Consider the following 121,896-nt stretch of genomic DNA (forward strand, 5'->3'; position numbering starts at 1 on the left):
TAGACATGCTGTACAGAGGTGATGCTGTACAGAGATGAGGCCAGGGCAAACTCTGGATGGGAAAGGAAAATAAATACCATCATGAAATTTAAAATTATTACCTTGCAAGCCTCAGGAGCAAGGGCTTGCAGCTCCTCTTGTGCTTGCTGATCGAGTCTGTGCAATGGGGTGTCCCATTGCTCTGTCCCAGCTCTTGCCAACCTAGCAGTTCAAAAGAATTACAGCACAAGTAGATAAATAGGTAAGGGACATGGGTGGCGCTGTGGGTTAAATCACAGAGCCTAGAGCTTGCTGATCAGAAGGTCGGCGGTTCAAATCCCTGCGATGGGGTGAGCTCCCATTGCTCGGTCCCAGCTCCTGCCCACCTGGCAGTTAGAAAGCACGTCAAAGTGCAAGTAGATAAATAGGTACCGCTCCGGCGTGAAGGTAAATGGTGTTTCCATGCGCTGCTCTGGTTCACCAGAAGCGGCTTAGTCATGCTGGCCACATGACCCAGAAGCTGTACGCCAGCTCCATCGGCCAGTAACGCAAGATGAGCAGCACAACCCCAGAGTCGGACACAACTGGACCTAATGGTCAGGGGTTGCTTTACCTTTACCTAAATAGGTACCGCTGCTGCGGGAAGGTAAACCGCCCTGAGACCTCCAGGTGTAGGGCGGTATATAAATTCAATTAATAATAATAATAATAATAATAATAATAATAATAATAATAATAATAATAATGTAAACAGTGTTTCTGTGTGCTCCGGTACTCGTCACAGTGTCCCATTGCACCAGAAGCGATTTAGTCATGCTAGCCACATGACCCAGAAGGCTGTCTGCAAACAATCAACAGCTCTTTCGGCCTGAAGCAAGATGGATTTGTAACTGGCTGACCGACCGAACCCAAAGGGTGCTCATCAATGGCTCCTCTTCATCCTGGAGAGAAGTGACTAGTGGGGTGCCACAGGGTTCTGTCTTGGGCCCAGTCTTATTCAACATCTTCATCAATGACTTGGATGATGGGCTTGAGGGCATCCTGATCAAGTTTGCAGAGGACACCAAATTGGGAGGGGTGGCTAATACCCCAGAGGACATGATCACACTTCAAAATGACCTTAACAGATTAGACAACTGGGCCAAAGCAAACAAGATGAATTTTAACAAGGAGAAATGTAAAGTACTACACTTGGGCAAAAAAAATGAAAGGCACAAATACAGGATGGGTGACACCTGGCTTGAGAGCAGTACATGTGAAAAGGATCTAGGAGTCTTGGTAGACCACAAACTTGACATGAGTCAACAGTGTGATGCAGCAGCTAAAAAAGCCAATGCAATTCTGGGCTGCATCAATAGGAGTATAGCGTCTAGATTAAGGGAGGTAATAGTACCACTATATTCTGCTCTGGTCAAACCTCACCTGGAATACTGTGTCCAGTTCTGGGCACCACAGTTCAAGAAGGATACTGATAAGCTGGAACGTGTCCAGAAGAGGGCAACCAAAATGGTCAAAGGCCTGGAAACAATGCCTTATGAGGAACGGCTTAGGGAGCTGGGTATGTTTAGCCTGGAGAAGAGAAGGTTAAGGGGTGATATGATAGCCATGTTCAAATATATAAAAGGATGTCATATGGAGGAGGGTGAAAGGTTGTTTTCTGCTGCTCCAGAGAAGCAGACACGGGGCAATGGATTCAAACTACAAGAAAGAAGATTCCACCTAAACATTAGGAAGAACTTCCTGACAGTGAGAGCTGTTCAGCAGTGGAATTTGCTGCCAAGGAGTGTGGTGGAGTCTCCTTCTTTGGAGGTCTTTAAGCGGAGGCTTGACAGCCATCTGTCAGGAATGCTTTGATGGTGTTTCCTGCTTGGCAGGGGGTTGGACTGGATGGCCCTTGTGGTCTCTTCCAACTCTATGATTCTATGATTCTATGAGCGCTGCACCCCATAGTCGCCTTTGACTGGACTTAATCATCCATGGGTCCTTTACCTTTACCTTATCTTTAGTATGCATGTTGGATATGGCAACATCTCTCTGGCCTTTTCTTGTCTACACTGAGATCCAGTCCCTACATTTAAAGCACATTCAAGGCATACAGTATATACAGCACATGGCTTCCCCAAGGAATCATGGGAATGGTAGTTTTTTCAAGGAATTGTAGCTCTGTGGGAAGGAAACTACAGTTTCCAGGATTCTTTGGTGGAGAGAATGCTTTAAATGTGCATTGAATTTTCTTTAAATGTTTGGTATAGATCTCCCTAAACGTCACAAGGAGAAACTTTGGTGATGGGAAACAAGAAGATTTATCTTGAGCGGCAGAATTTAATGCCCCTCTCCTCTCCTCTCTCTGCACCCCCCCCCCAAAACTGTTCCAGGGCTCTCACCACTATTATTTCTACATCTCTCAACATATTGCATGAAGGTTGATGCTCAGCTTGCAAACCCAGCCAGCCAGACTGCACCCAGGCTGTGTTTTGCAGTGCTGAGGCATTGTTATCAGTTTGTCTCAGATGCAAACTCTGTCCTTACAGGAAAAACGGAGACAGGAAACCTGAGAGCTGCAGAAGGATGAAATACAAGCTGTTAGTGTTAAATCACTTGAGAGTCTGGTTTAGAGTCCATCTTCTCCTTTCAACTCTCTGGGACTGCAGACCTTTGATATGTCATTAGAGAAGATCTTACAAAGGGTCACCACTCCCGGGGTTAGTGGCTAAACTTAGTTTGCTGGCTAAATTTAGAAAGGACATTGTGGACAGAGATACAGCAGACTGTAGGGTTGGTGACCAGGTTATCCAACCTGCAGAATAATAATTATAACTATAAATGTATCAAGGCTGTGGGAGATGGAGTGGAGGAGGCAAAGGAGGCTGTTTTTACAGGAAAGCTGCAGGTATCTTTATGCTGACCAGGTGTTTGGCATAAAGCAATAAACTATTTTGTGGTGTGCTTTTATTGACATTATTTGTGGCTGAATTGTTGCTGTTTCGACTTTGTACTTTAGGCGATGCTTTATTTTGTATCATTGTTTAATTGTTGCCCTGAGCTCCAGATCGGAGGAAAGCTGATATAAGAATCTTAAATGAATAAATATGAGCATCATTAACTCATCCATGCTTAGTAACATCAGTGCAGACAATGCAAAGTACAAGAGAACAGGTCCCTGCCCCAAGAGGCTTACATTTTTTTTCTTTCCCCTCCTTTCCCCACCTCTCTTTTGTTTTTAGGCCTAATCTGCCATTCTGTAACATAATGTACATCTTTATATGCATGGATATGCAAACTAAGGCCCAGGGGCCAGATCCGGCCCAATTGCCTTCTAAATCCAGCCCGCAGACAGTCTGGGTATCAGTGTGTTTTTACATGAGTAGAATGTGTCCTTTTATTTAAAATGCATCTCTGGGTTATTTGTGGGGCATAGGAATTCGTTCATCCCCCCTCCCAATATAGTCCAGCCCCCACAAGGTCTGAGGGACAGCGGACCGGCCCCCTGCTGAAAATGTTTGCTGACCACTGTTTATATGGTTTGCACTATATTGTGAAGGCTTATTCAGCTTACAATAAACTTGCAACAGACTGATATGACATCTGTTTGTAAAGAGTCTCATTCTGTGCCTTCAGGTCTCAGTCTGTGCTGCAACAGAGGTTGGATAAGAGGTAAAAATGCATCTCAGAAAGTCCGGCCTTCTTGAGATATGTGTGCATGTGAGGTGGTGCTCTGTCGGTGCAGAATCAGCCATGCTGTTTGTGCATCTGTATCTCTTTAACTCGGGGGATTTTCTTGTTCATCAGCTGTTTTAATGAAGTCCCTTTCAAAGCCACTTCGCCCCCGGCTAATGGCAGCATGGAGCTCAGCTTTAGATCTGTCTATCTAATAAATTGAGGGGTGTGTGTGGAATGGATAATTATATTGCATCGAGCCTCTATGTCCCCCCCCCCTCCTCTTTGCTAATGCAAGTTTTTTGTTTTTGTTTCCCCTATTACCTATTGCTTTGGGTTGGGATATTTGATTCCTCATCCATTTAGATTCCCCCTTTGATGTTTTGTCTGGGGTCTGCTAGGCTGAGACTGAGAGTAAAGGAGAGTAATGCACATCCTGGAAGCAGAAAGGAAAGAATTGAGGGGAATGAAAGGGAAGCAGACGACAGGGCATAAGCGGGCACTTTGCAAAGGGAAGAGAACTTCAAGCAGAAATCAGAGCAGATTTATTCAGTAGTGAGCTGTCAACCTTCCCTTTTTTTTGCAGGGGGAAACGGCGCTGGAATAAGGGAATTTCCTGCAAAAAAGGGAAAGTTGACAGCTATGGAGCTGACCATTCTTTCCCATTTTGACAAATGCCTACAAGCAAGCAAGCAAGCGAGAAAACAAACAAACAAACAAACAATCAAACAGCAATGTAATGGTTCTCAGCCCTTCCCCAACCCAATTTCCCTTTTCTTTTTTGAGCTTTTATTTCTCTGCCTGTCAGTAGGGGGTGCTCTTGTAACGAGCAATCTTTGCTGTTGACATCCACTTGTCTCATGAGACAATGGAGTCAGTAGCATAGCTAGGGGGGCAGGGGGTGGGGCGACTTGGGCGGCACTTACCTTGGGGGTAGCGTGCCAGGAGCTCAAGGTGATGCACAACTCCAGGCACCCCAGAGCTCGGCATGTCACTCCCCAAAGCAGCACAGCCCGGGGCTGGGCTCGCAGCACACTGAGGTGCTGCATCCCCCCCAGCCAACAGAGGGCATCAGAGAAGGTCGCGACTGGCACACATTGGCCCCGCGAGCCTCCGAGGGCCTGCAATGCACCTGAGCCACAGCACCTGCCCTGCACTGGCTGCAAAAGCAGTGCTGGGCTGGCATCTGCCAGCTGTCTCCCCCTCAGCCACCCTCCAGGTGGAGGGCATTAAGAGAGGCACAGTTCCAGCAGCGCACCCTGCTCCAGCTCATCCTGCTCGCATGGGCATTGGGCAACTCGTCCCGGGTGCCCCAGCGGTTTGCTACACCACTGAATGGAGTGCTCCTCCAGGGTTGAAATAAACCACTGCATTAGCAGTGATCCCCCCCAAGGGCACACACCTGGGAAGTGTGTACGGAGGTCCTGGGCTGCCCAGATGCTGGGACGTAGGAAGGGGTGGGCTGCCCCGGGTGCCACTCTCCTGTGACACTTATGGGTTTGCATGTTATTTGGTGTTGTGCAGCTGTTTCCCACACCTGATCTAGTGGAGTAAAAAAAGGTAAAGGGACACCTGACCATTAGGTCCAGTCGCGGATGACTCTGGGGTTGCAGCGCTCATCTTGCTTTACTGGCCGAGGGAGCTGGCATACAGCTTCCGGGTCATGTGGCCAGCATGACTAAGCCTCTTCTGGCGAACCAGAGCAGCGCACGGAAACGCCATTTACCTTCCCGCCGGAGCAGTGCCTATTTATCTACTTGCACTTTGACGTGCTTTCGGACAGCTAGGTTGGCAGGAGCTGGGACCGAGCAACAGGAGCTCACCCCGTCGCGGGGATTCGAACCGCCGACCTTCCCATTGGCAAGCCCTAGGCTCTATGGTTTAGACCACAGCGCCACTAGTGGAGTATTCTCTACTAATCAGATGGTATGGGACTCTTTAGACCTCAGGCAGACGTATTTCCTATCACCAGCTGCCTGCGGATCTTACAGCTGGGGCTGTTGGGGATTGACTCTGGGACCGCTGATGCCATGGCTCCTTCCTGCACGAACATGCAGTTGCAAGTGCTTCCACCAGCAGCACAGCACAATAACAAATTTCTTTGAATTAGTCTACATGAAAAGAATACGTTTGTGATTATTACCTGTTCCAATCCCAGGCAACAGGGAAGTGCAACCACTTAGCTACAGACACAACCAGCAATAACCTCCGACCAGGACCTCCAAAAACAAGCCACACTTATTTTGTCATTTCCTTTATGTCTCACTTCAATCAGTGCTGCAGAACATTGCCTATTAGGCGGGAGTAGCACTGGCGGATATAATTTCAACCCTCCTTGTCTCTTTCGTTCTCCTTTCCTTTCTCGCACAGGACACACGAGACGGGGCATGCTTGGAATTAATATCCGAAGGACAACGTCAGCTCAAGTGTACAATGCACAAGGGCAGCGCTAGGCAAGTGAAAAATACCTCGGTTTGATGGGCTGTTGGAAGAAATGGAGCAAAATGATTCATAGCTACTGAAACAATAAGGGAACTGAATCACAGCCGTCCTTCGAAATTCACAGTTCTCAGAATCCTTCAGTGAATATACCAGAGAAAATAGCATGTAATGATCTGGCACTGTAAGACCTTGGGATTACTATCAGCTAGCAAATTGAATCAACAACAACAGCAGCAACAACATATATGTATTAGTTTGGCGAAACTGCATACAAAAATGTATATATTCGGAGAAATTTGCATTAAATCCTGATGGATTTTCATGAGGACTTTAAGAATATATAAATGTGCAAACGGATGTTGAAATATGAAGAACTGACCTGAAGATTGGAAAAAATGAGAAATTGAAAGAAGCTGAAATTGACCAATTTGACCACCCCTACTTGGGACTAGGACTGGAAAGCAAGTTTCTTGACCCCATTTTCACCTCTTTGCCTAATTTTAAATGGGTGCAACATATTCCCATGGTGAACATCAAACATCTGCTTGGGCAATGAAGCTTCTGTTGTTACTGTAGAATCTTGGAGGGGGGGAGGATTTCTCTTCTCCCACCCCTGAGTTTTCCTTATGCTACCTGTGGTGAAACAAGGTGAACAGGGATTATTAGGTTGTGTGTGTGTGTGTGTGTGTGTGTGTGTGTATCTGCACACACACACACACACACACACACACACTTGAAGGTTCAAGGGAATTCCCTCTCATAACACTTGAACTCAGAGCCGTTCGATGAAGCTGGACATTGGAAGATCCAGGACAGAAAAAAGGAGGCCCTTCTTCACACAGTACAACGATGCAATTTGATCCCACAAGTCTTATGACAGCCACCCACCTGGGTGGTTTTGAGAGGGGGGTTTAAACAAATCAATGGAGGGGAAAGCTATCAGTTGCTACCGACTGTGTTCAATCTCTACTGTTGGAGGCAGCATGACTTAGAACAGGCATAGGCAAACTCAGCCCTCCAGATGTTTTGAGACTACAGTTCCCATCATCCCAGACCACTCGTCCTGTTAGCTAGGGATGATGGGAGTTGTAGTCCCAAAACATCTGGAGGGCCAAGTTTGCCTATGCCTGCCTTAGAATACCCATTGCTCGGAATCGCAAGTAGGGAGAGCACTGCTACGGCCATTTCCTGCTTGCGGACTTCCCATTGGAGCATCTGTGAAAACAGGATGCTGGAACAGATGAGCCTTTGGGCTGATGGCTCTTCGTATGATCTTATGAAGGAAAATTCTCAATGACTGGCAGCAAGCAAGTAAAATGAGGGATAGTCCTTTCACTCCCACCAGGGAGAGAAGGAGCAGAGAAATGGAATGATGCCCAAATGGTGGTGACTGATGGCTCTGAGAGAAACCCTGAGACAAAGATCCATGTTCTAGAGAAGATGGAACTGTTGTTGTTGTTGTTGTTGTTGTTGTTGTTGTTGTTGTTGTTCAGGCTTGTCAACAACTACCTGTTTTGTTGGCTGCTGAATAAGGATTACCTCTAAGAGGCAGATTTAGGGGAGTGTCACAGGGGAGTAGTAATGTACGGAAGTGAGAGCTGGACCATAAAGAAGGCGGATCGCTGAAGAATTGATGCTTTTGAATTATGGTGCTGGAAGAGAGTCTTGAGAGTCCCATGGACTGCAAGGAGATCAAACCTATCCATTCTTAAAGAAATCAGCCCTGAGTGCTCACTAGAAGGACAGATCCTGAAGTTGAGGCTCCAGTACTTTGGCCACCTCATGAGAAGAGAAGACTCCCTAGAAAAGACCCTGATGTTGGGAAAGATGGAGGGCACTAGGAGAAGGGGACGACAGAGGACGAGATGGTTGGACAGTGTTCTTGAAGCAACTAGCTTGAGTTTGGCCAAACTGCGAGAGGCAGTGAAGGATAGGCATGTCTGGCGTGCTCTGGTCCATGGGGTCACGAAGAGTCGGACACGACTGAACGACTGAACAACAACAAAAACACAGGGGAGCTGCAACTATGATGTAGAATGGAAGATGAGAGGTGGGGGCACTGAATTTTGGTGTCACCAAAATTTGATGTCACCTCTTTTTCTAGAAACATAGCACTGGGCGTTACTCAGGGCTCCGCTGAAACTTGAGACTCCAAGCTCCACCACTGTCTGAGAGACCATCCAGGGAATGTGCAAAGTGGAAAAGTACTGGTTATTAAAGAGCAATAAAGGAGATTCATTTTATGGCTCAGACTAAAGCAGGCTTGAAGTGGGGATGGGAGTCCTTCATGAAATTCACAAGCTCCTAGTTTTAACCAAATTATGCCCCCATAGTTTTAAGAAAATAGTAACTAAGGAGGTTGTAACAAAAGGTATGGAGGCTGAGTCCCCTTTGCCCCCCACAACTCCTCGTAATACAAACACTTGACCAAAAATGGCAAACCAGAAAATCCCCAGCAAGTTCATGAGGAGGGAATGGCAAAGAGCTTTTCTTTGTTGTTTCTGCCCCTGTGTTAAATAACACAGAGTCCAGAGAGAAAATAAACTAATAATACTTTACTGCGGCGGGACACTGAATAGAAACAGCACATCATATGAGGAAAAATAATACAGAGGGGTTTTGTCTCATTTACAGGCCTCATAACTCCTGATGTAGCCACTCGAGTTATCTCAGCTCGAGTTATCTCAGCAAGGATCATGCCATGCTGCCTGGTTGCTAGGCAACACCTCCTCCTCCACCACCACCATCCCTTGGATGGCTAGTTACAAACAGAATTAACCCTGGGGTTCCTAGGCGAATGATCCCTGCTTTTGTACTTCCAACCCTCCTGGTCGTGAAGGTTGAGTTTGGGGCTGTTTTCAATTTCTGCTCACAGTGTTTTATTCTTTGCAGCAGTGGTTTTCAACCAGTGTACCCTGGGGTGCCTTGAATGATGGTCAGGGTGCTGCAGGCAACGCTGGCCTCTGTCCCTTTTTCCTTCCCTCCCTCCTCTCGCGTCTCTGCCTCCCAAAGGCTTGCACAGTTGTTTGTTGCAACAGCCCTGGCTACAAGCTCCGCAGGCCAATGGTACCTCTGGGGCTAGCCAGGTTTTTTTTTTTCCAGGCCCCTGTGGGGCAGTGGGAGGAGGCAACTCTCTTTGGGGCTTTTGGGGGGCAGCTCAGAGTCCTGCAGCTGCCCAGAGGACTCCCAAGGAGAGGGGAGAAGAGAGGAGGCTGAGGGAACAGCCAGGCAGACAAAGGTTGACACAACTGGGCTTCTGGGCCCCCCCAGGGGTGCCGCAGAAAGAATGTAGTTGGTCAAGGGAGCAGTGGACCCAAAAAGGCTGAAAACTTCTGCTTTACACCCGTTTGCTAATTGAGTAACATCAACATGCATGGGCAGGAGAGATGATTAATGTTTTAGCAACTTGCATGGCAGATTCATTTGCCAGGCTGCTGTTATTATTTCTTTTGCCAAAGGGTGGAAGTTTGCAACAGCCTTTGTGTCTGCAGGTGCTCCTTCACCTGCCATTATTAAACTGCTTCTCTCCTTATCCTGCACTTCAACTTTTATCTCAAGGTAGGGTGATCTGATAATAAAACTTTATAGCTGGGATCTAGAGAAGCTTCTGTTGACATTGAGGATTAGCGTGTGTGTTGATTTTTCCTTCCCGCACTAACCCTTTTACCCAAAATGGGGTGCTGCTCCAAAGAATTACAAACCCTCCAAGTGTCCCTATTTTCCAGGGACAGTACCGGATTTACAGAAGCTGTCCTGGTTTCTGATTTGCTCCCGGAATGTCCCACTTTCCCTTAGTATAATTGAGGGTATTAAGGTCATAAACTTCTCCTTTTTTTGAGATTTGGCGGAAAAAAACCTCAGCAACTTTGGACAAAACTAAATGTTGGAGGGTATGGAGTTATCTGACCCCCCCAAGCCATCTGAAGACAACCCTGCATACAGATTTTTTAAAAATGTTTCTTGTGTTTTTATATGTGTTGGAAGCCACCCAGAACGGCTGGGGCAACCCAGTCAAATGAGCAGGGTAATAATAATAATAATAATAATAATAATAATAATAATAATAATAATAATGGAATAGGACACCCCTGTTTTCATCAGAGAAATGCTGGAGGGTATGTAATTATAATGAAAATGGCCACAACCAGTGCTCCCCACAGCTATGAGATACTGCCCACCATTCTAACCACTACTCCATGCTGCCTTATGGAATAGGGACTGTCTAGCTGCACCCTTGAACTCCCCTGAGTTTGGTGTAGAATATTCATTTTCTGCATGTGTCTGTGAGACAGAGATTTTCTGTTGCCATTGATTTTCAGGGGTAAGCGATATCTCTCTGCCCAAGGGCCACATTCCCTTCTGGGCAACGTCCCAGGGGCCACAGGCCAGGGATGGGTACAGCAAGAGGCAAAAGTAGGCAGAGCAATGGATGCAAGTTTTCCAGGCTCATTTCTATGCACCCTCTCAAGCATCCCTCTGTATTGTCTGCACACTGGCTGGCAGCAGCTCTCCAGGATTTCAGACAGAGGTTGTTCCCACCCGTACCTGGATCTGCGAGAGATTGAGCCTCGCTCCTTCTGCATGCAAAGCAGATGCTGTTCTACAGAGCTGCTGCCCTTCCCCTGCAAAGCTGGGCATTCGGCCACCTTCAGAGAGTGAGCAGGCCATTGCTCTCCTTCCTTTGTCTTCATCTCATAAGCTCCTGTTTCCCATTCATAGCTGCTTTCTCGGAGGCTTGCATATCTCCAGCAGAAGGCTCCCGTAATATTATCACGAACACCTAGGATAGCAGCAAACTTTTCAGATCTTGTCGGTGAATATAATGATAAGCCTTCTCTATTCCTCCCCCCATTGCCCAAGCATAACTGCACCAGATAACAGTTTCCGCTGTGTGAGCACCGAAGCAAAGAAGAGAATATTTGTAGCATCAAATCCAACGCATTACTGTTTTGTTCCAGTGGAAGCTGCCTTGCCAAATTGAAACTGTGAAGCTGTCACTCTTCGAACTATACTGCCATCTACTATACTGTGTCTGTTCCATCCTTCAACCTATAATGCCATCTGCTGATAATGCAAGGAGGCTTCCAGAAAAAACAGTGTCTGAAACTGGGGTTATCGGTCATCGCAGGCAGGCAGGCAGGCAGGCAAAGAAAGAAAAGTGAACACAGCCGACTGAAATGAATCACTGTATCTTACATGTAGTTTAGGATATCCAGGGAACACTGGACCTTTACGGCACTTAACATTATAAGGTGAAAAACCTGTAACCACAAACAGGATTTTGATAACCAGGCCTGAATCGTTGTGTTAAGCATTTTGTATAATAGGACATCAATGGAAAGGGCAGGGGAAGCCCTGCGGTGGTGTAATAATCTGGTAATTTAAGAACGCAAGAGCCCTGTAGACCCAAGGACCATCTAGTTCAGCATTCTTTCCCTGCATGGCTGTTCATGGGAAGCCCACAAGCAGATTTGAGGGCAGTAGCACTCTCCTGCTTGTGACCTGCTAGCAAATGGCATTTAAAGGCATCAGGGCCGTCTTGTCCATAGGGGCTGGTGGCGCGGCGCGCCAGGGCGCCGGGCCCCCCGCGAACCTGCCGGCATACCGGGCGCCCCCTCCCCAACTCGCCCCCGCCCTCACAGGCGGGCAGGCGGGCGCTCGTTCGCGCGCCGGCTGGCGGGTTGCAAGCTGGCCGCCCTCGCCTCCCAGAGCCCCAGCTGGAGCGCTGGAAGGGCGCGCAAAGCCCCGCGCCGCTCCAGCGCCACGCCCCTCATCCCCCGCTCGCCCACCCCCCCTCCCGAGGGGCGGCCAGCGCGGGAGGGAGGCGGGCGGAGAGGTCGATCCCTCTAAGACGGCCCTGCACACAGCTGCAGTGAATTCCTTTCCTGCCTCTGCCTCAGGGTCTTACTGCCCACCCACTTGTCTTGTGTTTTCAGTTGCTGTGTATGCTCAGATCGCGGCTAGGAATGAATTAGCAGGTGTGTCCTTTCCCCTTCCGTTGCTTAGCGCCTGCCGCAGCAGCAACCGACAGCTGCCTCCTCCTCCTCTTCGTGCTCCGAGAGAGAGAGAGCTCTGGCTGGGGGGGGGGGAAGAACTTTTGCCTTCCTTTCCTCCCTCCCCTTAAACCCTGCTCCTGCATCGTCTGACCTTCCAGACTCATCCTGGGGAGTCTGGCAAAAAGTTCAAGCCAATCCCTCAGCCCGTGGGCTCCTTACTGCTTCTCCTTTGGAGCCATCTGGGTAGCAGGAGTATATGGTGGGGAGGGCACTGGGCGGATCTTTACACCCCGACACCTCATATGCTAAAGACGGCCCTGGCTGGGTCGACAACTCTGGAAAGGGGGGGGGGGCGCCGGAGGAATCTTTGCACCAGGGCGCCAGATACGCTTAAGACGGCCCTGAAAGGCATAGTGCCTCTGCTATTGGAGGCAATGAAGCCATTATGACTGGTAGCCATTGATAGGTTTGTCCTCCATGAATTTTCTTTATCTCGTTTTAAAGCCATTCAAGTTGGTGGCCAACATTACAACTTGGGGTGGGGGGTCAATTTTGATAGATTAACTATGTCCTCTGTGAAAAAGTATTTATTCCTTTTGCCTTTACTGAATCTCTCAAAATTCACCTTCTTTGGAGTTTACAATGGCCTTCAGGTTAGGAAGCAAAAGCGGGAAAGTGCAAGGGAGAGAATCTCTCTGAACTCCTTCCTGAGACATCAGGAGGATGCACGTCAATTTGAGCGGAGTTAACACAGGAAGCCCTGTTGCTTTCCATACTTAGGGTTCGTTATCTTGATAACAGGCTTAGATTGGGCAGCCCATCAAATAGATGAAGGCCTGGCCTCCTGTCTAGTTTAACCTCAGTTGGCCTCTGTGGGTTGTATCCAATGTCACACTAAGCACTGCATTCTGTGAATGGAAGGATTCATGTTTGCACAATAGAAACTCCGCTCCCAATACCCCCTGAATCTGTTTGAGGGGTTCCCCCAACCTTCAAGAGCAGATTTGGGGAGGGCACAGAGTGCATATGGAGGGGAGGAAGTTCCATTGCACAAGTGCAAATCCTTTCACTAGCAGACCAAGTGCTTCGGATACTATTAAATAGTGGGTGGACACAGAAGAAGAAGAAGAAGAAGAAGAAGAAGAAGAAGAAGAAGAAGAAGAAGAAGAAGAAGAAGAAGAAGAAGAGTTTGGATTTGACATCCCGCTTTATCACTACCCGAAGGAGTCTCAAAGCAGCTCACATTCTCCTTTCCCTTCCTCCCCCACAACAAACACCCTGTGAGGTGAGTGGGGCTGAGAGACTTCAGAGAAGTGTGACTAGCCCAAGGTCACCCAGCAGCTGCATGTGGAGGAGTGGAGACACGAACCCGGTGTCGCGGGCCCTTCGCCCTGTACAGCCCACCCCCGGACGTTTTACGGTCTATGAGTGCTGCACCAACGACAAACGGTCCCCAGCTGCAGCCCTCCAGACTACTAGCTGGATCCTGCTTACTTCATTCACCACAGACGAGGATATTGTGAACTAAAAAGTTGTTTATTGAGTACAAAAGCTTGTGGTTGCGGATAAATAAAAGGTTGTTCAATAAGCTTATAACAGTTGTCCTATACCGGCCTAATACCTCTAAATGTTACCGGCCTATTACCTCTAATAGTTAACTAAATATCAATAATAACACGTTTCACAATCTGTTTATCCTCTCTGCTAACTTCCACCTCAGACTCTTAAGCTCCCAGCTCTATCTCCGGACTCACACTGCTCAACTAACTCTCCCACTTCCACCAACCAACTCTCCAACTCTAACTCCAACTACACCTGCCCACACTTCTCCCCCACTGACCACTGGGAGGGGTGTTTTATACCCAGGCTGAGCCCGCCCCTGAGGGTTCTAACTGTCAGAAAATTTAACCCCTACCTGGCATTGGGCTAGTTCTCCACACCCGGTTCCCCAGATAACGAGTCTACCGCTCTTAACCACTACACCACACTGGCTCACAGCAGACGACACAGTGATTCTTCAAGCAGCTCTGTTTATTCTCAGGCTGGAACAGAAGTGAGCTGAAGGGCTCAGCAGCCTGCTTATATAGAACTCAGCTACAAGCAACAGTAACAACTTTCTGTAGTTACCCAATCCCTGAACGTCACTTTCAATCCCTCATTTGCATGTGCGGACCTGAGTGAGAACTGCAGCAGAATGAACTATATACGCACACCCCTAGTGGCCTAGGGTGAGAACTTCAATACATAACAGATACCCTCCTGTGTGAAAAGAGGACCGAAACTTCAGGTCCCCCAAGCATTACATCTTAAATGCCCCAGCAAGGATCTTTACTGGGAGCCTGTTCACCACCGCTGTTCCAGTTAACATTTCACAGTCCAGATCAGCAGGAAAAAGCAATATTGACTTTCTGGATTTGGCATGTTATCTCCAAACATCAAACTTATCGCTGGCCTGTGATGCCACCTGCTTCCTCGCTGTCATACCGAACACATTTGTGTTCCCTGACAGCATTTCTGGATGCCTGCTGCCTGCAATTGAAAGATCGGCAGAGATAATGAAAGGCTGGCAATGTGCCAGAGTCCTTGAAACAGAGGTGGCAGTGCCACTTTCCTGGGGACCAGCTTTTGAAATGCATGGCAAAGCTCACAGCCGTTCTCACAGGAGAAATGTGCCAGACTAAAGCAGGTATCTGCGCTGCTACGGTCTAATTGTGTAACTGTTCTAAGTATGCGAGATTTGTTGCTGTTGAATGCACAGCTGCCAGGTTAACGAAGAAGGTCTAGCTTCTTATTGAACTTTTAGCTGAGTGAAGGTGCTGTATCTGACTGGTGCTTAAAAGGGGGGAAATGGGCTGTCTCTTATCATTAGGGCTGCTAGAACAACAGGGCCATGGGCATTACACAGCTCTACAATCGTTTCACTTGAGAGCTAAAATGGGTTTATTGTGTGTCTGAGGGGAGAGGTAGACTGTGCAGTCGTACCTTGGTTCTCTAATTTAATCCACTCCGAGAGTCTGTTCGACTCCTGAAATGGTTTGAAAACCAAGACACGGCTTCCGATTGGCTCCAGGAGCTTCCTGCAGCCAATTGGAAGCCACGGAAGCCGCGTCGCACGTTCGGCTTCCCAAAAACGTTTGCAAACTGCAACACTCACTTCCGGGTTTGCAACGTTCTGGAGCTGATTTGTGCGACAACTAAGGAGTTTGAATATCAAGGTATGACTGTATAATGCCTGAGCCCCATCTAATCCCTGGACCCAGCAAGGTTTAAAGTCTAATGGAGGATCCCATTGTTGAATTAGTCAGACAAGGGGCATAACGTTTCCTAAGTCTGAGTCATTAGTATAAGAAAGGAAGTTGCTCTGTGCACAGGTCCCCTCCCTCAACTAGCTGGTAGTGAGGAAAGACAAAGTCCAAAGTTGAGTGTGAGAGAGAATTGGGCTAGAAGCAGGCAAGAAGCCTGGGAGTGAGAAACATGCTTGATTTCCACTTGAGTCCAAGGTTGTGGCTATGGGAGAAACAAGACCTTCTGGGGAACCCCTCCAACATAGGCTCAGATTGTATATGTGTGTAAATAAACCATATATCCTAAAGACACCACAGTCTCCGCTGTCCCCCATTCCAAGGAAACCAAACCCTGGGTAAGTGCCTGGAACCTTTGGAATCTTGCACCACTTGGAGATTGGGGTGGCATGCAACAATACTTATTCACTGAACTCATTGGGACTTCTGAGTAGACACAGAATCACAGAATTGTAGAGTTGGAAGGGACCCCAAGGATCACCCTGCATTGCAGGTGGTTGGACTGGATCACCCTTAGGTCCCAACAACAACAACAACAACAACAACAACAACAACAACAACAACATATTGTTTAAATCCCGCCCATCTGGCTGGGTTTCCCCTGCCACTCTGAGTGGCTCCCTACAGAATATATAAAAAAGTGACAAAACATCAAACATTTAAAAACTTCCCTAAACAGGGCTGCCTTCAGATGTCTTCTAAAAGTCAGATAGTTGTTTATTTCCTTGACATCTGGTGGGAGGGCGTTCCACAGGGCAGGCGCCACTATCGGGAAGGCCCTGTGCTTGGTCCCCTGTAGCTTCACTTCTCACAGGGAGGGTACCGCCAGAAGGCCCTCAGAGCTGGACCTCAGTGTCTGGGCTGAACGATGGGGTTGGAGGCACTTCTTCAGGTATACTGGACCAAGGCTGTTTAGGGCTTTAAAGGTCAGCATCAACACTTTGAATTGTGCTCGGAAATATACTAGGAGCCAATGTAGGTCTTTTAGGACTGGTGTTATATGGTCTTGGCGGCTGCTCCCAGTCACCAGTCCAGCTGCCGCAATTCTATGATTCTGTGATCTAGTCCAACCCCCTGCAATGCAGGAATCTCAGATGGCACATACATGATCATGACACCTACATGATTGCATTTAGAATATATATGGACATCAGACAAGCCTGCTGGATCAGGTCAATGGCCCATCTAGTCCAGCATCGTGGTCTCGGAGTGGCCCACCTGATGCTTGTGGGAAACCCAGAAGCTGAACAAGAGAGCAATAGTACTCTGCCCACCTGTGATTCCCAAGAACTGGTACCCGGTGGCATATTGCCTCTGACAGTTGAGGTGGAACACAGTCATGTTAGGATTTCAGTGCTTGACATAATTCCATTTTTTTTAACAAGGCAGAATAAACTATGAAAAAATATGCAAACAACATGCGGATCTTGTTTAATATGCATAGTTTATGCAAGCAGACAAGTCTGGCTTCCCTTGGTGCAGAATTCGGTTTACCAGTGGGCTTCTTCCAAATGATTGCTATTTTCGTATGGAATCCAGCAAAGTCAGGTTGCTCAGTTAAAGTGGATTTGGAGCTCTCGCACAACAAACCTGCTTTTCCAGAAAAATCAGACTTGTGATAAGGCGAGGGAATGGGGAAATGCCCTGTAAAGCATGGGATACTGACTGCTTGGTGCAACATCATATAACCTCCCTGCAAATGTATCAAAATGAATCCTCAATAAATAGCTGGCATCGTCTAACCTCCCTAGAAACTTTGTGCAAACAAATCATCATGACTTCTCAATAAACAGGTCGTCTAGAAGCAGCCTACGGCACTAAATTCTACTGACAGACTAAACTTGCTGAACTTAGGTCCCATTGAAATCAACTTAGGGCTAACTTTACCCATTAGGTCTCACTGGTTAACAATTCTTCTTTCTATTATATTTTCCCATGGCTGTGTTACCTTTCAAGTAATGTATTTCTACTGTGGTTGGTTGTGCTATTCTTTCTGTTCTGCAATTGGATTTTCTTGGTCCACCTAACTATACTGCATCTGTGTCCATGGACTAAAAGGCAGGTTTAAAATACCCAAATAAATTGGTTCGCCATCTAACAAGATCATTGTTTTGGGGCGGAATGAATGGCGAACAAAGATAAGCCTGGATCAGTTCCATATTGATCATATTGACTGTGTGAATTCACCTTTTATTACACTGCATTGTGTGGAAAATAATGCACAACTTGTTCTTCTGCCTCCCTGCACTCCCCCAACACCTCATCTCCAGCAACCACAAAAGATGTAAAAGATTGCCAACAGACCTGATTGATTCCCTTGAGGGAAATGGATTGTCCTAAGACCAAGTTATTCATGGGCACAAACTGACCTTGAATTCCCAGGACGATACGCAAGCAGTTGCAATCATTCCGAAACCAGAGAAATCTTGATACCAGAAAATCCCCATGGATTGTATATCCTCCACTCCTACAGAACAGACAAAGCATTTCCCTCCTTTTGCATGTGCAATTTGCAACTGTGACATCTGGATGAAAGCGAGACGGTGAAAGAAACCAACAAAAAGAGAATGAAGATGCAACTCCTTTGGTGCCTATGCACAAGCGGCCAGATCTTGGTGGCTCATGTGTCTATGCAGCCCTGATCAGATAACAAACAATGGCACCGATGATTAGGACAAGGCTTACCATTGTATGGGCTTTGCAAATCAGACTATACAAAAAAATGTGTCCAGAATTATTATGAAGAAAGCTAGGACGGCAGAACTTTCTGTACACTCGTCCAGCCTCTGAACTTGAAGCTGGACCACACAATGGGAGAAGACCAGGTTCCTAAACAGGAGATTAAGCTTCAGTAACATATTCCGCTGGGTTCCCCCACCCTCCAACAAGGGCTTTAGATGCAAGATCAATTGTTGGCCATGAAAGGCTCTTTGCAAAGACCCTAAAACTACCTCTAGCTACATAGTAAGCTGAGCTAACATTGCACCATTAGTTTCAGTTGGGCTATTATGGGAGGAAGTTATATTGAAACAAAGGCCATTTATTCATTGTGGAATTACTGAGCCACTCTCATTGGGGCCTTTTCTGTTCTGGTGCTTTTGGGGTTGGTGTTTTTGTTGTTGTTGTTGTTTTGCATTGCTCTCATAAGTCAACCTTCCGTTGCCTTGCCTTTCATCTTCTTCAAGCTATGTTTGATATTGCTGCTGGGTGGAAATTAGGACCTTGGTTTTAACTGCATTTACATTCTCATTCATCTTTCTCCCTCCACCCTGCCCTTTGTACAACTGAAGATGCCATTAGAATTGCTGGGAAATTCAATCCAGTACGCTGCTTGAATCATGAGAGGAAAGACAGAGGGTTCACCAATGAAATACATAAGTACCACCACTGACTCCTCCCAGTTTTACCCAAACCACCCTCTGATCCTTCTAAAAACTGTACCTAAGAAGGCCATCACAGGCACTGAATATGGGTGGATCTGGGTAGCCTGAGTAACACTGAAATGCAGACCAGGAGGTCCGACTATCCTCCTCTGCTAGGCACATAGCAACAGGGAGGCATAGTGGGGACACCTACATTTTGGGGGCCCTGAAGCTTGAACTGTCATGGGGGGCCCCTTTGCAACAAGGTCTGGGTAGCCACTGTTATCTTCTTCAATGGGGTAATTTACAACAACTTTTACAACATCTGTGCTATTGACTCTCAGACTGTTGGGATTGTTGAAATATATACAGCCTAATAATAATAATAATAATAATAATTGATCATTTTGAGTCATGCAAACTCAAATTGGGTCTACTAGACCCCCCCCTTTTTAAAGCAGTGTGGACTGAAATTGCTTCTGGGGCCCCTCCAGGATAAGGGTCCCTGAAGCTTCATTAGTTTCATAGTAGAACTGCCCCTGGGGAGACATGGCGGGCAGATACAGACAGGCTGCTATGCAGGGTTTGAATGGAGGTTATGCATCCATGGCATGCTTTCGGACACCATCTGAAGCAGTAGCTATAGAAAAGGCTAGTGGGTGTAACCTGATAACTGGTTTCTGAATGATAGAAATCCTCCCCTCCCCCCCCCATATTTGTAGCTTGCAGCTTTGTTCTGTTTTGAACAATGACTTCAGCAGTACAGAAGTTTGACTTGGCTTATGTAGCTTCCCTGGACAGCTCCATACAGGACCCAGGCTGGCCAAGCCACAGAAACAGAGCTCAGATGTTGTCTCAGCAGCAGCTGTCCTCAGACCAAGCCTTTAAATGGCAGCTGTTGCTGTTGAGATTCCTGCATTGCAGGGGGGTTGGAGTAGATGACCCTTGGGGGTAGCTTCCTACTCTACAATTCTATGATTCTATCTCATTTGCTGGATCTGCCTTCAGTGAGAGGAGAGTCTTCATTTAAAGGGGCCTGGTCTACTTTAGCAGTCATGGATTCTATTGGAGCAGAGGAGTCTGTGGTCCCTCCAAGACTTCTGAACCAGAGTCCTCAGAGGGGAAAGCAAAATCTTCAGGCTAGAGAGGCGCTGACACAATGGTCTTATCATAGAATTGCAGAGCTGGAAGGGACCTCAAGGGACATCTAGTCCAACCTTATGCAATGCAGGAATCTCAGCTAAAGCATCCATGACAGATGGCCTCTCCAACTTGGAAACCCTGGCCTCACCCCTTGAAGAAGGCGAGCCCAACCCCAGGATCAGAAGAGAGGGTTTTTTTGTAGCTGCAGTCCAATAGGAGGCTGTTTTCAAGCCTAATTGATACACAGGGTAGGGGGTGGGTGGGTTGAGGGCAGGTGTCTAGGCCCCCCAGACTACATCTGGCCCAGAATGCAGAGGCTTCACAACCTTGACTTAGAGGTAGCAAGAAGCAGCATTTGCTGTTAGTTCTGAGTATATGTGCATGAAAGGGAGGAAACGGAGGAGAAGAAATGAATTCTCAGGTGCACAAAGATGTCATTTATTACGCCCAACACATTTTGATAAAGGTCTTCGGGGGCACAGTGACAACTCTATTTCCAACTATGGCTCCTGCTTGAAAATAAGTGATTGCAGAAAGCATTGTGGCATTGCTGTTGCTGTGTCTACAATTTTCTTTGGCAATGCCCCTGGAGAAGACCTTTGATGAAACGCATTGGGCCTAATAAATCACTTCCTCCTCTGTTTTTCCTGCATTGATACTCTCTACACACACACACACTTGACAGAGACACACAGAACACACAGAACGAAAGTTGAAGGAACCGAATGAACTAAGCTGCACCAGGTACTGAGCCACATGGGAGGTGAAGTCATCACGCTACTCCATTTGCGAAGCGTTCACTGGAGGAAAGAGCCAGAGCTAGGGAGAAGGAGCACCTGTTGGCAGTGAAGGAGAAGTGGATTTACCAACAGCAACAAGAGAAGACAGGTTCCTTCCCATACCACACCTGCAATAGTAGTTCTTTCCTTGGGTACCCATTGCGTATGCGTAGCAGGGCAGCAACACCCATACATCTCAGACAAATCCGGCACCAGCCTTAGAGGAGCAGAGGGCATCACTGCAGCAATAAATCCCTAGCTGCATGTGATGTCAATGCAAGAAGTCGCAGCCTTGGTCCCAACAGCAGATGAGGATGTGTTGATCAAATCATTCACTTGAACGTAAAGCACGGAAATTCAGAATGCACAGGGGACACTTATTTTTACACTAGTTAATGTTTGGACTGTATATAGCTCAAAAATATTAAGAGTGACTTTGTACACCTGTGCAAACTTTTGGTCCCTTCTTCAAGTTTTTTCACTAAGTACTTGTCATGGTCAAACCTATCCATTCTCAAAGAACCTATCCATTCAAACCTATCCATTCTCAAAGAAATCAGCCCTGAGTGCTCACGAGAAGGACAGATCCTGAAGTTGAGGCTCCAGTACTTTGGCCACCTCATGAGAAGAGAAGACTCCCTAGAAAAGACCCTGATGTTGGGAAAGATGGAGGGCACAAGGAGAAGGGGACGACAGAGGATGAGATGGTTGGACAGTGTTCTCGAAGCGACTGGCATGAGTTTGGCCAAACTGCGAGAGGCAGTGAAGGATAGGCGTGCCTGGCGTGCTCTGGTCCATGGGGTCACGAAGAGTCGGACACGACTGAACGACTGAACAACAACAACAACAACAACAACAACTTGTCATGGTCTGGCTAGATGACCGGAGTGGGGGGCGGGGTTTACCTTCCAATTCTGGAATTCTGTGATTCTAAGAATCCAGACCAGTCTTCCCATGAAGTTGTCTTTGCTGCTTACTTATGAATAAACCAGAAATGAATAAACCTAAGCTAGGATTGGTCCAGTTTTAGAGCCACATTGCTCTGGTTTATTTGGTGTTCCGTTTTGACCTTCTGCCTCCTTTCCCCCCACTTGTTGTTTTCAATAAAGTTTCATAACTTGACCGCTGAGGTGTGAGTGATTGCCAACGTCAGGGTTTTAGAATCCCCATGTGCCTTGACACTTGGCATTCATGCTACTGAAAGTTTTGGGAGGGTTGCCAGGGCAATGAGCAGGCTGCTTTGATCTTGGACTAGGATAAAAACAACTGGAAGCTTCCCCAGCAATCTGTGTGTAGGCTGAACAGCAGTGTGCTGGGTGCACCGACTCAGAACCCTTTTAGAAATAATTGCTTTGGTGCAGCCCAGCGTCCCCTCCCATCTGGGCTGCAAGAGGAAGTGTGAAGGTGTTGGCAGCAACTACTGGAGAGTAAGACCCAACTGGCAACACTGCAAGACTGTTGTGTTGCAGTTGAGCAAGGATGAGAGGCTCTCTTTGGAGTCTCTCCTTGTCACACTGTCCAATAATTTCTGTATTTTCCTTAATTTATGGATCTCCTGCTGTCGTTAAAAGGAACAGGGGTAGGGTAGTTTTTTAAAAACAACAACAACTGAAAAAGAAAGAATATGGAATAATTAGAATATGCAGCAGCAAAGGATAACTAAAACAAATTATGGGAGCGGGGGAAAGGGAAGTCAATGTTAATTGTATTGTTTGTGTTTTGGTGAATGTGGGAAACCTGTAAAAGTGCAAACTAATAGATATATCCTGCATGTGATACATGTACAAGCCACCTCTGATCTGAGGTGGACAAATTGTAGCCCTCCAAATTTGGTTTGACTTGGACCACAAATTTGGTCTTACTTGGGCCACACTATGGTTCTATGATGCCACTTTAAACAGTAATACCTTCCTCCAAGGAATTCTGGGAGGTGTAGTTTGTTCAAAGTGCTGATAATTGTTAGGAAGCCCCTCTTCCTGTCCCTGAGCTACATTTCCCAGAGTTTCCTGGGGAGAGGGATCGACTGTTAAATCACTCTGAGAACTGTAGCTTGGAAGGTGGGTACTAACAACTCTCTGCACCCATAAGAAACTACAGTACCCAGAATTCATTGTGGTAGGAGAGTGCTTTAAACTCCCATCATCCCTGACCATTGGCCATGCTGGCTGAAACCTACGAGAGTCCAACAACGTTTGGCGGCCACAGCTCCCCTTCCCATCGTAGACTTCATAACTGAAGGGTGATTTGATATTTTGAGTCCATGTCTTGGGACTTATTGCTACGGGGAAGAGATTTCCAAAACAGAGATCCTTGAACATTCAGGATGATGAGGTTGCATGGGAGGTCGCCCACCCCCCACACCATTCAATTCAGGAGAGGGAACATTAACTCTTAGCTTGTACAGATAGTTCCTCTCTCACAAATAGCTCACCTAGCCAGTCTCCATGTGAAATTAAACTCCAGGCTTACAAAATAAATATGCTGTTGCCTGAGATATATGCAAGAGGCCCTTTCTGAAAAGATGGAGTGTGGAGCCCCCTCTCCACTGATTTGCACCCTGAGTGCAGTTTACTTACTGACTCTTAAAGTCAAAGTGCTGGAGCAGAAAGCAAAGAGCTTTCAGCATACAAAGGCTGTAATTTAGAGGACTAAAAATACACCCTTCTTAATGGGAATGAACTAGTCCAGCATTTGCAGTAACAGTCGTGCCGAGTATCACTTTTAATAATTTACCTAGCACTGAATTGGTATATAATTACCCTGTTGGGAGTTTTCCAGTTTTTGTGGCAAGCACATGAAATAATGGCTGTGCTTGTAAATGAGGGAGTCAAAACTCACTCTTGGCTGCCCTTACATACCCCACAAGTGTCCAGGGAAAACCTGGACACCCCATGTTTTCCCACGAGGGCACAGTGCCCATTTGGGTTGCTAAGATCTCACGCGATTTCGTACTGAGATCTCGCCCTGAAGAAGCACTCATTTCGGGGCAGCGATCTCATGCGGCACCCCAAAACACACGTTGTTGTGCTCCGTAGAAGCACGGCCGCAGAAAAAAATGCATCTTTGGGGCTCTGTGATCTTGTGCGAGTCACATGACCCATGCAGGAGCATAGACAGGAAGACACACGTCCTGATTTTGGGATGCCACATGTTGAAGGGCATGCCCTTACAGTAGCAAGAAGAAGTGTGTGGTGTTTAAATCATGAAGCTGGGAGGTGGCTTAGGGGAAATCGTTTCTAAGTCCAGACCTTCTATAGCCGTGAGATTGTAATGCCAAATGGTCTGGGTTCTGCTTCACTGGCTCCACCTGTTCCTCCATGCTGTGCTCCTCAGAATGGGTATGTATGCCAGACCCTCCTCTGAAGGTATTTTCTCAAGCCAGGGTTGATAACATTGTTGGATTTTTTTTTTTTTTTTTTTTGGTAATTTGGTTAAAGATTATGGGAAAATAAAAGAAGAATTCCCTGGGCAAGTATTCTTTCATGAGAGCACCCCAGCAGAGATTTAAAATCACAAAACATGCAGCAAAGTAAAACATGGAAATATAAACTGTTAGACCTTTAAAATACCCCCTTCCAAGTTCCTTCCAAAGTTGTCCACTTTCCCTTTAGCATAGAAAGAGATCATATGTTTGGAAAGTTAAAAATGGTTTACTTACAAACTCTTCAAAAGTCAGGTTCATGTGTGCTTACATACGCAGCAGCAAGAAAACACAGGCCGTGCAACTTACCTTCAGAAATGGTAAGAGTTTCTAAATTATTTGTATAGAAACACAAAGATGGCTTGCTTAAGCCACATGGTCTGGGACTGGAGAATCTATCTTAGATATCCTTCCTGGAAGAGTTCACATGATGGAAAGATATGGAAAGTGGGAGAACAGAGTTTGGTACCACCTCCTCCCAAGATGAAGGAGTGTGACCTAGCTAAGCCTAGTAGGACTGCTTACTCTATGGTCTTAACCCCTTCATGTATTAATTAGGATTAACAATACTGGTTATATGAGGCTTATTTATCCCACAAAGACTCCATTCCCTCACCTTCTTCTGACTCTCAAAGCACTTTTAAGTGTGTCAAGTTACATTCTGCATCACCACAGCTCTGTTTCGAAGGCAGATTTAGCAGACTGAAGTTTATGCTTTGAATACTCTGTCAGCTAACACTCCAAAAAGAGCCAATCCCTGCCTCTCAAGCCTTGCCCATGGAACGTATTCCTCAGTCTATGCAACTGGTCTCTTGCGTTAGCACATAGGTTAAGCACATGCTCCCTTTTCCTTCTGGCTATGTTGAGCTTTGAATCCTTGGTCAACAAGCTATGCATCTGCTTCTGGCCCCTCCCAGTTGCTGAGGAACAGCAGTAGTAGCATAGACAACTGCCCCCAGGCCCTGTTTTGGGCTTCTGTAGGCATCTGGTTGGGCATTGTGGAAAACAGGATGTGGAGCACAGTAAGCCTTTGGTCTGATCCAGCAGGGCTCATCTTAGGTTGGTAATATGAAACAGAATTTTGAAACAACAACATCAACTCAAACCTATATTATATATATATTTTAAAAAGGCATATGCCTGGTACATTTTGTGATTCACTTCTTTCCCAGTTGTAAAAAGTTCCCCGAATAACTAATGAGACTGATTTGAATATTTTCAAAGAACTCCTGTGTGACTCTTGAGGAAGAGTTCTGTGTCGGAATGGCCTGGAGTGATTCTGCTCCTTCTAGAATTATAAAAACGTCTCTGTGAGCTGTTTCTTCCTTTCGGCATTTCTCCATCAGTTGTTGTTATTGCTGCTTTGGTCCTCTTCGTTCTCTCACACACATTGTGCCCTTTTGGTGGCACTCTCATCTTCCTGCAAAAAGAAAAAGAGGGTGTACCTCTGCTTTGTACTTTGAAGCAGATCTCCTAGCAATAAGTTGAGCAGTAGGAAATGCATTGTGAGTTCTCATGAATGAACTTTTCTGAACATGTTCCCAAAGCTCTTTTGTTCAGGCTTGGAAAATGTTCAGAGAGGTTTTACTTGAGGAGGTATAAAAAACAACAACATCCTGAATGCAACAGATGTATATTCCCTTTAGTTCCTTTCTTCCTTTTTGGATAATCAACATTTCTGAGTTTCTCCATATTGTTTATGTTTAAACCAACTGCCTTAAAGAACATACTCTGGGACACCCAAACGTACAGGACATGCTTCAGCTTCAGGAATTTTGAGTTGTCTTCAGCTAAATCCTATTAAGAGTAGACCCATTGACATTAATTAACCTAAGTTGGTCATGTCTACAACTTCAGTGGGTCTACTTTGAGTACGCCTAGTATTGAATACCAGCCAACTAGAGTACTACAATTCAAATGAAAATATGTCATAGACAAGAGAGTGACCAGGTAATCTACGGACCTGCTCATCTGCTGTCCAGAAGCTAACAACATGTGCACAACTTCTGTTGAAGTATTTAGACACAAGAAGGGGTTAATTTCCTTCATGAGCATAAATCACCCCATGGATGAACTAGTCGCAGGCACAAGGTCAGGTAACGGCCCAGTGCCCCAACTATATCTGTGATTAATGCATGTCAGGCTCAGTGTGTCAGTCTGTTAGTCTGCAGTTAGTCTGTCTATTAGTCAGTGTTACATCTTGAATTGCTGAACTTACTTGTATGTATTTGTATATATCTGTATCCGCAAAAGCCTACAAGTTGTGCATATGTATGTCCAGAACTGTTTTACTAAGCCTTATCTTCTGGAATAGTAAACTATCTGAACCTCTTTCTGTTTCCGTGTGGTGACTGGTATTGGGATCAACTTCCACTGCATGGGTATCTCACCTGTGATTCTCAACCAGTTCAAGGCACCTGGTCTTTTGCCTGATGTTTATCTTTAAAATGGGTTTGGACCAGGCAACTCTTCAAACAGAAGACTCTCTTATGACAACCCTGCAGATAGAGGAGTGTCCTCTGCAAAGTAGGATATACATGAACTGAGAAGAATTTGGTTCTAAATGTTTTGGCTCCACTGTCGGAGGCAAGAATCACAGGAGGAGAGCGCACTGCTGTGTTTGTCTTCTGCTTGTGGGCTTCTCAGTGGCATCTGGTTGGCTTGGTGTGCCTTTGGTCTGATCTCCATCCCAACTATTAGGCAGAGCAGTGTAATCTGCCTCAGGTGGCATATGCTGGGAATACCATTCCCCTTTATTGGAGAACCGAACTGTGTATGACACTCAGTCTGTGCTGCACTCTTTAAAATCAGTTGACTGCCTTCAGGTGCCACAAAGGACACTATACCATTGAAAGTAAGATTGAACTGCCTGTCTAATCGGCTTCTGTAAGTGAACTGTAGGGTGCCATCTTGTCTTTTTCTTTGGGCAATTAAATGCTCAGAGTCACCCTTGTCCGGAACACATGGAATGGTGGTATTCCAGTAGCAGGTTGAAATACATCTGTTCTCTTGGACATCTGGTGATTGAATGTCTAGGTTTCAGGAGGTGTTGAACCACTGCTGCTATTCGTGACGGTTTTATAACTGATTGATACTTTTAATCGTTGCTTGTCTGTAGCTGTTGTGGCATTTTAGGAGCCAGAATCTGCCCTTCTTCCTCCACTGACTACATTAAAATCACCAACTGCTGCGAACCCGGAGGCTTCAGAATTCTTTAGATGTCCATTTCCAGTGTAGCATGCCTAGGAATATTGAGAGCAAAGACAGATGTAATATTTATACAGTTGTCACAGCAGGTTCTTCACCTGCTGCGGGATCCTGCAACTTGCTATGCACACATGCATACCAGGAAGTCAATTGCTAAATCAGCTGTTAGCCTGTCCAGGCTTCACAATGGACACCCATTCTTTCTGAAGTAGCATAGGCGAGATTATTTCCATTTTTAGCCTTCATCTCATTTATTCGTTTTAATTACAAACATTTTTTTAAAATAGTGCAAAAACTGCTCTGAGTAGCGGGGTGGGAGCATATTGGTGATATCGCAGATCGTAGCTTATTATTAGTACATTCCATATGCAGCTTGTACTGTTAAGCTTGCAAAACCAGTTTTTCCAGAGTGTTTCTAAAGAAGGAAAGGTGCATTGCTAAATGTGGGCTTCCAAATCAGCCCCACCACACTAAAATAATGCCAAATCTTTCTTATTGCTCTCAGAAGATTTACTTCAGATGCACTAGATGCAAATGGGCGGCATAAGCTGAGTTTAATTTACATGAAAGAGGGTTGAAAGAAGCTCAAATTAATATGGTTTAAGTTTTTGTTTTCAAGGAAATGAAATCCAGCTTTCTTTTCTCCTTTTTGGAGTTGGCTGCTGTCAAGAATATAATTAGGAGTGTGTCCAAAAGAAAAGAAGCTGGAGCAGTAAATGGAAATATATTTAAATTCTTTTACCCTTAAAACAAAAGCTTGAAAAGTAACTGAAACCAGAACTTTACACTTAAATTGCAGGTTTGTTTTGTTTTGTTTTTGTTTTTATGCAAATAAGATTAAAACAAAAAGATATATTTCCACACTGCCAGGTTGTTTTGCATACTGTGTCCCCACACTTATTTACGTATTTGCTGTGTGTAGCCTATTCTTTCCAGCCTTCTAAACTCAGTCTTGTCCAGAGATGTAGATTTTTCATCAGTTTGGCACTTTTCCCCATAGGAATTTTAAGAATTCTAGATACGGAATCCAGATGGGCATTTACAAGGATCCATTTGTTTCCAAAGGTGTTCAAACCACTTCTCAGTAGCTCTGCTGTATTTTAAAACTGTTCAGCATTTGTGAGATAAGGCCTTAACGTGTGCGTACAGTTGTAAAGGCATTGCGTTCTTCCTTGTAATCAGAAGACCTGGGCAGATCAGGGTTCCTGCTTGTGACGTACATAAAACCTGTTCTTGCTAACGCAGAATGCACAACTGTAGGAAGGTGTGTATGTGTGTGTGTGTGTGTGTGTGTGTGTGTGGAACTTTACAAAAATGTAATCTGCAGTTGTCTAACAGGGGAGACAAGCATTCCATTGTTTAAAAGCTCAAGAAGCATCTTATTTGTATGTTAGTTGGAATTTTTTGTTTCTTTAACTGTGCACATACAGGTGAAACTTGAAAAATTAGAATATCGTGGAAAAGTCCATTTATGTAAGCAATTGTTTTCATTAGCTACTGGAGTTTAATATATGAGATAGACTCATGACATGCAAAGCGAGATATGTCAAGCCTTTATTTGTTATAATCGTGATGATTATGGCGCACAGTTGATGAAAACCCCAAAGCTGAAATTGTTAATTTGGGGTTCTCATCAGCTGTACGCCATAATCATCACAATTATAACAAATAAAGGCTTGACATATCTCGCTTTGCATGTCATGAGTCTATCTCATATATTAGTTTCACCTTTTAAGTTGAATTACTGGAAGTAATGAACCTTTCCACGATATTCTAATTTTTCAAGTTTCATCTGTATATGTTAAGGGACAAATTGGTCCTGGGGATAGTGGTGGAGCAAGCCGATTGGGCGCCTGGGGTTGCATGCGTGTGTGCCCTGCGCCCAGGGGCGGAGCCAGCCACCTGTAGGGATGGGACAAGCCGGGGCAGGACGCTCCGTGGGGCCTCCGAAGAGTCTGTCTGCCTCCTCCCCCTCAGCTGCCCGACAGCTGAGGGGGAGGCGGCGGCGGCATGCAAACCGTTTGGGGCAGCGCGGAGCCTGCGGGCACCCAAGCCACCGCATCACTCCCAGGAGAGACACGTGGCTTGGGCATGCTACAGACCCCGCGGTGAGTGCCGCCCGGCATTTTGTCACCCCCCTCAGTGGTGACACCCAGAGCGAACTGCCCTCACCGCACCCCCTTCCTCCGCCCTTGCCTGGGGTTACTTGTTGCTCTTTGTCCCCACTCTCTCTGAGAAAGGCCTCGTTCACACTTCAGTTTGGGTTGTGATTTATAGACATAGGTTCCTAGAGATTTTTTTTTTTTTTTGTCCTACCGCTTTCCTTGGGAAAACCCGGTGATAAATTGTGGAATCAGAACAAATGTCAGTTTCCTGCTGTCGATCGGGACTAACGAAGAAAACACAGGACAGACAAAAGTATGCATGAGCCCAAAGTCTGGGTGTTGTGTCATCACTGTGAATACTGTGGTTTTGGGATCACAGGGATGTGAGCATCAGCAGGGAAAAAATGAGCAAAAGCCATAGATTGGTTTTTTTATTTTAATTTATGGAGTTGACAAATGAAAAATTAGCTGGTTGTTTAAGATTTTGAATTACAAGGTCTACAAGTGCTAAACTTTGTGGATCAAACAGGATTGCTAAACATTGCCTCAGGATCCTTTCCTGGAATTTTCATCAACTAAAATTATGACTGGGAAGTAGCTCTAATTTCTTTACTGAAATCACAATTAAGAAGGAAAATCAGCTGCCTTAGAAGGAAGGATTTTATATTCACATCAGTTTTAGGCGGCATGGTCAGTGTGTGTGACCCTGCTCCCCCATCGCATGTTCTTTGAACACATGACAGGGTCATCTGAGCATCTCAAGGTGGCAGCCTTGTTGTGTCCTTCAGGATATTCAGACTTTTTTCAGTCCCCGTATGTCCTCAAACCATGTGGTGAAACCCTCCTTCTCTGGTTTCTGTTGGGTATAAGCAACCTTGCATGTCTCCAGTAAGTAGAGAGCAGAGTAGAAACTGAAAGATAGTCAAGGGAAAGTACACTTTGTGGTTTTTCCTTTCCGAATTCCCAAGCTCCACCCTTCCTCTACCTTGCTTTCTCTCGATTCCCTCTCTCTTGCACAGGGATGCCATGTGAACCAGCTCTAGTCATGTAGCTTAGAATCCAAAGCCACCCTTGTGAATATTAAGTAATGGTTAGGAACCTCCCGCTTCTAAATCTGTGTTTTATTTTTCCTTTTAAGGAACACTAGTGATGTGTGAATGAGACAGCTCCAAGGAACTCCTGCTTCCAATCTTTTAAACTCTGTATATATAAACCATTAGCCAACCAATTTTTATTTTTAGAAACCTATCAATTTCCTGGTCCAGTCATGGGCTGAACCTAACACCAGACTTTTCACCTATACCTGTTTCTCCTTTTTGTGGATTTAGAACAGTGATGAGCATCCCGCAGCCTTTCTGATGTTGTTGGATTACAATTTCCACCATCCCTGGCCTCTGGCAGTACTGGCTGGTGCTGCTGGGAGCTGGACTCCGTCAACATCTGGAAGGTCATCAGTTCCTTGTCCTTTGCTTCAACCTGGAGGCAATTATGACTCAGCACAGGTGACAAGGCAAGTAGCTGTTTGCAAATGTGTTATCGCATTCTGGAGAAAAGTGTGCTGTGGTTTAATGAATGTCAGACCAGAAACAGTCAGCCCTTGACTGTGAGCAAAGGTAATTGTGTGTGTTGTGAAGGTTGCAGTTGCACGCAGTCCCACTCCTAGCTGTGGTTGCAGCAGTTTGTGTTGTTCCAGTGGGGCCCTTGCTAAAGGAAATCCAGAATCTCCTAGTCCTGCACATTTATCGAGCTAAGCCGTCAAGTCCCCCCCCCCTTTTAACGAGCTGCTTCCGTCTTTTTCACCAGATGCACTCATGGCAGCTAACCTGGCTGGCTCCTAACAGCTTAATTAATGCCTCTGATGTCCTGCTCTTTCCTAGACTCCTTTCTTTGCTCCTGACAACCATTCTGCTGTCTAATAACTTGCTTCCCCTCACATTTCTAAAAGTAACCCTCACAGACAAAAATAAGGCTGAACTTGAGAGACAGGGCTGTGAATAGTAATGAGGGCACACTCACAGACGTCACACAAGCTTCTTCCTTCTCCCAATTCTCTTCCTCCACCCCCCGCAAAAACTAGAGGAAGCTCAATACAGGAACAGCACAGAGACTCAAGCAAGTTAGGAGATATTTTGCATGTTTCCAAGACTGCAAAGGATAACAACTGAAAAAGGGACAGAGGCAAACCAACAGGAACACAACCGGTGGACCAATCAATCCATGACCAAACCACAAACGTGCTTAGGGAATGAATTATTGTACTGAGAAAAGCAGTAATGTTGCATTGTCTTAATAAAATTAGAACAAAAACAAAGCATTGTCTTGGGTTCCTAGAGACCAACAATTTGGGGGATGGGGAATGCTGTGCTGAATCTAATTAGCAACAACAACAACAACAACAACAACTATTGTTGTTGTTGTTGTTTAGTCGTTTAGTATATCCGACTCTTCATGACCCAATGGACCAGAGCATGCCAGGCACTCCTGTCTTCCACTGCCTCCCGCAGTTTGGTCAAACTCATGCTAGTAGCTTCGAGAACACTGTCCAACCATCTCATCCTCTGTCATCCCCTTCTCCTTGTGCCCTCAATCTTTCCCAACATCAGGGTCTTTTCCAGGGAGTCTTCTCTTCTCATGAGGTGGCCAAAGTATTGGAGCCTCAGCTTCAGGATCTGTCCTTCCAGTGAGCACTCAGGCCTGATTTCCTTAAGAATGGATAGGTCTGATCTTCTATAAGATGCTGTGTGGAACCTTCTCCTTCAGTGCTCATATGCCAACAAGCAACAAGGAGAGGGAGCTCTTCCTAACTACAGTTGGTGCACCCGTGTTTCTGGATAGTGCTAGCTTAGCCACTTTCATTTCATGCATTGGTAGCTGCGCAACTGGATTACCCTAATGTGCTCTGTTGGGGCTGCCCTTGAGGTTGATTTGGAAAATGTAGGAAGTGCATAATTTGCTGGCCTAGGCACTAAATGGACTTCCTGGCTGCATCCATATTAGACCTGCGCTGGTGGCCTGTTAGCTGCTGAGCCATCTTCAAGTTGTTATTAATATATATGGCCCTGAGCCATATATATTGCCTGAAGTATTGCCTCCCCATATAAAGCACCTAGTAGTTCCCTGAACTCCCCAGAAGTGGCCTTGCTGATAACACTATGACCTGCAGAATGCCATCTGGTGACAATATAGGAAAGCAGGGTGTTATTTGCATGCTGATGCTTACTGCTGAGACTTGGGAGGCACTGACTGCTGTAAACATCGATGTTGAGTGAGCGGGAAGTCACCAGTTTTGCTGAATTGGAATATAATGGTTGAGTAACAAATGTCACTTTCTGTATGGGAAAAAAGAATAAAATATTATTATTAAAAAAATAGGAGTATGTCATATTGAACACAGTACTTGAGAGTAAACATGCATATAGAATTGCACTAATGTGGGTGGGCGTTTATTTAGCTGTACAGTTGTACAATTGAATGGCTTGGAGCAGTGAAGAAAACCCATGTGGTGTGTCATTTCTCTATATCTCTGTTGCCTCAGATCAACCTCTCTTTTTGATGAAGTCCTTCCATGTGATTTGCGGTCAGGATGGCTAGTTTATAACCTAGAGTTTTTCTATGTGGTTTTTTGGTTTTTTGGAGTGTCTCCTGACTGGTGTTTTTCTTTTGCAGGTTCATCCTGCAACATGTCATTGGCACACAAATAATGCATTAGTGGTGAATCTATAATGGACTGTCTGCACATCATTCCACATTATTAACTGTTCTGCAAAGCTTCCCCAGCTTTGCCACATCATTGCCACCTGGAGGGGCACTCTTGCACTATAGCACAATAGAAGCAGGGCAACAAACACACCCCAGGGCATTTATGGCGTGAGAAGTTGCAGGATTTCAACAGGAAGCGGTGAACAAAGCAACAAAGCAGGATGTCTGCCCTGAAACCTATTGAAAGTGGGATCCCAGATCATAGAATTGTAGAGTTGGAAGGGACCCCAAGGGTGATCTAATTTAACTCCCTCCTGCAACACAAGAATAGCTCCTCCAGTACCATCATGAGAGCAAACCATCACAAGTGCACAATGAAAATGACATCTAGGCTCCCCTCCTTAAATGTGGGTATTTCTATACCTTCATTGAAAAGAAAAGTAAGCTGTCATTCCCACAGCATATTTTTTTTTCCATTTGTTCTCTTCGCTTATCTTATTTTTATCAATATTCCCCCAGAACACCATGGGATGTTTGGGCTTTATTCACTCTCATCTTTCATTTTCACCTATGTATTTCAGGATGATTACAGATAAAAGACTGCCTGCTAGTTGTTTCTTATTATTTGTTTCTAGGGTGTCTGTTCCGTTTTCCTTGCCAATGAAACTCTCTTGACAGCTTATTGAAAATGGCAAATTGCTGACTTATAAAATTGGTGGCGGCAGCGACTAGCATAATGGAGTTCTTTTGACAATAATGGCCACGCGCAGCATGTAAGAAGCAGTGTGGTGCAGTGGTTAGAGTATCAGACTAGGTGATGCTGGTTCCAGGTTCTGCAGGCTTTGGGGCAAAACACCCTCCATGGCGCCCTCCCTCTTGGTGATTTACCTCCTTACTGCAGTTGTCACTGGCAGCTGCTACCCATTTGCTTGCCAGACAGAGAGCCAATCAGCAAGCAGGCAGTTGTACCGACCGGGCCAACTTCTCCCACTACCATGGCCTGGGCCAGAGTGATATTTGGGTGAGCGGGCAGGTGGCAAGAGTAAAGGGGGAGGAGCTCTTGGCAATGGGGTGTGGTCCACAGCAGTTGCCAAACCATGCCTGATGTGAGCTGGGACAAACATGCATCAACTGAGTGGTGATTCAAGTCTGGAAGGGTCCTTGCGACATTCTGGGCACCATCTTCCTGAACCATCTTCTTCTTCTTTTTTATAAGAATTTATTAAATTTTTAACAATAAAACACACACAAAATACAAAATACTACAAAATACTACAAAACTACAAAAAACATAAAAATCAAAACACAAAGATACAAAAATCTTAACAAACACTTATTTAACTATCCTTATAATATTCCTAACATTGTTTTGGGACCTCCATCTTCTTCTCCCTCCCCCAGACTGTGCAGGATCCTGCTCTTTAGATTCCCAGCAGAAGCTGTGCTTGAGCAGCACCGATTGGCTGCCTCTTGTGTCGCTCGCGAAGCCACGCCCTCCTCCATCCCCAGAACCGGTCTGTGCAGAGTGTTGGTTGTTAAGCGAGAAGCTTCTCCCTCTCCTTGGAGCACCGGTAAACCGGGCAGGAAGGAAGAGCACTGAGATAATGTTTCAGCAGAAAAGCATGCAAGGCACTTGAAAAGAAAACAAACAAGACGGACAGCATGTCTGATCGGTGCTGCAGGTGGCGAGGGCACCGATGGATCCAGAGGCTGTGCTGTGCAAGAGTGAAAGCAGGAAAAACCTGGTTAAGGTGTTTGTCCATTTATTCCAGCATTGTTCGCTCCAGCCTTCCCCAACCTGGTGCCGTTTGCTTCTTTGGAACTACAATTCTCACCAGCATGCTGGCTCTGGCTGATGGGAGTTGTAGTCCAACGCATCTGGAGGGCGCCAGGTTGGGGAAGGTTGATTTGCTCCAAGTGATAGCAACTCAGGTAGGGGTGGGGGATACAGATCACTTCAGTTTGCATTTCAAGGCAAACTTACATAATTTGTACTTCCTGAACCGAACTGCAGCTTCCCTTCAAAATTCGTGTTTCTCTGAATTTTGCAAGGCAGTTCTCCAGTCCAGTAACGTCTACAAAATTGCATTTACTGGGGTAAAATGTGCATTAAAATGCATATATACATGTATAAATGCACACCACACACACACACACACACACACACACACACGTACAAGTGTGTGTGTGTGTGTGTATGTGTGTGTTAAAATAACAAAGAAAAATTAATTGTATTGGAGGGGTAACGCTTTCAGTCATGTGTATATTGTGCAAAATAGCATATTAAACTGTATATATTAGGAGAAATTTGCACCAAAATGCGGATCAGTTTTCATGAGCACTTGAAAAAGAAAAATCACAGACTGATGTGCAAATATTGAGAACAGAACTTAAGACTGCAAAATGGAGAAATGGAAGGAAACTAAAAGTGATAGATTCATCCCTCTCAAGCAGCAAAATACTCCCTCCCCTCACCCCACAGCTGCAACCAGAGCTTCTTTCAGCTGAGCAATGGCCCTTTCTGCATGCAAAGTACCTGCTTTCTACCACCGAGCAGCAGAAAAAGTCACACCTTGGGAGGAGCGTGGAAAAATATGATTGTGAAGGAAAGCCAAAGGCCGGGGGGAGGGAGTAATATGTTATCTTTTGAAAAAGCTTTCACAGGAGACACGGAATTGAGGATGGACGCTGTAGGAAACTCATGATGATCCATCATCTTGGGGCTGAAAGCACTCAGCTTGAAATATTAAAAAGGCAAGCTGAGGTGCTAGAGAAAGTCAAGAAGAACTTGCAAAACAAGACAGGGGCCTTTAAAGGAGCTGGAGGAAGAGGAGAAGAAGAAGAAGAAGAAGAAGAAGAAGAAGAAGAAGAAGAAGAAGAAGAAGAAGAAGAAGAAGAAGAAGAAGTTGGTGAGGGTTTTAGGTAAGCAAGTTTATAAGAAAACAAATCAATGAAGAAATATTTAAAAAATTAAAATCCGAAGTGTGCCTGTTTAATGTACTCGATTCAGTGCACCATGGATGCAGCCTCTGTAAGCAGAAAGAAATCCCATGCGGTAACCTTACTCTAGGGAGTAGGGAGTAGGGAAATGATGACAAACCTGTTATGCAGCATATTCTTATCTAATATAGTGACAGAAATTCTTGAACCATTTATATGAATGCTAATGATGCAGAAGTTTGAATTAAAGGGTTCTGGTGCTCGTGGGATAGCTTCTCCCTGGGCTATCTCTGTGAAGTTCAAATTGTGTCCTCCTCGGTTTCCTGAAAAGTGAAGAACTGATTTTCCCATCACTGAGAAACAAGCCAGAAAGTTGCTTTCTGGTTTCCCAAGTCATTAACATGGGGCAGTATTCAATGACCACATCCCATCACTGCATGGATTCCTCTTTTCTCCCCCCCCATCTCCTCCCCATGTGTATGCCCTGTACCCTCCCCAAATCTGCTCCAGAGGGTTCAGGGAACCAGTAGAAAAAAATGAGGGGTGCATGGGGGTGGGGGAGAGGGGAGAATGTTCTGATGCTCAATGAGAGATCCTTGCAAGAGGCTTGGGTTCGTTGGATTCAATCCACACAGAGTCTCTTCAGTTTTCAAAATGCTACTGAGCACTGTGTGAATAATAATAATAATAATAATAATAATAATAATAATAATAATAATAATAATAATAATTTATTTGTACCCTGCGCAGCCCCTCTAGACTGCTTTCTCATCACAGCACTCCACAAGTTATCTGCTCACGACCAGACATACTTCATTTTTCACTTGTCAAACCTGGCAGCCAGGATTTCTGTTTTGCAGCCCATTCAACCGTCTGGACATCATCTTGAGAAAACTGATCGTTCTAGTTAATTAGCACCATGGTAGGCATTTGATTAATTCGGCATTTAAAGGCGAACCTGCCAAATTTGTGCTTTTCAAAACATTATGCAAATCAAAGCATAGCCATTCTTCAAAGTTTGCACTTATCTGAATTTTGCAGTTCTCCAAGTAATGTACACAAATACCAGTACTAGAGTGAAATGTGCACGAAAATGGGTATATTAGTGAAAATAACTTATGGAAATTCATTATGCTGGAGGGGACTGCTTGCAAAAATGTGTGTGATAGTCAAAACTACATGCCAAAAATGTATTATTAGGAGAAAGTTGCACTAAAAGGAAGATGTATCTTCATGAGGATTTTTTTTAAAAAAAAATGCAAATTGTTGCAGAAAGGCGGAGAACTGAATTTCAGATGGGAAAATGAGAGACTTAGACAACTGAAATGAATGCAGATTTGCGTATTGCTAGTTAAAGGTAAAGGGACCCCTGATCATTAGGTCCAGTCGCGGACGACTCTGGGGTTGCGGCGCTCATCACGCTTTACTGGCCGAGGGAGCCGGCGTACAGCTTCTGGGTCATGTGGCCAGCATGACTAAGCCGCTTCTGCCAAACCAGAGCAGCGCACGGAAATGCCGTTTACCTTCCCACCTGAGTGGCACCTATTTACTTGCACTTTGACGTGCTTTCAAACTGCTAGGTTGGCAGGAGCAGGGACCAAGCAACGGGAGTTCACCCCGTTGTGGGGATTCGAACCGCCAACCTTCTGATCGACAAGCCCTAGGCTCTGTGGTTTAACCCACAGCACCACCTGCGTCCTTTTAAGCTAGTTAAGCTAGTTAGGAGCACATTAAAAACAACCCGCATATGTCTTCTACAGTTCATTGTGCAGTTTAAGATCAGCCATCCATCCAGATCTTTACAGGTAACTCGCAACTTATGCACATTTAACTTGTACATACTCAGCTTTGTGCACTTAGCAAAATAAATAGTGAAAGGGGGCAGGCGTCTGGGGGGGAAAGGCTTGGCCAATCCCACCCACCATTGAACCCGATGCGTTTTGGCTATACAGTGGTACCTCAGGTTACATACGCTTCAGGTTACATACTCCGCTAACCCAGAAATAATGCTTCAGGTTAAGAACTTTGCTTCAGGATAAGTAAGAACAGAAATCGTGCTCTGGCGGCGCAGCAGCAGTGGAGGCCCCATTAGCTAAAGTGGTGCTTCAGGTTAAGAACAGTTTCAGGTTAAGAACGGACCTCCAGAACGAATTAAGTTCTTTACCCGAGGTACCACTGTATGCAGTTTTGGTTTTACACTGGAACGTAACTCCCGTGTGAGTTGAGTGCTACTTGTATATGTTTCTGTAGTTTCTGAAAACAGTAATCCAGACAACTACTTGTTGTGCCCACAAGCATATGCTTATCCTGTGGAACTTTTCACTTGTAACACTAGCTATAAAGGAGGGCTGAGCTCTTGTGACATTCCCACTCCTGCATTGCCACTTTGCAGTTCTGCATGGCCACTTCTTTGTCCTGGCTCAGCCAGGGATACGCTGCCACAACTCCCCCCACCCTGCTGAGGTCTGCGAAATCTGTCCCTTTACATATCTCCGATGAGCATGGAGGAGCAAACAGAGCCCCACCCCAACGGACAGTGCTAGTTAAGTCTGCAAAGCAACATCTGTTGCAACATCTGTTTCCCCAATAGCAAGCAGCATCCCCAGCCAAATGCAGACTCCAGCTTCTGAGTCCTTACATACATATATATATACATACATACATACATACATACATTCTTTTATTCAACCGTCAGTCAGAAAAAAATACATTTGTACTGAATTAAAAAAACCTCTGAAGGAACTTTGAAGAAAAAAAGGAAAACATAACCCACAATGGAATGGAGCTAAACAGGTAGCCCCATATCGATACAATCAATTAAAATCTTGTGATGCTTAAAAGCTAAAAAAAGAAATTTAGCCACCTGGGAGGCTGTATTTCTAGTGACATTGTTCAGTAAGGATAAAACCTGTCTTTCTCTGGATAGAAAGCTAAATTGACGTAAAAGTGGAGCTATAAGGTTTTGCCTGAGTTCTACATAGAGAGGACAAGTCAGAAGAATATGTTCGGTAGACTCAACCCCGCCCATAGTACAATGACAGGTTCTCTGGGTGTATGGAACTCCCTTGTACCTTCCCCACAATACCGCGGAATCAAGGGTGTTTAGTCTAGCCGCTGTAAGGAGTCTGCGGTATTCCACGGAGTGGATTTCCGCGAGATAAGGGGCTGGTGTCATTTGATATATCTGGTCCGCTTCTGAGTCCTTTGCTGGGTACATTCTGTTGCATTCCCATTGCAGATAGATAGATAGATAGATAGATAGATAGATAGATAGATAGATAGACAGAGATAAATAGAAAGTCCTACAACCCACATTACCCCATGAATATAATCCTAAAATTAATTTGTGAAGTAGGGGAGGAAGACACACCATAAGTAGAATCTGAACTCAGGACATCTCTTCTTCCATTATTTTTATGACCGGGAAGGTAGCTGATGGGGCTTTAATGCTCAGTGAGTTAGGGACTTCCTCTGCATGCAAAGACAGGCTCTGTCAGATTGAGCAGACAAGACCAATAGTGGGTCCAATGGTTAAGAAGGCAGTTTCTGCACATGCTGTCAAGGGAGGGAGGGGAAGATGGGGGCACATCAACTTGGGAAGGTAGCCCTCTTGGAGATGGAAAACTCTGATGCTTAACCTCTGCTGCCTTGCAGGACATCTTCAATAGAAGAAAAGGCTAAGGAGGAAGCCCTGCACAAATCCCTAAGGCAGTTGGATGGCATCTTGTATGCCAGCAACTCCGGCAGAAAAGATGGCAAACGTATTGCTCTGCTTCCCTTTGGACCACACCAGCAATGCCAAGAGGGGAGTCTTGTCCTCTTGGCAACCCAGGACCTCCATACACACTGCCCAGGCTTGCACCCCAGGGAGGTCACTTCAGTGCTGCTAACGCAGCAGGTTGACTTCACCTCCAGAGGTGCAGACCATTGTCTCTCAAGGCAGAGGCCATCAACAATGGCAGGGAAGTTTCTGACACTGATTGACGGAGCTGGTGCAAACAGTCCTGCTCACAAACAGTCCAGAAAACAAAGCTGATCCCAGGGGAGACAGGGAAGGGAGACGTGAATGACCTGAATAAACCACATAGCGATCTCTCACCCCCCAACCTCTCAGCAGGGACTCCTCCAGGGGTTTCCCAAGGTTTCTCCACCACTATAAAGTTCAAAGATAAATCCAACTTAATCAAACGTGCCTTCTTCATACAAAGAAAGGTCTTTAATAAAATTATCCACTCACGCAGTAGGCTTTCCAGTCCGAAATTCACTCCTGCGACTTTCTGACCTGCGCCATTTTCTCACCGCTGTCAGACGGACTCCCTTGTTGCGCCCTTCAGCTTTCCGAATTCTTTCCAAATCCAAATTCCAAAATTTTACAGGGTATAAAACCCCACCTCCAAATTAGAATCCGTTATTTAATTTATGGAAGCTCGACGCTTTCACCAGAAGCCAGAGGCTGCGCAACGCCGGGTTAGCGATGCCTCCCTTGTGCCTGCAGCTCGATCCCGTCTTACGGATTTATAGTAAAAATCCACAGATCGGGAGAGCACGCATTGGCGCCGCTGGGTGCCATGATCCACAAGGTACACCTTCATGGGTTTTGGGGGCAGCAGAGCCTTTGCAAAAACCCCTAAAATCCCTGACGTTGCTCGGAATTCCCCGGAGGGCTATTCCGCGCTTCTTCCTGATGGTCGCGCCGAACCAGAAGTCTCCAGGTTCAATTCTCAGCATGTCCCCTAGAGGACTGCTGCCAGTCAGTAGATACAGTACTGAGCTAGGTAGATCAATGGTCTGGCTCGGTATAAGGCAGTTTTGTGTATCCCTAACTCCAACAACCATGGGAAGACCACCAGTTCCCCAATCCTGTTGGAGGTAGTCTGAATAAACCGAAATCCTCTAGTGAGCCTGCAGTGATGTCCCTGGGCTTATCAAGCTAGCAGGTGGGCACATGTGTAGAGGTGACACTGTTCTGGTGAATATAGGGCAGTCCCCGTCCCCCCCAATCCAGACCGTAAATGGGCTACAGCTCCTTTGAGAAATGCATAGGTGATTTCATGAGTTGTGGCTTCTGGTGTCACAGCCTGTGACTTCCAACCCCAAGGGATCAAAGCAGGACAGGGATGCTGGATCCTGACCCAGCCCAGACAGGCACTGTGCTGCAGGATTCTAGAAGGTCTGGTTGTTTACCCAGTGAGCTACCATAGGGGCTTTGCATCGTGCTTGTCATAAAGATCTGGAGAGAGTTTACCTAAAGCCTACATGAGAAGTGAGTAAGTGTCCAACACTCCCAGGTCCTTCACAATCTTGTAAAATGCTTTGTATTTAAACTGAGTATTGAGCAGCCCAGTTTAATCCTAGCTCCTAACTGCCCCCGACCCCGCAATATCCTTCACTGCTTGTGAGGAGCTGCTGTCAAGCATCCAGGAATCCCAGGAGAACACACCACACACAAGAGAAATATTGGCCTGTCATCCGCGGGTTTAGCACTTATGCAACACCCCAGTGAAATAAAAGGATAGTTATTATTTTTTTGATCTTCGCTGGAGTGTAAAAAGCTGCATTTTGGAGAATCGAAGCAATGAATTAACTGCAGACAAGCACAAGTTTGTAATTAACCTATTTGGACCATAGAATCATAGAATCAAAGGATTGTGGAGTTGGAGGGGGTTCTCGAGGGTCATCTAGTCCAACCCCTGCCATTAGCCTTTGCTCTATGTGTATTTGCCCTTCCCAGAGTCGGCAGAATGAGATGAGTGCCTCAGGCAGCAGACGCTGGGGGCAGTGCAGCAGGAATAGCCACACCCTTCTGTTGGAGATCAGCGTTGTGTGTGCCATGTCCAGCACCACTACCAATGGAGAGCTACCTCACACAGCTGATCCCTGCCGAAGCTTCAGGCGTTTCAAAACACTGTGCAGGTAACTTCCGTCATAGAGCTTCAGTATGCTGATGACAACATAGTGTGCGCACTCTCACAGGATGACCTCCTGGAGCCTTATTTGCCCCTACAGGTTCCCACGGTTGCGCCCGGTGAGAAAACATGGAAGCAGAAAAGACACCTGAGGCGGCTGGCTTCAGAGAGAGAAAGATTTATTTTTTCTGCATGCAGAGGCACTTGCGGTGTTCAGACAGCCAAGCAAGTACAAAACTAGTCAATTTTCAGGCAGTTCTTATAGACAGTTCTCTGGCTCTCCCCATCCCAGGAATCTGCCTCTTGTACATCCTTGTCCATTTAAGGAACATTTCCTATTGTACATTTCCTGTTGTACATATAAGGCAAAAGGACATTTAGCCCTGAGTTGGTTCATGCGCACTCCAGCAAGGCCATCCTATTTGTGACCTAGACAATTCCTCTCTGTGCAAGGTCGACCTTCTACTGTTATCTCCAGACTCTTAGTCATAGCTTGCCAGAAAGAAGTGCAATGCAGATCAAAGTTCACAGCTTTACAAAGAGGTTTCATAAAGAAAAGCTTAAAGAGTTCTTTTATACTTCTGGACTAACAATACATTCAGGTAAATATATACAGGTTAGCTAATTAACCCTTCACTCCAAACCATCCTAAATATCTTCGCAGAAGCTTACGAAAAGCTTGGCCTATCATTCAACATCCAAAAAACCAAAGTGCTGCGCTAAAAAGCACAAAACAACCCCTCTGCAGCGCCACAAATCCAGCTCAACGTTGGAAAATGTCGATCACTTCTCCTGCCTGGGCAGCTATCTTTCTATTCAATGGATACATAATGGCTTGAAGGGAGAACAACACCTGGGCTTTGCCTAAGAGTTTCACTTCAGACACAAACGAAAATAATATTCAAAATATCTTAAATGCACATCATCAATCTGTTCTGTGAATGCTGATAATTCCTCACTGCTCCATGGGGAAGCCTGATAATTATTTCTCTCAGCATGCAGAGGACGGTGCCTATTTTAAGCATAGAACATGATGCCTGGGCAAAAAGCCCTTGAAAAGTTTCCAGAAACTTCAGTTGGGCCAGAATGCGGCTTCTAGACTATTAACTGAAATGGGCAGAACACAGAACTGCAGTCCTGATTCATCTGCATCGATGACCAGTTAATTCCTTGGCTCAGTTCAAGGTGCTTCCTCTTGCCCTTTAAAGCTGAAATTACTTGTGACTGGATAGCTTAAGGACAACATCCAGCATCTGAGCTCTTGTGAGTGCCTCCAAAAACTTATTTCTGGTGGGTAAGCACAAACTTTGACCACAAGCTCTGGAATGCCCTCTTATATAGTGCTTAGTGGCAGAGCTAGGCATGCAGAAGGTCCCAAATTCAATCCCTGGTATCTCTAGGTAGGTTTGGGGAATGTATCCTGCCTGAAACTTTGGAGTGTTGCTGCCAGTCAGTGCAGGCAAAATTAATATAGATGGACCAATGGTCTTAGTTGGTATAAGGTACCTTCCTAGCCCTGTCACTCAATATAAGCTTCCCAGTGCATAGTGAAGGATGCTTTTGGGAGAAGTTGAACCAACTATCTGTTTTAACTGTTATTTCAATTATTGCAGTATCATGTTTCTTTTATGTCTAATGTAAGTCAATTGCTTTTCATCACAATGTTGCCTTTTGATATTGTCTTGATTATTTATCATAGACTCATAGAACTGTAGAATTGGAAGGGACCACAAGGGTCATGTAGTCCGAACCCCTGCAATGCAGGAATCTTTCGCCCAACTTGGGCAGCGAGAGCCAGCATGGTGTAGTGGTTAAGAGCAGTGGACTCGTAATCTGGTGAACCAGGTTCGCATCCCTGCTCCTCCACATGCAGCTGCTGGGTGACCTTGGGCTAGTCACACTTCTTTGAAGTCTCTCAGCCTCACTCAGGAGGAAGGGAAAGGAGATTGTTAGCTGTTTTGAGACTCCTTAGGGTAGTGATAAAGCGGGATATCAAATCCAAAATCCAAACTCTGGGGGCTCAAGCCCACAACCTTGAGATTATGAGTCTCTTGTTCTACCTACTTTTGGGTTCCCTTAGTAACATAAGAGAACGACTGGATCAGATCAAAGCGTTATCTTGTCCAACATCCTGTCCTCACTGTGGCCAATTAGGAATCTATGGGAAGACTGCAGGCGAACATGAGAACTATGCGTGGTCCTCAGCCACTGTGACTTGCAACCATTGATAGCTTTGCCCTCTATTAATCTGCCTAACCCTCTTTGGAAGCTGTCCAAGCTGCTAGCCATTTCTACTTCTGGTGGGAGCAAGTTCCATAGTGTGCTGTGTGAAGAAGTCCTTTCTTTCTTTCTTTCTTTCTTTCTTTTTATTAAAGATTTTTCTGGTTTACAAAAGTGTGTGCAATGTCTCTTATATTTTTCCATGTAACATTTTTACAGATCAGTTTTCAAATCTTCCAACAATCAGCTTCACTGGATTATTCCAGGCTCTAGGGTTACGAGAGAGAGGGAGAAAAAAACCCTTCCTATCTACTTTCTCCAAACCACGTATAATTTTATTCACCTCTCTCCTGTCCACCCCTTATTCGCTTTTTTCTACAAAGCCTCCAACATTGGAACAACGCTTCATTTTGGGCTTGCTCTAGCCCCTGATATTCCAAGTATGGCTGCGCCGCAGATTTCTACAGCAGCATTATGATACCGGTACTAATAGGCCTTAGCACTGAATCTGCTTTTTTATTTATTTATACCTGCTGTACATCACCTTGCTGACAAAGGTCCGTGTAGTTAAAGCTATGGTTTTCCCAGTAGTGATGTATAGAAGTGAGAGCTGGACCATAAAGAAGGCTGATCGCCGTAGAATTGATGCTTTTGAATTCTGGTGCTGGAGGAGACTCTTGAGAGTCCCATGGACTGCAAAAATATCAAACTCATCCATCCTTAAAGAAATCAGCCCTGAGTGCTCCCTGGAAGGACAGGTCCTGAAGTTGAGGCTCCAGTACTTTGGCCACCTCATGAGAAGAGAAGACTCCCTGGAAAAGACTCTGATGTTGGGAAAGATGGAGGGCACAAGGAGAAGGGGAGACAGAGGAGGAGATGGTTGGACAGTGTTCTCGAAACTACTAACATGAGTTTGGCCAAACTGCGAGAGGCAGTGAAGAATAGGCGTGCCTGGCGTGCTCTGGTCCATGGGGTCACGAAGAGTCGGACACGACTGAACGACTGAACAACAACAACCTGCTGTACACTGGATTGACATCTTCATCAAAGTATCTACCATGACCCCAATATCCTTGGCAGTCACCACCAGCTTTCAAATCCCTTTAGCATGTTTGTGAAATCAGTATTATTATCTCCCCCCCCCCCCGTGTGCATCACTTGACAGACCTTGACATCGAACCACGTTTGTCATTTTAATGCTCATCGACCCACTTCGGAAAGAGCCCTTTTTCGTTTTTACAGCAGTAGAAGAGAAGTGGGATAGAACGTCTTTTAAACAAAAAGTTTGTGTATGAACCGAGAGAACTTTTTGCTGTCAACACACAAGGGCACATTTGCCATGGATCTCCATTCTAGGAGTTTTGAGAAATGATTTGAAGTTCTACGCCAGCGTGGTATAGGGGTTAAGAGCGGTAGACTCGTAATCTGGGGAACCGGGTTCGTGTCTCCACTCCTCCACATGCAGCTGCTGGGTGACCTTGGGCTAGTCACACTTCTCTGAAGTCTCTCAGCCCCACTCACCTCACAGAATGTTTGTTGTGGGGGAGGAAGGGAAAGGAGAATGTTAGCCGCTTTGAGACTCCTTCGGGTAGTGAAAAGCGGGATATCAAATCCAAACTCTTCTTCTTCTCGAAGAAATTTGCAGGCCCCAAGGTTGTCAGATAAACAGAAAAGAAAAACCCTAGTCCGGTCTTTCTGCGCCTTTGTCTTTTAAGAGCAGTTTGATCTGTGGGATGGGTTTTGAAAGCTTGGAGGAAAAGCACTATTACATCCTTGCGCCTGCATACTGAGCTGCTCTCAAATGCACAAGAGAAAGATCTAGCTAGCCCAAAAGTTGGCAGCTCTAACTGGGTCACTCTTTGGGTGATAACCAGAAGCAAAGCAGGCCACAGCTCCTGAACATTTAACATTTGTTGGGTATAGGAAAGAATTTAGCCAACTAACTGCTTTCTCACATCTCCAACATTTGAGACATCTCCCAAGTCTCTCCCCGCTAAGCAGCTATTAAAGACAAGGAGTCTTTCGGGTTTTTTTATGAGATCACAGACACGTGGAGCTCTGAGCCTCTTGCCCCAGGTCTTAAAAAGCACAGTGTGTGTGTGAAAGTTGCAATTATACCCATCATTCTAAAAGATTAAGTGCCACAGGCGTACCATCTCCTGGTGTAATTGCTAGCCTGCAGATAGGTAGAGATCCTTCCCAGAATATGTCTTTGGTATGATGGTTGGTTATCCCTTCAGGTGAACATTTAATTTAACTGACAGATTCTGCGCTGAAGGTTCATTCAGGAAGAGAGACTTGATCCTGCTGCATTTTGCAGAACTTTTGTAGATGAATGGAGCGGGGGTGGGGAGTTTTAAACACCAAATATAGGAGATAGCAACCAAATCTGGAATGATACTATTGCCTTGGAATATACTAATTTATTCTTTCAGGATTCAAACTGAAATAATGGATTAAGTTGTGGGATTCTTGCTCACAAAAACTTCCCAATTTGTTTACGAGATCGTCTGGCAGTGAGGAAATTTGATCTGCATTGATTCCAGATTGGATTTAGTAACTGGATTAAACTCTCTTAGGGTTTCAGTGAAGTTCACTGAACCTTGCATTGTTTGAAACAGTATACCACACAGCCCGGTAACTGAATTCCCTTAGTTTATTTTCTGAATTTAGAAGCAAATTGTGTATTTATATTTGACTTTGGCAAAAGTTTTTTTTATTAATTGCTAAAGCAAACATATCGCTGCTTTCTTCTACAAACTTTAATTAGGATATTTAACAAGAGAGGATCTGAATTTGACACATCCACCCAACTTTACACCATGTGGGCTTGCAGATGAGCAGCAGCTTAAATTATGCATACTCTGGCTCAGTTACGGATCAGGTCGGATCCTGAATGTTAATGTTAAAGCTGGATGAAAGGAAGCAGATCTTATGAGGAGGCGGAGAGAGACGATTTCCCTCTTAATGATGATAAAGTAAGTATAAGATGAATTTACAAACATATTTTGTGACCTTTGTCTCTCTGTCCCTTTTATTCCTCTGCTGTTCTTCCCTTCCCTACGATTAGATTGTAAGTTCATCTGGGCAGGGACTTGTGTTATTGTGTGTACAGTGAATGAATTAAAAATGGTGCCATTGTCGTGGACCCCCCCCCGCACTTCTGCTGCTTGCCGGAGCAGTGTAGAATCAAAAGAAAAGCCAGGAAAAGGGAAATGTCACACTATTCAGTAATTCTGCAAGTGTATTACACCATGAACTCAGCTGCCCTGATAAAGAAAAAGTGATTTATATGCGTTGTGTGTGCGATATAACATTGCGCCAGCAGATGGCGATGTGGGGTCCTGTTTTTCTCTACCTGTTTTCCCCGTTTAAATTGACGGCGCTTTAAACTGAAACGCTTCTTTGATGTGTCTAGGTGCAGCCCTATCATTGAGAAATATTTCTTGTTAAAAACAAGGGGGATCTAGGAAAGAGTAACCCGGTTTATAAGATTCCCTGAAAGTAAGCCATTGATTTCAGTAGGGCCCACAATGTCCAGAGTTTCGGAATACCGGTTGCAGCTGAAACTGGAGGTGGAGAGAGGGCTCTTGTACTTGGTCCCACAGACGACAACTGGCTGGCCACAGTTAGAATGGGATGATGGGCTCGATGGGCCATTGGCCTAATCCAGAATGCTCTTCTTGTGTCCTTCTGCACACAAAAACTATGCATGCATGTAGTGGAAGAGATTACACATGGCAAATGCCATGCAAATTAACACCACAGAGGAAAACGCACACTCCTGTCTTGTGAGAAACAAGGCAAAACTGTTGCATTTAGGATATAAAAAAACCTGTGTGAAACAATATGGAAAAGCAACCACTTAAGGCAGCCTTCCCTCCTGACAATTAACTATTTTCTTTTTTTAATTGATTTGAGCACAGGGAATATAGGATATTCTCTACTTTAGAAATACCGAAAGGCACAAAATGGCTTCGGAACTGAATTAAGTTCAAACCTCATCAGGAATTTGGAACTTCCATTCCCCCCCCCCTCCACCTTTTAAAAATATGTATTGGCATTGAAAGCATCCTGTTGTCAATGCCAGTGCCTGTTCTGAGCATGCTTTCAGTGGATTTCAGCTTCCATTGCATGGGATTTTTCTTGCTAGAATGGATAGCTGTAATAGTTTCAGCCTGCAATGCAACTTATTTGCTACCTTTGGACCTAGGCTCTGTGGAGAAAGGTGGCTCTTCCATCTATGTTTGATCACATTTGCTGCAGAAAGGAGGGAACCGCCACGTCTGTACGGTCATCCTTTCAGTCTTAACCCTCCCACTACCTATTCTAGAGCAGCCTCTCTCAACCTTGGGTCTCCATATATCGTTGGACTACAATTCCCATTATCCCTGACCATCCTGGTCAGGATGGTGGGAGTTGTAGTCCAACATCTAGGAATCCAAAAGGCTGTTCTAGAGGATTTATTTTTCAATTTAGAGCATTTGGGTGGGCCAAATGCAGCCCCTCATTGAGTTTCCTTTGCACCCTGAATGTTTTTGCATGGCTGGAACGCATCCTAAAATTGTGATGATGACTCTCGGTTGCCAGGACGCAGGTTAGAGAAGGGTTGCCTGCAGAAATTTGCCTACTGTACAAAGGTAAGAGCTGCATCTGTGGCTCCACCCACTTTTGCATCTGGCCCCGCCCACAGCTGGCATATGGCTCTCGGAAGCTTCCCTGGAAGGGAACTGGCTTTCAGGCTGACAAAAGTTGCCCCCATCTGATTTTAATAATAATAATAATAATAATAATAATAATAATAATAATAATAATAATAATAATAATTTATGAATGATACCCCGCCCATCTGGCTGTGATTTGTGTCGATGAATCTTCCTCTTGAATTGCAAAAGCTCTTGCATCCCGTTACAGTTTATTGCCTGGCATAGAATGGACAGCAAAGCGCTGTCAGCTTGTGGAGTTAACATTGCATAATGAAGGCGTGAGGTGTCTTGTAATGAATCAACAGAATCCTCGAGATGTAAAGAGCTATGCCAAGCCAACAGACAGTGTGAGTCATACAATGACTATAACAAAGTGCTGTTGTTATATATATCTATATCTACACACCCACACACCCACACACCCACCCACACACCACACACACACTTCTCTTCATAAGTAAATCACATTCCCTTTTAAAACGTGGGGTTTTTTGGGGGGTGGGTTATTGGGTTGTTGTTTTTATTTTGATTATATATTTGATTATATATTTGATTATATATATATATATATATATATATATATATATATATATATATATATATATAATATTTGATTATATATTTTATTATATGTATATTTTTTGATTTTGTTCTGCGAACCGCTCTGAGACCCCTCTGGGTATAGGGCGGTGTATGAATTCAAAAAATAATAAATAATAATAATGATCACATGGCAGTTACAGGCTGTGAGTCAGCATTCCTTGACTGTACGCAGGATCTGTATAGTTTTGGATTTATTTTTATTTTTAAAAAGAGTGAATTGTTTAGTATTTGCTTTGATAACTATCATCAGGAACTTGGGTAGAATATGAAACTTAAATATATGGTAATAGATTAGACACCTGCATGTATCTAGAACCGTTTGCAGCCCAATGCTGTAAATATTTACTCAGAAGCAAGTTCCACAGTGTTCAATGGGATGGGGATGGGGGGGGGTTTACTCATTGTCTGGGACTGCTAACCTATACATACCTACCTGCCAGCAAGTAACAGCAAGGAAGAGCCTTTGAAAATTGTATGGCTCACCTCTGAACATACATGCATAGGGCAAGGCTATGATTATAGCTATTCATCCAGCGAGGCCAAATTTGCACTGTGAGCTCTGCAAGAAATGAACGCAAACATTGCAAGTCTACCTGTTGTATGAAGAGGTACTTTCTGCATTTACAGAGAGAACCACCCTCCTGATTATGTGTACTCAGAAATAAGCCCTACTGCTACTGCTTTTGTTTTCAGGGTTGGAATATTAAGACTTCTAAGCTACGATAAAGGTTTGGCTGCAATCCTATGCACACTTGACCTGAGAGTAAGGACCTACTTCTGAGCAGACATGCACACAGTTGTGCTGTTAAGACAGCAATTGCATGCATGCACAGTGCAATTCCAAATTGTGTCTCCTCAAAAGTAAGCCTATTGAATTCACTGGAGCATACTCCCAAGTAAGTAGGAACAAAACAAAACAAAAAATAAAAAAATCCTTCCAGTAGCACCTTAGAGACCAACTAAGTTTGTTCTTGGTATGAGCTTTCGTGTGCATGCACACTTCTAAAGCTCATACCAAGAACAAACTTAGTTGGTCTCTAAGGTGCTACTGGAAGGATTTTTTTAATTTTTTATTTTGTTTTAACAATGGCAGACCAACACGGCTACCTACCTGTAACCAAGTAAGTAGGGTTAGCACTACAGTCTTGTCTGGGAGTGAGCCCTCCTCAATGGTGTTTACTTTCGAACATACATACCGGTACATACCGTAGCCTTAGATTGTGACCCTAACTCTGCTTGGGGAAGGGTAATAGAATCTGATTTGCATGCCCAAGGAAAAGATACCATCCGTGGCATCTCCAGGTAGGGCTGGGAAGGGAAAGACTCTGCCAGTCAGTGTAGACAATACTGAGCTAGATGGACCAATTGTCCAGCTCATTTTGAGTTTCCTAGGTTAATTTACCTAGGTGTAAGTTCCATTGAAACCAACAGGGCTTACTGCTGAGTCGCCAGAATTAGGATTACAGCCGTGCACTGTTAAGGCTGCAACCCTTTGCAAACTTGGGGGAGTTGATCAGAATAAAAAAAAAGAGCAGGCTTTGCTTCCAAGCACACATGCAATGCAAAAAAAGAAGAAGGAAAAGGAGTGAGTGAACATAACGTAAGAATAGGCTGCTGGATCAGGCCAGTGGCTGATCTAGTCCAGCATCTTGTTCTTGGGGTGTGGGGGCTGTGGGAAACCAGTGAGCAGAACATGAGTGCAAGACCCCTCTCCCTTCCAGGGGTTTCCAGCAACTGGCATTCAGAAACATTGCTGGAGGCAGAGCATAGCCGTGCATGGCTACTAGCCATTGGCAGCCCTCTGCTCCGTGGATTTGTCTCCCTTTTAAAGCCATCCAAGTCGGTGGCTATCATTGCCTCCTGCGGGAAGGAGTTCCACAGTTTAACTCTGCACCTTCTTTCGTATGTCCTGAATCTTACAACATTCAGTTTACAGTACTTGGCTTGTCTGCCCATGAGCTCTTCTGTTACATGAGCTCTTGCATTTTTTTTAAAAAAAAATAAAAAAATTCAGCTGATTTTTATGTGGCAATGTTTATTTTGTTACTGACGAGGGTGTTCTGTTTAGCCAAGTTTTACAGAACGTAGAAAAATTCTCTCCTTTTTGTTTTGGTATTTGCTGTTTACTTGAGATGTTTTAACCTGTGTTGTTGTAAACCGCTTAAGGGTTTTGCTTAACTACGAGCGGCATATAAATGGTCGAAATAAATAATAAATAATAAAATGAGAGAGGAGGGTGCAGGGTAACTTTCCTCTGTCCACTTTCTCTATGCCATGCATGATTTCGAAAACATCTACCATGCTGCGCCTTCCCCCCTCCCCCAGGCTACATCATGCCGATTTCCTTCGTAGGGGAGTCGCTCCATCCCCTTGACCAGGCATAGGCAATCTTCGGCTCTCCAGATGTTTTGGCCTACAACTCCCATGATCCCTAGCTAACAGGACCAGTGGTCAGGGATGATGGGAATTGTAGTCCAAAACATCTGGAGAGCCGAAGGTTGCCTATGCCTGCCCTTGACCCTTTCGACGGACCTTCTCTGAACCTTCCCTGGCTATGCAAGCCAAGCACCCCACCCCATGCCGTGCAAAGACCCCCGTGCAACATACTAGGCATGTACAAAGCATCATGCCTGGCCAGCCCCCACGCAGCGCTCAGGATGCTTCGCAAGGCATCCCTCTCTCGCCTTATTTATTTATTTATTTATTTGCGTGGCCACGCCCCGTACTGAGCACGCCATTGGCCGAAGCCCCCTACGCCCCAGAGAGAGACCATGCCTATGTGTCTGCGGAGCCGCTCTCTCCTCCCTCTCTCATTAGCATAAGGCCGCTCCCTCCCCCTGCGGCCTATTGGTGGGCTTTCGGGAGGAGACGAACACGGGGCGGGCTTAATGTCGTCACGGCCCTTTGGCGGGGCTCGATTGGAAGCTCCCCGGTTGCCTGTCAAAGAGGGTTGAGGGCGGGGTTGAAGGCGAGGGAGATAGCGAGGGAGGGGGGAGAAGAAGAGAAGGGGGTGAAAACGACGACGACGACGACGACGACGACTAAGAGGGTCCCACTTCCGCCTTGGTGTCAACCGGGTCTCGTCAGGGTCTCCTGAGGAAGCGAGCGCGCGCCGCGAGACGCCAGTGCCAGGTAACCAACCGCTTAACCGTTGTCGCCGTCCTTCTGGTCCCTCACCTCGCCTGGCACTGAGGGAAACAGCTGGAGCGCCACAGCGGGGCGAGGGTGGCGGGAGGGCCAAAAAACCCTTCTCCCGGCCCGCCTGAGGAGAGGGAGGGAGCCTGGGGAGCTACTTGTGAGGAGGAGGAGGAGAGCGTCGAAGCTTTGCCCTCCTCCCTCACAGGCCCACCCTGAGGGAGGAACAGGCCCCTTCCTTTTCGGACCCGTCAGGCTCGTTTCGGAGGGCCGGGGCAAGTGCCACGCACCCAGTGGTGCGCCCCGGGCTCGGTCCCTAGCGCCTCAGTCCCTGATAGGGCTGGGGGTGGGGGTGGGGGGGGGACACGATCCGGCTTCGTCGTGGACTGTACCGAGGGCCAGCGCTAGCCTGACTTGGTGCAAGGCAGCTTCCCTGTCGGGCTGCAGCTCAGCGGCAGAGCATCTGCTTTGCATGCAGGAGGACCCAGGTTCGGGGCCCAGCGCTTGCAGGTAAGGTGGCTGCTGCTGCTGCTGCCAGTCCGTGTGAGCTGTGACATAGGTGCCAACTTCCTGGGTGCCCGAGCACATGCAAAATTCCCCATGAATGGGCCGCCCCCCCCAAATTTCAGAGGCCCCCTATCAGCAAGAATCAATAAAAATACTTTAACCCCCCCCCGCAAAAGCCTGTCCACCCCAACAGAAATCCTGGCATGGCACCCATGGCCCTGGGCACCCATGGTCGTGGGGCCTAGCTGGCATTCCTGGGCTGGGCTGAGATGGGCCAGTGGTCTGTCTCGTTGTAAAGCAGTTTCTTATGTTCCTGTTTGCCTCTCCTGCTCACTCCTAGGTTGATCCGTTCTCTGGAGGAAGGAGGGTTTTTTTGCCCCCTCATAAGGCCACTGTGTTGTTGAAGGGTTCAAACTCGCTTTGCAGACACACATATCCATTGACATTTCAGCACCGCCCCCCCCCTGCATTCCCGCAAGTCCAAGCAAGCATTTCTACATCTGATTTCCACTTCTCTGCTTTTGAGTTGGGTTGCCAACTTCCTTATTTGTGTGTGCGTTGCTGGGGTTCCTGCTCCTGTGCTCAGAACAACCCCTTGATCTGCAGACATTTATTAGTACCTCTGTAGATGCTGATCTCTACATATCGAAAAACTTCACCTGCTGATTTCTGCAGATAAGGTAGTTCTAGTCGCAAGACTGCTATGGGCCATAGGTGCCAACTCCCTGGAGTCATCATGAGAGGCTGGTTGTGTTTTTGAATTATTTTTTCAGCTCAGCTGATAATCCTGGTGCTGAGTGCATGATTTGGCCTTTTGGCAGTGGTAAGGAACCTTTTTTAGATGGAGGGCTGCATTCTCATCTGGGCAGTCTGGGGTGGGGGGTGCACATATGCTCTGTCAGTGCCAGAGGCAAAAGTTGGTGAAGCGATGAATTTACATTTTACCTTTCTACAGTCAGTTTCTACACATGCACACACGCCCCTCTGTCCTCTATCCAGGCAATCGAGAAACATGATAAGAGTTCTAGGACACATTCTAACCAGACAAAAACAATGAAGGAGTTATGAAGTAGTACTGGTGGAGTGGTGTGGCCTGTTAGAGTTTTGACAACTGGATAGAGAGGCCTGCATGATAACAATCAGCCCCTGCGCATCGTGTTCCCCAGCTGTGACTTAAAACCTCCTCAATGTTCTTGGTTTGCATTGCTCCATTTACTTTAGGACAATGTTTCTCAAACTTGGATCTCCAGCTGTTGTTGGACTACAACTTCCATCAACCCTGACCACTGGTGCTGCTAGGGATGACGGGAATTGTAGTCCAACAACAGCTGGGGTTTCAGATTTGAGAACACTGCCTTAGGCAAAGGGAACCCAATGTAATCTTTGAAGTTTGTGGATGTGGTATCTCATCATAAGCCTGAATGCACCCTGCTATTCATCCTTCTTTCTGGGGATAGAGGAACCCCTTCATGAATGTCTGGCTATATTTCTCTGATGGTTTTATATTCACTAGACTGAGGTGGTGAACAGATTCTAATTGTCATCAAAACTGAAATTTCACCTCTGGAACTTGGATATTTAAGATGTGACATTTTTTCTTAGAGGAAGAATTGCACCTTTCCCAATGCAAGGAAGAAAGCAGAGAAAGGAGAATAGCAAATCTTTCACATCTTTTATGTAGTTCATTACAGGTCAAGGAGGGGAACATCCCTGTCTGTAAGTGTGGGACCTAATTTGCTACCAGTGCTGTGGGGATAGACATCAACATTCATTTATTGGAAGTATTTAGTATTTTAGTGCATAACCCTCACAATGTGGCATACAACAATGATATGAGATATATTAGGATACATTTAAAGTATCAAAAGCATAAGAAGGCAAAATTGTGAAGAAGCATGGAGCATCAAGAATCAGTAGCATAAACACTGTTAAAGGCAAAACAAAATAAAATAAAAAATTCCTTCCAGTAGCACTTTAGAGACCAACTAAGTTAGTTCTTGGTATGAGCTTTCGTGTGCGTGCACACTTACACGAAAGCTCATACCAAGAACTAACTTAGTTGATTTCTAAGGTGCTACTGGAAGGAATTTTTTAATTTTATTTTGTTTTGACTATGGCAGACCAACACGGCTACCTACCTGTAACTGTTAAAGGCAGTCTGGAATATGAGTTTTCTGGGCATGCTTTAAGGTTTGCACTAAATGTGTAGAATTGCAAAAGTAAGTGAGTTCCACAATTGCCAGGCCACCACCAAGAAAGCCCTATCTTTTGCGCCCACCAACCAAACTGATCTTATTGGTGAGCAGGTTTGAATGAGTGAAGACTACTTTAGAAAAACAACTGTGGCCCCAAATCATTAAGGGTTTAATAGTCAGACTATCTTGCCTGGAGGCAGGAGTCATCCCTGGGGTTAGGTTTGTTGCCCTTCCGTTTGTTGCTGACAACTTGCCTCGGCCTACTCCAGGGTGTAACTTGATGTATCAGTGACAACAGAAACCATTTCCTTCCTCTGAAGAGAACTGGGTAGAGAGACTTTAGCCTGGGGAATGGCCTATAGCACTGTTGGGGATAATAGACCTCCAGATTTGTTTATAACATCTGCTGCCCTGTCCCTTTGACTAATTCACTTTAGACTGGAGATACACTAAGATAATTAACTTCCTTGTACCTTGGGGTGTGGCAAGTCCCTTGTCCCTTCTAACTTGGAGACTGCCTCTGGCTCTAGTGAGACTATCTTGCATATTAGCAGAAATGACCTTCTATTTGGAGATCTTGTTCCTTATTGCATAGCTGACCATTCCTGCTGCAGAAGTGTGCATGCACACGAAAGCTCATACCAAGAACTAACTTAGTTGGTCTCTAAGGTGCTACTGGAAGGAATTTTTTTGTTTTGTTTTGTTTTGACTATGGCAGACCAACACGGCTACCTACCGGTACCTGTAACATTCCTGCTGCAGTTTGTGAGACTATTTGGAACATGTGAATGTAGTTGCCATCTATATTTCTGGCATAATTGAGGATTTTAAACCAGTACACACACATTGGCAGCGATGGATATGTTTACCAGTACTTCTTGTAGTGATGGTGAAATAGGAAAATTATGCCTTCTGCTTCCACCTCCAATCTGAATTGTAACTAAATATTTGAAAATGTGAAGATTTGAAAATATCAAATGGTGAGATTTGGTTTTGAAGTCACCAGTTTAGAGATAGGTAAGGTGGTGAAAATCAAAGAGAGGGCTATTATCCTGAATGCACTTGATATTTCAGATTGGTTTTGTTCCGTCTTAAAGTATAGAACAATTGCTTTGTCCCTAGTTTAGAGATTAGACTTTAACTTTATTATCTGGATCTTCTATTCACTGAAGATATGAAGGACAGATCCACATTTTAGATAAGACAGGAGGCTGCTTTCATGTGGTATGAAAGTAGAAACCCTAATATATCACATGCTCCTTGTCTTGGAAGATACTCATCTTCCTAAATGGATGCTCATCTTCCTAAATGGAGAAAAGAGTATGTAAAGGAAGGGTTTTATGGTGGGTCCTACAAATGGGGTAATCTACCCTGGAATTTAGAAGTGGGAGAAAAACCATCTGCTGTGATTTGTTGACCCTACTAAAATCCAGTGGGTTGAATATTTAACACCTCTTACTGGAACGAATCCCCGCGACGGGGTGTTGCTCGGTCCCATCTCCTGCCAACCTAGCAGTTCAAAAGCACGGCAGGAAGGTAAACAGTGTTTCTGTGTGCTGCTCTGGTTTTGCCAGAACTGGCTTAGTCATGCTGGCCACATGACCCGGAAAAACTGTCTGCGGACAAACATCAGCTCCCTTGGCCAGTAAAGTGAGATGCGACTGGACTTAACTGTCAGGGGTCCTTTAACTTTACCTTTACTGAAACTATATGTACCACCTCTGTTGCAAAGTATACAAGCAATGATAATCTTTGTAGATATGCAGTAAAGGGAAATGTGAATGGACTCCATAGATTGTGTTAATGGCTATTATGCACCCCTATTTCTACTGCTTTAGGGTGCTACTCTAGATCCGCTAGGTTGAGTGAGTTAGGATGTGTTGAATCTCCAGCTTAGCCAGCAGGTACCTACTGTAGCTCAGCTGGTATAAGTCCCCAACCCTGGCTATGTTGGCTGAGCTGAGACTGGTAGAATTTACACTGGTCTTTGCAAAATGGGTGTTGTGCATAGCTGTCAACTTTCCCCCCCCTTTTAAGGGAAATTCCCTTATTCTGAATAGGATTCCTTGCAAGAAAAGGGAAAAGTTGACAACTATGGTGTTGTGTGGGAGACTGGGCTGAGGGAACTTGTGCTGGTTCCTGACCTGGTTCATCTCAGTCATGTGACCTACCAGCCCAGTGGAACTTGCACTGACAAAAAGTGTGGTATAGGTCAAACTCTATTTGAAAGGCTTGTATTCCCTCTGCCAGGACTAGATTGGCTCTGCCAGCAGTAGCCTTGCTCCTGAACCATGTATGGATCTGGTGTACTTTACACTAGCTTAATTTAAGGCTGTGTGAATTACATTGGCTTCCCATAATTAGAAGCGATCAAAACTACATGTGTGGGAAAACAGGTGTTTGTATAACAGATGCAAGACTTCCATTACTGTGTATTGCATGACCATGTGAAAGATAAGGTATCCCTGGACAGTGTTGAGTTAGAGCCTGGGTTCAAATCCTAGATTAGCTGTTGTTTCACATGGGTGATTCTATGCAAATTGCCCTCTTAGTCACGTCAGTGTCATGAATATAACATATTTTAATTTACAGTGGCCTGCTGAATGAGCCATGGGCTCATCAGCTCCTTGTTCTGGTCTCCTCTAGTGCAGCTATGAGGATGAGGCTGGAAACTTATGGTTCTGTTTTCAGTTAACCACAGTGTAGTATAACATCCAAAATTAAATGTGCTTAATCCTAACTTTGATTTATTGAAACAAGCCAGTTTCATAAACCACATAAACCCTGGTCTCAGTTGTGAAGAATATTCCTATGCTATAGTCCATGTCACCAATAAGAAATAGTCCATGTCACCAATAAGAAAAATAGGTAGGAATAGGCCAATGTATATGTGGATGGTCCCTGGATAAAGTGACTTTTCTTCTTGTAAGTTCTCAAAGTTCTTAAGTAGCTTAAGGTTGTCATCTGAAGTAGCCAGATGCGTAACTGATAATCAATCACAGTCAGTCCATCATTTGAAAAATAAGACTTTAGAGCTGTCTTGCCCTCAAATGGAAACTAGACATTCCATTTTGGTGACTGTAACCTTGGTTTAAGGAGTCATTTGGCACCTAGCTTACATATCTGAGTTTCTGACACTGGTTATGCTGCAGGAGAAGTGGGAAGTAGAGAACAAGGGACCCCAAGACTCATTTGCATAACACTTAATGCAGTCAGTGTGTTTGTGACTATGAATGAGTTTTACAGTTAAAAGGGTTAGATGTGGAGATGACGTGAGATATTTTATGTTGACAAGCAACACATTGTATTTTGCAGTGCAGTGTCAATTGCAGAACTCAGTTGTTTTAGACAGCAGTTAGGCATTCTGAATTCTTTTGAAAGTTAATATGGCCAAAGTATATAGTATGTCTGTGGAGCTAATATGAATACTCTTATGGTGGGCTTCCTGGGCAATGCAGAATGCACAGGTGATACTCAAAAAATTAGAATATTGTGGAAAAGTTCATTTATTTCAGGAATTCAACTTAAAAGGTGAAACTAACATATGAGATAGACTCATGACATGCAAAGCGAGAGATGTCAAGCCTTTATTTGTCATAATCGTGATGCTTGTGGCGTACAGCTGATGAAAACCCCAAATTCACAATCTCAGAAAATTAGAATATTAAATGAAATCATCAAAACAAGGATTGCAAATAGAACAATAGTGGACCTCTGAAAAGTAGAAGCATGCATATGTACTCAGTACTTGGTTTGGGCCCCTTTTGCATCAATTACTGTCGCAGTGCGGCGTGGCATGGATGCTTTCAGGCTGTGGCACTGCTGAGGTGTTATGGAAGACCAGGATGCTTCAGTAGCGGCCTTCAGCTCTTCTGCATTGCTCGGTCTCATATCTCTCATCTTTCTCTTGACAATGCCCCATAGATTCTCTATGGGGTTCAGGTCGGGTGAGTTTGCTGGCCAATCAAGCACAGTAATCCCATGGGCATTGAACCAGGTTTTGGTACTTTTGGCAGTTTGGGCGGGTGCCAAGTCCGGCTGGAAAATGAAGTCAGCATCCCCATAAAGCTCATCTGCGGAAGGAAGCATGAAATGCTCCAAAATCTCCTGGTAGACGGCTGCGTTGACCCTGGACTTAATAAAGCACAGTGGACCAACACCAGCAGATGACATGGCTCCCCAAATCAACACAGACTGTGGAAACTTCACACTGGACTTCAAGCATCTGGCATTGTGTGCCTCCCCATTCTTCCTCCAGACTCTGGGTCCTTGGTTTCCAAACGAGAGGCAAAAGTTGCTCTCATCAGAAAAGAGGACTTGAGACCACTGAGCAACAGATCAGTTCTTTTTTTCTGTAGCCCAGGTAAGACGCTTCTGATGTTGTTTCTTGTTCAGGAGTGGCTTGACAAGAGGAATACGACATCTGAAGCCCATCTCCAGGATCCATCTGTGTGTGGTGGCTCTGGATGCACTAATTCCAGCCTCAGTCCACGCCTTGTGAAAGTCCCCAACACGTTTGAATGGTCCTTTCCTGACAATCCTCTCCAGGCTGCGGTCATCCCTGCTGCTTGTGCACCTTTTTCTTCCACATTTTCCCCTTCCGCATAACGTTCCATTAATGTGCTTTGATACAGCACTTTGGGAACATCCAACTTCTTCTGCAATTACCTTTTGAGGCTTTCCTTCCTTATGGAGGGTTTCAGTGATGGTTTTCTGCACAGCTGTCAGATCAGCAGCCTTTCCCGTGATTGTGATTCCTACTGACCCAAACGGAGACCATTTAAAGGCTCAGGAACCCTTTGCAGGTGTTATGGATTGAGTAGCTACTGCACCTTTTCACAATATTCTAATTTTTTGAGATTGTGAATTTGGGGTTTTCATCAGTTGTACGCCACAGTCATCACAATTATGAAAAATAAAGGCTTGACATCTCTCGCTGTGCATGTCATGAGTCTATCTCATATGTTAGTTTCACCTTTTAAGTTGAATTCCTGAAATAAATGAACTTTTCCACGATATTCTAATTTTTTGAGTATCACCTGTATGTATAGTGTAACTTGCTTTGATGTATCATCTGAAGCTTGGCATATGATGAGAAGAAGCAATTGTGCAAATAATGTGTTAGATTTAGTTATTACTGCCAAATCCCAGCCTTCTCAAAGTATTTTATATTGATGTATGGCAGGGGTCGACAACCTAAGCTCACTGGCCACTCAGGGACCCCCACTGTCCGCTTAGTCAGCTTCTGTGCCCCGTGCTAAACCGGCGTGGAGCAGAGCGGGGACCGCCTTTCGCGATGCTCGCCGACTTCCCATTGGCTGCAGCAAGCTCCTGCAGCCAATGGGAAGCTGCGTACGCCTCCTCCATGCCAGAAGGAGCATCGGAAATAGTGTTTGCACATGTGCGTGCATTCGCGCATGCACACACTCACACACTCTCCAGCGTCTGTGGGACCGTGAACTGTCCCAAGCCACAAAAACTTTGCCAACCCCTGATGTATGGAATATTGTTGCAACTGAGAACATCTCATCTTCTATAGTGTGAACCCTCCCCGCCTCAGAGGTGTAGGGGCGAAACCGAACAACCTGGCATATCTTTTGGGAAGGTCACTGTGTAATTTAACAAATCTATGCAATATTATATATTTGTAAATTTCTGTACAATTCCTCCCGAACCCCAAATTAATAAAGCAATAAAATATTACATATTATCAAGGACCATATATACAAAGAACAGCTTATAATAAAAAAGAGAAGATAATTGGTATGCATAACTAAAATCAGGAGGAATGAAAAGTAAGGACACCCGAGCAGTTAAATTTTTATGGGAGGATTTCTGCGTAATCTGTGCTGGGGGTGTGTGTGTGGAAATTGCTTGAAAAGCTCATCAAGTTTTACAGTATATCTGTATAAACCTCACTTCAGAGAGGCTTTTTCTGGTATCTCCATCATTCTGCCTATTTCTTACTGATGGGGCTAATTTTACGTGGCTGCTTCTCTTGGGCAATCTGTATACTTAGCAGAGCCTGAGTTTAAGGATGTGCAAACACATATATATTAAGCAGAAGAGCTATTGTAGAAGTGTACTCATTATGTTTAATTCATATGTATGATTTTTCCAGCATTGAACTGCATATTTGGGCAGAAGTAGGTTGTATTCATTTTTAAAGGAAGATGGCTTTAGTGGTGCTTTCTTGAAAATTTTGAAATGAAAAATAAAAATTAGACTAATTTCTTAGGGAAATAATAGATTCATAGAATTGTAGAGTCTTTTCCAACCCCTTGAAATGCAGGAACCACAGTTGAAAAATCCCTCCTTGCTGGCCATCCAATGTCTATTTAAAAAGCACCAATAACAGAGAGTCCACCATGTTCTAAGGTAGTTTGTTCCTCTGTCAAACAGCTTTGTTTGTTTACTTACATTGGAAAACTACCTGCTTTCCTAATTTAACATGTCTGTTTTATTTGTATTTAGAAAACAACATTGAAAGTATTCCCTGTTTTTATTTTGGTCCTAATACAACACAAGTGTTTGACTTGAAATACAGTATTTGAAGGGGGAAATTAAAACATACTTAATGTGGTTTAAATGTTATCTTATGTGGACATTTTTATTCAAATACTTAAAAAAATTAAAAGACAATAGCATGTATTTCCCTTGTGTTGTTTAAATTTAAGTGGGTGGGGAAAGAATTAGTGATTGCTATTGACTTCCCATTTTTATTTTTCTCATTCCTATTTACAAAACAGTGCTATACATTTATTCTGTCACATACTTAGTAGGGATAATCAGATGAAAATCATTTAATACAACTTACTGCCAACCTTGCCTAATATTGTATTTATAATTGGTATCCATTCATTGTTCCTAATGAACTTATAAAATGGCTATTTTTCCAGCCCACATCATAGTACAGTATGCCTTAGATTACAAGCCTTAGAATTACAGTACTGGGTCCTTAGCAATGCACATATTTATGCTACTGCAAGTGTCTCTATGACTTCTCTAGATTATTACACACCTTGTAAAAAATTCTCTTTCTTTCCTTTCACCCACAATCAATCAACCTGAGATTGTCTCAAGTAGGTTAGGGGGAAAGGGTTATTTCAATGCAACAGAAGGTTAGTTGATCACAATGGTGGAACTGATCTGTATCTTGAACCCCTATATATGTTTTATACTCTGAGGAGGCATAGCTCTTCCTATAATTCTGAGAGGCAAGAATGATTATGAAAAGTATAAAAAGAGTGGTGTGTGTGTCTTTTGGTATGTGCCACATGCTTGTAATTTGCCACCAAATGTAGTAATGAATACCGTATATACGCGAGTATAAGCCGACGCAAATATAAGCCGAGGCACCTAATTTGACCACAAAAAACTGGGAAAACTTATTGACTTAAGTATAAGCCGAGGGTGGGAAATGCAGCAGCTACTGGTAAATTTCAAAAATAAAAATAAATACCAATAAAAGGCTTGGAAAGAAAGGGTCTCTTACAGGGAGGGCTCAGGGGGTAAGGGGGCATATTGTGGGTACATTTCAGGGGGCAAGGGGAATATTCTGGAATGGATTAAGGGGGAAGGGGGCAGATTCTGGGTAGGTTTCAGGGTGGGTGGGGCATATTTAGGGAGGGCATGAGAGGCAAGGGGGCATATTCTGGGAAAGTTTCAGGGTGGGCAGTTTCTAGGGTGGGCAGAGCTGGGATGGGCAGGGGTTAAGAGGGAAGGCTTGGAAAGAAAGGGTCTCTTTACAGGGAGGGCTCAGGGGGAGGGGGCATATTAAGGGGGGAGATTCTGGAATGGATTAAGGGGGAAGGGGGTTGATTCTGGGAATGTTTCAGGGGTGGTTGGGGCATATTTAGGGAGGGCATCAAGGGCAAGGGGGCATATTCTGGGAAAGTTTCAGGGTGGGTAGTTTCTAGGGTGGGCAGAGCTGGGATGGGGGAAGGGGTTAAGAGGGAAGGCTTGGAAAGAAAGGGTCTCTTTACAGGGAGGGCTCAGGGGGAGGGGGCATATTCAGGGAGGAATTAAGGGAGCAGGTTCTGGGAAGGTTTCAGGGGTTGATAGTTTCAGGGTGGGCAGTTTCTATGGTGGACTGAGCTGGGATGGGATGGGGGCAAAAGCAACAGGCTCTCTGGGGCTGAGCCGCGCCTGCTCGATACTTCTCCTCCTGCTCCCGCTGCCCCCGTCGCTACCTCTGTTCCCCTTCGGGGAGAAGGGACGGGAGGAGGAGGAGGAGGCGATCCTCGCACAGAGCAGTGACTGCTCTGTGCAAGGCATAGGAGAGGAAAAGCATCGAGGAGCACTTTCTCCCCACTTTTCCCTCCCCGATGCGTTGCGCAGAGCAGGCACAGGATCATAGAGTCTCAGCGCAGTTTCTACAGTGGGCAGAGCTGGGATGGGCAGGGGTAGAGCAGGCACGGGATCATAGAGTCTCAGCGCAGTTTCTACAGTGGGCAGAGCTGGGATGGGTAGGGGTAGAGCAGGCACAGGATCATAGAGTCTCAGCGCAGTTTCTAGTGGGCAGAGCTGGGATGGGCAGGGGTAGAGCAGGCACAGGATCATAGAGTCTCAGCGCAGTTTCTACAGTGGGCAGAGCTGGGATGGGCAGGGGTAGAGCAGGCACAGGATCATAGAGTCTCAGCGCAGTTTCTAGTGGGCAGAGCTGGGATGGGCAGGGGTAGAGCAGGCACAGGATCATAGAGTCTCAGCGCAGTTTCTACAGTGGGCAGAGCTGGGATGGGCAGGGGTTAAGAGGGAAGGCTTGGAAAGAAAGGGTCTCTTTACAGGGAGGGCTCGGGGAGGGGGCATATTCAGGGAGGAATTAAGGGAGCAGATTCTGGGAAGGTTTCAGGGGTGGGTAGTTTCAGGGTGGGCAGTTTCTATGGCGGACTGAGCTGGGATGGGATGGGGGCAAAAGCAACAGGCTCTCTGGGGCTGAGCCGGCTCGCGCGCCTGCTCGATACTTATCCTGCTCCCGCTGCCCCCGTAGCTACCTCTGTTCCCCTTCGGGGAGAAGGGACGGGAGGAGGAGGAGGAGGCGATCCTCGCACAGAGCAGGCACAGGACGAGGGATCAGAGAGCATGCACAGATGGGGGATCGGCAGGGCAGGGGAGACAAGCAGCAAGAAAGGATCCCTTTCTTGCCGCTTGTCCCTTTGCAGCCGCCCGCTTCACCTGAGTATAAGCCGAGGGCGGCTTTTTCAGCCCAAAAAATGGGCTGAAAAAGTCGGCTTATACTCACGTATATACGGTATACCTTAATTTTGCTGTTCAGTGTCCTCTACTGATATTGTCATGCATTGGCTCATTTGCACTTTTTTCATTGGTCCTGCTTACACTAAAACCTCTTGATATTTGTTTCAGGGTTGCTGCTTGTAATTTATCTTTCTTATCTTTGCAAGGGCATCAGCACATCTGCACTGTAAGGTTGTTTTCAAGGGCTTGTTTTTGTGACATTCCATGCTGATGCCAGTTACTTAGCATTAATGTTAGGTTGGGATATGCAGTCATACTCAAGTTCAACTAACTTTTACTCAGAGTAGGCACACTGAAGTTAGTCGACCTAAGTTAGCCATGGCTGCTAATTTCAATGGGTCTACCCTGAATAAAAGTTGAATCCTTGTTGCATTTTGGAATGGGAAGTAGCCCTGACCAAATACTAGACTTAGAAAAATACCTGATGTGTTGTTCCTGGGGCACATGGGGTAGCTGAAGGTTGTAATCTGAACTAACCAGATGTTTAACTGATAATCAACCACAGTCACCCAGATATCTGAGTTTCTAACACTGGTTGTTCCTAAGTTTAATGGGTGTTAATCTGTTTCCTAGTAGGTTTTCCAGTTTCCTATGCATTGAGATTTTCCTAAGTCTGGACTCTAGATCAATTGTTGGTAAATGGATGTGCCTGTATGATCTGATTGCATTAAGACCTAGGCAGGGAGGAAGGCACCTGTATATTCCAGGGCTCTTATGTCTTATGCCTTCATAATCCATATTACTGGAGGGGATAACCAAGGTGTGTGTACTTCTTTCTTACCCTGGGTATCTAAAAGTCAGCCTATCATACATTCATAGACAAAATGGAGTTCATTTTGCGTCGAGCTGCTAGAGGCATGTTTAAAATGACAGAGAAACATGGTTCCCTGACAACACTGCCCTGAGTTCCTTTGGGAAAGGGCATGGTACTGATATGATAAATAACAGATATTGGGTTGTATTCTCTGCTAGTCCTACTCAAGAGTAGACCCATGGAAGTTAATGAACATGCCTAACTTAGGTTCTTTAATTTTACTTGGTCTACTCTGTGTAGAACTTAGTTAAATGCAACCCAACATACTGAACCTATACTTCGTTTGAAGAAAATACTTCGATACAAATACTTATTTGTAGTGGTGATTACATCAATGGACAGTTTAATAATCCTGGCTCTTTCACAATTGGTATAAAATCAGCCAGATATGTAAGCTAGTGTTGTTGTCTGATATAGCATTGGCTTTTTCCACTGTGTGCAAAACACTGCAGAGTTACTCTATCTCTGACCTGGAACATTTCCCTCTCTAGTACTTCCTTGGTGGTTGTATGAATTGGGGTCAGCTCTAGAAGGCAGCCAATTAGACTCAAGCTTTGCTTGGTGCAGGCAGATTAGCATCTTTTCAGGGCCTCCTGTTGTTGGCAAATCAGGCTGTAATTTATGGCACTCTGCCCTTGAGCCATTCTACTTACATAAAAAAGCCCATTGTTGCTGGACCCTTTCCCACATCAGCAGTCTTTTTAAAAAAATCTTTAAATAAATGCAAAAGGGCCATCAGAGAGCACCCCAAACCTGGAAAGAAATTTGATATGGTGGATATCCAAGCATCCTAAAACAGAAGTTAGGAAGTTGAGTCTTTAGCACTGTCTGCAAAGTAGGTTTTTAATGTATGTGTATCTCATTTTTTTTTACCACAAAGAAACATATTGGGGACTTTCCTTTTTATTCATAATTTGAATCTTAAATTATGTAAAAAAATGTAAAAAAGTGACTTTCCTATGTTGGGTGTTTGGATCAACACAAGTTTCTTATGAATTAATGTATTCTTCCCCCTTTTATTCCCTTCTTAACCATTATAGTTTTCCTTTTCTCTCCCTTTTGTATCAGTATGTTTGATGTTGTTTGCATTATGTTTTACTTAAGAAAATTAATAAAGTTTCTTTTAAAAACTTCTTATGTGAATTGAAGCAGTGGGAGAAAATTAGTGCATATATGTTGCTGATAGTTTAGTGAAATATTTGGGATTAGCCCAATTGTGTCTGTTTTGTAAGCAACCAGAATATAAATTTTGCATTCAGCATATATTTTAATTTCTAATCCTTAATAGCCATTCAATTGACTCTGCTTCTCTCACATTATCATTTCAGTCTTAACTATATTTGGATGATAGCCTGGTTTCATTGTAAACTGCAAAATTTATCATCATAGAAGCAGAAGAGATGTCACAAGAGGGCTGGCTTATTCTCTGGCTCCATTTTTAAAGACAAATAATAATTAATCATATTAAGACACTAAATATGGCATATTGGGCTCATGGGTATGGTTAAAAATATTGGTTGATATAGCAGCATGCAATCACTTCCTTAATTTTTAGCTTTTCTTTGTTGTGTTAAGCACTGGGCAGAGTGAAACACAGATTCTAAAAGCTTGCACTGTTAAGCCTTCTTGTGTCAAGAAACTACAGTGAGGAAGTTTCCATAGGTACTGTTCTGCTGTAGTAATTCCAGAACTTAGAAGATCAAATTACCGGTAGGATGGAAGAATTGGGGCATGCAGGTACCCAGTGGGCTTACAGTTAGGCAAAGTACTAGTGAGGAAGTGGTGATTCTTGATTACCCTTCAGTACTGTCAGTCAGTTCATGTAAGCAACATACATTATTTGTAAATAAGAACTTATTGGAAGGGGCAAATACTGAAACTGTCTCCTGGCCCACTTCTGTGGCTAGGAAATTGCCATTATCACCTTAAGAGCAGGTAAACGGTCTCAGATACGGTAACTTTGGCTTTGTAGTGAGGGGAAATGCAATCTCTAATACCATTTAAAAATTATACCAATCTTTTTATTTTTAGGTACTCACAGCTTGAGCAAAAGGTGTGAAGTATTTCAGTATAAATGACTGTCTACAGGTCCATCATATAATCAATGTTACAGTGAAATTTAATTTGACAGGTAAGATTCCTATTATACATGTCCATTGTATTAACTAAGCTGTTTAATTTTTGAGCAGTGTTATCTAGTGGGCACGAACTTGTATTTTTACCCAGCTGTTACTAGTTTATAAAGTTGAGAATGAGAATTAGGCCTCTCTGCCTTTGCCTCCTTCCATTGTGCTCTGGCTTTGGTGAGAAGATTCTGGCTTTTATCAAGCCAGAGCCCTCCATTTGTTTGAAACAGGGAATTCTGGCTCAACTCAAGTTACCAGAGCAGGAAAATAAGCCAGGACAAAGGCCTGGAGGGAAGGGAAGAGAGCAGGAGTAAGGAGAGAGACACTTATGTAGTCTGGAATGATGATGTAAACTTGACCAATGTGCTTCTGTTTTGGGACCCAAGAGGCCATTTTACCCCATCAACTTTTATTATTGCAAATAGGTGGAAGTAACTGTACTAGTGTTCATACAATTGGGAAACCAAGGGAATTTTATTGTTGGTTGGGGATCATGGTGAGATGAGGAAAAAACTTTTCATATAAGGAATAAGGAATAATTTATTGGCCAAGTATCAATCATACTTCGTTTTTTGCTTCGACTACATTGCAGTGTAAAGAATAGCATACCTCATACAAACACTATTCCCCTGTACTGTATTGTATTTGAGTTACCATCTGTTGAATTTATTATTTCAGCAACTGATGTAGGTAGGTGACTTGATAGAAGACTCATTACACGATTATTAGTGTCTTTAACATTTTAAGGTAGTTGATAAGACTACTGACCCAAAGCTTGAATTGATCTGACAAATGAATTAGGTAATGTTTTGGGGCTTTTGTTGAAAATATTCCTCTTTTTAAGTATCAGTGTTTGACAGGTATCTGAACTATAATGATTAAGAGTTACCGGTAATTGTTAATTAATCATAGCTTTAAATTAATCATAATGTGAGAATGTCAAACATTAGACTTCTGAAACTTTGACCTATATATCTCTTGGGAAATTTATTGCACTGTAACTAAAACAAAGAAAATCCCTTATGTAGGTACAGTGAAATAAACCCAAATAAAGCATACAAAGGTAAACTGTGTTCATAGCAAGTTTCCCTAAAGTAGAAAAATCCATAAAGACAGATTGGTGGTCATGTTGGATTGCCCAGGATGTAATTTGTGGGCAAGTGTTTATATTGTATCCAATGCAGTGGTACCTTGGGTTACAGATGCTTCAGGTTACAGACGCTTCAGGTTACAACTCCGCTAACCCAGAAATAGTACCTCAGGTTAAGAACTTTGCTTCAGGATGAGAACAGAAATCGTGTGGCGGCAGCGCAGCAGAAGTGGAAGGCCCCATTAGCTAAAGTGGTACCTCAGGTTAAGAACAGTTTCAGGTTAAGAACCGACCTCCAGAACGAATTAAGTTCTTAACCCGAGGTACCACTGTATTGTATCCAACTGGTGTAATCTTTCTGGGTAATATACCTATTTTCCAGAGCTAGAAATTCTGGCAGAACTTCTGAAAGCCTTCCTCTTTATTTTTGTAAATGCTGTATGTACTGTACTGTTAAGTGAATTAGCCTACCCAGGCTGCTTTAAATGAACTAGTAGATAATTTAGTTGTGTTTGCATAGTGAAAGGTATGAAGAAGAGGCTTTTTTAAGGGGTGTGATTCTCTTTTCACTCCCCCCCTCTGTTTTTGCTAGAAATGTTCAAAGGCAAATGAATATAAAATGTCTCAGGGCAGTTGTTTTGAATTTTGAGTACAGTCAGACCTCGCCAAACCCGGAAGTACCGGAACGGGTTTACTTCCGGGTTTCTGCGCTCGCGCATGCACAGAAGCACCAAATTGCGACCTGCGCATGTGCAGACACAGTGCTGCAGGTTGCAAACGCTGCGGGTTGCAAATGTGCCTCCTACACGGATCACATTCGCAACCCGAGCGTCCACTGTACACTGGTTAACTGGAAGCTGATGTCAAAATTTGTACACATTGTGTAAAAAAGTTAATGAAGCAGAATAATTAGGGTTCAATATTTAGTTAGTTGGTTAAAAAAAGACCATACTTTACCAGTTGAAACGTACACAGCCATTGTTTGTTCTTAATGTAGGTACATTAAAACCATGGCTGGCAGAAATTGCCTTAGAAGAGACATTTCCTCTTCTTTCTCATTCAGGAAAAAAACCCTCTTATAAGATGTGGCATATGTGGGTAGCATCTCAACCAAAATAGTTTCCCCACCCATTCAGTATGATTGGTCATATGGAAACGTGTGATTAAAACCCCCCCAATCAATTCATAAGGGATTGGATCCAGACATGCCCTTCTGTGAACAGAATGGTCTCTGATCAATTGGTGCCTCCCACCAGAGGAAGGGGAAACGATTTTTTGCCAGTTTTCCCTTCTCATTCCTGCATACCCTAGCACCACTTCATATGTTGTTCTGGAGGATCCCTCAACTTGTAGAGCAGCTTTTCAGGGGGCTACAGGAACAATGAGAAATTGCCTGTTTTGTATGGGGTCATGCAACTCCTGAAGGAGTGTGCTCATAGTTGGGTTGCTCCCGGATCCATCTCTCTAACTAGAAGTTCAGGTGACTTCAGTAGCTAGGAGTGCCTTTTTCCAGCTTTGGCAGGTAAGATAGCTGCAACTGTTTCTGGACCAGGATAGCTTGATTGTCTGTGGTAAGCTTCATGTTGGATTACTACAATGCACTCTTTGTGGGGTTGCCCCTAAGGTTGGCTCAGAAGCTACAGCTTGTGTAGAATGCAGCAACTTAGGCTGCCCAATGATCAGTCATCACCATAATGTTATTCTACTGCTGAAAATGCTGCACTTGCTGCCAGTTAGCTAGTAGGCTACGTTTAAGGTTCTGGTACTGGTGTACAGAGTCCTTTGTAGCTTGGGACCAGAATACCTAAAAGATTGTCTCACCCCTTATATACCCAGCTGATCATTGTCCTTTGCAGGAGAGGGCACCCTGTAGATACCATCTCATCAGGAGGTCCATTCTGTATGAAGTAGGAATCTTGCTTACTGTGGCAGCAGGTGACCTTTTAGAGCTTCCTACCATTGCACATCAGACAGCTGTTGTCTTGGTGCCTATTGAAGACTCCCCTTTTCAATAAGCTTTTTAAGTGGATATTTTTTTCCAGTCTGGGTCTCTATTGTATTTGAAATTGATTTTAATACTAGGGCTGTATTCAAATCTTATTACATATTTGGAGAATGGGTGCTTTCCCCAGCCCCCACAAATTTACACGAAGTATTACAGTGTCTCCCAGTGCTTGAAACGTGGAGGAATGATTAATTTTATGGATTGCGTTATTCCTGTTTGCTGCTTCATATCAGATAGTTGTAGGTACAACAGTGGTGGTGAAACATAATAGTCTGCATCAGTAGTGCAGAACATACACTTTCAGGGTTTTGTGTTTTGTGTTTTTTTAAAAAACAAACAAACATGAAACTGGAAATCACAGACTATACTTGAAAGGTTTAGAATGTTTTCAAATCTTAATGATAGAATGTTTCACAAGAAATGTAGCTGTGTCTCTGTTTCCAACTGGCATCTTAGATTTTCATCCTTTTTTCTGTTGCATATATAGACAACAAAGTATATTGCTTGTTTACAGGCTCTTGCTCATTTAGTGTAGTTTCTCAAGGCACATTTTGGATGCAAAATATATTATTATACGGGCAACAGTTCAGCAAAGGAAAAAGCTTTACTTATCAACTAGAACTATATTTTGGTTTAACCATGCTGCTTTTGGTATTGTCACAGCCTATACTGTATATTGAATTGAGCATTTGATTTAAAATTGTACCTTGTGCATGTTCCATGCTATTTTACGGCTGTGCTGGCCAGAGTTCCAGAGGGCACCAGCTTGGGGAAGGCTGTGTTAGATGAATGCAGTTGGTAACCTAATTCCATAAATCAATTTTTATAGTAAGAGAAGCTGTCATGAGTTAAAAAGCTACATTTTGATTTTTTTATGGGAGCTGTAAGGAGAAAACTTAAGAATATATGTATTGATCTGCTCAAACTGTTCTTTAAGTATCCTAGGAAACAAGCTTTCCAAAAATATTGGTGTGGAACATTGCTTGGTCAGGAGGTTTGCCCTGAGGAAAATTTGGGAATGGGCTTGAGGCTCAACATTTCCTTCTAGCTACAGGCGGAGTAAGTGTAGGTTGTTGTTGGCATCCATTTGTCTTGAAAGGCAATAGAATGCGCCTTTTTGGGTGAAGTCGTACTGCTATTTTAGCTGCACTGAAGTGACCTCCCCAGAGCACATGCCTGGTCAGTGTTTTTGGAGGTTCTGGGCTGCCCAGATGACAAGACTCCTCTCAGCCTTGCTGATGTGGTTCAAAGAAAAGCAGAGGAGTATGTTTGGTACCAGCTTAGCTGTAGGAGTTGCTGGAAAGAGGCAAGCAAGGCACCATCCAACTGTCTTAGGAACGCCACAACAGATTTGTGTTGGGTGTACTCCTTAGCCTTTTCTTCTCCTGAAGATTATCCCGCAAGGCAGAGGAGATTTAGGATCAGAGCTACCTTCTTATGTTGTTGAGCCCGATCTGCCCCTCACTTCCTTCTGCAGCATGCCAAGACTAGTCAGAAGTTTATAACAGCAACAGACTTACTATCTAAGTCTCCAGCAATGGGGTTGCCTAGGAAAACACACAGATTTCCTTTTCATTCTGCACTGCACTCAACATCCCTAGTGAGTAAAATCGGTTTAGTATGAGGCCTTAGTACTCTGTACATGCCTCCATACCACAGGAAGAATTTATGCTCCCTGCTTCGTGACGTCTCAACCCACATGTCGGACCCATCTATTGGCATCTTTCAGGCAGCCAGTTTACTCACTGTTTCCGAAGAGGCTTCTTCACGCTGCCGCTTCCACAAGACTCCAATCGGGAAAACAGCCCCCGGTTCTTCCTCTGCTGGGACTGGGTCTGTGGCCCCGATCCCTGGGCCCGTAACCTATGTCAGGATGTCCTACACATGAGTAGGAGCTTGGCAGAGACACATGCCTGACTGGCATGTTGCCTCCCTCCTGGACGATCATTTGGGAGCTTCAAAAGTATTCCTCAGCCTGAACATCACAGCAACTGATGCCAGAAGACATCAGCACATTTAGGGATCCACAGTTGCGTAACAGAACTCAGCAACTCAGCATCTTGTCTAATCTACTTTATTTACATATAAACACACACGGAGCACTTCAACATGGCTCCCTCTCTCTATCATCAGGTAGCAAAGAGAAAGAACAAAGGACAATAGTCCTACTTCAGGGAACACAGTAAGACAAACATCCTGTCTTTGTCACATCCCATTCCTGTGGAATCAAAACACAAACCGTCATGTGATAGACAACAATCCCATGACTGCACACGGGGAATGAATCTCCAACAGAAACCACCATCTTGACTGTTGGACCCACTATTTGTCTCATCTGCTCAATCCACTTGAGCCTGTCTACACATGCAGGGGAAGTCCGTAACTCACTGAGGATTTGAGACCCATTGGCCACCCTCACCTGGTTTACCCGGCCAGTTGAAGCCGATCCTGGCATGTGACCACTGTTGCATGCTGACAGCTTCTTGGAGCCACAGGTGAGAGCCGAGTGCAGGATAGGGACCAAAGGTGGACAAACTACCCCAGAAGGAGCACATCATGAACTCCACCAGAGGTGTCACCCCTGTTTTACAGGATTAGGGAGATAATAGTGTCCAAGAAATGTAGTTCCATTCATTCAGTTCTGCTTGTGGTGGCGAACTGGGAGCAGCAACAGCAGAGAGAGCATGCAAGTCCAATGACATTTTTATCTTTATGCAAGTTTACCTGTAATTATAAAAGGCTGATCAAACTCTGCCCTGGGCTGCACTGTCATTCTGGTGGATCTTTGTTACATTAGCATGTAAAGAAAAAAAATAGGAAAAGGTTTTAAACCTGAATAAATGTCTCTGAATTTGATTATTAACTTACAGGGCATTTTAACATGTTGGGCCCAAACATTTGTAAATTTGTTTAATTTCTTTCTGCAATTTAGGTGGTAGCATTAAAGGAATTAAATCTGCCTTCCTGGCCCAAACACTCATATCTACTTTTCAATATACTTTGCTTGTTCTGGATTATTTGTTGACCTTTAACTTTTGCTACCCTACTTTGACATTACTGACTGCTACAGAAACTACTTTAGACTTTGTAGAACCATAAGGAAAGAGACTTATGTGCAGGGCAATTCTAAACATATTTCCTCTGAAATAAAGGCCATTAGTTTATTGGGATTCACCTCTAGTTAAGTGTGCATAGGATTGTAGCCTGAATCAGTTCACGTCTTACTTATCAATATTTAGATTGAACCTGCTTGTGAGTAGGGAAATCCAGGTTTTTGTTTTTGTTTAATGATGGAGTTCAAAGCTTCATGTGTATTGATGACATTTCTTTTTTAAAAAAAGTTTGCACAAATGTTTAAAACTGGGGTACTAGTCAGCCTTGAATATATTTATTTAATAGTTGAGGAATATGAAGATGAAGACATAAGGTATCAAGACTTTATGTTTTATATAAAAATATAGTTATACATTTTGAGCACAAGATAGCCAGAGCTAAAATGCTTAAGTTTTATTAATTTTCATAGGAGAGTCAAGCATGTGTTTATTCCATTGAAGTGAAAGGGGAGAATTGCTTAACTTAGCCAAGAAAGTGCTCTTTCAATGATAACACAACATAGTTGGAAACTGCCATGTGTAGCTTTAACTTCAGGTTTTCTGGGACAATAGGCAGTACAAATTTACTCAGTCTCTTTGTCTTAAAAAGAGACTCTTCTTGACATGCTGCATTCTCTTCTAATTAGTTGCAACTATTGGTGTCATCTTATGTTTCCACTGACAGAAAAATGCTTCCCCAGAGAGTGACTTTTATCTGCTTTGTTTTGTGTGTTTCACTGAGAGTTGTTGTGGTCTTTTGTCACAATAATAATTTTTTATTAGTGTGTTGCTAGATGCACTGAGTTCATAAAAGCAGCCATAACATGGGAGCAGGAAATTAGTGGATGTTGTCACTGCAACTTCTTGACCATGGAATAAGTTTCTAGTTCCTGAAGTGACACAAATTGCTCTAGAGTGAGTACACAAAGTTCTCCAGAGCCATTTCTGCCATTTCAGGAATTGGAAAGCACATATGGCTCCCAAAATGGAGATGGCTATGGGGGCTTTCAGTGAGGCTGCAATCCTGTACTGTATTTGCTTACCTGGGAGCAAATCCCACTGAACTCAATAGGACTTGCTTCTGACTAGATATGTATAGGATTCAGTGTTAGTCTTCTTCCAGGAGTTTAGCAATGGAGTGTGGTGAAAGAGATAGAAATGCAAAGTTGGGAGATGCAGATAGGCTCATGGGATTGACTTGTTAATTAAGTTACAGTGCTTTCCTCCTAGATAATTTCCATAGCATTGATTACACTGTTTGATATGAAAAATGAAGGCATAAACCATGCTTGTATAAGGTGTAATAGGAAAGAGGGATGAATACTTGGAAGAAGTAACTATGTTTGATTGCAATATAGATTTATCAGGATGTACCAGTCTGTAGCAAGAATTACATAAGTGTATTGTATCTTGTCTCTGGAAAATGTTGGACTGTGTCTAGATTTCTTTCTTTCTTTTATTAAAGATTTTCTTGATTTACGAAAGTGTGCACAATGTCTCTCTTATTTTTTCCATGTAACATTTTTACAAATCAGTTTTGGTTGTTGAGACATTAGGGAGAGAAGGGGGAAAGAGGTGGGTGGGATGGGTGAGGTGGGGTGACAATGTTTCTATTTTCCTTAATATATGTAGGGTTTGGTGTCAGTGTTGTTTGTGTAGGTTCTCTGTTGTTCGCTTGTGCTTCTTTGGCGGTGATAGAGGTCAGGATTGGTCAGTGTGATTGTTCATTTGTGGTTGGCTGTGGTGATCTTTGGTTTCCTGTGTGAGTGGGGTGGGTGGGTGTTTTTGATCAGGTTAGCCATATTGATTTGTATACTGTCAGTAGATTTTTTGTAATTGTCTTGTTGGGCTGTGTGTGTGATGAAGGGGAGCCATACCAGGGTGAAGGTGTCTTCTTCTGTTTGTCCCCATGTCAGTTTCAGGTTACTGGTTAGTTTTTCTAGTAGGGCTGTTTCCCATACTACTTGGTACCATTGGTCCATGTTTACTCCTGACAGGTCTTTCCAGTGTCTGTTTATGATGTTTCTGGCTGCTGAGTGAGATAGATGGGTTATGAGTTCTTTGTGTTGTAAGTGGGCATTATTGTCTTGGAAGATGTTTAGTTTGACCAATTCTGGGGTGGTTTCTAGCACTTGCTTGGTTATTTTACATGTTTCTCGTATGGTTGTTCTAAAGAGATCCTGAATGGTTCCTATGCAAGGGAGAAACTTCACATTAACCACTTCTATGCCACCTTAACACTGAGGAAGGTCTGCGGCCAAATGTAGGGATTGATCATTTTCACTCTGTTCTTAAATATATATTTTTTTCTTGGAAGTCTGTGTCTTTTGAGTTTACTGAGGCTTACCTCTAAGTAAGTGAAATGCTTGTTTCTTTTCTTAATTTTTTGTTGTTGTTAAATATTTTCTTTAATAGTACATGCCTTGTTTCTTTTTTTCAGGTTGTAGAATCTTTTTTTACATTTAAAGTGGGACGTTAATGTTGTATAAAGCATAAAGTTGGGGCAGAAAGAAAGGGGGGAGGGGGATAATACTTGGTGCATATGTGGGGGTTTTATGTAAGCTTCACTTTGATAGGTTCTCTGTCTATTCATTTATTATATTTCCTCAGTAGTGAGAGGTTGGATGGGGCCCAGGGCATCATTGGTTGTTTTTAGTTGGCTGCAGTTAGATTTGTTTGCGTGGTGGGGAGGAGATTGTTGGGTCAAGTTAGCCATATTGATTCATATGGAAATATGAAACAATATGGCTGACTTAACCCAACAATCTCCCTCCCCCATGGACTCACTTTTAAGACTGTGTTCATGGAAGACAATCTTACTTGGCTGCGAGTGATCGCCAAAGAAAGATTGATTCATATGCTGTCAGTGGGTTCTTGTTGTCTTGTTGGACTGTGTATGTAATAAACGGGAGCCGTACCAGGGTGAAGGCATCCTCTTCTATTTGTTCCCGTGTCAGTTTCAGTCTGTTGGTTAGCTTTTCTAGTAAGGCTGTTTCCCATACACTTTGGTACCACTGGTCCATGTTCACTCCTGACAGGTCTCTCCGGTGTCTGGCTATGATGCTTCTGGCTGCTGAGAGTAGGTGCATTATAAGCCCTTTATAATATGAGCAGTGTTAGAAACTGAGATATGAAAGCTAGGAGCTAAATGGCACTTAAAACTAGCTTATGGCTGCAACAACTGAATGTCTAGGCATGCTTTTTTATAACAAGAATATAAAGCAGAAAACATTCATTTTCAACTTTGTATTCTTGTTATAAAAAAGCATGCCTAGACATTCAGTTGTTGCAGCCATATAATTTAATTGCAGCTAGAATATTATGTTCATTTTTCACATGGCCTAGTCCCCTGCTCACCCCCCTAATATTCTTAAGAGGGTCTCTTCTCCAGTCTTCAGAGAGCAGCTGGAAGTGGGGAGGCAGAAAAAGGTCCTCCTTTCCTTCCACTCTGCAGTTATAATCTGAAATCTTAGGCGCAGAACTATGCCCAGAGCTCAAAAATTGCTCGCCCTAATGAAGTTCCCTGTCGCAAAATGCGCCTAGAGCAATGGGAGTTTCGAACACTGAATGTGGTTGGGCATTATTGTCTTGGAAAATGTTCAGTAGGGCCAATAAATGTTTGCTTCTTGAGTTGCTGCACTCGTTGTGTTATCTCTGTTCCAATATCTTTATACAGTACAAGTTTCAGATTGTACCATTTGAACAGAATATAGTGTGCTGATGAGAGCAAGCAGACATTATGCAATAGGGAGAGAGATTATTCCTACTAGGGAACCCAAGTAGTGAATGCCAGTGGGATCATTAAGAAATAAATGGGGAGTTACTGGCAAGCTCACGGGAACTTCAGGATATGCAGAAGTACAAAAATGTTTTCTGGAGAGACATAAGGGAACAGTTGATCCCTTCCCCCAAAACAGCCCAGTAAGGATTGAGTTCAGTAACAATGGAATGTTGACTGTCAGCTGGAAAAGAAAACAAAGCTGGGGTTGAGGGATGGAATGCCCTGCTTGAGTCTCTAATACTATAGCATAATAATAATATGGTATCCTGGATGAGGGCATGGCTGACTGGCTGCAACTTTGAACAGCACTTCTGCTAGGCGGTGAGGGTACACTGCAACATTTGTTACAGGTCCAACTTCTATTTTGTATTTTTTCCTGAAAGTTTATTCCTTAATAGCTGTATATGTATAATGCATAAAATCAGAGGCCCACAAAGATGGTTGACCTAAGTGAGAGATGTTATTAAAACAAACTGTAGTAAACCAGACAATTTAGGTAATTGTGTCCATGTGAAGAGGACTCTGAAAAGGGGAGGTGTTGGTCTCACTTTGAGTGAGGTGGGAGGAACTAGCCCTCCCTTTCCCAAGTTTCTCAGGAATGTGCACAAGAGGCTGAATGGGCTGTTCGGTGGGATATCTTTTTTAAAAAAAACTAAAACTGTGAAAGGCCAGGGTTTCATCTCTTGTTTTCTGAAGTCGTGTGAGTCTTTTCTACTGTTTTACCTTCTAATGTTGAGTGTGAGATGAGACAGTTAGTTCATACCAGGTAGTTAGGAAGATCAGAAGCAGTGGAAGAGGCATCTACTGCTTCTCATTTTGAGGGTTTTGGTGGGGATGAAGTGAAAAGTTTGCTGCTTCATTTTTGTGTGTTTTCTGTGTACTGGATAACATGGAGGAGCGGCAGGGTCACTGATGAACAAAAATGTTGGCTGGTTTCTAAGCCAAAATTAGTGGACTGCTGGATAATATGTTTTGTCTCATTGCGGCCATGTTTTCATGCTCAGTGTTCAGCAGAAGAATGGTGTGGCAGTAATGCATTTTTCACACTAACATAAATGCCACTCTTTGGGCAGTGCAAGTACTTGGATAAATATGTGGCTGGTGTTTACTTTAAAGGTGTGGAGAGAAGTTATAACTACAAGGCCTATGTGTAAGCTTATAGAGCAAGAATTTGGAAGATAGACTGCTGGACAATTAACTAACTCCCAGTTCAGTTTCTGTGAAAGTATTTAATGTCCAAATCAGATCAGTTCATTGGCAAGGCATAGGTTACAAGCTACAGCAGGTACACAAGAGATACAGATAAATGGCTGTGCACAAGTTAAGACATTTATCTAACAAATGACATGCTCACTATCTCTTCTTTTTGAAAGGTGGGGCAGGCACAGCTTTTGGCACAGCTGTTGTGTAGCAAGCAGCTAGGATCTCGAGACTGGGCAAGCAAGCAGGTACTTCTTCCAGTGAGTTGAACTTGCAAGTGCTGGAGCTGTCATTTTCTCATTTGCCTCTCCAGAACAGAGAGGCTCCATATAGGCAGGAGGAAACACTGGAGGTGGCTCCTCAACAGTCTCACTAGGAGAGTCTGACATTGTAAGTGTGGAAACTTTCACTACCAACCCGACTGGTCCTCCCCAGAATCCAGTTCTCCTTTTCCCAAACTGCTGATCCCTACATTGGACTCTGATGCTTCTTGAGATCCTGATCTCAACTCCTCTATCCCAAACTGCTCCCTGGAGTCATCCAGCTCCAATTCCCTGAGCCCCTTACCATTCTTCCTCAGGTTCTGACCATCCCCTCCATGATACCTCTATAGACTCATGACAGAGTATTATTTTATACACAACACTGGGGAATGAACCCTTAACTCAATTACTAGGTGTTTACATATCTTCACATAAGAACAAATGTAAAGCATGGCACAAAGTACAGATAGTCTGCTAGCCCACACAGTCACTCAGATCTACTGGAATGTCAAGGTTGAACTAGCCACCCTGAAGTGATTTTTACTTCACTCTGAGACATTAGGTAAAGGAAAGGTGGCTAGTGTTAGGATTGTCACTTTAAGGCCCGTCTTTTTTGTTTCTATGTACAGTACTAACTTTCAGGATGGTCTTACACCCCTTTGGACTGTCTTTGGCATTTTTTTGCACAACTTCCCACTTGGAGCATGAAGTTGTTTCCTAAGTCCTATTCAAAGTAGACCCATTGAAATTGACCTAAATTTTTCCTGTTGATTAATTTCAATGAGTCTACTCTGTGTAGGACTAGCATTGGATACATCCCATAATGTGTATTCCCTAAGATGTCTTATCAGGTAGTATTTGGTGAAGTACTATTGTTTATTAAGTAAGGTCTCTGATCCACAAGCTCTCAAAAAGTTTATATTTTAATATTTCATTGCCTTGTAGAAGCCAGATTGAGAGGTCTTATTTTCAAATGGCATTTTGCTCAGTGTTCCAGGGCATCTTGGTATTTATAACATCTTGGACAACCTGTTTCATTACACTCATGAAACTTCAGGGATTAGTCAAGTGGACAGAAAAGGCTACTACATAAGCTCTACTAAAACAGTTTATAAACAAGAAAACTGATTGTGTCTTCATGTCCGGAGGTGGCTGATTCTCTCTCTCTCTCTCTCTCTCTCTCTCTCTCTCTCCCCCTCCCCCCCCCAGTTCTGTTGAGATCTTTGACCAGGATGTCTTTTGGGTGGTTAAGTGTTTTGTTTTGCTGTATCTCTTCCCATTTTTCATTTGTTATGTTCAGAAAAGAAATTTAATCTCATCAGTAACTGTGAAAGGCAGTTGAAGATATTAATGCTTGCTATCAGGTTTATTGAGGCGTTGCTTCCTTCAAAAATAGATAAATCAGGAGTGCTTTCTTGGTAGACTGAGTCATGAATTTATGTTGGATCCTTTCAGGTGTTTCATATACACTGTGCAGTCTATATGAATGCAAGAGTTGGATTTATGTGTGGAGGGGACATGGCCATATAAATCCTAAATTAGAGAGTAAACATGCAAGATGGTGTTACCTTTTATTAGACAAGCATGTATAGAATTATAGTGTTATGCAACTTTTGTTTCCTTTTTTATATTTTTCAATTTATTTTATTTAATTGTTTATTTATGCTCTCCCAGACAAGCATACAGTTATCTGAACCGAGACTTTTGTGTTTTGTAACTTGGTGATTCAATTTGTTTCTTTCTTGCATTTTAAAGATACTATTTGCATCTTTTTAAGGTTTTTAAAAAGACTGGGGATATACTGTGTAAGGTATATTATAAATAGCTTGATTTCAAGCCAGTACTGTAGAATCATTTGCACTGAAGCCTTTACAAGATCTGTTGGTGTTGTGAGAGACATACTTGTAACTGTTGCTTAACAAATTATTAGAGGTGTGGTAGCTGCAATGAGAAAGGAATCTATGAAAAAGTAAGCAGTATTACCGGTATTCCTGCCGCTTTTAGTGGTCAGTTTGCTGCCTTTCATTATTTTTGGGCTTTCTCCTCTGATTTTGAAAAGGAAACATAGAGCCTGCAAGTATGAAAAGCAGCAAATTGACTTCTCTTAAAGCAATAGTAATTACACTGTTTATTTCTCCAGATATTGAACCTTTTTATAGTAAAATGTCGTGGACCATCCAGTTTGCTGCCAAAAATTGAGCAGTTTCGCCTTGTGAAAGACAGATTATGATCTTGTAAGAAGTCAGTGAAGCCTGAATAAATTAGCACAATCTGTCATCACCATGGTATTGGGCTATCTTCTATGGAAAAATAAACACAGCAAAGTCTGCTACAGGTGGCTGCCTATCTTCAAGATGCTTGTTATCATGCTTGGTACGTGTATCTCTGAACAAGTCTTCTGACTACTTTTCTGTTTTTGGAGAATAGGCCCTTCTTAACATTGGGAGAACTTGGCTCAAATGTTGTGCTGGGAAAGCACTTCCTAGTGTGACGCAGGATGTTCTTGGTTCAGAAGAGCTGGTCCGAACCAGCACACTAATCCAAATGCATTGGAGTCAAGCTTGTGTAACATTTTGTTTAGCCTGGTTACCAGAGTGCTGTCATTTGGAGAGTGGCAGAGACAAGTTGGAAGTTTTTGAGAAATTGAATGTTTTCAAAAGAATATATAACACAAGGAAGAAACAATGAAATGGTTTAATTATGAGGCTTCTGAGAGGTTGTGAGATAAATGCTGCTGCTGTGCCATGTGACTTTTGGCTTCAAGGGAGGTTGGGGAATTTCAGTTGGGTGTGTGTGTAAAAAATCATAGGAGGGAGAAATCTACCTTTTTGTTCATTTTGGCTGTATTAGGGAACAGCAAATTTGAGGGCGAGGAGCTCAGCAGGACACTGGAGCCTATGGAATGGGGAAGAGATTCCAGAATCAAACCCAAGGGAGAGAACACAAGGGGGACTCCAGTTTGCCTGGACAGTTATTGACTTATTTAGAAAACAATGGATGGCCATCTGTCATGGATGATTTAGTTGAGATTCCTGCATTGCAGGGGTTGGACTAGATGATCCTCGGGGTCTCTTCTAATGCTATGATTCCATGATTCTGTGATACCTTGCACCTTCAGGGATCACTACCTGATGGGTTATAATAGCCCATCTATGTGGGGATATTGATGTAAAGAGCCTCAGCATTCATGGTAGATAGAAATAATTGTCTTGAGGGAATGTTATGATTATTTTATTGTAAGCTGCTTTATAATATGGAATGAGGATTATACATATTTTAAATAATATCTTGATGGCATTGTACATGAAAAGAATCACTGCAGTGTTTCACATGTTTTTTAAAAAGGGAAACGGGTTTTTCTCCCCTCCCCTTTTGCTTCAGGTAGGTAGCCGTGTTGGTCTGATGCAGTCGGTGTGTGTGTGTGTGTGTGTGTATATATATATATATATATATATATATATATATATATATATATGAGAGAGAGAGAAGAGTCCGATAGCACCTTAGAGACCAACTAAGATTGTTCTTGGTATAAGCTTTCGTGTGCGTGCATGCACTTCTTTCGTATCTGAAGAAGTGTGTATGCACATGAAAGTTTATACCAAGAATACTACTGGACAATTTTTTTAAATATATTTCCCCTTTTGCTGTATGCTGTTGCATCCAAACATAGGCCTTGGGGTGCTTAATATTCACTTGTCGGGAATGGTGGGCTTGATCCATTGAATTATCCTATGTACATAGAAGTTGAAACACTATATTTCTCCCCTTTCCAAACAGATTATCTGGACGGATTTTATTTTTCATATAAAAGTTATCTCTCATCAAGAGCAACATGCATTAGAGGAAAGTAACCTGCTGGTGCAGAAGAAAAATTACAATGAATAGTGAAGAAGAATTCTATGATGCTGTCACAGGTGAGTGGAGAATGGTGCATTTCTGTCTTTTTAAAGGAAATTATACTTTAATATATTAAACATTTGGAGAAAGTTTGAGAAGGAATCCCTTCTGTTTTGAATAATCGATCTTTGTACTTTTGTGGCTTTATATTAAATCATCAAATTACAGATTGGAAGTGGGGATCTGAGGGACCAGTTTACCTAGTGTCACCTAGTAAATTTCTGGTAAAGTTGAGATTGATTGGTAGCCTCAGCATTTAGCCCCCAGCTGCATCAAATACTTTATTAGTTCATCTCCTTGAAACTTAAATAAATAAATCCCTGTCCCACCAAGAGAAGTTAAAGCCAGTTATGAGGTTTGAAGGGAAAGGTGTAATTAATTCTAAAACTGTATAGTGCTCCATAATAGAGCATTCTGAGCAGTTTGCAATACATGAAATAATAACAGGCATCAAATCTAATTTATAGATTAGATAATAAACAGTCTCCTTGGTTGATTATGATGAACAGGAGCAGATGTGGGTATATATGAGAGGTGGGTCAAATTCTGTAGGGCCAGGTTGCACAAATCAAATAATTGAGAGGAGCATTTCTGCACAAACTCATCACAAAGGAACAGAAGGCATGCAGGGTCATTACCAGCTCTGCTCAGAAGCCAGATCCCTCTCTTCATTCGCTGTCACCTGGCAGCGGCCATAGCATCAGGATATCAGGATGTCATAGAAGAGGGGATGCAGGGCTACTCCATAGGTGAAACTAAGAGACCAGCAGCCTTTGTTGCATATTATCCATGAATTTTTCCACCCCATCTCGCCATTGACGGAACTTGTAACTAAGAATTTATACCCGTGTACCTATTTCTTTCTTTCTTTACTTATCAATCCATTTCCCTTCCTTGTCATGTTTTTTTTTTAATTACTGGCAAGGACTTTTCATGTCTTTTTTTAAAATACTATTCTGGAAGTCATTTTGGTTAAAGAGTGGGCTACCTTTTTCTGATACTGTCTCTGTCACAACCTAAAATAGAATCATAGAATCATAGAGTTGGAAAAGACCACAAGGGCTATCCAGTCCAACCCCCTGCCAAGCAGGAAACACCATCAAAGCATTCCTGACAGATGGCTGTCAAGCCTCCGCTTAAAGACCTCCAAAGAAGGAGACTCCACCACACTCCTTGGCAGCAAATTCCACTGTTGAACAGCTCTTACTGTCAGGAAGTTCTTCCTAATGTTTAGGTGGAATCTTCTTTCTTGTAGTTTGAATCCATTGCCCCGTGTCCGCTTCTCTGGAGCAGCAGAAAACAACCTTTCTCCCTCCTCTATATGACATCCTTTTATATATTTGAACATGGCTATCATATCACCCCTTAACCTTCTCTTCTCCAGGCTAAACATACCCAGCTCCCTAAGCCGTTCCTCATAAGGCATCGTTTCCAGGCCTTTGACCATTTGACCATAAAAGACTCCCATGAGAATGCTTTTTAGGAGAACACTATAGTTGGCGGTTTGAATCCCCGTGATGGGGTGAGCTCCCGTTGCTCGGTTCCAGCTCCTGCCCACCTAGCAGTTTAAAAGGACATCAAAGTGCAAGTAGATAAATAGGTACTGCTCCGGCGGGAAGGTAAACGGCGTTTCCGTGCGCTGCTCTCGTTCGCCAGAAGCGGCTTTGTCATGCTGGCCACATGACCCAGAAGCTGTACGCCGGCTTCCTCGGTCAGTAACACAAGATGAGCACCACAACCCCAGAGTCGGACACGACTGGACCTAATGGTCAGGGGTCCCTTTACCTTTTTTATAGTTCTCACAGTGCTGTACTAGCTTTTTGCATTCTCCCCTAACACACCTTCTCCTTGACTCTGAAAACCTTCATAAACCTTTCCACAGTTTTGCTTCTCTGTTACAGGTAGCAGCCATTTTAGGTGCGTCTAATATGTGCACAATTGCACAAACACACATTGCGCCAAACTCGGAAGTGACCCAAAAATGTCTCAAAAAGGGGCAGAATGGGGTGTTTGCAGGCTTTTTCAATGGTGTTTCAAATATACGCAATTTCACTTTTCATGAGGCTCAGTTTTATGTTGTGGCATCTCTTCCTAATATTGCCTATAAGGGAATGGCATTGTGTAAAAGCAAGCAGGGAGGCACCCAGTTGCTTATGGAATACATCTTGTGCTTGAGTTTCTAGGTGGAGATTAGTTTCTACCTGGTTTCTAACTGGTTGGAGCTATTACTGAGGAGATGAGTTAATCTTTGATGGTTGACTCACTAAACATTTCAGGTCAGTCTCTAGCTCTTGGTTTGTTTGTTGTATGAGGCAACCATGAGAGATATATGTAAGCTTTTATTTATTTATTTTGTTACATTGAATTCATTTATTTGACACCTCTCCTTTGCTTTTATACACAGTTCTTTTCATGACTTTCTGTGTACCAACTGCACAATCTTAGCTATGCCCTAGCTGTGCTTTGAGAACTCTGATATAAACTGATCAGTTACCATATATATATTTAAGATGGTCCATGAGACTAAGATCTATTAACTCAAATAAAATGCCACTCTGACTTTTTTTTATAGGGCATTGTTCCCCACGTGCCATCTTATGGCTGGCACCGTAACTGACCACAGTGATTCCTCTTAACATCAGACTGCTGGATTGCACCATTTAGTTCTGGCTTACTATTTAGGAATAAAATGGCATTGAACAGGGATGTAGAGGAACCATGTATATAAGATGGAAGATGATGATTAAATAGCTAGTAATTGACCAGACGTATGTGGGGTTGTAGTCAATAACAACCCCACATGAGTTGGCATGTGGTATTACGGGTTGATACAATTCTGTACAATGCTTGAAGGTCTGAGGTTTGTGTGTGTGTGTGTGTGTGTGTGTGTGTGTTTAGTCCCATGTTTCAAGAAGGACCTTTCAAATTGGGAAAGACTTCAGAGTTACAATACTACTTAAGGGTTGGGGTCATAATTTGTCTCAGTGGTGGAGCATCTGCTTTGAATGCTGAAGGTCCTAGGTTCAGTCCTTGGCATCTTCAGGTAGGGCTGGGAAATTACTTCCATTTGAAAGCCTGGAGAGTGTGCTGCATGGGCAAGACTGAATTAGTTTGCAAAGGCTCTGACTTGGTATAAGGCAGCATCCTTTGTCTAAAAAGCTGTGTAACATGAAAAAGCTGATTAAACTGAGTGTGTTGGCCTACAGAACTGGAAAGCCTTAGGGGTCCTATCAATATGTACCTAATCACTATGAATTGGAAAGGAGAGAAAATTCCGACTTAACTGGAGTGGCAAAGTAAACTGCTAGAATACGCCGAGTTGGCAAAAATGACAGAGAAACTGAGAGATAACATCGATCAAGCATTTATTAGAAAATGGGACATGTACAAAAAATATCTTAAGGACTATTGTAATAATATGACGTCAGTGGCAGCCCTTGAATGACTTCTGTGGTATCATGGATAATTATAAGAGAATATATTACTGATGAAAATTAACAAAAGAAAATGAAAACAAACTGCGCTAGATAGATTAAGTGGTAGATGCATGATGGGGTGATGGGAAGTTGTTAGAAATGCAAGAAGAACTTATTGTGATAGGATGTAATAAATATTACCATTTTCTTTTCTTTTTTCTGAATAAATCTTTTGTCTGTTGTTTCCTTTTTATTTCAATAAAACATTTAAAAAAATCAATAGAACCTTGGTATTGGTTGTTGTGAAGGGATAGCTGTAGCCAGTGTTAGAAACTCAGATATATAACCTCTATGGCCAAATGGCACCATATCTTTTTTTTGTTTCCTGTTATGCCACATTTTTCAAGGATAGAGCCTTCTGTTGATGACTTGTAGGCTTCTACATATTTTGCATTCCAAATGTATTGCATTATAATTAGTAGAAGGCATATATTGTGTGGAAGATTTTAACATTTTATCTGTTGAAAAATATTTGTCTTCAGTGTGTTGTGACTTGAGACAAACAGCCTATGAAGGATTCACCTTTCACTTTGGTGATTCTTTTATATGGTTTCCTTCTTAGTTGCCCTGTTCTAAAGATTCCTGATTTGATTTTCTATGATTCGGCCTTCATCTTTCTGACTGGCTTACCTGACACTTACATAAATAATTACTTGTAAAAAGGGCGGCCTTATTCCTTTTGTATTCTGACTCAGGCTGTAGTTTGCCTCTGGGATTTCAAGGAGGTGGAGATTAGTCAGGAAGAGCTAGGTTTACTTTACAGGATGTGGAAGAGGAAGAAGACATCTAAAAACAAATTTGCTAGTAAGTCACCTTTTCTCTCATTTTCTTATGGTGAAGTTCATTCTTAAAAGCTATTAAACTTTTCTTGTATCTTTGTATTATGAAGTTAATGCAAGTTCATTATTATGAAGTTAAGGGTAATGTCCTCCTAGTCATGGTTGATAAGCCTCTCAAGAAACAAAACTGTTTCTGCTCTGTTTTCTCTCTCTAGTCTCCCAAAATATTCCTGAAGGAGGTGTAAAAATAGTGCCACCTTAAGATAAGTAGCAATGCTCTTTCCTAAGTAGGCCCAGCTGGTGCTTTGGGAATTGCAAGTGATCAGCATTTTCCAGTTTGCATATTCTATGGATTCAGATTTTTTTTTAATGTGATGTCTGTATGTGTTTCTTAAAAAAAAATCTACTAAGTATAAAGTTTCTAGCTGTGAAATAGACTGACTACACTGTATTTCATCATGCTCACAGTCTTTCCTCACTGTTATGTGTACATGCCGTACATTAAAAACACACACTCTTCAAATCCTGGGACCTGTAGTTTGTTGAGGGTGCTGAGGATTTTATATATGTGAAAGGTAAACCGTAGTTCCAAAAATTATTCAGGGGTAAAATGTGCTTTAAGTATATGGTGTGTACATAGCTTTTTTCCAGTATAAGTCAGCTTTGGAATTAAAACCTTCAACAAAATGAAAAACAAACTGTAATATCCAAAGTTTGTTTTTGAAATTTAGGCAATATGCTTCTTTGGTGTAAAAATAACTCCTCTTGGCTAAGTCGGTAGTTATTGGTAACTGGCATTTTGTCTGATTATTTTCAGTTAGCTAAGTTTACGTAGCTGCTGCCAATTTACTCATGCATCTTGAGCTCACCTGACTAGAGCATGGGTGTAGCCAGGATTTATTTGGGGGGTGGGGCAGAACTGAGTTATCTGTAATGCAATTGGTCAAGTATTTTTATTTATTTGATTTGGGGGGCAGTTTCCCCCCTGCCTCCCCTGGCTACGCCCATGGAGTAGAGTTTTGGTATGAAATGTGTTTACCAACTTTTAAATTGGAATGTGCATGCAATATACATAATAATAACTAAATAAATATCAGTGTAACTAAATAAATATCAGTGTATCTGAAGAAGTGTGTATGCACACGAAAGCTCATACCAAAAACAAACTTAGTTGGTCTCTAAGGTGCTACTGGAAGGAATTTTTTATTTTGTTTTAAATAAATATCTGATAAAGTGGACTCTAGTTTACAAAAGTTTATTACGGTAGTACTGTCAATGGTGGCTGCCAGGCTTTGGGGCCAGTGTATTAAATGTCTTTATATTTATTTAGTTATTATTATGTATAATAATAATAATAATAATAATAATAATAATAATAATACTCTAGTTTACAAAAGTTTATGACCATACATCCTCCTGACCAGCTCCATAGAATGGGAATTGGGGGCACTGTGCTATAGTAAATCTGGTCCAGGTCCAGAGAGTAGCATTAGGAGAGTGCTACAGTAGCAGTTCGAAAGCACGTCAAAGTGCAAGTAGATAAATAGGTACCGCTCCGGTGGGAAGGTAAACGGCATTTCTGTGTGCTGCTCTGGTTCGCCAGAAGCGGCTGTGTCATGCTGCGGAAGCTGTACGCCGGCTCCCTCAGCCAGTAACACAAGATGAGCGCCGCTACCCCAGAGTCGGACACGACTGGACCTTAATGGTCAGGGGTCCCTTTACCTTTACTTTACATTAATTACGTAGGTCCAGAGAGTAGCATTAGGAGAGTGCTACAGTAATTATGTCATGGGGTCCTGCAAAGCACTATTTTATCTCCACTGCTAATTAATATCTACATAGAGCAGTCATTAGGTGTTTTTGGGCAAGATGCTATCAGTATGCTGGTGACACATGATTTGTTTCACTATAACATCTGAATCAGGAGAGGCTGCTTGACCAGTACCTGAGATGTAGTGGTGGGATGGGTGACGGGAAAATAAGCCTAGCTTGAATCCTGGAGGCACTGTGGACAAGTAGTTCCTGTGTCTGAAATACTGGTCAATTTGTTGTTTTGGGTGGGCTTGCATTCTCCCTGAAGGAGCAGGCGTGCTTCAAAATCCAGCCATGTCACTGGAGACCCAAGTAACCAGTGGCTAGAAGCGCTTTTTATCAGCTGTGCTTGGTACAACAACTTCAGCTATTCCAGTACCAGGAGGGCATGGCCGCGGTAGTTCAGGAACTGGTGACTTCAAGACTGAATTACTGCAGTGCACTTTCTGTGGATCTTCCCTTATGCTAGACCTGGAAACTACAGTTAATACAGGATGGTGCAGCACAGTTGCTGACAAGAGTGAGACCCTATCAGCATATATCACCTCTGTTCCAGAGATCTGCACCACTTACTGATTTGTTACCAGATCAAGTTTAGGGTGGTAACTGTTGGTCCGTAGAGTCCCTAATGGTTTAGGAACCGTTTACTTATGGGTTCACCTTACCTAATATGTGCCCAGTTGACTGCTTTCATCTGCAGAGCTGGTGCTGTTAACAACTGCCACATAATACTCATTCCACAGTTCTAAGAAGATGTGGCAGCACCTACACTTTGAAATTTCCTGCCATGGGGCAGGTGCCCTCGCTGTACTCTTTTCAGTGCCAGGTTTTTCGTTAGGCAAACTTTTTTGTTTTGGTAAACCTATCCAGACACATATACAGTCATTTTTGAATTTTTTTACTGTTAATTTTAGTTATTTTCAAATATTTTAAATAGGGTTTTTTCTAATCCACTTAGAAGTTTTACTGTAATCAAGCGGTGTATAAATTTTGTAAAATAAAAATGAAATAAGAGGTGGAAGGGTGGGCATGTAATGCTTTGTTGTTGTTCAGTCGTTCAGTCGTGTCCGACTCTTCGTGACCCCATGGACCAGAGCACGCCAGGCACGCCTATCCTCCACTGCCTCCCGCAGTCTGGCCAAACTCATGCCAGTAGCTTCGAGAATACTGTCCAACCATCTCATCCTTTGTCGTCCCCTTCTCCTTGTGCCCTCCATCTTTCCCAACATCAGGGTCTTTTCCAGGGAGTCTTCTCTTCTCATGAGGTGGCCGAAATACTGGAGCCTCAACTTCAGGATCTGTCCTTCTAGTGAGCACTCAGGGCCGATTTCCTTGAGAATGGATAGGTTTGATCTTCTTGCAGTCCATGGGACTCTCAAGAGTCTCCTCCAGCACCATAATTCAAAAGCATCAATTCTTCGGCGATCAGCCTTCTTGATGGTCCAGCTCTCACTTCCGTACATTACTACTGGGAAAACCATAGCTTTAACTATACGGACCTTTGTTGGCAAGGTGATGTCTTTGCTTTTTAAGATGCTGTCTAGGTTTGTCATTGCTTTTCTCCCAAGAAGCAGGCGTCTTCTAATTTCGTGACTGCTGTCACCATCTGCAGTGATCATGGAACCCAAGAAAGTGAAATCTCTCACTGCCTCCATTTCTTCCCCTTCTATTTGCCAGGAGGTGATGGGACCAGTGGCCATGATCTTAGTTTTTTTGATGTTGAGCTTCAGACCATATTTTGCGCTTTCCTCTTTCACCCTCATTAAAAGGTTCTTCAATTCCTCCTCACTTTCTGCCATCAAGGTTGTATCATCAGCATATCTGAGGTTGTTGATATTTTTTCCGGCAATCTTAATTCCAGTTTTGGATTCATCCAGCCCAGCCTTTCGCATGATGAATTCTGCATATAAGTTAAATAAGCAGGGAGACAATATACAGCCTTGTCGTACTCCTTTCCCAATTTTGAACCAATCAGTTATTCCATATCCAGTTCTAACTGTAGCTTCTTGTCCCACATACAGATTTCTCAGGAGACGGATGAGGTGATCAGGCACTCCCATTTCTTTAAGAGCTTTCCATAGTTTGCTGTGGTCGACACAGTCAAATGCTTTTGCGTAGTCAATGAAGCAGAAGTAGATGTTTTTCTGGAACTCTCTAGCTTTCTCCATAATCCAGCGCATGTTTGCAATTTGGTCTCTGGTTCCTCTGCCCCTTCGAAATCCAGCTTGCACTTCTGGGAGTTCTCGGTCCACGTACTGCTTAAGCCTGCCTTGTAGAATTTTAAGCATAACCTTGCTAGCGTGTGAAATGAGTGCAATTGTGCGGTAGTTAGAGCATTCTTTGGCACTGCCCTTCTTTGGGATTGGGATGTAAACTGATCTTCTCCAATCCTGTGGCCACTGCTGAGTTTTCCAAACTTGTTGGCATATTGAGTGTAGCACCTTAACAGCATCATCTTTTAGGATTTTAAATAGTTCAGCTGGAATATCATCACTTCCACTGGCCTTGTTGTTAGCAAGGCTTTCTAAGGCCCATTTGACTTCACTCTCCAGGATGTCTGGCTCAAGGTCAGCAACCACACTACCTGGGGTGTATGAGACCTCTATATCTTTCTGGTATAGTTCCTCTGTGTATTCTTGCCACCTCTTCTTGATGTCTTCTGCTTCTGTTAGGTCCTTTCCACTTTTGTCCTTAATTGTGGTAATCTTTGTACGAAATGTTCCTTTCATATCTCCAATTTTCTTGAACAGATCTCTGGTTTTTCCCATTCTGTTATTTTCCTCTATTTCTTGGCATTGCTCGTTTAGAAAGGCCCTCTTGTCTCTCCTTGCTATTCTTTGGAAATCTGCATTCAATTTCCTGTATCTTTCACTATCTCCCTCGCATTTTGCTTGCCTTCTCTCCCCCGCTATTTTTAAGGCCTCATTGGACAGCCACTTTGCTTTCTTGCATTTCTTTTTCATTGGGATGGTTTTCGTTGCTGCCTCCTGTATAATGTTACGAGCCTCCATCCACAGTTCTTCAGGCACTCTATCCACCAAATCTAAGTCCTTAAACCTGTTTTTCACTTCAACTGTGTATTCATAAGGAATTTGATTTAGATTGTATCTTACTGGCCCAGTGGTTTTTCCTACTTTCTTCAGTTTAAGCTGGAATTTTGCTATAAGAAGCTGATGATCAGAGCCACAGTCAGCTCCAGGTCTTGTTTTTGCTGAGTGTATAGAGCTTCTCCATCTTTGGCTGCAGAGAATATAGTCAATCTGATTTCGATGTTGCCCATCTGGTGATGTCCATGTGTAGAGTCGTCTCTTGTGTTGTTGGAAAAGAGTGTTTGTGATGACCAGCTTGTTCTCCTGACAGAACTCTATTAGCCTTTGCCCTGCTTCATTTTGAACTCCAAGGCCAAACTTGCCAGTTGTTCCTTTTATCTCTTGACTCCCTACTTTAGCATTCCAATCCCCTATAATGAGAAGAACATCCTTCTTTGGTGTCATTTCTATAAGGTGTTGTAAGTCTTCATAGAATTGGTCAATTTCAGTTTCTTCAGCACTGGAAGTTGGTGCATAAACTTGGATTACTGTGATGTTAAAAGGACTGCCTTGGATTCGTATCGAGATCAATCTATCATTTTTGAAATTGCATCCCAGTACAGCTTTCGCCACTCTTTTGTTGACTATGAGGGCCACTCCATTTCTTTTACGGGATTCCTGCCCGCTGTAGTAGATATGATAGTCATCTGAACTGAATTCGCCCATTCCCGTCCATTTCAGTTCACTGATGCCTAGGATGTCAATGTTTATTCTTGCCATCTCATTTTTGACCACATCCAGCTTACCAAGGTTCATGGTTCTTACATTCCAGGTTCCTATGCAATACTTTTCTTTACAGCATTGGACTTTCCTTTCGCTTAGGTCCAGTTAAATGTCAGCATGGTTTAAGAAGGCATGTTCAATGTAGGTGGGAGAATGTGGATTTTTGTGGGAAATTTTTAAAACTCCTTTCTCAAGCACAATAGTACGGTAGGTACTGGTGGGCAAACTGGTGGCTGTGGATGCCATGTTGGTGACCCTTGCCATATGAAATTTGTTAGATTTTTGGGTGCCACAAGACTCTGTTGTTGCAACAGAATGACACACCTACCCTTCTGGAAGTTTTATTAAAAGGGTATTTGACAACATTGCACAAAATGTTTATGATTCCCAGGGTCTAAAGTCCTAGTAAAACCTCACAGATCATTCTTACAGCTCTTTCTTAGCTATGTGATCCTATCTTCACAAGCATACACAGCTTTTAGCATTTCTTCTTTACTTTGTAGCTTGTTTGAATTGGCAGTTAAAGACTTGCTATTGTTTTGTACAGCACATTTGAGAGTGCCTCTCATGTGTTTGACACATGTGCTAAAAGTAGTTCTTCAGATTAATCACCCAGGCTCCCCATGAACACTACTATTATTGTTCCCAAATTAGGTGTTGTGACACCTTGGGATCTGATTATCATTAGGTAATTACACTTATGGGAATGCTCTGATTCAGCAGTGTGGATTAATGAGTGACATCACCTTTAGCAGTTGCACTAAGAAATAATAGAACAGGATCACACCACCTGTTACCTATGTTTCAGTATATGGTTATTTCCCCCCTTGTAAGTTAAATAGAGGGGAAAGAAAAGGAAAAAGTAAGCTTTGTGTGATCACAAAAATCTTAAATGTTGCATTGGTGAGGTTGTGGTGGGGAAAACATGGTGGGTGTAATGGATAAAGTGTTGGACTTGGACCAGGGAAATTGAGGTTCAAATTCTGCTTGGTTTAGTTACAAAAGTCACTGTATGTAGTCTGCACTACTTCCCAGGATTGCTGTGAGAATAAAGGGGGGAAGGGAATGTAACAAGACACGCTCTCTTGAGTTTCTTGGAGAAAGAATGGACTAAAAATGTAGGAAAATAAATAAATTACCTTTGTAGGATGAAAATAGACTTCTCATCTTGCTAAGAGCAGACTATAAGCTGTCGAACTGCATTACACTGACAGTAAAGGCACTGACCCTACCTAGAACTGTCTGTATCAAACTTTATTTTGGTCACAGACCAGCATAAAGAATTGTCTGGTGTTTTTCTGTTCCACTGACACACTCCACTGGTGTATTGAATGGGGACTCTGCGCACAAATGATGTGTATTCACAGAGGCTAAATTTGGGTGCCTTAATCTGGAGATCATAGTACACCACTGGGGACTTTGCACTATGCTTTGTTGTTGTTCAGTCGTTCAGTCGTGTCCGACTCTTCGTGACCCCATGGACCAGAGCACGCCAGGCACGCCTATCCTTCACTTGCACTATGCTAATGCACACTTAATTACTTGGAGGGTCTACAGGACATGTACAGAGTCCCAACTAAACCAGATTTCTCAGTAACACTGATCACAACAGTTACGCTTTCTGAAGTAGTTTAGTTGTGACTGATGCAAAGTGAGGTTCATGGCTTTTAGTCAGGATTTGAACTGAGGTCTGCATATCCTCAGTCTAACACTCCATCCTCTAGCTTATGTTGGCTTTCTGCTATTATATCCTGCTGTATTAAGAGGGCTCAGGGCAATACTATACATTAAAAAGAACGGTAAAGCTGGTATGTTAATGCTTTTCTAGCAGTGTTCTGTTCCAGATGTATTGTGTGCTGGTGCTGTACTTTGCTTTTAATTTTGCATCTATTTAAGTATACTGAAGCACAAAAAGCAGATCCCTCCTCACATTGCTTATGCGTGTTACAGATGCTTTAAAACACGTGAAGCAGTAGCATGTTGTTGTTCAGTCGTGTCCGACTCTTCGTGACCCCATGGACCAGAGCACGCCAGGCACGCCTATCCTTCACTGCCTCTCGCAGTTTGGCCAAACTCATGTTAGTAGCTTCGAGAACACTGTCCAACCATCTCATCCTCTGTCGTCCCCTTCTCCTTGTGCCCTCCATCTTTCCCAACATCAGGGTCTTTTCTAGGGAGTCTTCTCTTCTCATGAGGTGGCCAAAGTACTGGAGCCTCAACTTCAGGATTTGTCCTTCTAGTGAGCACTCAGGGCTGATTTCTTTGAGAATGGATAGGTTTGATCTTCTTGCAGTCCATGGGACTCTCAAGAGTCTCCTCCAGCACCATAATTCAAAAGCATCAATTCTTCGGCGATCAGCCTTTTTGATGGTCCAGCTCTCACTTCCGTACATTACTACCATACAGCAAAACCATACAGCAAAACTGTTTGTGTGCAGAAATTCTGTGAATCTGATCGTTTGAGCTGGTCACATTCTTGCTAAATCCACATATTGTTTGGGTTAATGCTTTTCTCCACATTGCCCAAATTCTCTAATGAGCAGCCATGGCAGCAGTTAGTCCTGTGCAGAGATTATAGATCTCCAGGTGTACAATGATGTGATTGTACAGTGTTTGTATATGATTATGATAGCATAAACTTGCTTTTTTCTAAAATAGGTTATTAAGATCCATAGCTTCAGTCAAAGTTAGATTCCGAAGAAACAAGACAATTAAAAAAAAAACTTTTTTTAAAAAACAGTATTCAGACAATATTATTTTGTTGGTTAGGCCCATCTTTAGTATTGATATTGTCAGGAGTAGGGCTCTGGTTCCATTATCTTAACCAGCTACCACCAGCATATATGAAACACACTAAAAAAGGAAGATAGGCCTTTAAATTTTATTTTACCCACGTAGTACATGTTGCTTTGTGCTTTATGCTTTATCTTTGTTTTTTGAACTGCGTTCTAGGGAATACTAGATTTCTCAGAAGCTTACTCAAGTTCCTCACTGAGAACATCAGAAGCAGTGGACAATCATCCCTGCAAGACAGCTTTCCTATTTCTCACAATCTTCCCCTACAATGGTCAATCACAGCAAAGTGCTTTATATCCTGTGATGCACTTTGAGTTTACGCACAGAGAGTGATGAGGTTGAATAGGCCTCTGATCATCATTCATTGTGAACTGATTCTGCATGCTTAAACATGCCTCAGAACATTTTTTTAAATATCATTTTTATTGTTTTTATATAAATACATTGAGAAAAACTTTCACATTTATCTTTCCATTCATTTAACATTTTGGCCTTTTAGGGCCGTGACTTCCCTCAAACCCTCCACATGATTTTCTAATATCTATTACTTTGTACTATACTTCTTAACTCAACCATTGCTTTAAATCATCATATCCAACTTAATCACTATAATTTCATATTTACAATGACATTTCTTCAATAATCTACAAAGCTTCTTGCAGTCCTATCAACATATTTGATTGAATACCATTGTCTTTTAAATAATTCGTAAATTTAGTCCAGTCTTTGATGAATTTCTGGTCCCCCTGTTCTCTGATTCTTCCTGTCATTTTACCCAATTCCACATACTCCACTAATTTCACTGTCCATTCTTCCTTTGTCGGTGTTTCTTCTTGTTTCCATTTTTGTGCTATTAAGATTCTCGCCGCAGTCACTGCATATTGGAAAAGTTTAAAGTCTTGTTTTTTAATGTCTGTACCAGTAATGCCCAGTAAGAAGGCTTCTGTTTTTTTTAATAGCAAATATGTATTTCAACATTTTCTTCATTTCATTATAAATCATATCCCAGAAGCCTTTCACCTTCTTATATTCCCACCACATATGATAAAATGTACCTTCCTTTTCCAAACATGCCTCAGAACTAAGGTGGCCAGACAGGGGGTGGGGGGGGGAGAGAATAGATGTGGAGAAGGTGTAATTTCAACAGGTGCGGCCTGTCTTCTTTTTCATCTGGCCACTCTGCCCAGAATCCATTGTAATGCAAGGAGTTATTGCCAATCAACTCTGTATGAAAGGATTCCTTGAAAGAGGACAGTTTGGAAACCTCATTTTATAATCTTAGTAATTCATTGTGTAGAATCAGTGGGTTTTGCTTCTGATGGGGTCTGAAACATGTTATCTCTAGTGTGTGGCCGCCTTTCTTCCCCCTCCCCCCCTAAATGGAGCTCCTTTTAGGTGGCTAGACCCAAGTAACAACACACAAAGTGAAAACCAGCCCAAATCTAGTTAGATACTACAATTATTGTATTTTAACATTTTTTTGGAAGCCGCCCAGAGTGGCTGGGGAAACCCAGCCAGATGGGTAGGGTATAAATTATTATTATTATTAATTATTAATTATTAGTTTTCCTTGTGGCTCTAGCTAATGCAAACTACATGGATAGGTTAGTAATATCAACCACCTGCCCCATTTCTTTAAAACACGTGACACACCACACAATATTATTTATTGACCCTGGGCAAATTATCCAGTACTGTGTTAACTACCAATAGGTTACGTCCTTACTTCTGACCAGATCATACTTAAGCAACATAGAAAATTTGGCTCCTTATGATTGCATTTACAGATTATTTTACCCTGTGGTCAGTAGAAGATGCTGAATGTATCTTTGTATTAGGAAGGTAAAGGGACCCCTGACCATTAGGTCCAGTCGCGGACAGCTCTGGGGTTGCGGCACTCATCTCGCTTTGTTGGCTGAGGGAGCCGGCATACAGCTTCTGGGTCATGTGGCCAGCATGACTAAGCCGCTTCTGCCGAACCAGAGTAGCACACGGAAATGCTGTTTACCTTCCTGCCGCAGTGGTACCTATTGATCTACTTGCACTTTGACATGCTTTCGAACTGCTAGGTTGGCAGGAGCAAGGACCAAGTAACGGGAACTCACTCCGTCGCGGCGATTCGAACACCAACCTTCTGATCGGCAAGCCCTAGATTGTGGTTTAACCCACAGCGCCACCCTTTTTATTATGTTGCTCCTAATCTTGGGTAGTGATGTAGTTGTATTGACACCAACCATAATGGCATGGATAATTTCTTCTTTGAAGTATCATAGCTTCCACTTACTGTGCTCATTGTCTCAGATAAATATCTTATCCCTTCTTGTAAACAGGAAAAAAGTAGGATGTTGAAAGAGCAAATCCTGGGCCTATCAAATCATTGCAGAGTAAATGGAGTTCCTGTTGACTTTCAGCAGGACACCAATCACCACTGGCTTTCATAGGAGTTGGCCTATAATTTAGAGCAAATTACTGTGTATGTTCTGAATCCCAAATCTGTTTTTAGGAAAGGCTTGTAAGGTGGTTTGTGGTCTTTTTAAAACAACAACAACAGGGATATGAAGGCCAATCAATATGTGATTTTTGTAGCAACTTCTGCAATATGATCATTCACTCTTTCCTACAATATGTGGCTGTAGATTTCTAACCCAGATCATCAGTTGCTATATTTGAAGACTAGTGCTACCTTTTCCAATGCCTAAATGATAGTGTACACAGCAAATCTCAACATTGTTACTCATGGGTTAACCTTCAGTGTCATAACATTTATGTAAGACTGTGATGCTGCATTGATGAAACAGTTATACATGCTTTACCAAGCTTTTAGCTGCTGTCTCTTGAGATACAGCTGCTTGTTTTTTGTAACAAACAAATACAGTATGTACTGGGCCAAATATAAGCCACCCTTGAACATAGGCCGCAAATGTAAAATGAGATATCTTAAATGACGGCTTCTCTACACAGTTAAAGGCTGCACTAAGGTTTTTAGAAGCCAGATTTTTTTTGGGGGGGGGAGGTGTGGCATATATTCAGACCAATACAAGGTTGTTGTTTTTAAAATAAAGTCATTGGGAGCTTTACGCCTTACATTTAAAATGTACTGGGTACATCTAAAAATACAAGACATGAATGTGCTCTGTGATGTGTATGTTGTACAGGCATACACATCAAGAATCTACAGTTGGCTGTGGTTTTTTTAGTTGACTGTACACCTTAAAAGAGTGAACTTCAATTTTCTGTCATGGGATGGAATGGCCCTTAGAAGCTGCAGCAGTCCCACACAACCAGAAGAAAGGAGCACAGAGTGAGTGTGTGATAATTTCTGCGTGACCAGCTAATGTTCAGTTGAACTACAACCTGTCTGGATTTGATAGAGAGATCAATACATTAATCAAAATGATGGAATAAATTGAAAATGACATTTTAGAAAAAGTTGGTTACGAGGTATATTTTAATCTTTATTATTGTTCAGATTTCACAAGAAGTGTTTTGCTGAATTTTTATGTGGGTTTCTGTGGCTGGATCTCTCTACCAATGCTGAATAGGTTTGTAATTCTGTTGACATGGGTAGTGTTTAGAACCTCTATAGGCTTAGTTTCAAACCCACCCGATGTTTTGAGTTGATGTATAAAGTCAGTAGGGAGATATGTTTCCTATTCTTGTGGTTCTTAACTATGGAACTTGCAGCATCTACTATGCCCTGCAAATCAAACCTTCAAAACATTTTATTTTCAACTAGTGTGCTGTAAGGGATGTGGGTGGCGCTGTGATCTAAACCACTGAGCCTAGGGCTTGCCAATCAGAAGGTCGGTGGTTCGAATCCCTGCGACGGGGTGAGCTCCCGTTGCTCAGTCCCAGCTCCTGTCCACCTAGCAGTTCGAAAGCATGGCAAAATGTAAGTAGATAAATAGGTACCACTCCAGCGGGAAGGTAAACCGCCCTGAGACCTCCAGGTGTAGGGCGGTATATAAATTCAATGTATAATGATGATGATGATGATGATGTGAACGGTGTTTCCATGTGCTCCGGTACTCGTCACGGTGTCCCATTGTACCAGAAGCGATTTAGTCATGCTGGCCACATCACCCAGGATTCTGAAAAGGTAAGTGGGGCCACATTTCCCCCACTTGCCTTTTCTGAAACTGATATTCAGACGCATTCTGTCTCCAACCGTGTAAGTAGAACAAAGCCATTGTGGCTAGTGGCCATCAGTAGCCCTGCCTTATGGATAAGAATTTGTCTTATCCTCTGTTAAAGCCATCCAGGTTGGAGACCGTCGCTACCTCTTGTGCTAGCACATTCTATAGTTTAACTATACACTGTGTGCAGAATTAGCTCCCTTTGTCTGTTTCAAATCTTTCAACATTCAGCCTCGTTGGATTTATCCAAGTTCTAGTATTTTGAGAGACATAATGTTTTTTCAGTCCAATTTGTTCACATTGTGCATAACTTTATACACCTTTATCATATCCTTTTTTACTTTTTCTTAAACTTTTTAGAGTTGTTAATAAGAATAAGAATATTTATACTCCGCCTATCTGGCTGGGTTTCCCTAGCCACTCTGTGTGGCTTCCAGCAAAATATAAAAACATAATAAAACATCAAACATTTTAAAACTTCCCAATAGAGGGCTGCATTCAGATGTCTTCTAAAAGTTGTGTAGTTCTTTATCTCCTTGATATCTGATGGGAGAGTGTTCCACAGGGCGGGTGACACTACCGGGAAGGCCCTCTTCCTGGTTCCCTGCAGCTTCACTTCTCTCAGTGAGGGAAGTGAAGTTGCAGAAAACCAAGAAGAGGGCCTTCTCTGTAGTGGCACCCACCCTGTGGAACAGTTCATGGAAATTATGCCCCAAATGTTGTAACTGTTCCTCATTGAGAATTCTCCACCTCCTTGTTCATTTTGATTCCTTTTTTAATGAACCTTTTCCATTTCTATAAAATCCTTTTTGAGGCAGGTGACCAGAATTGTACACAGTATTTCAAACGTGGTTGCAGCATAGCTTTGCATAGTGGCATTATGTATTTGCAGTTTTTTTTTAACCCCCCCCCCCCGGTACCCAATGATCCCTAGCATGGCATTTGTCATTTTCACAGCTGCCATGCACTGGGTCAACGTCTTCATTGAGCTGTCTCCTATGCACTGAAGGTCTTGTTCCTGGTCAATCACTGTCATTTCAGAACCCATCAGCATATATGTGGAATTGGGATTATTTTGGGCTACTTTACTTTTAGTCACTCATGGACAGTGGGGAAAATATCTCAACTTTTAGGAGCCAGAATTAATTCTAAGGAACATTGGCTCCCGAGGAAGTCCATATTGATATGATCAGTGTGAAATCAGGAAAGTTGCATGTCCATCTCAGCCACAGTATTGCTACAAACTCCAGACTTTACTTTTAACAGTGATGTGGTGGAGCAGAGATGAAGTGCTGCCACTTACTTCACATCAGGGATGATGTTGTTATCTTGGGGCACTATCTGACATTTCTCTGCTTGCCCAATAAATAAGCTTACATGTGTACAAGTCTGTTCAGAATTAAGCCCTATTGGGTTGATGGGATTACTCTTAAATATGTATATTGATGATTTATTTATTTTTTAGTAAAGCAAGCCGTTATGTATAATACATATAGCTTACCAGTTTGTTCTCAGACAGCTCATGTGCAGAGGGGACATCTTTTCCCTAAGTCTGCCCCATCAACGTTTTCTGAAAACTACATTGAAAGGGGGAAGTGGTTCTTTAAAAAGCCAGGCAAAACAAGGAGGGAGGGAGGAATACAGAGGAAGAACGAGACAACTTCAGGAGATGTTGGGTGCTGCATCAGATGAGGGCAGGGTTGCATGCAGCCTCTGGGCCACAGACTATCCCATCTGTGTTCTAGAATATCAAGCTTGCTCTCCGTTCAGAATTACTATCCTCCCGATAAAATATATTTTTTGTCTGTAAGCCAGCTGGCTATTGTAGCTGATTGGCAGAAGTAGTAACCAAGGGATGGGGATTACTCAAGCACAAGAGGTAGCTTGGAATATTTCAAATGCACACTCTTTCACATTGGGGTAAAATAAAATTTAGTTATTCCAGCCATGTCTGTACACACATACCCCACACTTGGGTTAATTGCATTAGTGACTATAATACAAATCAATTGAGTACAAGCTTAGTAAAATAAGGTGCCAGCATTTTGAAGAAATACATGTGCTTTGTATTATTGAAATTGATGCTTGCCTTTCCTAGTTCCTAGTTAAAGACAAATTTTTGCACTTTATTTACACAGGCTTTGATTCTGATAATTCTTCAGGGGAATTTTCAGAAGCAATTCATAAAGTCGATGTGGATGCCCACCCAAGTAATAGAACTGGAAGACACAATGGCGATGGACCAGTGCAAGAGAATGGAATCAAGAAACACAGGTATTCTCCAAAGCAAGCTTAACAGCAATTAGCATCTGGTTCATGCAAATCATAGCAGGTTCTTTTGTTTGGACATCCATTAAGCAACCTTGCCACTTCCTGGGAAGAGAGGCTTAAATACATCTACAGTGGTACCTCCGGATACGCACACCTCTGGTTGCATATCCTTCAGGATGCGAATGCGGCAAATCTGGAAGTATTTTTCTGGGTTTCGCTGTGCGCACATGCGCAGAACAGGCATCTCCGGTTGTGAATTCCTCGGGATCCGACCGGAGCTCCAGAACGGATCCTGTGCGCAACCAGAGGTACCACTGTATATACGCAACTTAAGGAAACGCTTCTAAGGATTATGATAGGGAATGGAAGCAGAAGCTAGCTTACTTGTGGGTGGTACTACAGCCGGAAACATTCCTGTTTGGTTGTTTTGAACAAAAACAATTGTCTCTCTAAAACTTTGACCTAATTATTTTTGAAAAGAGTAAAACAAAGCTGCTTTTAACAGCAGCAACAAAACTAGCAGCAACTGTTGGGTTTAAAAGCTGTCTCCCACATCATCACTTGAGAACACTGTGGATAAATTGAAGATGGGGAAGTCACATCTTTTGGAAAGCAGCAAAATGAAGTTTTGTATGTTTGTTAATCTCCTTGACTAAATAAAATGGGGATGCCTCACTTGGTTGTGTACAGACACTTGTTACTTGCCATATTTAAGCAAGTGAGTACTCAAGGCTGCCACGTCATGTGAACTGGCCTGAAGTGGCCTTGGTTAGATTGCTGCCTGCTAGCTTTAGTTCAAATAGAATAGTGCTCATATTCTAGTCTAATGCAGTCAGGTGACCTTGTCAGCCTAATTTCACTGTCAAGACTTTCTCTTGCTTTCTTCTGCATGGTTAATACTAATTCTAGAACCTGCATTTATTTTACTTGTACGTCAGTCTCATTCTTTTGAATGGATCTTTCATTTCAGGTAGATATACCGGTACCTAAGATTTAGAATCAATTTCTTTGTATTTTCCTCTGGGTGTATTTAAAAATGCATGTAAACAGTGAGAAGATTGTTCTTGCAACATCACAAAGTTGTGTGGTTTTGACAAAGTGCTGGAATCCTGGATAATTGATTGTAGTTCTGCATGAGTAACGGCATACATTGTTGGGACTTAGAAGTGACAGTTGCAGAGAGTTCAGTAGTGGTTTTAACATGCTATTCTCTCCCCCCACCCCCCTACAGAACATCATTACCTGCACCAATGTTTACTAGGAGTGATTTCAGTATCTGGAGTATCTTAAAAAAATGCATTGGACTGGTAAGTTACTGTCAAATACTGATGTAGTTTACCTGGTGCTTTTGATAAAATTTGCATTGCTTAGTGAGGGCAAAGGTCAAGTTTGCAGGTGCAAAATAGAAATACCTGAACTGTTGTGGTACAATGCAGAAAGCAAAGAGTATTCCCCACCTTTTAAATTTTTTTTTAAGTTTCAGTCTTTTTCTTTAACTGATTTTTGTGACGATTTGGTAGGTAGTCCTGATACAAATTAAAACTTAATGATTTTTAGCTGATGTCTCATGCGCCATAATACACCATGCTTCTGCATTTTATCATATTTGCTCAAGCCCTTGTTTCTTATTCGCATTTTTTGCATTTTCTCTTGTAATGTTTAGGAGCTGTCTAAGATAACCATGCCCATTGCCTTCAATGAACCCCTGAGCTTCCTCCAGCGGATAACAGAATATATGGAACACACATACCTCATTAATAAAGCATGCAGTCATTCAAACTCGGTAGAAAGAATGCAGGTAATATTAGCTAACATGCAGCTCTGTCCTTCAAATTCCGTGTATACTGTGTTTAAGATGGCTGTCTGCCTACTTAGAGAGTTGAGGGGGCTTATAGGAAGGAAGCTTATATGAATGTCCTAATAACTTGCTTATTTGAGTGTTCAGCAATCTGCAGTAAGTGATTTAGTAAGTTGGTCTGTGACTGTAAAAATAAATTCATTCAATCTGCAGTAAGCATCATGAAAAGGTTTTATGTTCAGGTCACACAGCAAAGAATGTAGCCATTGTAGAAGCAGCACCTTTACAAAATTATTGTAAATCTGTAACGAACTGAGCTAAATGGCAGAATACCAGATCCCAGAGGTAAAAGTATAGAAATTAAAATCCCTGAAGGATCTTGTTGCTTTATTAAACCCCAACAATTTTAGGACTCATAATTTAGACATGACTATCCTCGCAGCACTAAAAACTCTTACAAATACAGATTTCAGGGAGGTTAAACTCACCTAATTCATGGTGACATCAGGTGATGGACCAGTTGGTGGCCCTATCCACTTGTCAAATAGCCTCTTCACACTTGGGGAAGCAAAAGGTCCAGCTGGAAGAGGTTCCTCACCTGTGGCTTAGAGAGAAGATTGCATCTCCAGAAGCAATTGGTCATTTTTGTTTAGGGAACCTTTAAACACCATTTGAGAATGGTAAAGGAAAAGTTATTACAGCATATAAAAATCATAATTGCCAATTTGCGATTGCCTTTTGTTTTACATTAAGATTCCTTACCATATTTTGCAGGCTGTTGCTGCTTTTGCAGTTTCTGCTGTAGCCTCTCAGTGGGAGAGAACTGGCAAACCCTTTAACCCTCTTCTTGGAGAAACATACGAATTAGTCAGGTGAGAATACCAACTTGCTCAGAGTTTTGTTTTTCCTTTAAGATATACACATTCCAACTGGCTTGAGCAAAATGGGTTTTTCTAGGAGTGTAAAGTCTGTTTGGTCTTTGTTAATGTAAACTATTTCAAATGTTAGCCAAAACTCTCTGATCTGCATCAGATATGCTGTTCGACCAGCCATCTAATTGTTTAGAAATTGTGCAAAATATGGTTGAATGTTAAGAAGATTTTCTTGAGGCATAAAGAGGGTGCTCAGGAGCGCCCCAGACTATTGGGGCTGCTTATGAACTACACCATAATCTCCTACTGGAATCTTTACTGTCCTTTTATGGTATTTCTGTATGGGCTCTGGAGCGGGGGATTTTTGAAATCCCAGTCCCCATGTTGTCTACACACAGGCTTCTCTAGCACTACATTGTTTAGCTGATGGTGTGGATAAACATGGATGAAGGGTGTAGAAAACCAGATGAAAGGGGTTGTATCCAATGTTGTGCTCTACGCAGGGGGGGGGGGAATAAGGGAGAAAGTCCCATTGCTCAAGCAAAAATCCTTGCATGTGCCAGCTCCTAGGGGCCAAGGCTGTTTCGGAGCCCCCTATGTTTTATTGAGGTGGGCTGTCCCCCTCAATGTTCAGAGGGCATTCGGCTCTTCACGATGTCAGGACATCACGCCAGCCCCCCTCAGTGAACTCTGATTGGCAGGGTGCAATACTGCCCAAAATATTTGCATGTGTATGTGATAGTACTTTGTGTGTGTGTTGTTTTATATTCAAGTGCCAAACCAAGAATGCCATAAATTCCCATGTAGACATGTTCTTGTTATATCAATGGTATTACATAGTTTGCTGGTGATGATATTGGTACTTAATACTCAAGTATCTACCTCACAGTCACAGTGCTTAAAAAGGTTTACTAATAAGTAACATGGGTAGTGGGGTACAGTTATTTCCAGCTGTTGCAAGAGGAGAGCAATTGGATTGTACAGCGGTAATTCAGAACTGGTATTCTGTCTCATTTATACTGATCATTGCCTTTTCCTCTTTGTAGGGAGGATTTAGGATTTAGGTTTATTTCTGAACAGGTCAGTCATCACCCACCTATCAGTGCTTTTTATTCAGAAGGCTTAAACCAAGACTTCATTTTTCATGGATCAATTTACCCTAAACTGAAGTTCTGGGGGAAGAGTGTAGAAGCAGAGCCACGGGGAACAATAACATTGGAACTCCTAAAGTATGTATATATATTTTCTCTTGTTACCTATGTATGACCTCAAAACTATCTCATGTAAATACATAGTGTATTGTGTATTGTGATCTTTCTCTGGTTTGCATAGGCCTGTGAGCAGTTGAGCTTAGGTAATTTGAGGTTTTTTTTTGCAGTGTACTAAGAGATGAAACACATATACATAAATTGCAGTGTGTGAATTGGTTGAGACTTCTGCAGATGATGACACAATCACATGTCTTCAACATTTGGGCCTCATTCCCCACCCCCACCCCTTAGGCAGTTGGCATTTATTGAAACAAAAAAAAGTGAATTCTTCTGCTTCTTAAACTGTTATGAGATATGTGATCAAGAGCTCTGCTGTATTATGGATGGCACAAAGTTATCGCTGTCCTGGACTTGGATAACAACTGCTTCAAAATAGGCATCAGTTGATTTAACGGTTTGGTGGTTTGCTTTGTTGAATATCAATAAGAAAATACAAAGGACAAACAGATAAGTCTGAGCATTGCCGGGACACAAAAGATAATAAACTACTGAGATGCTCGACATGCATGGAAAACAGAATTTAGAAATAATATTTTATGTAATAGCTGAAGTAAAAATAGAAAATATAGAAGAGCTTAAGAGACAAACAGCAAGTATTTCTGTACAGAAATCTATTTGTCTCAAGAGCACATTATTTAAGCATTCAATAGTCAGATTTAAACCTTCACATGCTACCTGTATGTTGTTCCTGAAATCAATATTCCAACCATATTTATTGATCTTTCACACATACATTGTGTGTGTGTGTGTGTATTTTCAGGCTCTCCTAGTCCAGGAATTATTGAAGCTGTTGCACCAGGCGTAGCTGGTAAAAGTTGCTTCTAGACACCGAGGCTACCTGGACCTCCAGTGACAAAGCTGCAACCAAAAGCACTCCTGTCCATTTACCAGTTTCTCAGAATGAAGTTGTTGCACAATTTTAGAGGCATAGGTCCACACTGCACATACATGCAAATGCGTGTAACAGTAGAAGCATGAGTCCATTTTAGATTATGAAAAGGTGCTTCCAGTGAAGGGACTAGGAAGTAATGAGGGGGTAGTTAATCCTTTCCTCATTCCATACTGTCCCCTCAATGCACCACACAGTTTTAAATTAACATGCATTTTGGAACCCAGTAGGATAATCTTGCAGGTGGAGATACTGAAAATGGGAAAGGTATGGGAGGAAAGAATTGATAATTCTTTCTTCTTGCCACCTGCCTGCTCTTGATTGTCCTCACAAGTAGTGACGTCTGTCATCTAAATGGGTATCTAAACTGCTGTTATGTGCATAATATGTAACTTGGTGTAAAATTGTGAGATCTTGAATTCAATTACTGCATGTTTTGAGGTGAAATTGCATGTTGATTACAGTTAACATGCTTCAAGAGCTTTTAGTACTAGAAAAGAGAGAGATTTGACAGAAGTGCAAGACTCCGGCGATAAACACCTTAGCAGAAATAATCATTCCTGTCTGCTGATTTAACTCAAGCTTCTTTTAGCATGAGCTCTCAGCAGATACTACCCACATATTCAGATTATTAAGTAACTTCAAACAAGCCTCTTTTCTTTCATTCAATTGCTTATTCGCCTTCCATCAGTTCAGAACATTGCACAATTACAATGAGTGAGGGTGAACATTGCAGAGACTGCTACAAAAACAGGAGCTGTTCATTAGAAAATGATCTGGAGCGCTTGGATTCTCTTTCCAGATTCTCTGCTTTTAACATCCCTGACATCTGATTGGCCTTTCTTCTCTCCCCCACAGACATAATGAAGCTTATACATGGACTAATCCTACTTGCTGTGTACATAATGTAATTATTGGCAAACTCTGGATAGAACAGTATGGAACAGTAGAAATTATAAATCACAGGTATCCTTTATTTATTTTATTGCATTTATATTACCAACTCTTTACCTTCACGGAACTCAATTTTTGCCACTACTTGTCATTTAAAAACTGGAAAGTGGAACGGAGTCCTCCGATCTTACAGTATGTATAGATTAATGGATTAATATAAAATACTTCCATCTCCATTGAGTGGCACCATCATAATGAAGTCCAGTTTTCTGCTGGTCACTTGGGGAGCAGTTAAGTGATAATGATTTGAATGGGTGTGCACTACTATCTCCTTTGTAGTAGTAGTGCACACCCATTCAAATGTTCCTGTGTTGGAGAGATTTGTTGCTAATTTGGAGGTCCGTGTATGTGATCTGCTTCTGCTGGAAATTTTTTTCCTGAGCATTACCTCCTTGACAATTTCCCCTGTATGGATTTTTATGTGGGGTCCAACCTCTCAAGCAAATATTTCTAGGCCCCCACGATGCCACTGACTTCTGCAGCAGTGGGTAAAAAAATAAAAACCTAGCACTGGGAAGGTTGGAGCCCAGTGCCCTAATGGAGAAGAGGATCATCCCCTATACCATTGTCAGATGGGCCATTTGATGAGCCGAAAGGACCTTGCCTAATGTGCATGGATCTTCCGAGGAGCAGTTTGTGTTGTTGGAGTGTCCAGTATGTAGGTGTGAGAGAGAGTATGGGGTGAGCACACCCACTGCTGGCATGCAGCCCCCAGAGAGTTAGCCAAAGGAGAATGTGGCTCCCGGACCCTGTTTTAAAGCTTCCTGTCTTTCATAAAGCAGCCTGAAAGTTTGGTGCACTCTTCTTTGCTTACATTACCCTTTTAACAGCTCTCGTACCAAACCTTCAGACGATGACTTAAATATCGTGGAGTTGAAATTCATGCCCAAGGGGAGCAATGGAGATCTGTTGCCATTTTTCACAAGACAGCAGCCACAATCTCTCTTGTACATGCATACGTTTCCATCCTCCCCCTTTTCTTTTTACTTGTACAGCATCACGTTCTATCTTAAACCTGTTGTTGAAACTCTGCATGTGTGGTTGTAGTGATCCCAACACAGTGACTACAGAAATCGTGCTGGTGTCAGGCAGAAGGCTTTTACAAGAACTTTGTGAGGATTCAACACCAAGGAATTAATCTGTTAACTACACTTTGTTTTCCTTTTGCAGGACTGGAGATAAATGTATCCTTCACTTTAAACCATGTGGTCTGTTTGGGAAAGAGCTTCACAGAATAGAGGGCTACATTCAGGACAAAAAGTAAGTATATGTGCTTGTTTACTTGTTCAGGGATTGAGCTCAGTTGCCCTACCCTAGTTTGAGCTGGGTTAGAGGAAAATTTGAGAGGGAGTATGCAGACTTACCTAGTCACAGAAGCTGGTGTAAATCAAGCTTCTGTAATAACCATTTGTTTGAAGAATACGTTACTGACATCCTGGGTGGAAAATGTAAATATAAGCTTGCTTAGTAAACCTGCAATATTCCCTTCCTTATTTTATTTTAGTGGAACCAGAAGATATAATCTTAAAGTGGAAGTTCAAGTTGAACTCTACAAAAAACGCATCCTCGTATTGCGCTCTTTCCCCTGCAATTGTTTTGATCACTTCCCGTGTCCTGGTGGTGTCATATTGTCCATTTCCCCACCCCCCATTTGTTGCCTTCTGATGGTGGGAAGGATAAATACACTTTTTGATGATACAGTGGTACCTCAGGTTACAGACGCTTCAGGTTACAGACGCTTCAGGTTACAGACTCCGCTAACCCAGAAATAGTACCTTGGGCTAAGAACTTTGCTTCAGGATGAGAACAGAAATTGCGCGGCGGCAGCAGGAGGCCCCATTAGCTAAAGTGGTACCTCAAGTTAAGAATAGTTTCAGGTTAAGAACGGACCTCCAGAACGAATTAAGTTCTTAACCCGAGGTACCACTGTATGGAGATGCAAGTGACTCACCTTCCACGTTACAGAGGAGCAACAGTGAGCTCAATAGGGTGTCATTTTAGCAGCAACTGCTTGCTGAGAGTAACGTGCAGTTCTGCTCGTAGTTTGGTGTGAACTAAGTACAGTCTGGGCTTTAGTTATGTTAAGCGTTATTATTTTTCAAAATAAACAGTAAGAAGAAACTTGCAGTGATCTATGGCAAATGGACAGAATGTTTGTGGTGTGTTGATCCTTCCATTTATGAAAACTACAAGAAGAACGAGAGGAGAGGTGGTGACCAGCGGAAACCAAAGCCGGTAATGTTTGTTGATGTTGTGATGGCCGGAGGAGGAATTATAAACTCTTACTTAAATGAGGTTTTCTTCAAAAAGGAAACATTGGAAGGAACCAAGTTGATGCAGTATTAGGTGGACCGAGTAAAGCTTATACTTGATTATCTTTGTGACAAGGGTCCAGATCTTCCAAATTACGGTGTTTTGTGAACTCCCACAGATTTCAGTGGTAAATACAGAATTTCAATATCTGTCTGGAATGAGCATTAGGAGAAGCTGCTGTCTAAGTTTAATCACATCTTATCGTCTTCACATTAGATTGTTAAAAATGAGAATGCTACTGATGCGTTGGGGTTTTTTAGTTGTAAAGCTGTAAATTGAGGCTATGCTGTTCTCCGACATTGTCTGTTTGGGCATATAATAAACCCTTTAATAGAACCCCTCTGTGAACAATCTCAGGTTTTCATTTTGTCTCCCGCTTCTTCTGTACTCTGTGGATCGCAGATCTCCTAGGATCAAGAGCTAGATTTTAATGTACCAATATCCAATCTCCTTTCTTGATGACTTTGTGTTTTGGGAGTTACCACCTGTTATTTTGAGAGGGGCCCCATTCTTGGGCCCCAGCTTACATGCGGTCCTTGGGGGGGGGGAATTAATATTTGCTTGTTTGTATGAACAAAACCAGAAGAAAATAGAGGCTGGAATAGAATATAAAAGGAGCAATGAATAGGGTTGTTCTCAGCCCCCATCCCAACTTGTCCTGGAGCCCTCATTTGGGGCACCAGATCACCACCTACCTGGGGAACACCCAACCCGAATCTGGCCCCAAATCAATTCAGAGGCAAGCAGGGCATACGTTCAATTAGGATTATTTTACATCTTTCATTTTTAAAAAAACAAAACCAAAACCTAATTAACCATATGCTGCGGGTAGGGGAAGGAGAGGCTGTGTCTTGTCCTTCCCTGGCTTTGCTCCAGATCACATTTAATCAGGATGTAAAGCCCTGATAATGCCTGAGAATCAAGAGGGGGGCAGGAGAAGAAATGCTGTGTCATTTTGAACTTGACATATTTCTTACTTTCCCTGAACTATGTCTTTATTTCAAGAGTGATGATCCTGAGAATGATGAAGCGGATGATATGCCAGAGATCCAAGAGACTGTGCAAGTTGTACCTGGCAGTAAGCTACTTTGGAGGATAAGCACCAGACCACCAAATTCATCCCAGGTAAGTTGCTTGTTAATTGGTATATTGGGAGCAGGGACATAATTCAAAAAGGTAGACTAATCACACTACAATAATCAGACCAAAGGCCTATCTAGTCTAGCATTCAGCTCCCACAGCAATCAGCCACATGCCTACTGTAAGAATTGTGTGTGTGTGTGTGTGTGTGAGAGAGAGAGAGAGAGAGAGAGAGAGAGAACAACCTTCTGTTACTCTTGAACATGGATAGGTAAACTAAAGCCCAGGGGCCAGATGCGGCCCAATCGCCTTCCGAATCCGGTCCGCGGATGGTCCGGGAATCAGTGTGTTTTTACATGAGTAGAATGTGTCCTTTTATTTAATGTATCCTGGGTTATTTGTGGGGCCTGCCTGGTGTTTTTGCATGAGTAGAATGTGTGCTTTTATTTAAAATGCATCTCTGGGTTATTTGTGGGGCACAGGAATTTGTTCATCCCCCCCCCCAAAAAAATATAGTCCGGCCTCCCACATGGTCTGAGGGATAGTGGACCGGCCCCCTGCTGAAAGTTTGCTGACCCCTGCTCTTGAGCTCTGCTACAACCAAATGAGAGAGAATCTATCTTGACCTTTGGACTCTGTATTCTTACTAGTAATAGTGTTGTTATTAGATGTTTTATTTTGCCTATCGCAGAAGGTTTAAAGAACTCCAGGTTACATATTACAGTGGTACCTTGGTTTACAACCATAATCTGTTCTGGAGGTCTGGTTGTAAACCAAAACAGGTTGTAACCCAAGGCGCGCTTGTAATCCAAAATTGTAATCCAAAAAAGGGACACACACTTCCAGGTTTGATGTGGTTGTAATCCAAAATGGTTGCAAACCAAGGTACCACTATACATTAAAAGTGTGGGAATTATAGGGGGAAAGGAAACTCTTGAGGTCATTCCAAACTCTAAGTAGTAGCCATGCTGCCTATTGATGTACCCACATATGTGGATCAACCTGCCTCAAGATTCTTTTTTCACCATCTGTACTTTTTTCCTGCTTGGGCATAATGAGGATTGGTAGTACTATGGCAGAATCTGAGAGATAACTGAAATTCTGCTGATTTGAATTCGGTTATTTGACACAAGCTTTTCCAAAATGCCATAATGCATAAGCATATTCTTCAGTTGTGCATAAATGCTATGGCAGGTCACCAAAGACATTATTTCCGACCTCAAAAAGTATTCCACAGCAACCAAACAGTATTGATCTCCAAAACTGCTATTTCACTTTCATGGTCACTTCTTGCATCATCTCTGTACAAGACACAATAGAAAACTCCCTGTTTTTTGGACTGTTTCCTGTGCTCGTTCCCTGTAGCAGGGCAGACATCTCTAATATTGATGATCAATCCACATTTTGTGCTTGTGGACTGAAAGGAATCCATTTGGCTGCTGCGTCTTTTTAGATGGCAGGACTGTTGTTAATGGGCTTCCTTTTGTGCTGCTTTTGCTGTTTTGAGAGATGTGAATTTGTCCCCTCCCCCCCCCTTTAAAATAGAGATGACCTCTTCCAGGTCATTCTCACATTGCTTTTGTTCTGTGTTTTCATCATCTCTGATTGCCTTGCCACCCCTGTGTTCTTGGGCAGACTGTTGCTTATGATTCTATCTGAGGTATTTTTGTTTTTTGGGTTTTTTTTGGCAAATTTTGTGTTCAACCAGTTCATACAGGACACGGACAAATGACTCAGCAGTTTCTCCAAGCATAGTAGGCTGCAGTCATAACTCCACTTACCTGAGTATAACCCCCATTATATTAAATAATACTTACCACTGAGTTAGGTTAGGATTGTGCTGTTAGCTCTCTGATAAAAGTAGGCCCTCTGAGGAAGCACAGCACATTTTGGAATGAAGTATATATGGGATTTAAAAGCAATGCTGTCTTCTTTGCCCCATAGCACAGGCACCTGTGTGTTCTCTTTGTGTTCGCTCCGATGCAGCTAATAGCAGTTTCCAATGAGGGGAGGGGGAGAGAATCTCGTTGCATGAAAGGCTAAAGCACTACTTCTTTCAGCGCTTCCGTTGCGGGGATCTCCACCCAAGCTCTCACTGTTACTTTGTTTAGGATGAAGGCTTGCTCACTTATCTCTGTTGTGCATGGCACTTCTAAAACCTACGAGGACGACCAATCTTCCCTAGTGCATCCCTGGCGGGATACGGCGGGTGGAGTTCCTGAGCATGAAGCTGGCTCTTTGCTGGCTAGTGATCCCCATTTTACAGCATATGCCTCTTTAATACTCCCAAAGCCACAGAAAGAGCGAGTATGACAGTGTGCTCACGACGGAGCCTCAAGAACATCTTATAGGACGCTTATGAAAGCCTACGAGATGGCAGTGAAAGCCGCGAATAAGTTTTACTTCTCAGCTTCCATTGCACCCGCTGGCTCTCGCCCAGCACAACTTTTTAGAATAATTAGGTCTCTAATGTCCCTAGAGGCACAACCAAATTTAAATATGAATTTGACTCATAGCTGTGAGGCATTTGTGAGCTTTTTTGCAGAGAAAGTATTGCTGCTTCACCGTGACCTCCCTGCCAATTTGGATACAGTAAATGGAGGCCCCTCCCCTGTCCTTGGGTCCAGTATTGGACCACTTCGATCGGATACTCCCTGCTGATGTAGACGGATTCCTCCAAGCTGGAAGGCCCACCACTTGCCTCCTTGACCCATGCCCGTCCTGGCTGATTAGAGTGTGTCCAGACAAGGTGCAGCCCCCCCGGATGAGATCATCAACCTGTCCCTTGGCATGGGGACATTCCCTGGGGAGTTGAAGGAAGCAGTGGTGCATCCGCTCTGAAAGAAAACATCACTAGATATATCCAATTACCGACCAGTTTCGAATCTTTCGTACCTGGGTAAGGTAATTGAGAGAGCGGTTGCTGAACAGCTTGGTATGTTTCTGGATGAAACATCTGCTCTGGATCCATTTCATTCCGGCTTTCGCCCTGGTTATGGGACCGAGACGGCTCTGGTCGCCCTAACAGATGATCTCCGTAGACAGCTGGATCAAGGTGGGTCGGGACTGCTGATTCTTTTAGATTTGTCAGCAGCCTTCGACATGGTCGATCACGAACTTTTGGACCACCGCCTTGCCAACATGGGGATTCAGGGCACAGTCCGACAATGGCTGCACTCCTTTATCTCAGGTCGGGGACAGAGGTGGTGCTAGGGAAGGAGTTGTTGTCACGGCACTCCTTGGTGTGTGGAGTGCCGCAGGGCGCAGTCCTTTCCCCGATGACTTTTCAATACCTTTATGCACCCCCTTGCCCAGATTGTCCAGAGCTTTGGGCTGGGTTGTCATCAATATACTGATGACACCCAGCTTTATCTGTTGATGGACAGCCGCCCTGACTTAGCCCCGGACACACTTACCATATGCTTGGAAGCTGTGGCTGGAAGGCTGCGTGGAAGCCGGTTGAAGTTAAATCCTTTGAAGACAGAGGTCCTCTGGCTGGGTCGGGACAACATTGGGTTGGGGGGCCAACTCCCATCTCTTGCAGGGGCTCAATTAGTGCCAGCGCCTTCTGTCAAGTGTTTGGGTGTAACCTTTGATGCCTCCCTTTCTATGGAGGTGCAGGTTGCAGACACAGGAAAGGTGGCATTTTTCCATCTGACCCTTTATATGGGATTTGGTATATAAATTTTCCCTTGGCTTTTTTGCTGGCCCATGTAGGACAAGCATGGATAGCTGGCTCTGGTGAATATCTGATGTTTCCTCCCTTTATGGTCTTGATTTATGGGCTACTACTAAAATGAGGCTGCATTTTAAGCTGTATTTTAAGCCGTATTTTAATTAACTGGGGTTTTTTCTATTACATTTTATTGTAATTTATATTTGGTGTTAGCTGCCCTGAGCCCGGCCCTGGCCAGGAAGGGCGGGGTATAAATAAAATGTTATTATTAGTCTTAATGCCATAGCACATCTTTATAGGATGCAAATGTCAATGCACCCTGACAATATAAACACATTTTTGTTTTTGTTCAAGATGTACAATTTCACCAATTTTGCTGTCAGTCTCAACGAACTAGAAAAAGGCATGGAAGAAGTGTTGGCTCCCACTGACTGTCGATTGAGACCAGACATCAGACACATGGAGAATGGAGAAATTGGTATGTGTGAGTAGGTGGGTTTTAAGAGTGGGCATGCCTGCCTGCCCATGCAGATTAGAAATCCCAAGCATTATATTCTGCCATTTTGCATGCCTCTTTCCTCTCATTTATGTTAATGCAGAAATTTATAGCCTGTTTTATATATTATAATAAAACTGCAAATTATAAAATGATACTCCGGAACATATCCCTGTTGGCTTAATTCTAGCCATCTTTCACCCAGCTTCATCTAGTGATCAGGCTGCTGTGCTTTCTCTTTGATTCAGACCTGACAGTTGTGCCTTTGTAAACTTGGAGTCATGCTGCTGTGTTACTTTTTAGTAGAGCTGCTTTGGTGAATGGGAGGTTGCAGCTGTTAATGTGCCACGGTGCTGTGCTTCCTGCTAGCAGACCCCTCACAATTATGGGATTTGCCTTTCTGGGCAACTTGCTAAAATCAAAGTCTGGGCATCTTTCAGCGACCAAGTTTAAGGTGGTGGTCTGAGTGAAATTAGTAAAAATTGCTTTGTGTTGTGAGCATTCCTTAAATGTGTTCTGAAAACTATCTGGATTTTGTTTCTCTACCTTCCATTCCTTTGTACTTTTTCTCCTTATTTTATAAAGTAACCAGTCCCTATTAAAATGTCTGTTAGATCTGGCTAGCAAAGAGAAAGAGAGACTAGAAGAGAAGCAGAGAGCTGCTCGTAAGGAACGTGCAAAAGATGAAGCCGAATGGAAAACAAGGTAACTAATAGTGGAAACGGAAACTGGCCATGCAGTTAGGCTGTTTGCAGTTATGGCCATATGAGGATTACCACAAGTGCCTGTTTGTTGGCAACATGCTTACTCTGAGGAGGGAGGCAGTTTGTGTTGATGAGGTTGGTATATGGATCAAAGTAGTGTAGAATCGGTTTATGCAGTTTTTTTCCTCCTCAGAAATCCCTGTGCCTTCTTAATTAGCAGTATAAAGAAGCAGTGCAGCCTATTCTGGTACTACTGCAGCACTGTGCTCAATAACTGTTATTAATACTAATGTTAATAGTGTTGGCAACTGACCTAATGGCCAGATGGGTTGCTGGAGGGGGGAACTGGGTGGGAACCTGCAAGTTCTCCTTAAACCCAGTGAACTGTCATAACTCTTTACCCTGGCATTTTACACTAGATAGATAGGGCCCACTCTAGTTGTGATTGTAATTTGTTTCAATGCTGTATTTTATATTGCTGTAACCCACACGGGGACCTTTTGGTGAAGGGCAAGTAATAACTCTAATCATACTCCAATGACAGAGCCCATGCTTCTCTGGCAGGTTAAGGTATGGCTGTGGGACCCTCCAGACTGGAGCATTTGTGTGGGTGTTCTGTGACACATCAATCACACCATAACGGTGCATTAGCTGCAGATTTATGCTGGACCATCTGCACTCTTGCATTATAGTGCAACAAAAGCGGGCAAAACGAAATAAGGCGGAACCATAAAAGTTACAGAATTTCCTCGAGGCATTTATAGGCCAAAAGTAGCACTTTGAATTGAGCCTGGATACTAAGAGTGTAGTCATGCTAGAATTGGTTTTATATGCTTGGACTGTCTTGCTCCAGTCGGCAATCTGGATGCTGAATTCTGCAACAGCTGCATTTTCTAAATGGTCTTCAAAGGCAGCTTTATGTATAACGCATTACAGTAAAAACAAAATAAAAAATTCCTTCCAGTAGCACCTTAGAGACCAACTAAGTTTGTTCTTGGTATGACCTTTTGTGTGCATGCATACTTCTTAGCCTGGAGGTTACCAGAGCGTAGGCAACAGAGGTTAGGCTTTATTAATGTATTTTACGGTTGCACCTAACATTTTCCCCACCCGCTGTCTTCCTTTTTTCCACAGATGGTTTTATCATGGCACCAATCCATACCTTGGGACTCCTGACTGGTTATACTCAGGAGGGTACTTTGATAGAAACTTCTTTGACTGTCCAGATATATACTGAAATCTTGAATGCAGTTGCTCCTTTGCCCAGGTTTGGCAGACTTTCCTCCAGTGACTCTGGCAGCGCCATGACCAGAAACCATCCTTTTTTAAAGCTAAATTTTAATGAAAATTATCAGTCATCAATGAAGGAATTGTCACAATTTCAATTGCCAAAATGTCCCCCAAAAGTTGCAACCTGAAATTATCATGTTTCAGAGGAAAGTGGTTTGCACGTTTTTGTTTGCTTCCCCCTTATTTGTCATTTTATTTTTGGCCAGAAATAACACATTGTAGCCGGGGGGCGGGGGCGGGCGGGCGGGCGGGCGGCAGTACTGACTGCAACGTGTAACTTCTTAAATAAAGATGATAGCCAAGGAATTTCTTAAGTGTCAGCATTAAGAGATGCCTTTTAAGTATTCTGAACTTGGAGCAACAATGGCGAATCGGTACGATAGAAATACGCTTGCAGCCATTGGAAAGGTATCTAATGAGATTCCGAGCAACTGGAACTCTTGGGAGTCTTCTCAATAGCCTGTAATTTTAAAAGTTTGACAAATATAGCATTAGGCTTAACTTGCAGATTCGGAAGCTGTTACTCTATTCTGCCTCAATTTTAGGGCACTGTGATTATCAATGAAATGAAGTACTTGTGATTCCCCCCCCCCAAACTTCTGCATTGAATGTTGGGCATGGTTTGTAGGTGTTCATAGCAGGCACTTCCTTGTTTGAAGTTTCAGAATGTTTTGCTTTTAAAACTCATGAGGCTTTGGAAATATTTATAGGACTAGGTTGCTTTGTGTGTAACATGTAAGAAACAACATTTTTGCTTCTGTTCAGACATACCTTTGTGTCTCCAGTGCTGCTTTGGCAGCTTGACATTATTCAGGATTTCTAGGCATATTTACAAACACACACTTCTTCCTCTTTGGATTTACTTGGAATGTATCTGCAAAAAGGTCATGATTTGGGGCGTGTGTGTGTGTGTTTTTAATGCATGTTCTGAAGCACTTACTGTGTCAGGACTGATTCTTGAAAAGCAGTTCCTTCTTGCTACCTTTTGGCTAAAGCTGGATGATTTAACAGAAGCTTTCATTGAACTTTCTTGAGAGTGGATTTATTTTTGCAGTTTTAAACTTTGGGAAAGCCATATAATCCCTGAGCTATTTGAGTCATGGACAGGGGATTGTTTTTCTGGTTATTTATACATTTCTAGAAGTCAGGTAAACATTGCTGACTACCTGTGGGCTTGAAGAAAAATCAGGTTGGCAATTCACCCATTTTAAAACATATTCAAAAACAAATGGTTAAATTTGTGAAATCTATGAAATTAGAGAGAAGCTCCTTGTGAAATTCACTGTAATTACTGACATCAGAAGGGGTTCCAAGGACAATTTAGTGATCAGTTATGTGGATATGTGATCAGTTATGTGAGGGGCTATATCATTTTGGCTATTCTAGATTTACCACTTTATATATTTAAGATGTCCAATCTGCTTTTCACATACAGTATATTTTGAAGCATCATACCTGCAGATGTCAACCCAAGACCTGAAATTTGAAGTGCATCTAAAGAAGGAAAGCTTTAGAGACGTTTATTTAGAAAAGAGCTTTTGGGATTGCATAGCTATTTTGTTGCAGTGCCCATGGAGCAGGAAAATTTGACTGCAGCATTATTTTAGTCACATTACATTAATATTTCCAGCACAGAAGTTCCCATGAAAACATTCAAGGCAATAAAAGACACTACTGAGAGAAACGTATTTGACTAGCGTGCCTTGTTATTAGCACTAAATTTGATGTTGTCCTTGGGCATAATCTGCCAGGTATTGGAGCTTCATGTTCTTTATTTCAGCGGGGCTTAAAACGTATGGAGAATGCCCTTCCCTCAGGTCACCTGGACCACCAAACTCGTGCCACTGTAGCTTATATATTTCCCATTTCCCCTTGCAATGAATGAATACCACCTGCTTCCTAATGCTATGTTAATTGTTCATGAACAATTACATACGTTGCTCATATTGTGCCCAACATTTGTCCCAGTCTTGACAGCAGTAAGTTTCGTGTTTTGTCTCCCTTTTCCCAACAGATAGCTGGCAGGAAGGAGGGAGGGAGGATGCCCACACTAAATTTCTCTCTCCTCTCTTCTGGCCAATGGTAGAGGAAGATGAATTTTAAGCCAATATCTTTATTTTTAAAAAGTTACAGCTACTCCCACCTTGTGCATATAGACAAGTTGTGGCATGCTACAGTAATGCTTGCAAGGATTAGTTTTAATTTTGAATTGCAGAAGAAATGCAGTTGCCCTAGCTTAAAAATAAGTTGGCAAGGGATATTTTTTGCATCTCAAGATGAAAAATGTTCTCCAGTTTTTAAATATGTAACTGTTTAAAATCCATGCTTTATTTCCATTCGTATGCTCAATATGATTTTTGATTTTAAGGGAATAATTTCCATTACTTTCATTCTGCATTTGGTATACATACATGTAAGTCATGCCCACATGTTAGACCCCCTGCCCGTCTTTCCCAGCCACTCTCCTGACCACAATGGTGGTGCCTGCACAGATCCATTTAACACATTGTGGGAAGAAAAGTCGGTAGGTTCCAGTCTGAGGAAGTCTGAGCTGCCACCTACCCTGGAGAAAATAGTGGGAGTTTTAGTTTAGCAATTGCTACTCTGTAAATGATGAATTGCACTGAAAATGTTTGTTATAAAACTGCAAACACATTCTCCCACTTCTGTCTTTAATTTCTAACCTGCCTATTGCTAGGTCAGGAATTTATATAAATATAATGCACGAGAATAGATTAAAATACACACTAAAGTTTGAGGCCCTTAAAAGCTTTAACTATAATATTAAATTGTCTTTTAAAGAAAAAAAGATAGTCACCTAGCTTGTTTACATTTAACCTGCACTTGTTATTGGTACCACCTCCATAACTTAAGCACTGCCTTGCAAAGTTGACCATTTGACACCTCCATGCGAAAAAGCACTTTTGAAATTAATTATGTTAAATGTTAAGGTAGATTTTAACTTAAAGCAAATATTTTTATGTGGAGTTACTTATTTTCCTGGCTGCTCACTTTCCGTTGTATTGGTTTTAATTGTGGCTTGTGCACACATTAGCCCAGCCGGTCGGCATCCCCAGGCTTTGATGTGCAGATGGTTGCCTTTCTAAAGAAGGGCTTCCTTGCTGCCACTGCTGCTGCTTCAGTGTTGGTGAGAATTCCACATGCACATCCCTAACGCTTGTATGAAGCTGTCGGTTAACACTGAAGTGAACAGGGATGCTCTGCTGGCGCAAGGCTGCCTGTGCACATAAGAGCTCTGTGGGCCTATGGTTGGGGTCATTGCTTTTCCTCTTGCTGTGCCCGAAGGTAGCTGTGTTTACTTTGTGTTAGATGCAATTAGAAGCAAGAATGGTAACACTAGACTACCTCTGGCATAGCACGATGGCAGTAGAGCATTAATCTTGGATAAAGCCAATTGCCAAGGGATAAATTCTTCAGAAACGTAATGTGTCCACAAACCTTTGATAGTCTTCACCCGCTCCCACATCCATTCCCCCACACAGTAGAATTGGCTACCTAATTATTTTAATTGATTTGGCTGGATGCCAGACTTGCATGACACTATGAATAAGTTGAGTCCTCTGGCAGGATGACATTGACTGGAAGGTATAGATACTTTTTTATTTTAAAGGAAAAAAATATTCGAGATCCTAAGAAAGTATTTGTTTTACCTTCTGACTCTGAAAATGAAACTAACTCTGGAAAGTGCACCTTCCTGATAGATTGAGCTTGGTAAAACTTAATTTTCACCAAGAGATATAAGTATAATTGGGTTTGTAGCTGTTGCACCTTGCCTACAATTTGGGATGGACCATAACAACGTACAGCTGCAACCATTTATTTTGCCTTATGGTACATTTATAAATCCATGGCACAGATTAAGAGATGAACCATGATTTGATTAAAATCTCCACACAATTGCATTTGCAGTAACATCTATTTTCTTTTGAACTGGGTAATCATAAATTAATGAGCACGTACATGTGAGCCACAAACATGTTTCATTAGAATTTTGATACAATTTTTGCTTCCAGGGGTTCCGTCCCAAATCTACAAAGGTTGCAAGAGGCTTCAGATCACAAACTGTAATATTCAGGTAGCTTGTGATTCTAAAAAAACTTAATAAAAACGTTGTGATGTAATCATGCAAACAGTCAGGTGCCTAGTGTGGTCTTTAATCTTTCTCCTGTTTACTGTATTCTGTATTTTAATGTTGCAGATAAAATGTAGCTGTTCCTGTTTATGTAGTGTTTTAATTATTAAATTAATTTGATAATGTACTGTAATGTTGCCTCTCAAAATACACATCTGCTTTCGGGTTAATTGTAAAATAAAGCAATATTTAAATTTATGTAAAGCTAACAGTTCTAACACAGAAAAATTGATTTTTTAGTATGATTTTTATAGCATGGAAAAATTAAACATTATATATATATATATGTATATTTCCCCTTTCCCAGTCCACTCTCTGCTGCTGCTATTGCTGTTCTATTTTGCCTTACTTATTTTGCTGTATCCCTGTTAATGATTATTTACATACCTGGCACAGTCCACTTGGAATTTCTGTTGTCCAAACCTCATTTGAAACAGAACGGGCTTGCATGAGAGCATTTCGCTGCTCCAGTTGTGCATGGTGTGCAC

General features: G+C 43.0%; 1 protein-coding gene and 1 long non-coding RNA gene across 3 annotated transcripts; both read left to right on the forward strand.

The window, feature by feature from the left end:
* Positions 1-52,514: 52,514 nt before the first annotated feature.
* On the forward strand, positions 52,515-117,479 carry OSBPL2 (oxysterol binding protein like 2). 2 transcript variants are annotated; one of them, XM_033153690.1, is made up of 15 exons: positions 52,515-52,599; positions 67,405-67,504; positions 82,711-82,847; positions 101,780-101,915; positions 103,144-103,219; positions 103,576-103,710; positions 104,485-104,582; positions 105,629-105,811; positions 107,601-107,708; positions 108,867-108,956; positions 109,808-109,931; positions 111,015-111,134; positions 115,120-115,243; positions 115,876-115,966; positions 117,100-117,479. In XM_033153690.1, the coding sequence occupies exons 3-15, from the start codon at positions 82,811-82,813 to the stop codon at positions 117,200-117,202; spliced, it is 1,425 nt and encodes a 474-aa protein (XP_033009581.1). In that variant the 5' UTR covers positions 52,515-52,599; positions 67,405-67,504; positions 82,711-82,810; the 3' UTR covers positions 117,203-117,479. The 2 variants fall into 2 exon arrangements, with proteins under 2 accessions (XP_033009581.1, XP_033009582.1); XM_033153691.1 differs by lacking the exon at positions 52,515-52,599 and adding an exon at positions 52,995-53,112.
* Positions 117,480-117,505: 26 nt separating this feature from the next.
* LOC117049071 lies at positions 117,506-121,606 on the forward strand. Its single transcript, XR_004426913.1, has 2 exons — positions 117,506-118,039; positions 118,070-121,606. It is a non-coding gene; the product is annotated as an uncharacterized LOC117049071 (long non-coding RNA).
* The last annotated feature ends 290 nt before the right edge of the window (positions 121,607-121,896 follow it).

The sequence above is a fragment of the Lacerta agilis genome, chromosome 6, assembly GCF_009819535.1.
Source record: "Lacerta agilis isolate rLacAgi1 chromosome 6, rLacAgi1.pri, whole genome shotgun sequence".
Classification (NCBI taxonomy): Eukaryota; Metazoa; Chordata; class Lepidosauria; order Squamata; family Lacertidae; genus Lacerta; species Lacerta agilis.

Bases quoted from the DNA above. Each gene is read 5' to 3' on its own strand.
- OSBPL2 (XM_033153690.1), top strand. From the start codon at position 82,811: ATGAATAGTGAAGAAGAATTCTATGATGCTGTCACAG. The intron at 82,848-101,779 runs GTGAGTGGAGAA...TTATTTACACAG, and splicing joins ATTCTATGATGCTGTCACAG to GCTTTGATTCTGATAATTCT. The intron at 115,967-117,099 runs GTAACTAATAGT...TTTTTTCCACAG, and splicing joins GAAGCCGAATGGAAAACAAG to ATGGTTTTATCATGGCACCA.